Here is a 144,179-nt window from a genome sequence, read left to right on the forward strand (position 1 = left end):
CGAGCAAAGACCAAACGGCATGACCTTGAACTCGAACAGTCCGTCTGGTGTTATAAAGGCAGTCTTCTCCCGGCCGGTCCTTCTCGTCGACTTCGATTTGCCAGTAGCCGGTTTTGAGGTCCATCGACGAAAAATACTTTGCATTGTAGAGTCGATCCAAGGCGTCGTCAATCCGTGGGAGGGGGTATACGCCCTTCTTCGTAACCTTGTTGAGGCAACGATAATCGACGCAGAAACGTGAGGTTCCATCCTTCTTCTTCACTAACACCACGGGGGACGCCCACGGACTCTTGGACGGCTGGGTGATGTCGTCGCGTAGCCTTTCGTCGACTTGTTGCCTTATGGCCTCGCGTTCGCGCACCGGAACTCGGTACGGGCTCTGACGGAGTGGGCGGACATTTTCGTCGGTTATGATACGGTGCTTGGCGACAGGGGTTTGTCGAACTTTTGACGACGACGAGAAGCAGTCCTTGTATTGCAGGAGCAGAGCTTTTAGTGTTTTTTTCTTATGCCTGGGAAGGTTCTGATTGACGTCGAAAGTTGGTTCAGGTATTATAGTCGTCGTTGCAGGTGCACTGGAATCCGTGAAGGCGAAAGCACTGCTGGCTTGTACTATTTCGTCGATGTAGGCGACCGTGGTGCCTTTGTTAATGTGCTTGTATTCGGAGCTGAAGTTCGTGAGCATCACCCTTGCTTTCCCTGCACGTAGCTCAGCTATGCCTCTAGCGACGCAAATTTCACGCTCAAGCAGTAAGTGATGATCGCCCTCGATGACGCCCTCCATGTCTGCAGGCACTTCGGTACCGACGGAAATCATTATGCTGGAGCGAGGCGGAACGGTTGGTTACTTGTTCTTCAAGCACATTCAAGGTATGGTAACTTATGCTTGTATCCAGTGGTATCACGTTGTACGTTGAAAGCGTTATCGACTTGGACCTTAGGTCGATGACTGCACCGTGTTGGTTTAGAAAGTCCATGCCTAGGATGACATCCCTGGAGCAGTGCTGCAAGATTACGAAGCTCGCCGGGTAAGTGCGGTTGTTTACCGTGACTCGCGCTGTGCAGATTCCAGCCGGCGTTATTAGGTGGCCTCCCGCTGTCCGGATATCGGGTCCTTGCCAGGGCGTCTTCACCTTCTTTAACTTGGCGGCGAACGCGCCACTGAAGCCGGAATAGTCGGCGCCAGTGTCGACGAGAGCGGTGACGTTATGACCATCGATGAGCACGTCTAAGTCGGTAGACCGTCGTCTACCATTACGGTTAAGTCGTGGCGTCGGATCACGGCTGCGTCGGCTTGCTCCGCTGCTGCTACGTCGCGTCGACCGGTCTTCTTGCGGCGGCGAAGTGCTGTCAAGGCTGTTGCTAGGCGGCGTGCTGATATCTCGTCGTGATGATTCGCGAATCGTCGTCGTCGGCGGCGGCGGAGGATCTTCAGCATTGCGTCGTACAGCAACCGCACCTCCATTGGTTGCTGCCTTTAGTTTCCCGGGGGGTAAGGGCTGGAAGATCGGCCCCGGGTGGGACCGGTGCACTGACGGCGATGCGGCAAGATGTAGCGACCTGGTGACGGCGAGCGTGAGGGTCGTCGGGGTTGCCACTGGGCTCCGGCGAGGTAGTCCGCGATGTCGCGCGGTCGTTCACCCCGCACTGGAAGCGGCGCGTTGACGGCGAACCCTCGTAGGCCCATCTCGCGGTATGGGCATCGGCGGTAGACATGGCCAGCTTCCCCGCAGTGAGAGCAGAGCGGGCGGTGGTCGGGGGCGCGCCAAATGTCCGTCTTCCTTTGGTAACTGCGCTGGACGACGGGCGGGCGTGCTGGCGGCGGCGGCGGTGGACGACGGAACTGCGGCGTTACGGGGCCCTGGCGCGAGCGCGGAGGGGGGCCTTGACGACGGGCGACGGCGGCGTAGGTCATCGCTTCCGGCTCGGGTTGCGGCGATTCGGGAAGTCCTAACGATTGCTGGATTTCGTCCCGCACGATATCGGCAATGGAAGCAACTTGAGGCTGCGATGAGGGTAGCAACTTCTGCAGCTCTTCGCGTACTATCGCCCTGATGGTGTCTCGTAGGTCGTGGGAGAGTCCTTGGACTTCGGCGTACTGTGGCGTCGAACGGCGATTGTATTGCCGGTTGCGCATGTCCAGTGCTTTCTCGATCGTCGTAGCCTCCGAGAGAAAGTCTTGGACTGTCGTTGGTGGATTCCGCACCAGTCCGGCGAATAGCTCCTGCTTAACTCCTTGCATGAGCAAGCGAACTTTCTTGTCTTCTGGCATAGCGGGGTCGGCGTGCCGGAATAATCGAGTCATTTCTTCAGTGTACATACCGATGCTCTTATTCGGGAGCTGTACACGGTTTTCCAACAAGGCTGCAGCTCTTTCTTTACGGACGACGCTCGTGAAGGTGTCCAGGAATGCGGCTCGGAACAGGTCCCAGGTTGTTAGTGCACGCTCCCTATTCTCGAACCAGGTTCTGGCGCCGTCTTCAAGCGAGAAGTAAACATGGCGCAGCTTGTCGTCGCAGTCCCACTTGTTGAACGTAGCGACCCGGTCGTATGCCTCCAGCCAGCTTTCGGGGTCTTCACATGGCGATCCGCGGAAAGTCGGCGGCTCCCTGTCATGGTAGCTGCTGCCGAGGTCGTGACTTTTGTCCTCTTGGTCACTGTGGTCTTCTCGGGAAGAAGTCCGTACTCCGGCAGAAGTCCTTGCTGCCTACGGCTAGCTCGCTGGTCCTTGGCGACGTTGGCGCTGTCCTCCGGTTTCGGGCTTGGATCACGGCTTTGCGGGGGCGTTCGCTGCATGAACGCACTAGCACATCCACCAGATGTCACGTAGTAGTGACGGTAAAGAAAACAGTCGTAAAACTGTGTATGACGAATCTGGTTGTTTATTGGACGAACCTGTGCCCACAAAAGCAAGCTACACTCTAAGCACAACGAAAGCGGCGAACACAGTCGGCGGTCGTCGAAATATGATCAGTGGCGAAACGCGTCGGCTTTTATACCTGAGTCATCGAAGGTTCCAGATTAATCCCTGATGCCCGCGGGTCTTCCAGAAAGTTCCAGACAATTCGCGTCGGTCACACAATCAGATAACATAAGCGTCGGTGAAAACAGGCCACAAAAAGAAGCATCGATAACGTTCTAGAAACTTCCGATACAGGCGCGTCCTGCGCCGAGCGATAACGTTGAATATTTGTTAACCGGTGGAAAGCGGCCACCGGTGAAAGATAAACGTGTATACGTGTCAATAGCATCGAGTACACTAATGCCATACCTGGAGTGGTCCGTTCTCAAGAACCCCTTTGGGAGCGACCACTTCCCAATTATGCTAGGCTTAACAGAACAAGATAGATGCTCGCCACACGTTCCCCGATGGAAGGTTGAGTCGGCTAACTGGGAACTTTTCCGGCAAATAACATATTTAGGCTGTGATGATATTGCCTCTTTTAACATAGACGATGCTGTGGGGTATATAACAGGTTTTATCACTGACACTGCTGAAAGGTGCATACAACAAACTAATGAACTGGCTAATAAAAGTCGCCTGCCTTGGTGGAATAATGAATGCCAAAAAGCACGTAAAAAGCAAAACAAAGCCTGGGGATTGTTTCGCAACTCCCCAACAGCTGAAAACCTGATACATTTTAAGCAAGCAAACTCACAGGGCAGAAGAACGCGTCGACGTGCAAAGAGAGAGAGTTGGGAAAGGTACATTTCCAGTATAAATTCATACACCGACGAAACAAAAGTCTGGAATAGGGTAAATAAACTAATAGGCCGGGAGTCATATCCTCTACCCTTAGTAAGTAACCAAGGTGATAGCCTGGAAGACGAGGCGGATTGTCTAGGTGAACACTTTGAATATGTATCAAGTGAATCGCATTATACAGAAACTTTCCTGAAGTTCAAAGAACGCGAAGAGCGGCAGCCTCTTAACCGCAAAGGTTCTTCGAGTGAGGCTTACAATCAACCATTTACCTTAGCCGAACTTTAAGCATTTCTCGCGTGTTGTAACAACTCGGCGCCAGGTGGCGATCGTATCATGTACGAAATGATTAGTTACTTACACCCCGAAACGCTGACAACACTCCTGTCTCTTTTTAATGCCATGTGGGCGGCATACTGTATTCCGTCCTCATGGCAAGAAGCCATAGTCATCCCGGTACTTAAACAAGGCAAAGTCCCGTCCTTAGCCAGCAGCTACAGGCCAATAGCTCTAACAAGCTGCCTGTGCAAGCTGTATGAAAAATGATAAACCGGCGTTTAATCAGTTTCCTAGAAAATAACAAAATACTAGACCCCTTCCAGTGTGGCTTCCGAGAAGGTAGGTCGACAATTGCCCACCTTGTTCGCATCGAGACAAACATCAGAGATTCGTTTATTCATAAACAGTTCTTACTTTCTGTATTTATAGATTTAGAGAAAGCGTACGACACGACATGGCGCTTCGGGATTCTGCGAGATCTTTCTGCGATGGGGGTGCGCGGAAATATGTTAAACACAGTCGAAAGCTGCTTGTCTAACCGCACGTTTCGCATAAAAGTGGGCAATGTTTTAACTAGAACATTCACCCAGGAGGCTGGCGTGCCGCAAGGGGGTGTACTTACTTGCACATTCGTCATTGTAAAAATGTACTCCCTGCATACAGTCATTCCACGCAGCATGTTTTATTCTGTGTATGTCGATGACGTACAGATAGCTTTCAAATCATGTAACATCGCTATCTGTGAACGACAGGTGCAGCTTGGATTGCACAAATTGTCTAAATGGGCGGATGTAAATGGGTTCAAAATAAACGCACAGAAAAGTACATGCATACTCTTCTCAAACAAAAGAGGCGTGACACCGGTGCCAAATCTCACGATCAATCGAGAGGAACTATCGATTGATCGATACTAGACCCCGTTCAGCATTTAGGTATCCGCCTCGCGACCGGTGCTTTCCGAACAAGCCCGATCCAGAGCCTCTATGTGGAGTCGAACCAGTGGTCACTCCATCTGCAGCGTTCATATAGCAGTTTCACGTATTTTGTGACAGTACAAGCAAACAATGAACATCCTTCTTATTCCACCATAAACGATATGACCGCTGCTATACTCTTCCATAACCGACTTGCAGCGAGGAAACCGTTCTCTTTACGTGTAAGGAATCTTAGTGAGCAAATGGGTGTTCCAGTGTTTGAACATCTACCTATGGCTCCTGCTAAACTGTTACCGCCGTGGCAGTGGCAGATCATAGAGTGTGACACATCGTTCGTAGAGGTCACGAAAGACGCTCCTGACGCACACATTAAAATGCATTTCCTAGAGCTTCAATCCAAGCACTCGTATACAGAGTTTTACACAGACGCTTCTAGATCACATGCCGGGGTTTCTTATGCAGCCGTCGGCTCATCTTTTTCGGAATCCGATGTACTCCACCCGGAAACAAATATCTTTACGGCTGAGGCCTCTGCACTATTGTCGGCTGTGAATCATGTAACGAAAACAAAACTTCAAAAAACAGTTATATTTACAGACTCTCTAAGCGTTGTGAAAGCCCTGATGTCACTCTGCAAACATAAAAGTCCTGTACTCATTGAGCTCTATTCCACTCTATGCAGAGCGTATATAGCAAACCAGCATGTGATAATATGCTGGGTGCCAGGCCATAGAGGCATTGAGGGTAATGTGCGAGCAGACCAAATGGCCACATCAGCTACATCACACACTAGTAATCATACAGTAGCTGTTCCTGTAACAGACTTGAAACCTTTCTTGTGAAAGAAACTGCGAAGCCACTGGCAACGCTTGTGAGACGCTGAAACAAATAATAAGCTTCACATGATTAAACCACAGTCAGGTTTCTGGCCCTCAGCTACGAAAACACGACGAATTGACGTCATAGGCTGCCGTCTCAGAATAGGACACATGTACGGTACCCACAATTTTTTGCTTACTGGTGATGAACCACCAACCTGTGGTAGATGTGGTGAGAGGCTGACCGTCCTCCACGTCCTGCTGGAGTGTGGGAAGCCGAAACGGAGAGAAGAAAACATTTTCCTGTAGCATACCGCTATCATATCCTTCTTCATCCCGTGATGTTTATTGGTGAAGAACCACTTTTTAATGCCAATGCAATCCTCGGCTTTTTGAACGATGTTGTGCTACATGTTATTAGCCCAATAAGTCCGTAGCGCATCCTCTCTCTAGGGGATGCCGCTGTGATAGTTTTTTATAACACATGCCTCCAGGCCCTTGTGGTTCAAGGGCTCTGTCTAGGCAGTTGTGCTTCGTGCCAATTACTGCATCTTAAATATTTTAAATATCGTGTCATTCTTTCTCAATGCATTCTTCATTGCATAGTACACCTCATTAGTCATTGCCATGATTTTAGTACATGTATATTTTACGCACTTTACAGCGATTATTTTAGGCCCCTTTACAGCCACTCCTCATCTAGTTCTCAGAATTCATCGCTCCACTGCAAACTCACAAATATTGGCATGGCGCTCTTTGGCCATACTTGGCCCTGGCGCCATTAAACACCATACATCAGCACTTCATTACAGCGAGCGATCCGGGTGAAAGCGCATCGAAGCAAGCCCTAACCGTATCTGTAATTTTTTGCAGGTGTGTAATAATTTCTTTTTTCTTCTCTTTATCCTATTAGCAGAACTCGGATTGCTCGCTGTCCAAATGAGTGCAAACAGCTATGCACTATCAAAAAACTGTTCAAGCACTTCACTGACATGAATGTGAACTTAAAAAAATAACTTGATATGAAACAGAGTGTCACATATATGAATGAAACCTTCGAAGAACCTTGGGTGACTAGACAATAACTGGATGATTTAAAACGAGAGCATGCTACTTTGAATGCAGAAAAGGAACGATTGGCACAGTCACTGGCCAGCACATAGAAAGAACTTCCTGAACTAAAGCAATGTACAAGTAAAAATAATGTGGAGATAAAGGGAATTCCACAGAATCAGAACGAATTGCTGGAAGAAATGGTTAGAAAAATTGGAGACAAAGTAGGGATCAGTATTGTGTCGTCAGACATCGACGTCGTTCATCGTGTGCCAACAAAAAAAAAGCAACGCCATCGTGAGGTTCATATCGCGAATAAAGCGTGACGCCGTGTTACCGCCGCAAAAAAGAAGCGTTTCATGGCCAACAAAATAGGATTCTCTAAAAGTGATCCAGTGTTCATCAACGAGCACCGTTGTCCCGAGAACAAAGCTCTGCTAGGTATGGCCATTGCAAAAAAGAAAGAGAAGAACTGGAAATTCGTGTGGGTCGCTCAGTCCAAAATTCTTGCAAGGAAGACAGAAAATTCGAGCGCAATTCACATTGCAACAAGGGAAGACCTTGCAAGAATTGTGTGACTGATTTACACGCACGGCATCGGACATTACAATCACTATGCGTATTTCGCCCCACAAACAAGCCAGCTTGAGTTAACACCAGCGTCATATCCTGCATTGTAACATCAGAAGCTTGCACAAAAATCATGATTCATTCTTGTCCTTACTGGCGTGGCTTAAATGTCGCTACAACATTGTAGCTCTATCAGAAACTTGGTTAAAAGAATGCGAATTTATAAACATTCCTAATTACAACTTTCTGTCCCTCCCAATAGTGGCTGAATCTAGAAGTGGTGGTGTGGCACTGTACATGTCATGGGAAATAAAATATAAGAAACTGGATGTCACGGAAACGAAAACTGGTGAATACGAGATGCTTTTTGTAGAACTCGAACACAAACTTGCAATTCGCCTTTTCCATGTCCCGAGTGCTCATGCGCTGTACCCTAGCGGCGAGCGCCGAAAACGTTTTGTACGGCGTCGGTGGTTCGTGCAGCTGACGGCGCAGGCGTACGCAGCATAGCCGTCGAGCACGCGAACTCTTTATTGTCGGCGCTGTGCCGGTCGACGACGCGGTATTTTCGCTGTGTTTCGGTAGAAACTTCAGCTGTTCACAGCGATATTCAGTTAACGTCCGCTACATAACAATATATGCCGACACGACACCGATGTCGGTCAGAAGTCGACCGCACGCCGGCGCCAACGCTCGGCCGGCTGTAGTTGTGATACTGTGCCAGTGGGAGACCTATATTGTCATACAAGTATATGATGAAGAAGCGACCCATGACGCGACCGACGACAGCGAGTGATCGTAGTGTGATAAACTTTCTTGCCGACGACGCCGACAAAACCAGTGAGCTGATCGCCGTGCGAGCAGCCGCCGAGTGAAAACATCGCACCGACAACGTGAATATCGCCGCAGATGCACTCGTGCATGTATTTATTGACGCTTAAATTGAGTCAAAACGTGCTTGAGTTCGTCCGCTGCCGGCGGACCTGAAATATAGGATAAGCAAGTACGACGAAGGAAACTGCTTATATAGTTCGGTACTGGCCTTACTGACTTGAAGTGAACCACTCTTAGCATAGTACGATGCACACACAGAGTGGGAAGCGGTGACACGGCGCAGCGCTAATGCCGCGGTACAGGCACCGTTCTTGAACGAAGGCTGTCGGTCACAGTCGCCGGCGCTTCCATGAACGAAGTGCAACTATACGGAGAGTGTATTTTTATTCTGCCAGATTTAGTAGTTACCGAAAACACAGTTTGCCTCTTATGCTAAACAGGCAACAACGGATGGCCCCTTCGATACTGCATCGTAAGCAACAACCCCGCTCGTTGCCACGCGAGTACGGCGGGCATCGGCATTTTCGCGTGCCAGTGCGGCTAGGTGGTCGTTGTCGCGGTTTTCGATGTGCCCGGGACGTTCATGCCTTCTCGTCTCAGTGTGATCGCTTATGATATGTGCATGATAAGTGTTCATATATGCTTTGAACATTTCCTCAATAATTCGTGTGAGCGGTGCACGGTTTCTACTGTATTTGAAGCGAACAGCGAGTGGTGGCTGTACGTGTGCCGATGTAAACAAATGCGCCGTTCTTGCGTTGCATAAATACTCTGGGCGCAGTGTCGCCCCTTCAAAGAGCTATGGCCACTGTAGTCAAGACTGAGCTATAAAAGCAGTTTTTATCATCCTATTAGCGTACGTTCAGTGCACGTCTAATAGTGGCAAATGCATGAACTCGGCTGCTATATACGATACGGCTAACCTCCGCTAAGCGAAATCGACCCCAGCTTAAACTTGATGTGGGCGGCTGGCGAGCGCTCACGTTCGTGCATTTCAACTTCCGAAGCATGTTTGGACTCATATTCGGTACGAATAAATATGAAGAACAGGAATACAAGCGTAGGCGCTGTATCAATCGCGTTACGGTAGTCGTTGAGAGGCACATCGCATGGTGACTGGTTTTGTCGGCGTAGCTGCACGAAGTCCTGTCATCATATTTCGACGAATTGCGGTTGTAAGTCGCACCAGAGTCATTGCCGGCCTTGGCATCCTGTCGAACAAGCGGCCACTCGCACAAAACGAAAATTACAATGACTTTGTAACCCATTTCAGCTCGCTTCTTGCAGCCTGCCTCTGCGTCCCGCGGGGCGCCGGCGCCGTAAATATTGTTTCTCGCAGAGCCCGCAAATGTGGTGCCACACCGCAATTCAAAAGGCGGATTGGCGTGATATACAGGCCACCAGACTCAAAACGTCGGCCATTCTTGGATAAACTTGAAAGAATCATAGCAAATTTCGCAAACACAAGTAACAAGGTGATCTTATGCGGAGATTTTAATATAAACGTTGCCGATCAGAGCAATATTGAATATCAAAATCTCATATCGTGATATGGCTTTCATAACCACATTACTAATCCTACAAGAGCCACAGCAACCACGTCATCTATAATTGATCTGTAACGAAGAAGTGCCGGTTAGCCAGATTCCAGATCATATATGACAGATCATATACTTTATAAGTATCATATTGTGAGCTTCAGCTCCAAACATAGCTTTATTCAGAGACGAGGTCAAGCAACCTTGAGAGTCGTTGGACGTTTTGCGAGAGAAGAGCGCGGAGCCGGAGTTTTTTCAGCCTCAGACAATGAACGCAGTTTGTAATTTCGCCAATTAAACGTTTTTCAACCTTTCTGCCCGCTTCCTCCGCTCACACATGGCGCATTCGACATCCGCAACCTGCCACAGCCACTTCGCCCGCCAAGTAAGCCGCCGTGCCCTCGACTGAGCGCTGTTGAACGCCAAGCCATTTCTAAGCCTACCCAGCCCGGCGTGTCAACAACGATGTCGTTCATCAACTGGCGTGTTGCCACCGCAGAAGACCTCGCCACGTTGAATGCACAATTGATTAAAACTGAGCTGCAACGCCGAAACCTCTCCACAACCGGCAACAAGGAGGAACTAATCGACCGACTTTTGGTTGATACCGCGAAAGACCCACCGCCAAACCACGAACCCGCGCCATGCGTGCCCGAAATTTCAACGTCGTTCCCGACCATGCCAGTGCCTACGACGTCATTCGCAGCCATGCCAGCCTTCACGTCAGACCCAGCAGAGAACATGCAGCGCATGGCAGCTTTTCTTCATCAGAACATAGCCATTATGATGACCACGATAGCAAGTCACGCGAACCCAGTGCACGTGACAACGCTACCAGACCTCTCAGCTTCGCTGCCTACCTTCAACGGAAGTGGCACCCCTACTTTCAAGCACTGGATCGAAGAGCTCGAGCGCATTCAACGACTTGCACGACGGGAACACCCAACTTTCCTCGCCATTGTACAAGGAAAGCTACGTGGAGTCGCAGCAGACTGGCATGCCTCAACAGGGCGACAGCTTACCACATAGACCATCTGGAAGGCCGGACTCAATGAACAATTCGGCGAGCAACTTTCCATGATACAGTGGCAACAGACGGTCACAGCCCTCACACAAAAAGCCGGAGAGAGCCTACAGCAGTACACCTTTGCAAAACTCAAGACCATGTCACGTTGTCCAGTTCCCATTACTGACAAGGAACGCATCGAATACCTTGTTCAAGGCATTCGTGACGACCAGGTAGCCACATACATCGCTGTTCAGCGTCCCCGTACCGTGGACGACTTCCTCAGCATTGTATCCGAAGTGGATAGAGCAGTGGACCACGCCCGCCTGATCCGATCTCCACAGTCAGCAGAGCCATTCGCAAGACAGCCGGGACGCCCCCAGCTCCAGAGTGCTACTGCCAGAACTGACAGTGTTGTGAACTCCTCACAGACTGCTCGACCATCTACGTTCCAGCACACCACACGCATGACACCGCCTCCTCGTATTAACAGCCTACCACCTGCGGACCAAGAGTCGAGGTACGAAGCCATTTCAGCTAAGTATGGTGCCCCTAGCATACAGAAAAGGACAAGACTTGAAAGATGCGGTGTGCTACAACTGTCAAGAGAAGGGTCACCTAGCAAGTAAATGTACTACACCAAAGCAACCTTCGGGTGACAACAAGCCGACAGTCCCCAAAGCACCAACAGCCTGTGTTGGCCGTGTCGATGACACCTTGTATGGATCCAAGTTCAGATGTGCCGTCGCTACTGCTCACGTCAAATGACTGGGAGAGATCAGTGCTTTCCCAGACAGCGGTTCAAATGTCACCATTCTTGCAGCAAGCTTAGCATCAAACCTCAACATCGAACCGTGGACCAAGCCACCTTTGCTTGTCGTCGGCGGAAGCTCCGTCATGCCGGAAGGATCTGTCTTTTTGAGGATCACTATTGGGCCTCTATCCGCAGTTGTCGAAGCAGCCATCCTTGAATGGAACGCCCTTCCCCTCATTCTGGGAGAGGATTGGTTTTACGCAGCTCAAGCTGAACTCCACTTCAAACCTCCGAAGCTGCCTGTGATCTGCCAGCCATCTACCAACGTTGTCGTGCAGTGCAAAGAGAAACTATTGCCAAGAATGTCAAATGCAGTAATTTTGACATCTGCATTGTCACGTTTTGATCCCTCGCAGCCCACGGCAGAGCCACTTCAATTCGAGTACGAGCCAGACGAGGATGAACCCTTGTGGAGCCAGCTCAACAAGGCGGCCCTAGTTCAACTGGAAACATGTCCCACAAGCCCACTCCAGACAAGCTCTTCCAGCCCATTGCCTTCAGACCCACTTGCTAACGTCCCTGATGATCCCCTGATTGACATCTGCCTTGGAGCTCAGCTCAATCACGAAGAACAAGCAGCCGTAAAGCGCATGTACAACGTCATGCTGGTCTTTTCAGCACAAGCCCTGAAGACATCGGTCTCTATGAAGGCATCGAACACGAGATTAAGCTGGTGCCTGAAGCAAAGCCCTACGGTCGACAGCCGTACCGTTACACAGCCAGTGATAGACAATTTCTCGAGCGTCAGACAGCGACTCTGCTTGAGAGTGACATCATCCGACCATCCTATGGCCCATGGGGCTTTCCAGCGGTGGTAGTGACGCAAAACAACAAAAAACACCGCATATCCACGGGGTGAATGATGATGAGTGGGCGAAGCTCCGGAGGGAATCATCGGTAAACCGTGAATCTTCCGTGTAATTCGCCCAGTCTCGCCGTACTAAATCGAACGATTGACTTCCACCAATGACACGCGCCATATGTGACGTCATTCCTATTTTATAACAGCGCCCTTCATTATAATTGCACCATCTCCCGCTTAAGGGGACGCTAGCACAAACGCGTTAGAAACGTGCAGTACTCTCTGGTAAGAGGGAGAGGCCACAGCGTCTTACGCAGCCGTTTACACATGCCGGAACGTGCACCGCGTTTGCCGACGCCATCAGCGTTTATGAATACGGGGGTAAGGCGGACAGGCCACAGCGTCTTACAACCGCTTCTTACACGGGCCGTAACGCGCTAGCACAAACGCGTTAGAAAAGCGCAGTCTTTCGTTAATGTTGGGTATTTATTGCCATCGTGGTGCGTGTGTCCATGTGCGCTTCGTGGCGTAGTGGTTAGCGCCGCGCGTTCGGAAGCGAGGGGTCCCTGGTTCGATTCCGCTACGGACAGAACTTTCGTAATTTTTTTTCTCATAAAAGTAGACGTGGCTACCTACTACGACGACGACGACTTCTACTACGACGACGACTACTAGTGGCCTAGTGGTAGAACGCCCGCCTCGGCTGCGGGAGGCTGTGGGTTCGATTCCCACCGCCGCCGGGCACCCACTGGTTCAAAAGGGTACAAGCGTACCCCGGCCTGGCGTTCGGCTTCCTTCAGGGGTGATACGCTTGGGAAAGGAGCCTGCGCCCTGAATTCCCGTCGAAACCAGCGTGAGCACGGAAATCAAGTGATGTCTGGGCCGCTCCCATGGCGGTCATTTCCCATGTGGCGCCCCAAGCACCTATTGAGGTGGGGGCGCCTTCGGGTTGAGGTCAAACACCCCTTTCCAAGCGTTGAGGTCCCATAATGGCCGAGCACCAGGCCGGGAGCGCGCTTGTACCTACTACTACTACATACTACAGAGGAGGGACAGACCCACACCCTAATTAGCTTCGCCCCTAAAAAGAGGCTGTGTGTGAATTACATACCTCTGAACCATGTGACAGTGAATGTTCTGCAGCCACTTCCCCGGGCTGACGACATTTTTGATGACCTTGTTGGGAGCTCCCTGTTCGGGGTCTTAGATTTGTGCTGTGCATACTGGCAAATCAGAGTGAAAGAGGAAGACCAGGAGAAAACCACATTCATCATGCACCAGGGTACTTTCAAATGGACGAAAATGCCTTTTGGGTTGAAGAATGCACCATCCACCTTTGAAGACTTCTCGCCCGGTGTCACGTAGTGCAGAAACTGCATCCGCTTTGCCGCTGAATGATCAGTGCCCAGTCAGACAGCCCAGACTGCCCACCCATGTACTAGACTATGACCTGTCAACGCAACAGTAGCTTTTCTTTTCCAAGTGGACTTGGACTTCTAAGTGGGGTGGGATGTGAGCTTCAGCTCTAAACATAGCTTTAATCAGAGACGAGGTCAAGCAACCTTGAGAGTCGTTGGACGTTTTGCGAGAGAAGAGCGGGGAGCCGAAGTTTTTTCAGCCTCAGACAATGAACGCAGTTTGTAATTTCGCCAATTAAACGTTTTTCAACCTTTCTGCCCGCTTCCTCCGCTCACAATATGAATAGCGTGATATCGGGAGTCATTCCTGAAAACATAACAGACCATTATATGACCCTTATATGACTCTAAAATCAACATTCAAACAACTCGATTGGTAGAAAGGAGGGACTACCTGAAAACTAGGAAACGCTTAGAAGAACTGAACTTTGCTGAAATAAATCACGCCGATGTCAACCAAACATATGAAAAATTCTCTCATCTATTACTTTCCAGCTGTGGTAAACAAAATGCAAGCTCACGCATAGCCAGGTACTTCTCGATTCCTATCTGCGCCTAGATGACGGACGCAATACTCATAGCAAACAAACAAAAAGACCATTGGCATAATAAACTAAAGCAAAACAGAGACAGTGATTATTGCCGTGCTCGATATAAGACCCAGCGCGTAATCTCTCTCTTTCATTAATGCCTAAGCGTAAAAAAGAATACTGCAATACAATAATAATAAAAGCAAAAAGAAATTGTAAAAAAAGTTGGCAAATTGTGAATTCTGTCATAAAGCCTACAGAACAGTGCAGTATAGTTCCTGATAACAACGCGTTAGGCACTGCTGAAGCAGATCTTGCCGAATAATTTAATGACTACTTTGTAAATATGGGCACCACTACACATTGCAACCACGGTGCGCATGACACAGAGTTTGTTTCATTTTTACCTCCTCCTCAAATAAACACATTCGTTTTCTCTGAAATAACAACAGCGGAAATAATAGATACTGTCAAGATTATGCAATCAAATAAGGCCACGGGTCACGATAACCTACCTGTAAGCTTACTCAAAAACAACATTGACATCTTGGGTCCAGTGCTTGCAAACTTGTTCAATGAATCCCTTCTATCGGGTACATACCCTGACCAGCTCAAGATCGGTAGAGTGGTAGCAATATACAAAGCAGATAATCCAATTGACTTAGCGAATTATCGTCCAATAACTATTTTACCATGTATTAACACGCTCTTCGAAAAACTGATCGCAAAGCGCCTCACAAGCTATCTTGAAAAATACCAGATAATTTCAAACGCAGAACACGGTTTTCGAACCGGTTACTCTGTTACAACTGCCGTAAGCTCACTAACAGAAATTATAAACCAAAAACATAAGAACTACTTCGCACTTGGCGTGTTCTTGGATATTAGAAAAGCGTTTGACTCGGTAGATCACACTATACCACAACAAAAATTAGAACATTATGGTTTTAGAGGACATCAGTCTATACTTTGTTTGGTGAATTCTTGAGAATTTTTGAGATTTTTTTTCAATATTTGAACGTTCCTACAAGACATGATGCCATTCTGGATTTAATCTTATGTAATGACCCAATGTTGTTTCCAATGTGTCGGTGATCGCTGGTATAAGTGATCATAAGGCCGTTGTGACAGACTTAAACATAAAACACGTTCAAATAGCACAGGCAATACCAAGAAAAAATTTCTTGTATGAACATTGTGACTATGATTCTGTTTCTGCAGAATTAGAGTTGTATTACCCAACACTCTTGCCTTTGGCAGAAAGCCGTTGTTCTTCGGCGCTGTGGTCTTCTTTCCGTGATAAGCTATATAACGCAGTTGAAGCTCATGTACCAAATAGAATAATAAAAAAGAGAACGAAACAAAAACCTTGGTTTAATGGTGACATTCGCAGATTAATTAGGAAAGCACGAAGTTCATACAGAAAATTTTGCAAAATGAGTACCGCGTCTAATGAACAAGAGCTGAGGAACGCAAACCTGATGCTGAAATCAGCAGTAAAATCAAGAAACGATTTATTTTTTGCCCAGCTGAATGATAGGCTAGAGAAAAAGCCGTAAGAGTTCTGAAAGTATGTGAAATAAAGTAGAAAAGACGATATGAACATTCCTGCTCTGACTGTGCAGAGTATACTCTATGCACCGATGAAGAAAAAGCTGAAGCTTTCAATAAATATTTCCAGTCAGTTTTTACTCAAACTATGCCTGGTGATGTGATGCTGTTTCTAGTCACGCAGCCTTCCTTGGAAGATGTAAAGATTAACATTAATGGTGTAGATTGCATGTTACAGCAGATAGATACATCGAAAGCGGTTGGGCCGGACGGCCTATCACCATTTATTCTTAAAAATTGTCACATCATCATCGCACAGTACTTATGCCTTATATATGAAACTACACTTATTGCTGGAGTTGTTCTCCATGACTGGAAAATTGCTAACGTAGTCCCGGCTCATAAATCAGGTGACAAAAAGCTCGTCGAAAATTACAGGCACATCTCGCTAACAGCAATTTGTTGCAAGTTATTTGAACACATAATATACAGTGAAACAGTTAAATACTTGCAGTCAATCAACTTCTTCACGCCGTCTCAGCATGGTTTCAGAAATGGGCGTTCATGTAAAAGCCAGCTAGTCGAATTTCAACATTACATTGCACAATCCTTAGACAGTAACGCTCAGGTAGATGCAGTGTTCCTTGATTTCCGTAAAGCTTTCGATACCGTCCCACACAACCTGTTAGAATTTGCACTGCTTTCTGCAAACATAAACCCTAAAGTTATTATTTGGATAAACGGATATTTAAACGGTCGTCAGCAAAGCGTAGTAATTAACGGCTCAAAATCATCCGCAGTAAACGTTACGTCCGGTGTACCACAAGGGAGCGTACTAGGACCTTTGCTGTTCCTGATTTACATTAATAGCATAGTTGATGGTGTTACCTCTTCCATTAAGTTATTCGCAGATGATTGTGTAGTGTTTAGGGAGATTAAATCGCGTAAGGATACCGAAATTTTGCAAAATGATTTGTGCAGAATATCAACGTGGCGTCAAAATTGGAAAATGAGTCTAAACATCCGGAAATGTTGCTGCGTATCCTTCACAAACAGGATTCGTAAAGTAGATATAACGTACGAAATCAATAATTCAATTATTAGCAATGAATCTTATTATAAATATTTGGGCGTCTATTTTTCCGACAATTTTAAGTGGATTAAACACATAGATATGACCGTGACAAAGGCAGGTCATGCTATACTTTATACGCAGAAATTTTAGGCAAGCCTCACAGACCGTGAACCATACCCTCTATCTCATGTATGTAAGATCTATTCTGGATTATGCTTGTGTAATTAGGGACCCCCATCAGCAATACTTGATCGACAGACTGGAAAAAATTCAAAATCAAGCAGCCAGATTTGTTAGCAACAACTATAATTCTTTTGCAAGTATCACAGAAATAAAACAAACCTTGGGATGGGAGCCACTAATGGTGAGGAGGCCGAAACTGCGACATAAAATTCTTCATAGTATTTGTTATAATATAAATGCCATTAACCCCCTTGATTATCTCTTCGCACCCACGTACGTACGTCTCCAATCGACGAGATAATTCACAGAAAATATTAGAATACTCCTACAAAACCCACTCTTTTGGCAGTACCTTCTTCCTAAAAACAATACAGGAATGGAACCGACTCCCGGATTATATCGTTAATGAAACTGATAATGAAATCTTTTTTTCTTCCCTGTAACAACGCCCACAATACCACTGCCAATAGGAGTGGTTTGTTGTCCCGAAGCGTTTGGGTGTTTAAATGTATGGCTGTGTCACTGTTTATAATTTGTGTAATTCACTGCTATTCGAGTGTTTTTTTTTCTTAAAAGTATCTTGTGTATCGTTGTACTTGTCGTAACTATCATATCGATGGCTAACTGCGGTAAGTTATTACCCATGTGTACCTCCCCTACGCAATGCCGTACGGCGATGTAGGTGAAATGTAAATAAAATAAATAAAAAGTACTTGGCTTTTTTCGCAGCTATTTAACAAATCGTAAGCAATACGCAGTAGTTAGAGACAATGAATCTTCACTAAAGACAGTAAAAACGGGCGTTCCGCAAGGGTCGGTACTGGGTGCAATACTCTTTTCTCTCTTCATTAACGATTATCCTAGATCACTCACATTTTCGAATTCTCCTTATCGGCGGATGATACAGCTCTAATAATTCCACGACAGTCACTACAGAAAGCAGAAGAAATCGCTCAAAGTGAGATGCATAATACTTTAGCACGGTTTGAAACAAAGAAACTTATTTTAAACTCCAAGAAGACCAAGTATGTAGTATTTTCTTCTAACCGAAAAACTACTCCTACTAAGTGCAACTTGCACCTCGTAAGCACACAAACTCAACAAATTAGTAGTTATAAATATCCAGGAATAACTCTCGACTCGTCGCTGCAGTGGGCTCCACATTATGAACAAGTAAATGAAAAATTGCTTTTGGTTGTTATACTATATAAGGCGCGGAAACTCTTCCAACCCCAAACATTACGGCTCATTTATTTCAGCATTTTTCACTTCCATTTACCAACCTGCATAGAATATTAGGGTTTCACCTACGCCTCGTATATTGATCTTTTAATCAAAATTCAGAAACGTGCAGTGAGAATAATTGCATCGGCCACTAAAGACGCGCCCTCTGCACAACTTCTTGCACAGTTAAATAAAATGCCACTCATCCAAGCTCGGGACTATAACACAGCTATACTAATACACAGAACACTAACCACGAACAAGCCAGATCTCTCATCAATATTTATCAGGCCTACAAGGGACACTAGACAAGCTGAGTATAATAAATTCAACTTGCCGAAAGCTCATGATGTATACGGTCAACGTTCCCTATCATTTGTCGGCTAAAAATATGAAATGAAATACCCAGCTTAATACGAAAACTTCCAAATGCTATTCCATCATTACAACCTCAGTTCAAAGCGTGTATATAGGATTACCTACTTTTGCTTTTTGCTTTGGATTGCAATTTATGCTGACGTTTATGGTATGGATCCAAAACTAGCCACATAGGCTATGGATCCAGATGACACTGTCAACCATGCTATAGTAAATTATTCTTGAATAAAGATTTCCTTTCTTTTATTGTTCTTCTTTTCTTTCATATGACGGTGAAGGCAAATGGTGTATTTGAACTGTGTTTTTAACCATGCAACACTAGAGAGCATATTATTGCAATAATGAGATAGAGAACAATGATAATAATGCAACACAATAGAACTTAGTGAATATTTAAAAAAACTTGCACCAGGTTGTCGTCGCTATGCTAATGCCCACATCTGCACACTGTGCACCAAGTCTTGTTGTTTTGGTTTTTTTTATTCGTCACATAGTAATATTATATACAGGATACATTTGTCCTGAAATACGTCAAGTTGGGATCCTTCAGTATGCCTATATATGTGTTCTGTCCCATGGAACAGGTTTCACAGCAATACCTCTAACTTAACCCATTAAACGCCGCTACTAGATGGGGCGCGACAAAACAAAAGAAACTCTTTCAGCTTCGCTAGAGGGTAGAGTTGTGCATGGAAAGCAAATTTTATTTCACTGGCATCAGTAGTTTGCAAAATTCAGTGTGTTCCCAAATGGGAACAATGGCTCTAAATGTATGTGTGCTGGGGTTGCTTCCTTCCTGCCCGCCGGCCAGAAGCAAGGCGTGGTACTCCATGCGCGCTTTATTTTCTCGCATGGTAGGCAGCCGAACAGTGAATGTGGAGGGGGACGCTACACATCTGGCACTTCATTCGTGTGTTTTTGTTGCACTGGCGGCACCGGCTCTGCTTTCCCAACGGCACCAAATGATGACCATGGCCTTCCTTGCTGTGGAAAACAAGAGCACCTGAAGGGCCAGGCCGTTCTCGAGTGTCCAGCCTCTTGGTCAGCAGACCTTGGACAATGATCCTCGTGAACTGAAGCTGGTCAAGTGGCGGTTCACTACCTAGTTCTGTGTACAGCCTCCAGGCTGCAACACGCAGTGTTACAAGCAGATTGCTCAGTAAGGGCCAATACCACTTTTTACCATGTAAGCAAGGACGATAGTCGCTTATGAACCTGTCAAGTAGGTCGACACCACCCATATGCTTATTATACTGTTCTATTACTCTCGGCTGGGGCACTGGAACTCGCTTTCGCTCCTTTTGGCTGTAGCGGGTGGCTGTGGCGGTTGGGTGAATGTCATCATAATTTGTGGCAACGCACACACACCTATTGTCATTCCACTTGACAGCAAGGACGTCGCCATCACACATAAAATCAAAAGATCCTCTTGCTTGACTGGCTAGTTCCTTCGAGTCCGGAAGTGGGCATTTCTTCAGCCTGACCTCCCTGACGGTTCCTGTTGCTCTGAACCCACGTTCTTTCAGTTCTTGCAGTAAGGCATGCGATGTGAAAAAATTGTCCATAAATATAACATGATTTGTTGGCACATCAACGCACTTGAGAGCGTTCAACACAACCCGTGTTCCAAGCGGTACATTCGTGCTTTCGCCTTCGGTTTTCCCGCAGTAGATATCGATGTTGAAGGGATACCCTGATGAAGAGCAAAGGATCCATTGCTTGTAACCAAAGCGTATTGGTTTTCCCTTTATAAACATCTTACAGCTGTGCCGACCAAAATACGGCACCATTTGCTCGTCCACGCTGAGATTCTTCGAAAAAATTCCGAACTGCTGAAGGGAGCGGTTGACAAGCCTAAGTAGCGGTCTTACCTTCGCCATCTTGTCACCCTTTTCAAGGTTTTCACTATTACACGCGTGGATGTACCTTTTTATTAGTCGGAATTTCGCGCGGCTCATTGTATTTGCCACCAAAGGAACACCGAGGTCCTCAGCTTTCGACCAATAGAGGTCAGAGCGTGGGAGTTTGTGGTAACCACTCAAGAATAGAATGGCGACAAACTGAAGTGTGTCTTTTTCAGTTATGCAGACATTGTGGTCGTTCTGTTGCTGGGCATAACGATTGGATTCGTCAGTTATGAGGCCTATAATTTCCTTGTTCAGTAGGCGGGCAAAGAGATCAAAGGGCTCCTCATCCACAAGCTCGGCATGGCTCACTCGAAGTGGCTGAAGCTCCGTCTCAACTATTGGGCCCGAATACTGAGTAGTTCGCCTCCAGACAAGGGAATCTCGAGATGCTTTTTTCGGTCTAGGTGGTGCTACTTCCTGGAAAGCTTCCTCACATTTGTCAGTACCAGTCGTGTGGACTTCAACCTCACCTGCAACATCACTTGGTAGAGCGCCTACGACAGCGATATCACTGTCGCCCTCCTCTTCATCCGTAACAACATCGTCCGCACTCGGTGGGGGTAGCAGCACAACATCTGCTACTTGTGCAGAATCGTCGGCGAGAACCATTTCCAACGCTTCCTCCAGTGTAAGGAACTTTTTCCGTGGCATCTGGGGAAAACACTCGTTGAAGCCGACATACAAGCGTCGCTGTACCGTTGCCCCCACTTCTCGCCAACGTTCCCAAATGGGAACACGCAGACATTTGTCGTCATATTTTACATTGTCCATGCAAACAGCTACTCTATTTCGCGTGTCCAAATACTAAACACATTCAAAAATAAGGTACAATAAATAATTATAACTAGGCAGTTAAAAAACTTACTTTTTTTCGCTGAGATGCTCCGTGCGGCGGACGGCCGTGTTCACGCAACAACTGCCATAAAGTTGTCACCGCATAACATAAAGTACGAAACTAACAAGGGACTTTATTTGCTTCCAAATAAAACTTTGAACATTTTTAAAGATGTTCTTAGTGAATATTAGCAGTTTTTTTGTAAACTTTAGTAACTATGGCTTCAGAATTTCACCACGTGTTGTGTTCCCAAATGGGAACAATGGCGCCAAATGGGTTAAGCCACTAAACTAGCCATTGCAGGTAAAAGATACAGGGTAAAAAAACCTAGGTAAGAGTATACCTAGGCCTCTGTTGCTGAGAAGGGGAACTGCTGGAAGGCGTCTGATGTTTGGCTATGAAGCTGCTTCGTCCTCAAAGCTGGCAATGAAACGGCTGCAGTCTTGAAACTCAAGTGAAAAATTAGACATAGCGATTTCACATAGAGCACGCAACAGCTCCCCGCAAGTTAATATTGGATTACTTCCGCTGCTACGCTGAGTTTTGTATGTTGTTCAGCGCACATTATTGGTAAAATAAGCTTGCCAAAATTTTATATTTTAACAGGATTTGCTCTTTACAACTAAAGCCGTTACCCAACTCATGCACTTATGCACTTAAGCCATGAAATCTTTACTGATCACCTAAACTGAATTGCTTCTAAGACAAATTATTTCAGTCAAGTGGATGCATAATTTATGAGTGTCACTGACATATAATACCAAGGTAGTATCTCTTTTTGCAATAGACAATGGCGGACCTAAAGCACATTTTTCTCACATTTGGGTTGATCAGCCAGCCATTTCTTTTATTTTTCTGACCAGCAGCAGGAATTGCGTTAATACTCGTGCACGGTAGGATCACACTGTCTAGTGTGATAAGATCCCGAGTTTGAAAGCGTAACTTGTTTATGTGAACTTGGTATCTAGAAATAAAAATTGAATATATTTGTACTCAATGGCGCTGCAGCAAAACAAAACATTAAACAAGTCGATGCATCAGGTGCACAGAGCCGGCAGTTGAATCATAACCGTGTACAAGCGCCGATTACATAGATATAGCATAGTGCTTGCATGGGAGGCGTAGTCGCTGCCGCAACAAATAACACAGCCACCTAGCTACGCTCCCTTAACCTACCGCCGCCAACGCTATCGCGTAAATTGATGGGTTTCGTCAAGCCAACCGCATCGTTTTCTGCCCGCCGAGGGTCGAGTGACGGCGTATCCGGTAATCTGAACCCAAGCAGAACACCTGTTGCCGCCAAGCAGTACGTCAACTAAAGAAATTGTTAAAGACCAAAGTCGACGGGTGCTGGCTCACGAAGGTGCACGGCTACGCCAAGCATGTGACATACCCATAGAGTCAATGGGGCCGGTTTTCGCAGGCGACGCCAGCGCCGCCTGGATTCTAACGGTAGTTGCACTGATACTAGAAAAATGTTTACTTACGAATACTAGGTGATCTTTTGAATATTATTCACATATAATATAAATTTAAAAACATCAGGCGACGTCTGAATAGTTTGTAGTTGCTTGGAAAGTTAAACGTGTATCGAAAACGCAATATGACGCTTGTAGTGGGGGGGGCAGCAGACGACCGACCGCCAACGTCGTCTGCTTCTGCTATTGCTGCTGCGCTGCCTGCTTCCTCTGGCCAGCTGTATCCCAGTTTATCTCACTCGCATAATATAGATATTTTTCTTCTTATTCGGCACTCAGAATTAGCTCGGCCTATGCAGCCGCGCGAACCTTTGAAGGTTGGCACTGCTGTATTGGCCGAGCGAAATCACAACGCCCATCAAACCAACTTGCCGCAAATAAACAGCTTTATTATAACAGCATCGATGTTTACAGTAAATATAAGGTACGTGAATAGCGTTTCCGGAGATATACTGGTGCGTAACATGCATAAGTGTTTATGTGCAAGAAGATAGTACACACAGTGAACACAAGCTGTCCGCCGCTGAATGAAGAAATACAGCCGACATTATAGAGCCGTCGCAGGCTGGTATGTTGCTAAAGTTCCTCCACTTTTGTAGCTGAAGATGTCACACCACTTCGTTCACAATATTCAACAAACTGCGGCTCTACTTGAGCATAAACACGTTGCTTTCACAAGGGCGAATGCGTCGCAACGTACTGTTCGTCTTCTGGCCCAGACGGCCTGCTCTCTCTCTCTCATGCCGTTACCCATTCGAGAAGTTGTCACAATATAAATCTTTTCAACGTTTAAGCTGAATTTGCTTCAAAGAGGTTAAAATTTAAAGAGAAATATTTTTGTGTACGTATTGGCTTAATGCGTTAGAAATCAAGTTTACAAGATAAAGGCTTAACTGGCACTTCGATTACCGCCGCCGGTGGTGCGCTGCCTGCCGTTTTGATGGTGGTGACATCCCAAGGCTTGGACGCGAAACACGCCACATGCCACAGGCTTGGCTCCGCGCAGCAATCGCGCATTGCCTGCACAATCAGCGTCGTGGGCGCAAAGAGACAGAAGCCAACCCGGAACGTACCGGCAAATCTGCACAGTGCGCGCTTAGCAAGCGACCTACTGCACGCAATCGTACGAGGGGATTGGCGCCACGTACGCGGCAGCAAGCGTGGGCGCAAAGAGAGAGACGCCAACCCGAAGCGTACCGGCAAGTCTGCACTGTGCGCGCTTAGCAAGCGACCTACTGCACGCCATTGTACGAGGGGATTGGCGCCACGTGCCCGGCAGCGGCGTGGGCGCAAAGAGACAGACGCCAACCCGAAGCGTACCGGCAAATCTGCACAGTGCGCGCTTAGCAAGTGACCTACTGCACGCAATCGTACGAGGGGTTGGCGCCACGTACGCGGCAGCGGCGTGGGCGCAAAGAGACAGACGCCAACCCGAAGCGTACCGCCAAATCTGCACAGTGCGCGCTTAGCAAGTGACCTACTGCACGCAATCGTACGAGGGGTTGGCGCCACGTACGCGGCAGCGGCGTGGGCGCAAAGAGACAGACGCCAACCCGAAGCGTACCGCCAAATCTGCACAGTGCGCGCGTAGCAAGTGACCTACTGCACGCAATCGTACGAGGGGTTGGCGCCACGTACGCGGCAGCGGCGTGGGCGCAAAGAGACAGACGCCAACCCGAAGCGTACCGGCAAATCTGCACAGTGCGCGCTTAGCAAGCGACCTACTGCACGCAATCGCACGTGGGGATTGGCGCCACGTGCCCGGCAGCGGCGTGGGCGCAAAGAGACAGACGCCAACCCGAAGCGTACCGGCAAATCTGCACAGTGCGCGCTTAGCAAGGGACCTACTGCACGCAATCGTACGAGGGGTTGGCGCCACGTACGCGGCAGCGGCGTGGGCGCAAAGAGACAGACGCCAACCCGAAGCGTACCGCCAAATCTGCACAGTGCGCGCTTAGCAAGCGACCTACTGCACGCAATCGCACGTGGGGATTGGCGCCACGTGCCTGGCAGCGGCGTGGGCGCAAAGAGACAGACGCCAACCCGAAGCGTACCGGCAAATCTGCACAGTGCGCGCTTAGCAAGTGACCTACTGCACTCAATCATACGAGGGGTTGGCGCCACGTACGCGGCAGCGGCGTAGGCGCAAAGAGACAGACGCCAACCCGAAGCGTACCGGCAAATCTGCACAGTGCGCGCTTAGCAAGCGACCTACTGCACGCCTGTGCAAATCTGCGCAGTGCGCGCTTACTAAGCGACCTACTGCACGCAATCGCACGATGGGATTGGCGCCACGTACGCGGCAACGGCCTGGCGCAGATCTACACTTGCATCGCAGTATTGAGTTGACACATTTTAAGACCACGGTTAGGCCGCGACTTGGCGGCTTAGCTCGCCTCGCACTGCACGTAACTTCTCTGGTAGTTGCTTGCACTTGGGGAAACATCTCGAACGCTCACAGCCATCCAATTAACAACCATGAATGGTTGTTAATGGTTGAACCATGAAATAGCAATCATGAATGCACCGAAAAGCTCTCTTTTGAAGTACTAGTAGTTTCTGATAGTGGTCAAGTGATTTGTCGCAACCCTAACGTGGCCCTGCCGCCAAGCGATTAGAATGACGGTAATAGATTTTTACAACAGAAATCAAAAGACACGACTGACGAAACCTTCTGCTTCTCCCTCCTTCCGTGTCGTGCCGGTGAGCGAGAAGCATGCCACAGACTTGGCTCCGCGCAGCAATCGCGCATTGCCTGCACAATCAGCGGCGTGGGCGCAAAGAGACCGACGCCAACCCGGAGCGTACTGGCAAATCTGCACAGTGCGCGCTTAGCAAGCGACCTACTGCACGCAATCGCACGAGAGGTCCTCTCAGTCCAGTAATACTACGGCTGCCACTGCGCCCGCCCAGTACGCAACACCAGCTGCCGCTGATCATACAGATATGAGCTGGACACAACAGCCTCCCACTGGTATTGCCCTGCTCAAAACTCTGCGGATTATTCTTTTCTTCCCGGCTGTCTTTTCGAAGGCATTCACTTATTAAGTACACTGGCAATTGCAGTGCTGCATGCGGTTCGCGAGCTCGAAATATAGCATTAGGGGGCCACTTCCCTTTTCTTTTCTCTCGGGAAGCCACCGCACGTTGCCTTCCGCAAACAGCTGGAGTTTTCATTTGGATACTTTTGTAGCATTCCACGTTGCGGGTGCCGGGCCTGCGTATTATATAATGTGCTTATTATATTGCGTTATAGCAATTACTGTCACTATTTCGCCCTTTGAGCCCAAATCGAAGTTTTGTTTATTTCCTGATGAATGTACTAGTATATACCACCAGTAATTATTTTCTCATTAAGTAACATACGATTAACACAGCCCATCCTTCTCGTAACCGCTGCTTTTGACTCTGCCCAAGTCTACAGGAAACGGAATGTTGACATTAGAAGGTTGTGCCATAACACTGCGCACAGCTGCGGCGCCTAGACCTCAACAGGGCGCTGCAGGTGCAGGTGCCCTCGAGCAACGCGTGCCGAGAGGGGGTTGCGGTATGCATTCGACAAGCATTTGCAACAGACGTCAATCTAGCAGCGCAGCACGGCGGTGGTATCCGGACAGCTTGACGGTGAGGCCTTAACTTCTGCTTTAGGTCCTTTAGTACCAAATGTTATCAAATCTACCATTTTCGTTTTAAGCCTAAAGCATATGTGTCAGTTTGCGCAATGCGCTGATCAGATGAATGGCGTAAGTTTTCAGTGTTCCGAAATCAGGTAATGCGCCGTTTTTTTTTTACAATCTTTCGTCCGAGAAGTTCTTACTTTCCTCCTCTGGGCGGGGTTTTATTTCGCTGTCCTCGATGTAGACACAAGTACGAATGCGGTGCATCTCCGCCAGCCGCATAGAGGAGACGTAATAGATGCGGCGTAAGGCTGGGCTGTCATATTGAGCGTAATGCTAGGGGCTGCCATTTTAACTGAAATACTATTTAGATGACATACAAGATACGTTCAAACGAGCGCAAGATTAGAAGACAAATGCCTGTACTCTATTACGGCGCGATGGCTTTACGTTCCCAAATACCTTTCGCACCATGCAGAGATCGGATAGGTTAGAGCTTGTTCAAACCGGCCATTATTCATTCTTCATTTTTTCAACGGAGCCTCTTTTACAACACCATCAAGGTCTCGCGAACAACATATAAGTACTTGACTTCTGGCTGTTCCTCTAGAGAAGCAAATAACCGTGTTGTGTTACAGAACTGAAACATTAACAGGTCACATAGGCATATTGTGCTGTCATGAAATGTCAACTCTCATGCCCACAGCCAGCGAAAGAGTAACAGAAGGAAATCAGGTGTTATACTGATGCCATTCATTTACATATTATTTTCTGGTAGGACAACCTGGCTGCTTCCCCAGCGCATTTTTCTGCTAGACATGGGTCAGGTATGGCCTGCAGCATAATGTAATAACGAACAAAAATTCGCAGGAAAGTGAGCGTGGCACCATGAACTTTCTCTTAATGCCCTCTTGTAGGCAATGCTTAAGTCAAAGTACGAAGGAAACTAGTCGTCGAGTTTATTACGCTATGGCGCAACATTTATGAAACGTTTGATGAATGGGAATTTCTCGTACCGCTTCCTTTTTTACATCGGCAGGCAGTCGCAGGAAAAATGTTATCCGCACAAAAACTTTATATATTACAAGGCGTGCAATGCTTCCACGTGAATAGATTGTTCTAGGTAATAATATCATCTTCGGTGAAAACAATTCTTGTGTTGCAGATGAAGGCAGAGATTCGCGACAACATCGTTCACTCGCCATACCCAAACGTCGAGGTTCCCGTTTACGACTCTACGTTTTCATTCTTCAAAAGCAGGGTCGGGAGGTTCGGCGAGCGCACCGCACTTGTAAGTAAGCTGCAGTTTCAATGGGGATATTGCCCTCGTAAAATTAAAGATAAGTTTTATTACCCACTGGTTTTCCTCAACACTAAAATACCACTCTGCGTTCGCCATATCGTTCACCGGATATGTGTCTGCTGCTGAACGCGTCTCGAAGAGGCAGTCACCATATAGTAGCACGCAGGTCGCACGGCAGAGGACTTGCATAGTCATCCTGCGTGTGTGCGCTCCAACGCACCGATGCGCAATGACTTATCAAGTCCCAGCAAGACAATAATTATACATGGTGCAACAGCACACAAAAAAAGCCCTGACGAAGTACGATCGCAATCAGAGGAGTTTGCAAACGCTACACGCCACACCAAATTTGCCTTCTACATATTGCTTTTAAGGTCTTGAAAAGACTGTCTTTTTTAGCGAGTTATCATGACTTTTCCGTTTCGGGTACGTCTTTAGCCGTTTACCGTGGGCCGATACCGCAGACAGTGTAGCCTGAAATGGGGAACAACATGTACAACTGGGTGTGTGCCCCTGGGATCAGTGGTGGGTGTGATGTACTGAATATATATATATACGAAGGAAGTATTTCTTTGGATCCGCTGTTTAATAAGTTAAAAGAAGTGCAGGCACACGTAGACACATTTTAATTTCGACGTTTCGGCCGGGGTCCGGCCTTCATCACGAGTGCGATTGCAAGCACACAGAGGTCAATTCATACATTTTCTCTGTAACCAATAAAGAAAAAAAATAAGACGAAAGTTACCTGGCCTATGCCCACAGGCACACGTACATTTAGTGACGTCATGCATACCAACACATGCAATGACTCATGTCAAACTCAACGGAAACAGGAGAGATCGAGAGACATCAACGTGACTACAAACTTGCGCGTGCATACAATGTCGGGAACATAAAAAGAAAGTCGTACCTGATTCATGACCACAAGCACGTGTACATTTAGTGACGTCATGCATACCAGCACGTACATTCATTCATGTCAAACTCAACGGTAATAGGAGGGAGCGAGAGACATCACCGCGACTAAAAACTTCGGGCGCATATACAGTGGAGCTATAATGTGACTCCAAACCTGCGCGTGCGTACAATGACGTAAAAAATTGATTGATAGGTAAATTATGAGTAACCCACACGTCAACAGATGCACATTCAGTCGTGTCCACAAGGGATGAATGACGCAACCAATTTCAAAGGTATGCTGTATAAAGGGTATGCAAAGGTACAAATGGTATGCGAGGGATGGCAGCTGTCAGGAGAGTGTTCCTTTTCTTTTTTGTTTGAGGTTGCTTCAACTATTGTATGACCACGAGGACGGTCAGTGCACCCCAACCTGCTATGGGACACCCGCACTGTGGCCTTGCACTTTCCTCTGAATTCCACTAACTGCGTTCTGTTGTATTCTTTGTACAAGTGACATTCGTTGTGTTTGCGCGCAAGCTGTTTCTTATACGAATTCTATGTGTGTATAAAAAAACAAAAAAATAAAAAATATAAGGATTAATGAAAAATTCTGCGACAAGGTGAAGAAGTAAACATGCACACAGCAGAAGGGCGAGAAAAATTTGTAATTATGAGGCAGAAGTATACATATCACTTGTGAACATGCCGTATAGTACGTGCATTTATGTTCGTTAAGAAATGCATAAGGCAACCAGGAAAAATGTTCATGGGAGCACCAAACAAGTGATATTGTTTGTGTTGGCGGGTAAGCTGTTTTTTATACAAACGTTATGCGTGTATGAAAAATAAAGTAAAATGTAAATGAAGATTATATGACAAGATGAAGTAAATACCATAACAGAAGGGTGAGGAGAATGTCTAATAAATGAGACGGAAATATACACATAACTTCGTAAGTATGCCATATTACACATGTATATAATCGGTAGGAAATGCATGAATCAACCAGGAAAAATATTCATTGGTGCACCAAACATGCCAAAATGCCTCTTATTCGTGAGGCATGCACTGTCTGATACACAGAACATAATATGAATGGCACACCCCAAACAGAGACACTCAAAAACAAACTTTTATGGTTATCAATCTGCTCTAGTTCCCTTACAACAACACTATTCTTTGCAATAACTGCGACGCCACCGCCTCGTGAGCCCCTATCTTTTCTAAACAGCTGGTGGTTTGGCGAAACGATTTCATCATCATGCACCCCATCGTGCAACCAAGTTTCAGATATAACACACACATGAGGATCGTAAACCAGTAAAATATCCTGCAGTTTCTCTATTTTGTTGACAATACTTTGGGCATTTAGTGAAAGCAGCCGGAACTGCTGCGACCGTGGCTGCTATTCGGTGGGTGTTGAGCGCATTTCTGCCCTGCCTTTTTTCTTTGGAATTAGTTTTCGAGTGTTTAGTACGTCATCCCAAAAGAACAAGTCGTCGTCAACTCGAATCTTATCATGAATAAGGCGAACTTTTCTGCCGCTGTCTTTTTTTCTTGCGCACTGCTCCATAGAAGACGGCGCTTGCGCAGCGTGTCTGCACAATAGTCATTTTGCAACGATATGCCTGTTCCCTTCAATTTTCGTGCGTTTTTCAAGAGAGCTTGTCTTTCAGAATAATCCTGCAAGAACGCAATGACTGGCCTTCGTGTGGGCGCTTTTCCTAGTCTGTGAATTCGCGCCACAGATGTACAGTTTATTCCTAACTTATCCTGAAAGACATCCCGGACAACCTTATCCCGCAGTACCGCTTCCGTTTCATTCGGATCCTCAGAAAGTCCAAAAACTATCAAATTCGAACGGCGGCTGCGGTTTTCCAAATCAGTAAGTTTTTCTTGTTGGGTTTTAAGTATTTTCTGTACTGCAGTCACAGTCGCATTTACTTCTTCGTTGTCGTGGTTCTTTGCTTTTAATTCAATCATACTGCCTTCCAAGTTGTTTAAACGCTTTTCAAAACCATGCATCGCTTTCTCCGTCGACTCAAGGCGTCCTTTCAAAGAAGCAATGTCTTCTCTAATTGCCTGTTGGCCACTCATTAATGACTGGAACATTTCCTCAACGGTTGGACCCGGGTTCTCTTCTATATCGCCACATACTAAGAGCTTGCAAGAATTAAAACACTCATATGCAATACTCATACACACATGTGGGCACGGCAGTACAACCAGAAATCTATCATCACTGCGTATTGTGCTATTGTAACTAACCTGTACAAGAAGAATGAGACGCATAGTCAGCGATGTGCGCCCTGCGCTTTCGCCGTGCCCACTGGCAAGTCCATCGTGCAGTGCTGTCTTTATAGGAGTTAAATCCGTTGACGTCAGGAACCCGTGACTTGTAATCACTGCATCATCCCTGAATGGAAGGAAGCATGCAGCTTCACGGTCAATATCGCATGTTGTCGCTGTTGTAAACGGCTTGACTGAAGGCGCAGCAAGGGAGCTGGCGGATGACGAGCTGGCGGTTCCTTTGAATGTGAGCTGAACTTCTGTATTTGAAATGATTCGCAAGCTTCTCTCTCGTAGTGAGTGGGGAATCCGGATTTCAAAATGGTGGCCTTATATTTTTCGAAAGGATGGCCTAGTGTGTTCACATGTTTTGAGAGGGAGAGCTGCGGTATAGATTTTACATGTGATTTGTGATTATTAAAGCGTAGCCTAATAGGGGTTTCCGTTTGTCCGATGTATTGTGTGCGGCAAATGGTACATTCGAAGGAGATCTTCTTCTTTCTGAGGTTTTACGTGCCAAAACCAGTTCTGATTATGAGGCACGCCGTAGTAGAGGGCTCCGGATTAATTTTGACCACCTGGGGTTCTTTAACGTGCATTACAACGCAAGCACACGGGCGTTTTTACATTTCGCCTCCATCGAAATGTGGCCGCCGCGGCCGGGATTCAATCTCGCGATCTATACATTCGAGGAGATAGACAACGTTACAAGTGTCGCAGTTGTAATCCCTAGATTTTGAATGAAAATGAAGACGTGGTGCTTTTGGCCACATTAGCGGTATTCATCACGGGGCAGAGCCTGCATCGAGGTTTTCCGCATGGTGCGCAGCCTTTGAAGTTATCTGAGTGAATTTTGGAGGCTTGCGCACCCTGCGGAAATGGGGCATGTAAGGCTTTCGCCTTAACACTTGCGCTACGACTTTCTGTTGCTCAATGCGTGCTACATAAAAGTGTTTTTCCGAGCGTTAAAAAACGCCCCGATTAAGGGCTTCTTTAATAGTAAATGCCTCGAGAGACCAGTCGCCCGGCAATTTTGCGTGCATTCGCGGGTTTCTTTCACACTCGGGAAAGTACTTTTATGTAGCACGTGTTGAGCAACAGAAAGCTGTATCGGAAGTGTTAAGGCGAAAGCCTTATATGCCTCATCGCACAATGACCTTCAAACAACCTTGAAAAGAAAAACTCCGGGTCGATGCTTGTGCGAATGCAAAACTGCCCCTCGCGCTCGTGCCACTGCTCGCGCGTTCGTCGTAGTCTTCTTCCACAGCTGGCTCCGATGCCGCTGTGGCACTGGCCCCCTGCCACTCGGTGCGGCGATTTCGGTGAGCTCTGTCGTGCGCTTCGATGGACTTCGACGGAGATGGTATAAAAACACACAGTTGTTACAATTCTTCATAAACATACCGTAATTATGACGAATACTGTGCCAAGTGTGCAATCAGGCTTTCGCCTTAACGTTTTACAAACGTGTAACACTTGCTTAATCTTTATAGCGAAGCTATGTACATCTACCAACCAACGGTTCTTTCGTGTGCCCAGCAAGAAACTTCCGAAAAAAAGTACAAAACAAGCATCAAAATCACATGACAGATGATAAGGTCCCTGTTGTCAGCAATTGAAGGCACAAACAGCATATCTTCATTGCCATATCTTCGCTACGCAGAAACCGTTCCAGCCGCACAACCGAGCACTTGTTTTCCAACAAAGAAAAAAACAAAACACAGCGCAAGCGCCGCACGTCTGGCAAAGTACCCATTTGGCAATCACTCAGTTCGTGAGCTATATATAATAAAAGGGAAACCGCTCTCGCAATTCAATTCAAGCACAAGTTCCTCGACGTGGAATTTGGCTTCTCCTGTGGCATGTGTGATCGCCTGTAGTTCCGTGACGACTTGTGGCGCATCTCCGCCGTACAGAACGCAGCAAAGAAAAGCAGTGCCCTCGACGTTCTCGCTCGTGCATTCCCCGCACAAGCCGTGTCTGCTTTCGAGGTGTGCAGACCTTGGCCAAGAACGTTGCAAGCATCAAAACAGAAAACATAAGCGTATACCACACTGACCACAAAGCAGTGGTGAATGTCGATGTGCAAAAAAAAAATTTCATGTACTGCATCTTACCGCATATTCTTTTCTTTAATAATTCCTTTAGTGAATCTCAACAGCTGCGCTAACATCCACCTATATATATATATATATATATATATATATATATATATATAATGAACGAGAAGAAAGGAAACCGAGTGGCCCGATTTTTATTTAGCCCGATAAAAATCGGGCCATTCGGTTCCCTTTCTTCTCGTTCATTACATAACGAGGGCTCGAATCTGGCAACATTGATGCCTTCAGGTAGCATATGTGGGTTTATTGACCAGTTGCCATTACCCAAAAAAGATGACGTGCTCGTGACACCTGCAGCAGAAAGGATGTTCCACATCCGCACCTAGGCTTGTGAGTGGTGGCGCTGGCTAACACTCCCTGGGTTAACTCTAGTTGTAAAACATAAATACCCCAGAAAGCGGATGGGAAAACGGCTCCGCGGTAGCTCAATGGTGAGAGCATCGCACGCGTAACGCGAAGACGTTGGTTCGTTCCCCACCTGCGGACAGTTGTTTTTTCATCCGTATTCATTTCCCTTAATTTATCATTTCTTTAATGCAATTAGTAAGTACTAGTAATTACCCCTATGTTGTCCTTGGTGTCTTTGTTTGTTGGCTTCTTATAATATATATATATACATACAGGGTGCCGTATGGCGGAGGGACATTGGCGATCATGCGGCGAATTTCGCGGCCACCACAAGTTGTGGGCGTCGCCGAGTGCCCTTATCAATACATGTAGCATCCAGTGAAATAGCTTCTAGCTGAAAGTCTTGCAGGGGGCAAAGATCGGCTACAAAAAGCCCATGTGGAAGTGCTTGCTTGATGAAGCCAAAATTCACATTGGTAAGGCAGGTTCTGTTTGCGGTAGTGCTTAGGACCGTGTAGGGTCCATCAACACCGTGCGTGAGCAGGACGTCAGTAGGAGGCGTCACGTAGTAGGAGACATCTCGAACAGCTGGCGCACATGACAATTCGACATACGTCACGGTCTTAGATGTCCGAGGAACAAAGTCGCTGCAATTTAAGCGAGACGGAGGAGGTTGGTCACTAGGTTCACAGAAGCGAATCAGTTCGAGGCGTAGGACACCGGTGGAGCAATCAATCAAAGCGGCATTGGCAGAAAGAAAATAAAGTCCAGGTATGAGGTCGTGAGCTCACTGCACAAGGACCGTAAAAATAACAACAACTTGGTGACCAGCAACGAGCTGTGCACATCCTAACAGCGACAGTCAGCAACACGTTCGACTCAGGTCGTGGGAGCTGTAAGGATCTTCTTCATGCGACGACGAAAACTGGCACTCATAACAGAGACGTGCCCCCCAGTATCAACCAAAGCTCTGACAGGGACGCCCTCAAGGTGGGCTTCGAGAATATTCCGATGGTCACGTAAGGACAACAAAAGACAACAAAAGACAACAAGGTCGACAGTGCAGCTTCACCTCCAGAAGCTGCGCAGTCTCGTTTTCCGGCGAGAAGCGACGGCTAAAGGACGGCGATGCGGCGGAGGCGACTGGGAGTAGCGGGTACCTTCCTCAGGGACATTGGGGGGAGAGGATTCAGTGCGGGGCATATAGCGGCTTGCGGTAAGGAAGGGACCAGACTAAGTGGGAAATGGGATAGAGGGCTTAGAGGGCCACTGGCTGCGGCAATAGCGAGCAGTGTGTTCAGCTCGGCTGCAGCGGAAACAGATAGGCTTATCATCGGCTGTTCTCCATTCCGACGGGTTTCTCGATCGATGAAGGGCGTATGGTCCGCGACGAGGTCTTTCAGCGGAGACTTGGGCGGCGGCAGTAGTGTTCATGGCGCAGACAGCAGAGAAGAGGCCAATGTTTGCAAATTCCTGGCGAACAATGGCCTGGATCAACGACAGCGCCTGCGTAGAGGTCTCAGATACCGTGGATTTATATGCAGCTGGATATGCGGCCTCGAGTTCTCGGGGGACGATGCGCATCACGTCGTCTGATGTGGATGGTTGACAAGAAGTTGCCTCGCAGGACGACGTTGCAGCAGTATTCGGTAGACACTCGAACTGCGGCGAGATGCGCCGACATTTCGCTTGCTCGAGACGACGGCACTCATTGATGACACTGTCAACGTGGTCATGCTGGTGAACACGAGCTTAACGAACGCGTAGTCTGCGTTGCCTTTCAAAATGTGGGCGATCTTGTCAGCCTCGGACATCTTCTGGTCAGCGTGTAGACACAAAGCCAGCGCGTCCTGTATCTACAAGTATGGTTCAGTGGACGCCTTGGTACGTACCGCCAGTTGTTTTTTGGCGGCAAGGTGTCGATAGAGAGGAGCGCCGACTCCGCCGCCGCGCAACGCATTCGCTCGGGACAAACCGTGCAACGCAAATTATACATCGCGTAGCGCCATCTGTCGAGGCGCGCGGAAAACACTCAACAGCTTGCTTCCATGTGCGCATGGGCTGAGTGGCGGAGACCGGCGGCGGCGACGGCGGTATCGGCGGCGCAGAACGGGCAGCGCGGCAGCCGCAGAGCGTGTCGTCTGCTACAAACGTGGACCGTCGGCCGTCTCAATGTGACAGCAATCAAGGAGGAGGAACAAACTTTTATTTAAACCAGCAGTTTAGCTGGCTGGGCCTAGGCCTACCACGTGGGGACATCGAGGTCTTGCCTCTTCGCCGCCTCGCAGGCTTGCTGGGTTGCCCAGAGTTGGTCGTCGAGTTGGGAGCTGCGCAGGGCGGCGTGCCATCTCGACGAGAGGGTCACGGTATTATTTGTCGGATATTGGTTTTTACATTCCCATAGCATGTGGGGAAGCGATGCTGCCTCAAGCTTACAGATCTTGCAAATGTTACTAGGGTAGGTGTCCGGGTAGATCCTGTGGTAACGTGTTAGTGAGGGGTACGTGTTTGTCTGTAACAGGCGAAGGGTGGTTGCCTGTGCTCTGTTTAGCTTGTGATGAGGGATGGGGAAGGTTCTTCTGTTAAGATAGAATGATTTCGTGAGGTCGTTGTAGCTGGTGAGGCGATCGCGTTCCGCGGGTGCACCTGCGCTGTCTCCGGCACGGTTGACAAGGCCTCGTGCTACGGAGTGAGCAACCTCGTTGAGGTTGGTGAGGTGCGGATGTACGTCGCCAGCGTGCGCTGGGAACCAGACGAGAGTGATTTGCTTCTCAAGTGAGTGAGGGGCTTGGTTTAGGATGCGTAGCGCTTGTTTTGAAATACGACCTTTGATGTAGTTGCTGATTGCCGTGCGGGAATCGCTCACGATGGTATGGCAGTCCGGATCAAGGGTGGCCAGGGCGATGGCCACTTCCTCGGCCGTCTCGGCGTTTTGGGTTACGATGCTGGCGGCATGTTTGAGCGAGCCGCTTACTGTGGTAGCCGCGGCGAAGCGGTGCCCGTCTTGATATTCAGCTGCGTCGACGAAGGTGACGCCCGTGGTGTCGCCATAGGCTTTAATGAGGGAGGCAGCCCTTGCCTTTCGACGTTCTTTATTGTAGTCCGGATGCATGTTTTTGGGAATAGGGTCGGCATGTAGCCAAGTCTGTACGTCGCGTGGAATTGGGTATTTCTCTCCATGTTGACGGTGGTAGGTGATGCCGAGTTTAGTTAGAATGTGCCGGCCCGTTTCTGTGAGGGTGAGACGCTCCAGATGAGACCGACGCTGTGCTTCGATTAATTCGTCTAGAGTGTTATGGAGTCCTAATTGGAGTAAAAATTCAGTGCCGGTGTTGTTTGGCAGTCCTAAGGCTAGCTTGTAGGCGCCGCGTATAATGATGTCCAATTTAGTCTTTTCAGCTTTGTACCAATTATGGAAGGCGGCGACGTATGTGATGTGACAGATGACGAACGACTGAACAAGGCGAATGACACTTTCTTCCTTCATGCCCTGTCGCCGGTTGGTCACCCGTTTCAGCAGCCGCGATGTATTGGCCGTCTGTCGGAGGATCTTGGATATAGCCGTTGAATTTGCGCCGTTGGCTTCGATGGTCATGCCGAGAACCCGGATAGTGGAGACCACGGGTATGGTTCCACCATCCCTCATGTGGAGTTGGATTTCCTCGTAGCGGCGTTTATGCGTAGATCGTAGTGGTGGGCGTCCACGGAGCGTGGGGCGGTATAAGAGGAGCTCTGACTTGTCGGGGGAACATCGGAGTCCCGTGCCTTCGAGATAATTTTCGACGGCATCGATGGCGTCTTGCAGAGCGGTTTCAATTTGTCCATCGCTGCCCGTAGTGGTTCAGATGGTAATGTCGTCGGCATAGATGGTGTGTTCTATGCCGTCGAGCTTCTGTAGTTCCTGTGCTAATCCGAGCATGACCAAATTGAACAGCATTGGGGAAATGACAGAGCCTTGTGGGGTTCCCGCGCATCCGAGAGTGAATTTCTCCGATTGAATATCTCCAACCGAGAGGAACGCCCTTCGGTTGGATAGAAAGTCTCGTACGTAGTTGTAGGTGCGCTCGCCGAGGTTTAGTAGGGAGATGCGTTCGAGGATAGTAGAGTGCGCGACACTATCGAAGGCGCGCTCGATATCGAGGCCCAAGATCGCCTTCGTGTGTCGGGATTTGTCGTCGAGGATTTGATGCTTGAGTTGGAGCATGGCGTCCTGGGCTGAGAGATGAGCTCTAAAGCCGATGATTGAGTACGGGTATGCGGACGTATCTTCGAGGTGAGAGTTTATGCGGGTAAGGAGTGCATGCTCCATAACCTTGCCGACGCACGAGGTTAACGAGATGGGGCGGAGATTGGCAAGGCTAGATGGCTTGCCAGGTTTTGGAATCAAAATTACCTTGGCCGTTTTCCATGATGAGGGAATGGACCCTTGCCGCCAGCAGTCGTTTATGTACTCGGTGAGTTGTTCCACCGAGGGGTCGTCTAGGTTTCTCAGAGCTTTGTTGGTGACGCCGTCCGGACCTGGGGCTGAACGGCTGTTCAATTTGCGCAGAGCAGCGTGTACCTCGGCCACGCTGAAGTCCTCATCGAGGGCTGAGTTCGAGGACCCCGTGTACGGGCCGTGAGGCTTTGCTGGCCCGGAGGGGATGTACTTTTGGCATAAGGTATTTGTGACGTGGTCCTGGCCGTGCGTCTTGGTTTCTGTGAATAGGAGTTTGGTAAGACGATCCTGCTGTTGTGAACGGGTGCTGGTATTGTCGAGAAGATGTTTTAGGATTTTCCACGAGCGGGAGTGGTGGAGTTGCCCGTCTAAAGAATTGCAAAGTTCCGCCCATTGTTGTTGATTAAGGACTCGGCAGTGTTCTTTTATATTCTCGTTAAGTAGTGCAACCTTTTTCCTGAGTCGTTTGTTGAGTCGTTGACCCTTCCACCGAGAGAGGATGGACGTTTTGGCTTCAATGAGGTGGGCAAGCCGACTATCCATACGTTCAGTCGGGGCATCGGTTTTGATAGTGCGAGTAGCCAATTGGGTATCTGATAAAAGGTCGCGCGACCAAGATTCTATATCGGTGATCGGGGTGTCTGTAGTTTCTGCTGTGCGATGTTTGCGGAAGGCGTCCCAGTCCACCCACGTGAACTCCCTCGTTCTCGTAGATACAGCTGTGAGGTGCGGGAGAGTAATTTCAATGATCGAATGATCGCTGCCGAGGTCATATTCAGTATTGCGCCATTGAGCGTTCACTACATTTTTGGTGAACGTGAGGTCGGGCGTCGTGTCTCGCGCAGTGGAGGTGCCGAGGCGTGTGGGGAACGTCGGGTCTGTGATGAGAGTGAAGCCGAGATCGTGGGAGTCTTGCCAAAGGTTACGGCCCGCAGCGGAGCAGTCTTTGTAGCCCCAACCTGTGTGCGGCAGGTTGAAGTCGCCGCCGATGACGAGGGGGCTGCTGCCTGCGGCGTTCAGGGCCTTTTTAAAGAGCGTTAGAAAGCGACTGTGGCGTAGGGACGGGGCGTTATAAATATTCAGGATGAAGATGCCGTCCGTCCGCTTTTTGTGTGGGATGAGTTCAATGAAAAGGTGTTCGGTGCGACGGTCGTGGAGATCGTGTTCGATTGCGGTGATTCTGTGTCGGACGAGCGTGGACACTCCGTGGGGGGCGTTGGCAGCGATGAAGGGTCGATATCCGGGAAGGGTGATCGGCGTGTCGTGCGTTTCCTGGAGTATGAGTACATCCGGTTCACGTGAAGATGTGCGAAGGTGTTGACGAAGAACGGGCTGTTTGTGGCGGTAGCCTCGACAGTTCCACTGCCATATCACTGTGTCGGTGTTTTTGTGCGCCATGATGATGATTTAAGATTTAAGGTTTAAGATTTAAGAGGCCGCCGGTGGCGGGGTGGGATTGTCGTGAGCGATTCCGCTCGTGTCCATGATTATAGCCGGGGTGACGGGGGTGGATGTGGTGAAAAGGGTCTGGAGGTTGTTTTCTACGGCGGTCACTCTTTGCATTACGGCGAGCAGAGCGTTGTGGAGACTTTCGACGGTGCTCTGTAGTGACACGAGCATGTCCTTGACTTCGGAACGCACCTGCCCCGTAGCTCCTCCTTGGAGGGCTCTCTTTTTTGGTGCCGGCGTCGGGGGTTCCTCTGAAGGTGTGACGCTAGGGGGTTCTGGGGCTTTGGGTGTGGGTTGTGTTTTGGCTTGCTTTAGGCTCTGAACCTCCTGTGTGAGTTTTTGAATTAAGTCGCGCATAACTGCATTTTCTCTCTTAAGTTGATCAATGACAGCATTGTCTGTGTTTTGTTTAGGTGTAGGGGGGGACGTGACCGGACCCTCTCGCGAGATGCGTGTCACAGCCTCTGCGAAGCTCACCTTTTCTGAAATCTGTCGGCCTCTTGGGGTCGACGTGGATCTTGACCGGGAACGGCCTGCTCCTGGTCTGGAGCGCGAGCGTGAGCGGTGTTTGGTGTCCATGGGCGGGAAATCACTTGGTTGAGGTGTTGATTGCTGTGGCGTACGTTGTTCCCAGAGGCGTTTCCGGATGACGTATGGCATTTTGTATTTGGCTGTGCACACTTTGTCCGCCGTGGGGTGGGGTCCACCACACAGCGTGCACTTGGGGGTGCACTGATGGTGTTGGTCGGGATTGCGGGCGCCGCAGCCTCTGCAGATCTTGTTGTTAGGGAATGGACAAACATCCATGCGGTGCCCGAGACGGCCACAATGGTAACATATGTCAATTTGCTTGCGGTACAGGGAGCAGGGGATCAGTGTTGCACCATATCGGACCAAGTACGGCACACTGGGTCCGTCGAAGGCGATGACTACGGTTGTGGTGGAACCGATGCGCTTGGCGGCCAGGGCTAGCGGATTGCGGGCATTTATGATGTTTACGTCGATTTCCTGGGCGTTGTCGGTGAGGGGAATACCTCGGATAACTCCTTTGGTAGTGTTGTCCGGGGCTGCCTCGTATGCGTTGACTTCGTGGGTGACACCATTGACATGGATAGATTTCATGCGCACGTACCTGTCAGCATTGAGCGGTCGGGGCGTGCTGATCACGACGATGTTTTGTTGAACGTTCGGGCAGATCGTGTCGTCTTGGGTTTCTTCCGGGCTAAGTTGTGTTGCTTGGAAAATGGCTGCAGTCACTGTTGGGCTGCCGACTTTGGGGATATTTAGTGCCCCTTTAGGTCTGACAATGATCTTAATTTCGTTCTTGGGTAATTGGGGCATACGTCCGGCCTTGAGGACTTGAGATTTAACGTTCTTCCGGGTTTTAGAGCGAGAGCGGGAGTCTTGCGATTGAGGTGGGTCGTCGCGAGATGAATTTTGGCCACGCTTCTCGTCGGGACGGCGGGAACGGGCGGTGCGCCAGCCCATTTCGGCGGTCATCTCTTCTGGGGTGATGTCTTCACCGATTACTTGAACCTCCATTCTCGGCGTGCAGCCGGCGCGCGCTTAGGCTTAGCGCGGCGACGGCGTAGTCGTGGCACAAAAACGTTCGTAACACCGGGAAAAGAAGTGTCCCACCTGAAAATTAGGTGTCCACGGAATCCTGGTCACTTCACGGATCGAGTGATGTAAACTTCAGGCCAATACTCGCCAGAAATCGTTGCGAAATGACTTGGTGAAGCCGGAGCCCAGCTGCTCGGAGAGCTGCTCGAGCGTCGTCTTCTTCCTCTTTCGACAGCAATCAAACACAAAAAATTTACGCGCACAAATAATAAAAGCGCAAATAAACACGCGGTAGCGCTTTTACGCACGCATACGAAACATTTTTACATGTCTTTCGAGGAAACAGACGATAAATGATGGTGTACAAAAAGACACAACAGCAGTTTTTGTTTTTCACTCCTCTACGTCTGCACGGAAGCGAAGGTGCGAAATTTTCGTCTTCCTCGCTTTGTTTACCATGTCTGCAGTATGTTTATTCATGCCAGACGGAACAAGGCTATCTTTGTACTTGTGCGTGAAGAGACTCAGCAACAGGACAGTGTTTTGTTCCCGGCTGTAAATCTGGTTATGGCAAAGGACACGAGAAGTTTTCGCTCTTCGCTTCGCCATCTGATCTTCAACTACTGCACCAGTGGCGTCAAAAAATTCCTGAAAGTAAGCGAGCGCTTAAAGCAATGGACAAAATAGGTGCGCAATACCTCGAGAAGCAGCTTATTTTTTATAGTTACTTCAGCAATGACAAAGGCGATGTCCTACTAGATGTAAAGAAAGTGCCTCGACTTCGAAGCGGAGCAGTCCCTTCAGTTTGTTTAGGGAAGCCTGGCGTAGCTCAATGATGCTGAATGCCAGGAGGAACCAGAAGACGCCAATGCAGAAGGACGGGAGGAGCTCAATTTAAATTTCTTACAGCTACACATAGTGCAGGTGCCTTTTCTTGTCCAGAGACATGCCGTAATGTAGAGAAAGAGAAAGGGAAAGAAAGACAAGGAGATTAGCCAGTGTAAATACAGGTTGGCTACCCTGTAAATTCTCAGTCTTGCCTTCGAGATGATTCCCCCAGTTATGCAGACACATAATCAGAGCTTCTCTTGTGAAATAACAAGCAGGAAACAATGGCAGGAATTCCCAATTATTATGTTTAGTGAGAATGTGGAGATTCTGCTCGCAAGAGAACCGGGCGACACGAAAAGCAACGCGAGAAACAAAGAAGCAAGCGAAGCATCTTAGCACTTGATGCGTGCTCAGATAAAAAGAGTGATAAACGTCAGCTTTGCATTAAAGGCTTCTTTTCGCTGTCGTCTGTCATTGCTTGAGACCATCCGAACTGCCATTATATCGCCTTACCATTTGCTATAGTTTTTCTTTCCGTCTTTGTTTATTTTCTGTCCCTGTGCCTTGTAAAGTTCCATGTAGGCCAAATGACAAATGCCCTGCATTTGGCCTGTATAAAATAAATTAAATAAAGTGATACATGAATTGTTTCTCCTGTTAACGTCACTCCGTGAAACGCAAGAGCTATGCGCGCTACAGGCGTCAGGGCGTGCGCGGAGCAGCTGACAAGCAGGTGCCGCGAGAGAGTAGGTGACAAGCAGGTGCCGCCTTTGCTCCTTCGGTTTGTTGGGCCCGCCTCTCCGCTGCAGAGTTTTTCATCATTCGTAGCGCCGTCTGGCGAACACGCCGTGAAGCAGGAACCGGCGTTGCACAATGTGTCCCTTCCTGACAAGCAGAGTCGGCGCTCCTGTCTTATCTTACTCCGTGGTCTCGACCAAACGGGTTGCGGAAGAGGACGCGGAGCTGTTGCTTGAATGTGCCCCAGCTGGTGAGATCGTCCTCGTGGCTCCAGAACCAGACGCGAGCGGTTCTGACAAGGAAAAATATGACGTTGGCCAACATTATAATTGGAACCCAGCCAATCTGTTCGCTGACACACTCGTACATACTGAGCCACTCATCCACGTCAGCGCCGTTTGTCCCGAAAAAGGTCCCGGGATCGCGGGGCTGTGAGAGGGCGATAAGCTGAGTTGTGGTAGCCGGCGTAGCTGGCGGCGGCGTGTCATCACCTGGCGGCGTGGTGATAGTCTCGCGGTGGCGTCCGCATCGAAGCTCTGTCGTCAGAAGAGATACCCCGCACCTCCACCAAATAAATGTTACGTGGAAGCACAGTAGGGAAACTATTTACAAGCTGTATTTAGAAGGGGTAGCAAGCACTGTCCAACATAGAAGCCTCCCAACATCAAACAAGGCACGTCGTCGTCGTCAGGTGCGCCAGAGACCGCCTATGGGTACATCCCACTACATCGAAGTGTCAACTGTCAAGTGGTGCCGCGTTCGAATAGCACGTAGCAATGCATATATATTGTAAGGACGATGTGAATTTGGCCGCGGGCGCTCGCAAGGCGGGCGCTGGAAGAGAAGATGACGAGGCAGAGAATAGAACAGCCGGCCCAGTGAACGGGTGCTGTGTCCACCGTTACTAGATTACTTTGAAAGAGGTTCTAGTAACATTGGCTGTGTCTGTGTCTCCTTGATTCAATTACAATGGCGCAGTCTACAACGAACCTGCCTTAAGGCGTTCCAGCTTTAAGTGTTTCCTTGCACGGTTCTTCGGCGTACCGGGTCCCTCCTGCCGAGGAACGCCATACACGCTTCCTCGGGTATGGAGACCGCCACCCTACCGCCATCCCAAGTACCGACTGCACCGTGCGTAGACGGCGTCCAAGCCTTCTCGGCGGCTCTAGGACAGGGCTGTACCGATAACGTCGTCCCAGCCATCACCAAGCTGACACAACAACTCCAGGTTATGACGACCGCCCTCGCATCCGTCAGCCGTTGCGTCCTGCCTGGGAACGCCATCCACGCTTCCCTGCAGCCGGCGTTCGTAGAAATACCGGCGCTTCGCGGCTTTCAAGACGACGCCATTCTTTGGGTTCACAATATCAATGCCTTGGGCCACGCCCGCAGGATAAAAAAGGTGCCTTTTTTTATCCAGCGGCTGTGCTTGGGCGATCGTCACGCCTGGCCTGACCAGACAAGATGGCTGGTTGCAGCGAAACGGTTATGCGGTGCCGCGAAGGCATGAGACAACTACGAAGGCATCAAGCCATTGTCCTGGAATGACTGATAGCTGCTTTCGGCCCGCTGATGTATGCCTGCGACGAGCCCGGCCAGCACTGCTCTGCGGCCGGAGCTCCTGAGATGCACCACCTTGACGCGGCAGTGGTGCCCAGCAGTGCCTGGAGGGAGAGGTCCGCGGGGTGCCCAACCGCAGACACCGGCTCACCGGGTGTCGCCGTCGGCTCTGACGGAGACGGTGGGAGGAGCATGGCGACCACCTCTCCTGCGTCGGCATGGTCGTATGCGCCGGCCGATCTTCTGCGACTGCGGCTCCACGGGGTTCAGGGCCAGCGCCATCTCGCCGCTACGGCTGCACCCGACGGGTTTTTGGCCGACAGGCTCGCGGCCTGCTCCACTGTGGACGCTGGTTGCGAGCTGCTTTTCCCGTCGTGGGTCTCGGACTGTGCTTCGGTATCCGGCACCACACCATCGTTGCCGGAGCCCGAGATGACATTCCATGCGCTGCTGTTGGCGACGTGGTCTCTGGGCTCCACACGCGAATCACACTCCTGACTTCAGGGCGGCCGTTGGCCACGTGCTTTCAGGCGCCGCTGGGAGGCTGCGGGAGAGCCACGGCAAACCAGAGGCCCAGGAGGCCAGCGCTTTCGGCGCGCACACGGCTCTCTACAGTTTCGAGCGTTAATCGATTCGTAACTCCAACTTTCACGGCGCACATTGCGGGTCGGGTGTCTGCTTCCCATGGCACGGCTTCTGACCAGGACAGTTCGGCTGCACGCGACCTTTTGCCTAGACCTCTCGGGTCGGGCACCTCGAAGTGCCTTTGACCGCAGGCTGCAGCGCTGCGAGGGCGCGGGTCGCGTCACACGTCGGCATGGACGCTCCCCCCGTCGTTGCCTCCAACACATGGCATGCCGGCCCGACGCGGGACAGATGACCGCTACCAGCGCGGCCGTCCCCGTTTGGCGAGACAGACGGCGGTTCGGTGTCCGAGACGGCCGGCCGCGCTTTGCCAAATGCGACGGGACAGTCATCGGCGAGACATGCGACCCGAGCGCACCACTCAGTGCCGACCGCCACAGAAGTTGGTTGCGCACTGGACGGCTCACCGACGACGACCTCACACCCTGGACAAGTTTCTTTGTTGCAAGCACGCCGGAAACTTGCAGCGTGGCCGAGTGTAAAGACGAAGTGAACTTGGCCGCGGGCGCTCGCCAGGCGGACACCGGAAGAGAAGACGATGAGGCACAGAATAGAACAGCAGGCCCAATGAACGAGTGCTGTGTCTGTATCTCCTTGATTCCATTATATATATATATATATATATATATATAAGCATATCACAAAAAGCCAACAAACAATGACACCAAGGCCAACATAGGTAAAAATTACTTGTACTTATTAATTGAATTCAAGAATTTAATTTAATTAGTAAGTAGACGTAATTTTTAACGTCGCAATTGGAAATGACAAATGAAATTTCAGTGTACTATAAATTACAGCTTGAGTAAGATTGAGAACAAAAATTAGGACAAAATTAGAAGCGGAATTTTTTTAAACTTCTTTGGGCAGTAACTGACGTATATAATGCGATCCTGTACAAAGGCGATGCACTTTCTCCTCACTCAATTATTCACGCTCTACGGCAGCAGCTGGCGTTCCCTTTCGTCCGCTCTGCTCCGTAGAGATGTGCTCGTATGCGGCATTCTGGCGCAACTGGTACGATCGCTTTAATAGTCATGGCTAGGTGGCGTATGCCACCGCCCGATTTAAAGGGTTCAGCCTCATCCATCCATCCATCCGTTGCCAATAAATCAAATCCAATCCAAGTTGCTGTAGTGTATGGACCACGTTGGCTGTGCGCGAGTGCTCGTTGCAGTGAGGCGGTAGTTGAATTTTATATTACAAGTGCCTAGGCAAAATGTGCTCCTTATCGTGTGCGTTAACCATCGCACAACCTCTGGACTCGTGAAATGCCGTGTGTTTCGTGCGATACGCCAGTGTCAACAGTGTCTTAGTACAGCGCCCGTCCCAGCTGCCTTTGTTCCCGCCTGCCAGCGCTCTCTCGTGAAAAGCCTGGTACTGGCGCTTCGAGTCACAGTGTATGGAAGAATTTGTTGAAGGTTGTGCTTTCGTGGTGCTGTAGTTCATCAGCAGTTCTACAGTGTTTGCGCCCGAAAGAGAGTTGGTGCCACGGTACATGTGAGACGAAGGAGCGTTTGCTGATTACGTCTTGAAAGGTAAGCAAGTTTGGTGCTTGGGCGCGTTGTTGTAGCTTATGGTTCATGTAATGAGCTTTGTGTGACTAGAGCATAGCGCATTCTGAGCGTAAGTTGTCTATGTTTCTGTGCACATTTAGTAAGCAATTTTACGAAAGTTTCCGTTGATGTTATCGCGTACTTGCATTTTCCTGTGAAGTATGCTACCCCGTCTGATTGCTATAACTGAATGGGAATACAATTATGGAAACACTGAAAGTTAGTTTGTTGGGTAGTTTCCCCTGCAGAAAATTATTCCTTATGTAGGCATTTACGCGAGTTCACTGCAGGTGTGTATACGTCGATGTGTCATGGGCTTCACGCGTTGGCACAGGATAGCTATGTTTGACGCTTGCGCATATATTAGCTTGTATGAAGACTTTTTTTTATACAGTTCACTTTGAAGGCCCGCGTCGCGAGAACCTGTCTGTATTCTATATTGAACTATGGAACATGTCGTGTTCTATATTGCAGGGAAGATATACGCCGATATTGTAATGACGAGGTTTCTTTTTAATCGAGACATCTCAATCAGACACTGCCTTTTACTATATATACATATTCATCTAAAGAACAGTATGTCAGCTCTTCCAGTCATAGGTAATGACTGTGCCTTGCAGTAATAAAGTAAGGGCTGCGATTTCGTAGCGATACATTGCGCTCGATCCTACGTCACTCTTACCACCCACCGTGAACGGCCGGCTATTCCAGCTCATAACACGGACGGAGCGTCGGTCAAACCACTGACAAAGAGCGAGAAGGAATACCATCGCTATACGAACACGGCCTAGGGATCAAAAGACTTTTCATCTGCTCAATAATTTTATCGTAATCCAACGCTCTTTTGTTTTACTACATATTTGAATTTCGGTGATTTTCCTGGTAGTCTTATGTTTGCTGCAAACATAAGACCTGGAATCTGACTTGTTGCAAAATAACCGTGTAACTTCCTGAGATATAATGATGAGAGATTTGTACGAGACGCACATTAATGTTGCTGCTTGCGTGAGGCTCTTTTTGCAATTCAGTATTACACTGATATGACAGGTTTCCATTTCAGATTGCAATAAATTATTCATTTCTTGCAGTTGAAGGCTATGCGGATTCTGGAGGCATCCCGCAGGAACCTTCAGCACTGCTGCAAGCTGGAGAGCACCACGATAAAACACCTGATCTGCGTGTTTTCACAGAGGGGCGTACAAAACTGTCACTGCCTTGTGTGTTGTAGGATATGTTTGTGTAATATACAATCATTTTATTCTGTGTGCCATTTTCATGATTTCTAGTGGCAAATCACTTGCATTTCACTTTTGGTCATCTGGAGGACCCTCAGTTTAATGAACTTACCTTTAACTAGCCTCCTCTGAGTTAAATATAACTCTGACTTGAGTAACTGCATGATATACCCTGTACAGACTGAATATTAATATAGTCAGATTGCCTTTTTAAGATAATCGTTGAGAAGCGTGATGCCTCGAGATGTGTATCCTTTGTCATTTTCATTATGCAGTCTTGTGAAGCTCACTTCCCACACTATTGCCTGTGCACCTATATTGTTCCCTCTACTCGGTCACACTTATATATTGCATACCGTACTTCATCTAAAATTAGCGTACAAACAACAAAATTTTCTTTATTAGGTAGCTGCTGAATCCCTAGCTACAGTATGAGAAGGTAATTCCTCAAGCATATAACAGACCATTAACCCTTCAATGGGAGAAGTTCAATATGCGCCCCAAGTGCAGGTTGGCTTCAGGCTGAAAGCTGGTCTCCTTTGTATGCTACAGAAACTTGCGGTGGTAACGCAAACTGCTAAATCATAACAATTCGCCCAGTGCAGTAGATGCAAGCCACCACGACAGTGAAGCTGAACGCTGAGCGTTGACCCTTACGATGGCACTTTTTCTGCGTGCAGTAGTTGCAAGCCACGACAGTGCAGCTGAACGCCAAGCATTCGCCTTTAGATTGGCTTTGTTTTTCTGCGTGTCTCTGCCCTTCTCCAGTTGACGTTGGATATAGCTTGTTCTTTGCTGTCACTTATCTGAAATGCAAACAATCCTTTTTACCCTCTCTTTCGTATTACTTGTCAGCTGCCTAATACACAAGCTTCCGGTGACATCGTAACAGCACTTACTGCCCAGAACTGATGTTTGCATCTGTGGTTAGTGGTACCACATGTTCGCTACCTCGGATTTCCTGCGATGTCACAAGGAAGCTTGTTTCATGCTCAAGCTGCCCTGCACTTGGTGGAACTATTGAAATAATCACTTTTTAATATAATTATTTGTTGTGCTTTTAGCAAATTGAATTTTCAAACTCTGAATAATGCGCACTAGATGGTCTATAAAATGTTTTCTGCCACTTATAGACATGGTTTAGGCAAAAAGTGCTTTACGCATGTCATCGCATTTATTGAGTTAGGCCTATATCTCGCTGAAGCCGTTCTAAAAACTTCGAATATCTTTACTGCAACTGATTTACGGCTACTTCACACAAGTGTATGATTCCTACATGTAACACGTGCATATTCTGTGCAGCAGTACTGCTTCAGCAATGCTTCAGTGACTTTTTGGGTGGCATTACAATACCCACAAGGACGTCGCCCAAAAAGAATCTTTGCACCCCAGAGGTGTGAATGCCATTCTAAGTATGTGCGGCAAGGCTGTCAGTTGAAATCTTCGTTTTGACTGTAGGTCATTTGAAGTCAAATTCTTGTGGATGACTGCATCATGCTCGTCCAGGTTCAATTCACATTAACTATTATTGCATTTTTCCTCCTTTAGGCTTGCAGCAAGGGGGATATCAAGAACACAGAAGATATCAAGACCACACTATAGTCACTGCTTGTTTGTGGCTTCTGAGGACATGTATGAAAGGGTTGGGAAAAATTATCAGTGTTTGAAAAGATTGATGTGTTTCGCTAACAGGTACATACTTTTATATCCCACTCATGTAGAAGGTTACACCAGAACACTACCAGAAAAATCTTAAAATGCTAGAAAATGTGGGTAAATGTCGCCAGGATGTTTCTAGGACAAGCAACCGAAAATTGGAAAAAAGTTACAAGGATGTTTCTAGGGCTAACAGCAAAAAAGTAGGAAAAGAGTTGCTAGGATGTTTCTAGGTCAAGCAACAGAAAGTTGGAAAAAAGTTACAAGGATGTTTCTAAGGAGTATAAAGATGCTCTGCTTTTAATGTTTGAGGGATGTTCATTCATCGTTCAAGAAAAGTTTGTAAATATGATTTCTATTCAATATCGGTGGTCAATAGTCGACAGGTTGTTGGAATGAATTATTAGGAAGTTTAAAAACGGTTTGAAAACATTCAATAGACCATTGGTAGGTTCTAGTAACATTTGTCTAAAAAATTAATTCAAAGTTACTAGAAATTTTTTAAGGGATGACTGCAATGAAGAACATCGCGCGTTCAGTATTTTGGTACCCAGGGTTAGACAAGGATATTGAGAAGCTGGTAAAGCGGTGTCCCCAATGCGTGCAGTGCTTGCCCATGCCCACAGCACAGGTCCCGGCAAACTGGCCGAAGACGAACAGACGGTGATTTTGCCGGTCCCCTGGAAGGGCATATGATCTTCGTTCTCGTAGAAGCGGAGACAAAATGGATAGAGGCGGTGCCCCTGAGGACTGCGACGGCGGCAACTACAGTAGACACACTTAGGTGTATTTTCACACGCTTTGGCCTATCGCGGACTGTCGTGTCGGATAATGGTCCGCAATTCACCAGCGCCGAGACAGTGCGGTTCTTCCGGGAAAATGGGGTGCGCCACATAACGACTGCGCCATACTACCCTCAATCGAACGGTTTGGCGGAAAGGGAAGTACGCACCATCAAAGAGGGCTTAAAGAAATGCCAAGCGGGAACTTTGCAAAGCCGACTTGCCAAATTTTTGTTACGTTACAGGACCACGCCCACCCGAGAAGAGCAGTCGCCCGCGGAAATGCTGTTAGGATTCCAACCTCGCACTCGCCTAAGTACCCACTTTGAAGAGGACGTTGGAGCGGGCAAGAGTGCTACCGTCAACGGTGTCCCGAGTAACAGAGTGCAACACTTTGTTCCTGGAACACAAGTGTGGACTCGACAGTTTAATCAGCTTGGTAAAAGGTGGCTTCCGGGAACCGTGACGACTGTGGAAGGCAAGCGTTTGTTAACCGTCGACCCGCCAAAAGCGGTGCAGCGAAGGCACGTCGATCAGGTACGACCACGCCAATCTTCGACGCCGTTTAAGAAGGAACATTGCGAAACGCAGTTCGCCGCAGAGCAAGCTTCGCAGGAAAGGCCATCCTCATCCGGCGACACCCAATCAACAAGCAGTCAAGCCCTGCAAGTTGGACAGCCCGAGATGGGAGATGAAGCGTCTGGAGGTTGCATCGAGCCCACAGCGAGCCCAGTGTCGACAACGGAACCGATTCCGCTCAGACGCTCCACCCGCACTCGTAAGCCCCCGGACAGGCTCTAACTTAGAGGGGAGGAAGTGCGGTATCGTAGGCCGCCCAGTGCCGCGCGCCGACGAACGTCGATCACAGCACGTGCCTGGACGCCTTGTAATTGCGCATGCTCCAGTCGCTTGGCGCGGGTATAAAACCACTACAGAATTCTGAATAAACGTTCATTCTTGTTCGCACAACCAGGTGTCATGCTTTCCACGCTTCCTACAGTTACTACAGTTGCACCTGGGAGTGCTCACACCCTCCGGGCTACTCCCCTATTCCTTCACCTTTACCTTCCTCCTGGGAGACTGCGCTGACCAGCTCACAACCGCAAGAGAAGCGACGGCTGATGCAGTGGGCACGCGGGGTGGCGGGAGTCAATGGCATCCTGAACGAAGGGCTCCACCCTGCGAGGAAGTCGCCCCACCTCATGAACCATAAATGTTTTCTCTCTCTCTCTCTCTCTCCTGATAGCCTACTTCATCTTGAGTCAGGCCTTAAAACTCATCCCCGTAACGTATATTTCTTTTTTTACAGGTATGCAGGGATCAGTGCTTAAACTTTACGAACCTATTGCAAAACGTTCAGCGTTGTGCTGCTCGACTGCAATGTCTAGGAATCGGCCCTGGAGAACGCCTGTACTGCCACGTGACCAACAACATTGACAGCTTTGTCGCTCTCTGCGGCGTTATCATGTCGGGAGCGACATTTGTGACATCGGACATAACCTTCACAACCGGTAAGCCGAAACTTCACTCGAAAAGAAAGGGAAAAAAGAGAAGTCCTCCAGATAACAAATTTCTGTGTGTAACCAACTTCTTGGCGCCGAATTAGAGAAGACGTTCACTGCTTCATTTCGCTGTAATGAAAAGAAGCTGTTCGTTACTATCATATTAGTACTACTTTCTTGTGTCGATTACAATCAGTATACATCTTCTCGAATTATTCGCTCTTCCATGTTCTTTTTTTACTTTAGCAAAAAAGTCTACTGCGCAGCTTAACGAGAGACCCGCCGTGGTTACTCAGTGGCTATGGTGTTGGGCTGCTGAGCACGAGATAGCGAGATCGAATCCCGGCCACGGCGGCCGCGTTTCGATGGGGGCGAAATGCGAAAACACCCGTGTACTTAGATTTAGGTGCACGTTAAAGAACCCCAGGTGGTCAAAATTTCCGGGGTCCCCCACTACGGCGTGCCTCGTAATCAGATCGTGGTTTTGGCACGTAAAACCCCATAATTTCATTTTTTTAAGCTTAACGAGAGCCAAGGGATGGTGACATGCCGATCTATCCGAATGACTGAATCAATGACCATGCCGATCTGACTTGCCGAATCACCATGCCGATCTATCCCGCACATTAATCGTGAACAACTTACTCTGAGAGCTTTCTCAGGCAAAGCGGCCACAAGGGCGCTTCTGAAAAAAAAATGCTATTCTCATTTGTGTTTGGTTGAAGCTAAGAAGAGAAAACAAACACGTTATTTACAACAGCAAAATAAGACAGACCACACCACTGAGTGGTAAATAAGCCTTCTTTTGCTGTTCGTCTCTTCCGCGTGTGGGGGACAAATGTGAAACCGTCGCACGTGCAGTCTACGCTCGTTAATTATCTGTTCCAAGAAACTAAGAGCGCTGTCAAAAGCTACAACTCGTGCAGTGAAAAGGTATCAGTCTACGAGATATATAGCACTTGCCCCCAAGTGGAAGTCACTGCCATGAGATGTGAATGCTCACCACCAGCTGTGGACTTGTTCTAGCATAAGAAACACCTGAGAACTCTCTAATCACTAATCCAGATTTCCAGTAAAAATGCGATAGAAGACCTCGACTTCGGCCACACCAGCAAGATGAGTTCCCCAAGCTATACGAGGTGACAGGCGGTGTTATACGGCGTAGTGCCAAACAAAATGGAATCAAGCTTTCACCTTTATTTCCCTGAGAAGTAACCCAAGCCGTCTCGGGCGTAGAACTTTATCTTAATTAGATTTCATCAGTAACTACATCTCCCACTAGAATCATTTGCACGCATTAGTATATCGCCAAAACATAGTGAGTGTTCGATTAACGATGTGACCACGGCAGATGACCCTTATGCAGAAAGAAATGTGTCTGACAGATGACACAGATCTTGAACACACTATATTGGCAAGTTTAGCGAGGACATCCTGGAAAATGCCCGCAGATATGCATTTTCCAACGCTTGAATAAAACTCGCGGAACGACATGTGCATTATTGTTCTACATGCGCTACGCTTAAAGAGAAGCACTTGATCAAATTTTACATGTTCCGACCAGCGCTGCTGGCGCCGTAAACGTCAATAGGGGTCTCAGGGCGTCGGCTGGAAAGCTGCCTCCCAAGGATAAGTAGTTTAAAAGCATCGGTACTGCGTTCTTGCTCCTGGCAGATTCTATTATATCTTGTCTTCTTTTCTGCTCATCTTTTCTAGAGCTTCCCCGACTGCACGGTAGCGATCAGGACTCGGGTTAACCGGTCTGCATTTCATCTGTTAATATATCTATGTCTTGCAATTTGTACTGTGATAAAGGCAAATTCTTGCAGATGGCTTCGACGCCGACGTGCTGTCATGGTATCGACTGAGCATTCGCGGCCTGCGCGCGGGCCGTGAAGGCATATTCACAGTAGCGGGGATAACACACGCGGAAAGCGGCTCTTCTTCTTCTTTCTGGGGTGTTACGTGGCACAACCAGTTCTGATTATGATGCACGCCATAGTGGAAGGCTCCGGTATAATTTCGACCACCTGGGGTTCTCCCAAAACGCACCAGCATTGGCATGGCCATACTTGCGGACGTTTTTGCCACTGCTGCAAGCGCGAGATAGATTCTCTCCCAGCAGGAATCACTGCTCCGTTATCAGCAATGCTGAGAGAGGGTGACAGTTTCTCGTTGCGTTTTGCCCACGTGTACAGAACGTTCGCTTCTCATTGTCCTCCCAGATCGACGGCGAGCGGCATTTCCCGCCAAAAAATCAAAAATCATTGTCATTCCACTCCGTGAAAGTAGATGACCAGCGAGGCTGTGTATGTGGTGGTTGACCGTTGCTCCGGTGAAACGTTCCAAGTTTCCGGGATCAGGGCCACATGGACGGTTCGAATTTTTTTCCGCCTCGCGGTCCTGGCGGGCAGCACGCTTACCGTTTTGTGTCCGCGGCCTTCTCATCATCGGTGGTCTCCTTCCGCTACCGCCGTGCCCATTCCCTATTCTGTTCACGCCGGACACAGAAGACACTAATATTTGCAGGCACTAGTTTGAATACGCGGGATTTCATACACGTGCATGGTGTTAACGTAGACGTGGCCGAAGCGGGTCAAAGTGTAGTGTCTGTTCTTATCAGCTTAATATTTGATAAGGGTTGTATTTGGACCCAAAATATTAATCTTATTTTTGCAAGTTTCTGGAGTGCTTGAAGCGCGCTTCTCCTTCGCCGCGGTATTGCACTATCTTCAGGATCGGCCCACAGATATTGGTATACGGACACCTATCCGCAGGATACTAGCCATATAGAGTTTTGCTATAAAATTCGTTCCGAGACTTACTCGAAAATGTTGACGCCAGCCCGTTCTCGCGGTGCGCTTTCTGCCGTTTGCGTCTTGCCACGCACGTTTTCCCGCTGGTGTGTACATACGAGCCCTTAAACCTGTAGAGACACAAGCAACGCGCAAAAACAACATATCAGGGGAGTCTGGCCCACGTTCTGCCTCCCGCTGCGGGCATGAGCGTGAAGGGCACACATGATTCCGTTCCTGCGGAGGAGCTGCATGCACACCACACCGTGCATAGCACGAGCGGAATGGAAAGTAAGCGTCAAGCTAAAATAATCAAATGCCTTCATATGCTGACAAATTCCTGAGGTCGTCAGTCCGTCAGATTTCGTGCACCATCGAGCTACGATGCCTGTGACGCAAAGTTTCCTAAAATACGTTGGAAATTCGGTGTTGAATGTACAACGCATTTCATTTAGTGAGCCTCGCGGCCGCGGTGATCCCCTAAGATATATTTGTGGAAGTCCATGTCGCTGTGATGTTACTACCTGTGAAATAGAATCCGACGTAGAAAGAATAATAGTAAACTAAAACGTAGTCTAGTTTTTTAGTGCAGGCTAATCAGTTGAAACCAATCAATACTGTAAAGTGTATTCAATGTTCGTAGTTCGCGCCAACCACCGTACGGAAAAGTGTACACGTGGGCCCATCACATTGCATTCGTGGACAGGTAAATCGCTCATAACACCTCAGTTAGGTGCACAGAACATTGAACACTTACGCTTAGAGCCCAGAAAAATAGCAATTCTCATGACTTAGCTGGCAAGCTGTGACAAGTGTCGGTGAGCTCTTGTACTACGATTGACTTTTATCTATGAAAAAAATATTAGCGTAGCTTGCACTGGAGGTACAATGCTAGAGAGACAATGGAGCTGATGGGCATCTAGCTAGTCCTGGCATTTGGGCTAGGCTAAGCACCACCAAGTCATCACCAGCATTTCGCAGAATTTATTGATTATTGCTTGATTATCGGTTAGCTATCGATTGGCTATCGATTGCATATTGATGACTGACTAAGCTTATTAGTCCCAACCATGCTTAACTAGACTTAACCAGGTTCACCTTCGCTAGGTCACAGGGATATGTGCCATTGCGCTTGGACCCTTCTGCACTGCCGCCAGGACCGGCCCGCGTTTTTGGATTCAGCAGACACATTGCGCCCGGCTTAAAAGGCTCCGCTGTTAAATGTCACAAATATGCTGCATGCATCATCGCAGAGTTATATTTTAACTCCATTTGATGCGCAAATCCATTGAAAACAAATAAACGTGATTTATTGTTATTTGTATTTGTCTTATTCTGTCATTTAGAGGAGCTTCTGGCGGACGTAAAGAGGACAGATTCCACGTACGTGCTTGCCGATGGCGTCACAGCGCCAACATTCAACCGGATAAGAGACCAGGTCATTCTGAAGGTATCACATATAAATTTTTACTTAGTAGAACAGTTTCTTGGGTGAGTTGATTCACAGATGAGAAGGAAAGACGCTAGTGCAAGAAAAAGAAACAAGGACGAGGAGAACACACACGACGGACGCATCTAATCTAGTCTTTGTATTGGTTCTTTCTTCTCTTGTTTTTTTTTCTTATTTTTTGCGGTACCGCTTTTCCTTCTCACGCATAAATTTCCACACATTTCACAAGCACATTCCTGGGTAAATATTGGCTCGAACGTTTATGATTGGTCTGGTTAGGATTAACTAGGGTACCTAAGCACTGCACCAGCTTCCTTTGATTGACATAGATGAAAGTCGCTCACGTTCACAATGGATGCTTCTCCACAACGGCTTTCACAAATGAGTTGCGCAATTCCAAGAAACAGCCAAACCATGTTGCTTATACGAAATTAAAACTAAACTGCGTTTCAAACAGTTTACACAAAGGAAAACGTTTGCTTTACCATTTCAAACTGGTGCAACTGGAAGGCTTATGAACCTCGAACAGCAGATACGGTCCCTCTGTTTACCAGTACTCTCATTTTTGTATTGCTGGGCCAAAGTGTTACCAAGATGTCTGTTACATTTGCCTAGCGAAGACGATTCGCTGAAAAACCATCTTAGCCACAATTCATGATCGTGTAAAATGAACCATGCATAGCATAGACGACCAAACTCAGCCTTCAGCGACTGTTTTGTGTTCTGCAGGGCTGGCTTGCGACGAATGTCGTGGACAACTTTACATGGATTTCTAACTATGAGGAGTGCTCAGAACTTCAATACGCTGATCGCGCCATTTCCCCGGAAAACATTGCCTTCATAACCCAGACGTCTGGAACGACCAGTGCTTCCAAATCAGTCGAAGTCACGCAACAAAGCTTCATCGCGCAAATATGCTGTCGCGAGTGAGTAACACCTCATTGCTTTCATGGCATCACTGTTGTCCTTACGGTCATTTCTCCATCACGTCCAAAGGTTTCGACGAACACACGGAGCTTCAGTAGGCACTGCTTACGTTTGGTACCAGTAGAGAAAAGCTCTCGGAAGAATCCTTATGTGATCATGTGCTACTGCAGAAGAACTGGTCTCCCACTAAAGTAACATAAAAATTCTCTATGATGTGTTTCCCACCACTTGGTTTAAATGCCAAGCATCCGCTGGCTGCCATACATTTTACAATTCAGAGGCGTGCTGCGCAAGAAATACAGTTTGGTATTGTGAAGCAGAAAGCACTATGGGAGGCAGTGGTAACGAGCTGTTTTACTGGACTGGAAATTCATGTTTCTTTACAGATTCGAAACTGAAATTTCATACGGTTTCAAATTCATTACAGAGTTCTATTTTACAGCATCATTTGTCCATTTCTGTGCGAATTAGTGGCTAGACGCACCAATGACTATAGCGATAAAAGTGGCGTTGTTGACATGCGAGAAAAGCGCGCGCTAGAGGTTCTTCATAAATTATTAAGACGAAAGTCTTATATGTCTCATCGTTCAGTTGACCTTCAACGCCCTTGAGCAAAAACGTGTCGTCGAAGCGAAATCGTGTTTAGAAAAAATTCATTTCAGCAAAAGACGATACGAACATTGAGTAACAATGACGGCACAAGTCCACTAGGACAATAACATATACAAAGTACGGAGCACTGTATACATGGCACGTTATCGTAGAAATGTCTGAGTCCACACTCACTAACATATAACCACATTGACCCACGGAAACGCACAGTTACACATAAACTAATTGTCACATTATATAAAATGATGTTGAATATAAACAGTGTACAGAATTGTTATTTGCAATGATGATTTGACACAGGCACTTTACATAACTTTGTAGTGATGCTATGAGATGTGTATTTAAAAAATGATTACGCGTACAAGATCACGCGCACACAAAAATCACGGGCACGTGTACACGCTATGTATAATGAATGAATACTTTTGATGGCCTGGCTACAAGAACCAGGCTGGTCGGAAATTAGGCCATACGCGTCCATCAGCCACCGACAGGAAACGGCATGACCACTATCGCAGGAATTCCTCTTCCCCAAGGAACAAAAACTCCTCTGACATTGGCAGTAGCTCAGAGTATAGCCTCTCCAGAAGTGGAAACAGAGCGCGGCGGCGGTGTCCCGCGGCAACTGCCTCGCAGCAGTTACGCCATAAACAAAAGGCCCCCGCAGCAATTGCTCACTTGGCCGCTTTGCGCGGCCACGTGAGCAACCACCAGATGCAATGAAGCGGTTAACTCCAAGGCCACGGAAGTCAGCATGCATGGCCCTTCAAAAAACCCCAGCAACGACGCATTGCAGCAACACATGTCTGTTGGATTCTTGAAGGGAGCAATTGGGACACAACTAAGATTGGGCCATACCCCACCGCTCTAATCTGTCACGCGTTGGAAGCACTTGCCACACTAGATGCCACATGAAGTCGCGTAGATGGCCAGGCAGAAAGAACGCCGTTATCTCACCCCACGACACATTATTGGAACGTGCGTGGCGCGCTGGGGGAACCAGAGAAAGCAGTAAGGCTGACATTGTATCTACAACACCGTTTTCGAGGACGTCTACATCAGGACATGCCTATTGTACGCGGCGATAAAATGCCACGGCCATCGAGTAAAATGCAGGTGCGTTTAACACTTGTTGCCCACGATTTAACTGTACGCCCGGTAACATGTAACAAATTTTTGTGCCGAGGAAATAACAGGCGAGTTCATGGACGGGACACTGATCACCGTGTAATAGGCGAAGCAGAAATCGCAGAGCAAGCAACCGGCAGCGGACAGACACGGATGGGAACGCGAACCCGCCGCGAGAGCGTGATTGCCCAAGCGCCGCGCGACAGACCAGTTCTGTACTGCCCGACCAGAAGAAGGAACCAAGAAAGGACTGCAATAATCTAGCAACCCGTAATGGCGGCTGTACGACGTGACAAATGTACCCCGCACGGATGCAAAATACAGGCTGTGCTAAGCACCTTCTTTCTAATAGGGGTAAATCATACCTTCAGCATCCTGAATATTTCGGCTTACATATTCAAGAATCGAAAGCCACACAGAGTCAGATATGCCATCATAGGTACAATGAAGACATAAAATACGAATAGAATCGTTCTTTTGAAGACAGAAAAAGGGAGCTAGGCGTGTCTGTGGGGAACCAATGAAGAAGTAACGGCATTTTGAAAAAATTAGCGCAGCACGTGAAATATTTCCGTACTCAGTGAAAATTCAAAGGCTATGGAATATCCTATCTTTCTTCCTGTGATAGAATGTGATCTGGCGCTAAGCTAGGCGAAGTTATTTGAGGCACAGTTATTGTATGAAGAGTTAATCAAAGCACTCGAACGAAGACTTTGGTGGAAGTCGCACCCCCTACCTTTGGTGGGAGTCAAACCCACGATCTTTGGTGTTAATTAGGGCAAGGTTAATTGAATCACAGTTAATTGAGGTAGTGTCAATTAGGACAATTGAACACGTGACCTTTGGTCTGAAAAAACAAGTAATAATTAACTACGCATTCGAATGAGAATGTCAAGTCATTTATTGAATGTCTCTTGAGCGCGCAGGCTTTCGCCTTCACTCTCTTTTGCGTAAGCTGAAGTCACTGTCAATATTTTAGTGCGTGACAATGACGTATTCCACGGACTGACAACTATGCGATCTCCTAGTTTTCTTGTGCACCACTTATCGTTTAGTACCTAATTTTGCTATCAGGGTCTAAAGAAGTTGAATATGTTTGTTTCTTTTCAATTTCTAAAGACTAATGCATTTTGAATTATGCGGCATACCTGCAATACAGTGTTGCGGTAATCAGTAGCTTTATGTCTATTCTTGCCCGGTGGCGACGCTTGCTGGAGCCCCAAATAGCATACAGTCATCCCACACATGTATAGCATACTTTGTCATTTTGATAGGCTTTGTCAATATATTGCGACAAATCTCGATCATGCGACACCTTTAACATGATCATTCCAGAGCTATCGTCTCGAAAGAAAAATAATGATGAGAAGTAACAATTTCTGATTATTTGTTTGTCTCAGCTGAAAAAGAGCTTCTTTTCCGTTTTCCTTTTTTGTACGTCTTGCACGGCGTGTATTCCTTAGAGGTCAGTCGACAGTTATAGCGTCAAGTCAAAGGACATACAATCTGAGATGATGTACATTTGCGTAACTTTTTTTTTCTTCTGCTCTTACAGCGCCCTGCACCTTGCTTCGGAGAAGGACGTGTGGCTTGGATTCCGCAACATTTCGTACTTCTTTGCCTTTTCCTACGCTTTCTTCATTGTGTGCTGCGGCGGCAATGTTGTGTTGGTGGATTCTTGGGAAGTCCCTGAAATAGTCGACGCCTTGACATCGCATAATGTAAGTAGCCGTCGACACTCATCAGCTGCATAGAGCGTGCTAGAGGATTCAGAAGCACCTAGACACGTTATGGAATATTCGATGGCCTTTCGCAGAGAAGGTTCCGAAACGCTCAACAGGAGAAAGCAACACCTACTAGAAAAGCATGCCATTTGGCCTCGTCCTCGCTTTAGTTGATTCTCACTCTGAAGTCTGCAAACCAGTCTGGCAACAATTAGCCCTGGTATTACTTCTCCGGCCCGCACATCGGCCCTGCCTACCGCACTTGGTCTCAAGACGGGACATAGATGCGATGTGGGGTACGCGATCCACAGACGCCTCGAGTATTGGTGGCAGTTTGGAGCGATGCACCGATGGATGTTTTAGTTTGTTGCTATTGATGTTTACGTTTGCTTTTTATTGCTTAGTTTTTTGTCGTTACGCCGGTTTGGACACATGGACAGACTAGTTGACCCGATGCAAGGAGCACGGCTGCCATCGTCATAATCATCGCCACCAGAGTTGAGATTTGAACGAAAGTCTGCGAGATCTACTACTCGAGGAAGCCGCACTTCTTATTGGAAAGTTAAGGTCACACTAAAACCACCCACGTCAGGCGAACTGCATGCGACGTCGCCGGTTATGACACGTGACTTTCATCATCTTTCATCATCAGGGTTCCTTTCATCGTCTGCAAAACGGACAATACCGCCACTGGTCGTGCACCGCGTACCAAATAAGAGAAAAATAACAGAAAAAAATAAGAGAAAAATAGAAACTCACGGAAGCGACCACATTCCTACCTACCTGAAGATAAAAGGCCTAACCAAATCGGCTTCTTCAAATCTGGAACAAACAATAGATTGGCCCGTGTTTAAATAACTTATGGAAGACGCATGCCACGAAGGCTTTTCGTCCACACTGGAAATTCAGATCGCCAAGGTCATGCAGGGTGGTGTGCGTTCATTTCGGTCATTGGAGAAATACATGGATTTTGAGGCGGAAATACAGAGCCTCTTTGCAGTCCGCCGGCGAGCGGAGCGACGGTACAGACGGACTTAATTGGTTTACGACCTTAGAGAGGTCAGACGCATTCAAAAGAAAATTCAGCGTCGCATTGCTATACTGCAAAATGAACGCTGGAAATATTTTTGTCCGTCTCTAGATCCGCGTAAACCTCTGTCGGTTGTCCGGAGAACAGTCCGTGGACTTCGAACACCTCCTCAACAGCACCGTGCATTTAAATCTCTGGCATTCCACCAAGGACACCGAGAAGGCGACGTAGCAGAAGATTACGGCGCAAGGATCGCGGGCCCGACATTCCAGCCTAGCGCACCTTTTCTATAGATAGCGTTATTTATCTTGTGACGTATGTACAGCACCAGAAACACCTGAAACGAATTATTGCGGCCTTATTCCTTGATGTTAAAGGTGCCTACGACAATGTACATCATCATGCAATTCTGGACGCCTTAGAAGCTGTAGGAATTGGTGGACACGTCTTTTGCTAGATACGCAGCTATGTGATTGGAAGATGTTTCTTTATTTTGACGGAAGATAGACCAACGCCGTCTAGCTATACCAGGCGTGGTGTACCGCAAGGCGGAGTACTTAGCCCTACCCTGTTCAACCTAGTGCTCGTTGGTCTCACCGATTAATTACCACAAACCGCTCCGTTTATGCAGACGACATTTGTATATGGGCATCAGGAGTGACACGCGTACAAGTGCGCGCACGATTTCAGAAGGCTTCAACGGCCGTGTCAACATATCTAAGAAGGCAAGGCTCGGAGCTTTCACCTGAGAAATGTGCACTCGTCGCTTTTACTCACAAAGCGATGGCCCCGTATACTTTGCAGATTAATGACCAAAATGTACCATACATACGAACGCGCCGATTTCTTGGCGTCACCATTGATAGAGACTCGTCTTGGAGCCCTCACGTCTCGTACATGACAAAGCGCTTGGCTGCCATTGTGGGCCTTCTCGCGTTTCTCGAGGGGAAGTCCTGGGGTGCAACAGTACTATCGATGCTGCAACTATATAAAGCACTATTTTTTAGGCTTCCTGTGGTACAGCTTACCTGTACAAGGAAATACTTGACTACAAACATCCGGAGACTACAGAGTGCATAAGCACAAGCACTCAGAACTTGTATTGGTCTCCCAAAAACTACGTCATAGAATGCGACAGTGGCCATTGCCAGAGACTACCCTTTGACAGTCTACATTGACACCGCTGTCCTGAGGCCACACATCCGACATCGGAATCGGATTCCCTCGCACCATCTTGCTTGCTTGCCAGCAAAGAGGCCGTTCAACATTGACAAAAAGTATTGTAAGACATCAGTCCTACTTGCTATCACAATTCGCGCCTACTGTACGATTACCAGCCACATTGTGGTGTCTACACCAGCCGAAAGTACAATTGACAATTCCGGGCATCAAAAAGAAAGCTGGAGCGCCGACGCAAGCTTTGAAGCAAGCAACTTTAGAACACATTTTCAACGTCCACGGATTCCGGCAACATGTCTACACAGATGGTTCGGTGAAACTCAACAGGTCTGCGGCTGCAGTCATCATCCCAGCAAAATCTGAAGCAATCAAGCTAAAGACTTCATTTGTTACCACATTGACGGGTGCAGAACTTAGGGCACTCACTGCTGCACATGACTTCATTGATCAGTAACCACCGCAAAAATGGACAGTTTTAGTGATTCTAATGCAGCCCTCCAGTGCATACAAAGCGCAATGCGCCACGGACCTAATGAACAACTGGCCTCAGAAATACGAGAGATGTATCATCGCAGCAATGACAAGGTACCCAACATAATTTTTCAAAGGCTTCCAGGACATTGCAACATCAGCGGGAACGACCACGCCGACGAAAGCGCCCAATCTGCACATGAAAGTGGTCAAGGTGTCTTGATTCCATTTTCGCGAACAGACGTTGCGGCTGGGCTGCGATTGATGCCCCGTGAATGTGCTTTGCCCCTGTGGGACTCGAACACTTTGACGATGTGTCGTTTGCGTTCGTTGTCTCCGGATATACGGATGCATCTCCCGCCTGGACTACCACGACGTGTACAGACCATGCTGTACCGTCTGTGGCTAGGCGTTGCATTTACGAACTAATTTGACTTCCTTACTGGAATGGCCAACAGCCTCACGTGCGACCTGCTGCAGCAGCGATGAGACGCTCGAACACATTATCTGTGGCTGCCCGCGCTATAGTGCGGAGAGACAAGTGCTGTGCAGAGTGCTAGACCAATTGGACAATCGTCACTAACGGAACTAAAAGCGTTAGGTCAGTGCTCTGAAAGAACATCCGCGCTGAAGCCCTTACTCGTGCTAAGGTTCCTGCGGTTCCTGCCTTCACGACAGAATTAAAGAACGCCGCACCATACCGATCTATAGTGTACGCGGTTCGATTGTACTCGTCTCTCTTTCTCTTTCTTCCCCCTTCCACTCTCTTTCTGTCTTTATCCCCTACTCTTTCCACTCGTGCAGGGAAGCCAACTCGAACTACCTCTGGTTAACTTCCCTGCCTTTCTATGCATCCTTTATCTCTGTCTTCAAGCAGAAACTCCTCTGGGAGTTTTCAAAGTATGCGTAAGCATTGTGCCACTTGCTCATCTCCACGCAACCCGATGTCATTATGAATGTGATGGATCCGATCAGTATAAACTAAATTCTTATCAACCGTTATCGGTCGTTGTCAACCTTATCGGACCAGATCCTTATCGGTTGGTATCAACTGTTATCGGTCGGTATCAACATTATGGCAGTCGATCCGACCCTTATCAACCTTTATGTGTCATTATCAATCATATTGGCATGATCCAACCCTTATCAACCTTATCGCACTTGATCCGTCCCTTTCAAACCCTTATCGGTGCTTATTAACCTTATCAGAACTGATCCGACTATTATAAGCCCTTATCGCTCTTTAGCACCTTATACATCCTCATCGAACCATTATCAACTGTGATGAGTGCCATATAACCCCTCATCACTCCTTATCAACTCATTGACTGCTTATCTGCCTGTGTGGCGCGACGTGAGGCCCACGAGCCTACAGAGATCGGTGGCATGTCGGTCGGCGAAGGAACGCCCCAACGGAAGGCGCATCCCGCGAACACCGAAAATCATCGGGGATGTGGTGTCCTTGGCACTAAATTTTGGCAAAATTGGAATGTTCCATATGCCTACAATGCTCCAAGTCAGCTTTACATATAGTCCTAGAGATAGCTTTTATTACGCCATCACTATGTCTTTCAACAAACACTTCATAAAAACTGTTCTCCTTTGACATTTGTTTTGAACCGCCGCTACAGCACATTTATATGGTTCAGATATATTCACCTTCTGCAAACATCAGTGTTTAGGCCACTGGGTAGGACACTCGGCTTCCGATGCGTGGAGTCGTAGGCTCGAAATTCACCATCCGTCGAATGCCCTTCGAATTTTTATTTTAACAGCGGAGCTGTTTAAACTTTTGGTTGGGCCGCGTAGCGCGAACAAAAAAATGTGGGCAGCTTGCACTAGTGGAGCAAGACCGGAGTAAACAGCGGAGCTGGTGATCGACCCAGCTGCTTCCAGGTTTTAATAGGCTTGGCTAAGTTTTGCTAGAAAATGCTAAGTGTTGCTAGGTACGGTATTCCGAATCGGCTTGCCGCCGATGCGCTGATTCTCGCTTGGCCGCGCGACGCGCTTCAAGTCGAGCGGCTCCTTCTTTGGGTGTCCGGATCTTCTTTGGTTGTCCCATGTCGAGGCTACATGTACTCGCCACAGAGTCAACGAGAGTTCTGCCGCCGTCGTGGCGGCTCCGAGCTTTATCTCCCCGGTGACGCCAGGGCCAAGCTGCGCCTCGACATTTGCCGGGGCGTGGGTGGTCGAAACCTGCCGAGCCGCCGCCAGAGGCGCCTGATGCAGTCACGGACACCGCGCGCGCTCGGCGCGAACGCGGAGAAACGGGGAAGCGTGGACGGCGTCGGCAGCAGTTCTGCGCCTTGCCTCTTAGGTTTTGCTACAATTTATCTCTCTGTCTCTCTCTCTCGCTCTCATTTTCTCTTTCTTTCTCACTCGCATAGCGCGCGCCGCGCGCATGCTTTCCTTGTCTCTCGTTAACGTCCCATGTCAAGGCAACATGTGCACGGCACGGAGAGGAAGCGAAGCACACGCCGCTCCGCGAGGTGGTTGCTAGGCAGCCTACAGTATTTCTTTGTAGCGATTCGACAGACGGACGGACGGGGCTCCCGTTGGGTAGGCATAGAAATGCTTAGGCATTTAAATGCGACGCGCTTCCTGTATGGGTCCCGATATAGCTTATTGCAAAAAAGTAACGGAGCTTGCGGAAGCTGGCCTAGGCAAAGGGAGAGATTGTCTATGCTGCCAGTGAAGCTCAGCTCATGGTTGCACTGCAACGTGAAAGTTCAATTTCCTCCTGTATCCTCTAACATTTATTAAAGCAATGTGTTTTTTTTATTTTTCGGTAAATACTCCCTGTACACCGCCTTAAACTTTTCAGTAGACACCTAAAGTTTTCAGCGTGGCGTGGTGAGATGCCCTTTAATAGTTCCTTCGTTTTGCAGGTGACCACTTACACCGGTATTCCTCGAGGACTGTTTGATATCACCGAACATGTGAAACTGAAGGGCACTACTCTCCCGTCATTGAAAAAAATTATTTCGCTGGCCGTCAAGCTTCCGGAGGATATTGCGATGTCCGTGGCGTCTTTCTTTAACCTCGAGGAGCTGCGTGATGGTTACGGAATGACAGAGGTCAGCGGATTTTTAACCATCACTCCCCCTAGAGAGATCGCCAGGGGTGACGTTGGCTTTCCCGTTCCGGGATCACGAATGAAGGTTAGTTTCGAAAGTCGAATGCAGAAACCTGTTATCAAAAGCACGTGGGCAGAGGTGCGATAAAGCAATTGTTGTTCAGGTTGGCGCTCCAAACTATAACAGCGCGTCTGTTCGGACGCGGACCTAAAAGCAGACACGGAGAAGCGCTTTCCCCTGTCTGCTATTCGGTTTCTGTCTCCGTCGAAAGTCGTGCTGTTACATTTTCAGTCATTCAGAACCAACAAGCCCGATATTTGACGTTACTAAGGGTCAAGCGGAGGGTGACATTGTAGGAACAATCAAGAAGAATGTTTATCGCTATTAATAAATTCATCATCATCATCATCATCAGCCTATATTTTATGTCCACTGCAGGACGAAGCCTGCAGTGCCCTGCGATCTCCAATTACCCCTGTCTTGCGCTAGCGTATTCCAACTTGCGCCAGCAAATTTCCTAACTTCATCATCCCATCTGGTTTTCTGCCGACCTCGACTGCGCTTCCCTTCTCTTGGTATCCATTCTGTAACCCTTATGGTCCACCGGTTATACATCCTACGCATTACATGGCCTGCCCAGCTCCATTTCTTCTGCTTAATGTCAACTAGAATATCGGCTATCCCCGTTTGTTCTCTGATCCACACCGCTCTCTTCCTGTCTCTTAACGTTAGTCCTAAGATTTTTCGTTCCATCGCTCTTTGTGCGGGCCTTAACTTGTTATCAAGCTTCTTTGTTAACCTCCAAGTTTCTGCCCCATATGTTAGCACCGGTAGAATGCAATGATTGTACACTTTCCTTTTCAACGACAGTGGTAAGCTCCCAGTCAGGATTTGGTAATGCCTGCCGTATGCACTCCAACCCAATTTTATTCTTCTGTAAATTTCTTTCTCGTGATCAGGGTCCCCTGTGAGTAATTGACCTAGAGAAACGTACTCCCTTACAGACTCTAGAGGCTGACTGGCGATCCTGAATTCTTGTTCCCTTGCCAGGCTATTGAACATTATCTTTGTCTTCTGCATATCCATCTTCAACCCAATTCTCACACTTTCTCGATTAAGGTGATCAATCATTTGTTGTAATTCGTCTCCATTGTTACTGAATAGGACAATGTCATCTGTAAACCTAAGGTTGCTGAGATATTCGCCGTTGATCCTCACTCCTAAGCCTTCCCAGCCTAAGAGCTTGAATACTTCTTCTAAGCATGCAGTGAATAGCATTGGAGAGATTGTGTCTCCTTGCCTGACCCCTTTCTTGATAGGTAACTTTCTACTTTTCTTGTGGAGAACCAAGGTAGCAGTGGAATCCTTGTAGATGTTTGCTAAGATATTCACGTATGCCTCCTGTACTCCTTGATTACGCAATGCCTCTATGACTGCTGGTATCTCTACTGAATCAAATGCCTTTTCATAATCTATGAAAGCCATATAGAGAGGTTGATTGTACTCCGCAGGTTTCTCGATTACCTGATTTATGACATGGATATGATCCATCGTTGAATATCCCTTCCTGAAGCCAGCCTGTTCTCTTGGTTGGCTGAAGTCAAGTGTTGCCCTGATTCTATTGGAAATTATCTTGGTGAATATTTTATACAATACTGAAAGCAAGCTAATGGGTCTATAATTCTTCATTTCTTTAACGTCTCCCTTCTTATGGATTAGTATAATGTTGGCGTTCTTCCAGCTCTCTGGTACACATGAAGTTGTGAGGCATTGCGTATAAAGGGCCGCAAGCTTTTCAAGCATGATATCTTCTCCATCTTTGATTAAATCTACTGTTATTCCATCTTCTCCAGGCGCTTTTCCCCTGGTCATGTCTTTCAAGGCCCTTCTAACTTCAGCGCTAGTTATAGAAGGAGCCTCTGTATCCGGTTCATCACTATTTTGAATGAAATAGCTTGGCTGTTTTGGGCACTTACAGGTCAGTATAGAATTCTTCCGCTGCTTTTACTATGTCATCGAAATTGCTCATGATATTACCATGCTTATCTTTCAGTGCATACATCTTGCCTTGTCCTATGCCAAGCTTTCTTCTTACTGATTTAATGCTGCGTCCATATTTTACGGCTTCCTCAATCTTTCCCATGTTATAATTTCGGATATCCCTTACTTTTTTCTTGTTGATTAGTTTTGACAGCTCAGCGAACTCTATCTGATCTCTTGAGTTGGACATTTTCATCTGCTGTCGTTTCTTTATTAGGTCCTTTGTTTCTTGGGAGAGCTTACCTACTGGTTGCCTTGGTGCCCTACCTCCCACTTCAATTGCTGCTTCTGAGATCAACCTAGTTACGGTTTCATTCATTACCTCTATGTTGTCTTTATCTTACTTTTCTAAAGCTGCATATTTGTTTGCAAACACCAGCCTGAATTGGTCTGCTTTTACCCTTACTGCCTTTAGGTTGGCCTGTTTCCTCTTGACTAATTTCACTCTCTCTCTCTTCAAATTGAGAGAAATCCTAGACCTCACTAACATATGGTCACTGCATTTAACCTCACCTAACACTTCTACATCCTGCACTATGGTTGGATCGCCAGAGAGTATGAAATCTATTTCATTCCTTGTTTCTCCATTAGGGCTTTTCCAGGTCCACTTCCTGTTGCTGCGCTTCCTGAAGAAGGTATTCATTATTCGGAGTCTATTCCTTTCCGCGAATTCTACTAACATATCTCCTCTTGCATTCCTAGAATCGATGCCGTAGTTGCCAATTGCTTGCTCATCAACCTGCTTTTTCCCCACTTTTGCATTGAAGTCGCCCATGACTAAAGTATACTGAGTTTACACCTTTCCCATTGCTAGTTCAACATCTTCATAAAACTGTTCTATTTCTTCATCATCGTGACTAGAGGTTGGGGCATAGGCTTGTACTACCTTCATTTTGTACCTCCTATTCAGCTTTATTACGACGACTGCTACCCTCTCATTAATGCTGTAGAATTCATCAATGTTGCCCGCTATGTTGTTATGCGTGGTGGCGTGGAGTAGAGGCAGAACACCCGACTTCAAATCTGAAGGTCGTAAGTTCGAATCCGGCTCTATTCCACTACATTTTCAGGCATGGAGTGGTGCCCGACACCGGCAAAGAAAAAAAAATACATATTGCCGAGAGCTAGTGGGGCTATACTAGTTCAGGTGCAACCAAACTAGGCAGGCCCACTAAGCTTCATCAAAGTCACTCCCTCACCAGAACAGGAATTGGCCTCTCTGGTGCAGTATTCGGCCACTACCTCCCTGAGAAGCAGCAGAAGAATTCTATACTGACCTGTACAGTAGCCAAAACAGCCAAGCTACTTTCATTCGAAATAGTGATGAACCGGATACAGAAGCTCCCTCTATAACTAGCGAAGAAGTTAGAAGGGCCTTGAAAGACATGACCAGGGGAAAAGCGCCTGGAGAAGATGGAATAACAGTAGATTTAATCAAAGATGGAGGTGATATCATGCTTGAAAAGTTGCGGCCCTTTATGCGCAATGCCTCACAACTTCAAGTGTACCAGAGAGCTGGAAGGACGCCAACATTATACTTATTCATAAGAAGGAAGACGTTAAAGAATTGAAGAATTACAGACCCATTAGCTTGATTTCAGTATTGTATAAAATATTCACCAAGATGATTTCCAATAGAATCAGGACAACACATGACTTCAGCAAGGGATATTCTACGATGGACCATATCCATGCCATCAATCAGGTAATCGAGAAATCTGCGGAGTACAATCAACCTCTCTGTATGGCTTTCATAGATTATGAAAAGGCATTCGATTCAGTAGAGATATCAGCAGTCATAGAGGCATTGCGTAATCAAGGAGTGGAGGAGGCATACGTGAATATCTTGGCGAATATCTACAAGGATTCCACAGCTACCTTGGTTCTCCACAAGAAAAGTAGAAAGATACCTATCAAGAAAGGGGTCAGGCAAGGAGACACAATCTCTCCAATGCTATTCACTGCATGCTTAGAAGAAGTATTCAAGCTCTTAGACTGGGAAGGATTAGGAGTGAGGATCGATGGCGAATATCTCAGCAACCTTCGGTTTGCAGATGACATTGTCCTATTGAGCAACAATGGAGAGGAATTACAACAAATGATTGAGGACCTTCATCGAGAAAGTGCAAGAATTGGGTTGAAGATGAATATGCAGAAGACAAAGATAATGTTCAATAGCCTGGCAAGGGAACAAGAATTCAGGATCGCCAGTCAGCCTCTAGAATCTGTAAAGGAATATGTTTATCTAGGTCAATTACTCACAGGGGACCCTGATCATGAGAAAGAAATTTACAGAAGAATAAAATTGGGTTGGAGTGCATACGGCAGGCATTGCCAAATCCTGACTGGGAGCTTACCACTGTCGTTGAAAAGAAAAGTGTACAATCATTGCATTCTACCGGTGCTAACATACGGGGCAGAAACTTGGAGGTTAACAAAGAAGCTCGAGAACAAGTTAAGGACCGCACAAAGAGCGATGGAACGAAAAATCTTAGGAGTAACGTTAAGAGACAGGAAGAGAGCGGTGTGGATCAGAGAACAAACGGGGGTAGACGATATTCTAGTTGACATTAAGCGGAAGAAATGGAGCTGGGCAGGCCATGTAATGCGTAGGATGGATAGCCGGTGGACCATTAAGGTTACAGAATGGATACCAAGAGAAGGGAAGCGCAGTCGAGGACGGCAGAAAGTCAGGTGGGATGATGAGGTTAGGAAATTCGCAGGCGCAAGTTGGAATACGCTAGCGCAAGACAGGGGTAATTGGAGATCGCAGGGAGAGGCCTTCGTCCTGCAGTGGACATAAATATAGGCTGATGATGATGATGATGATGATTCTACCTCTGCTCCACGCCACCACGCCATTTTACGTGTCTGAAATAGCAACGAGGCTAGTGCTGCCCTGATAGAAGGCTCGGTAGAAGGCAGAAAATTTACGAACAAGAAATATGTGTGGCGACGACGTTCTAAGGTTGCCGCACCTACAGTCGGTGACAACCCTAAGAATTACAAAGTTATATTTACGCTGTCGAACTCGAGCACAATTTGCACAGATGCGCCGGCTAATGAGGCTCGCTTATTTACTTGACTTCAAGCGGTTTCGTGAGTTTAAAACAACTGCTTCCTCCACACGGATCGAACTTTGTGTCACTGGTTGCAGGAGGAAACCTGAACGTCTAGGGCAAATTTTTTGGGTAATATGTTGCGGGGATGTTGGGAGTATAGGCTGGATGTATTTAAAATATATACACAAGTAGAGTTAGTGCGGTCAAGATAGCTGACCAGCAACAACACGAAGCAGCCAGTGTCTCTCGATCTTCTTCTTTTCTTTTCTCCTATCCTTCCGTAACAGGACCCCCGGGTGCTGAAGCGCCGTCTCGGCGCATGTCAGGCGAAGAACTGCGAGCGAAGTATGGCTTCAACCGCGAAACGTGCACGATGTCAACTGGCGTCGGACTTGAGGATGGATCAAACTGTAACGGCGAGATCTCGTAATTGACGTCGTTAACCTGACGTAGGACTTCATAAGGCTCTGTGTAGCGAGAGAAGCTTCTGGGAGAGACCGACACGACGACATGGTGACCAGAGGAGCACCCAAGCACCTGGGGCGAACTTAACGTCGCGATGGCGGCGATCGTACCGTTCTTTTTGTATATCCTGCGATGCCAATAGACGAGATCGGGCGACTTCACGCGCCATGTGAGCGCGATCGATGACTTAACGAGCGTACTCAGTTGTACCACGTGGCACAGAAGGTAGGATGGTGTCAAATGGCAATGTGGGGTCGCGACCATACAAAAGATAAAAGGGTGAATATCCTGCGGTGTTATGTCTGGACGAGTTATACGCGAATGTCACGTAGGCCAGCGTGGCGTCCCAGGCGCGGTGATCATTGGAGACGTACATCGACATCATCTCTGTGAGTGTTCGGTTGAGACGTTCCGTAAGAACGTTCGTTTGTGGGTGGTAGGCGGTGGACAGCTTATGCTCTGTGGCGAAAGAGCGGAGGAGGTCGTCAACAACTCGGGACAAGAACGAGCGGCCGCGGTCGGTTAGTAACTGTCGAGGTGCACCGTGGTGGAGGATGACGTCATGGAGGAGAAAATCTGCGACGTCAGTTGCGCAAGTAGTCGGTAACGCCTTGGTTATCGCGCAGCGTGTCGCGTAATCGGTAGCGACGGCGATCCACTTATTCCCTCGAGTCGTCGTCGGAAAAGGGCCAAGCAGGTCAAGGCCTACGCGAAAGAAAGGTTCAGAGGGAACTTCAATTGGATGGAGTCGCCCGACAGGTGGCAGGGGAGGTTTTTTCCGGCGCTGACACAATTCGCAAGTTGCGACATAACGAAGCACAGAGCGGTAGAGTCCCGGCCGGAAGAACCGGCGTCGTACGCGGTCGTATGTGCGCAAAACTCCAAGGTGTCCCGCCGTTGGTGCATAGTGAAGTTGCTCGAGAACGACGGATCGTAGATGACCAGGAAGGACAAGGAGAAACTCAGGGCCCTCAGGGTTGATGTTGCGGCGGCAGAGGATCAGAAGTGGACCGAATGCGGGGATCCGATCCAATTAGAAGTGAACAAAATGCTCCGGAAAGGGGTCATCGAGCCATAAGCCAGTCCTTGGGCTTCGCCAGTCGTCCTTGTAAAGAAAAAGGATGGTACCTGGCGTTTTTGCGTCGACTATCGCCATTTAAACAAGATCACGCGAAAAGACGTCTACCCATTACCACGCATCGATGACGCCTTGGACTGCTTACACGGAGCTACATACTTCTCGTCCATTGATCTTCGATCCGGCTACTGGCAGATTTCTGTTGATGAAATGGAGCGCGAGAAGACTGCCACGATAGGATCCTACAACCACAACCGATGGGAACGATGACGTAGCTGGCGACGGTGACGTTGAAGGCGGCAACGACGTTGAACCCGCTTGCTCACCGTCAGTCATAGTGGGAATGGTGATGCGACGTCCACTGCGGAGCTCCGTTTCCAGCTTTGATACCCCGCACCTCCACCAATATGTTGCGGGGATGTTGGGAGTATAGGCTGGATGTATTTAGAATATTGTTACGACGCGATTTACAAAATGTGGCCGACGCGAGAGCAAGAAAAACAGATTGAGCGATCGTCAGGCGTCCTCCACTCAGATGGGTTTCGGTAGCGGGGTGTGAACCGGGGAGCAGAAGCGGCAGCAGCAACAATTGGGGCGGCGTGGTGTTCAGTGGGAGGACCGGAAGGGCACATGGGCGGAGGAGCATAACTGGTCGCTTGTGGAACTAGGACGCCCTTATTTGCAACCTCTTGACGGACGACGGCCTGAATGAGGGATATTGTCGCCAAATGGTCGTGACCAGGTGCCTGATAAGCGGCAGGAGCCATGGCTTCGAGCTCCTGGCGAACAATCCTGGCCAAGTGGTTAGGCGTCGAGAACGGAGGGGGCGTCATGGGATCTTCGCACGAGGAGGTCGCAGCTGTGTTCGGGAGTCTGTTAAAGCGCTGAGTAATCCGTCTGCTTTTTGCTTGTTCAAACCGCCTGCATTCTGTGATGATGGAGTCAACCGTGGTGCAGTGCTTACACAGGAGCATGTTGAAGGCATCGTCAGCTATGCCTTTCAACACGTGGCCAACCTTGTCCGCCTCTGGCATGTCTTTGTCAATAGTGCGGCCCAAGGCTAGCACGTCTTGGATGTATGCGACGTACGATTCCGTGGACGTCTGAGCTCTGGCCGCCAGCTCGTGCCGGGCTGTCATTTGCCGCGCGGTCGATCGACCAAACAATGCGCGCATCTTCTCCTTGCAGATGTCCCAACTCGTCAGTTCTTCTTCGTGCGTGCTATACCACACGCGAGCCGTGCCCCGTAGGTAAAAAATGACGTTGGCGAGCATTAGGGTCTCATCCCACCTGTGGTGCTTGCAGACGCGCTCGTACAATAAGAGCCAATCGTCGACGTCATTGTTGTCCGTGCCGCAAAACGTGCCGGGGTCGAGGGGTTGCGAAAGGACCACGGTTGCTGGAGCCGCGGGCGCGGGCTGAGATGACTGCGTACTGTCCTCAGCCATGGAGGCACGAGAAACGCGGCGTCCGCTCCGAAGATCCAGGGCTGGGTGGAATAGAACCCGCAACCTCCACCAAAAAGATGTTGCAAGGAGTATTTAATTACCAGTAAACGGCTAGCGCTTGTCTAGTCGTCAAGACTGCACAGAGCGCACAGGTTCCAGCAGGATTCAGTCTGACAGAAGAGCCTCTGACCCAGCCCCACTACAACGTCTTTGTCTTTGCCATAGCTCGTGACAATACATACACAAGTAGAGTTAGTCCGGTCAAGATAGCTGACCAGCAACAACACAAAGCAGCCAGTGTCTCTCGATCTTCTTCTTGTTTTCTTTTCTCCTATCCTTCCTTAACAATATTATTATTATAACTTGCTCAGCAATAGCTAACACTTTAGCTTGAAGCAACCAACATTTATTTACCTATTAGCCTTGCATTTACACTAGCGGAAAAAAACGTCATTAAGCTGTGAGCAGACTCCAACAGGCTCGATTCTCTTTCAGGGGCGAGATGCAGCTGCACTGAGGTTTTATAGGACGAGCTTGCTTGTAATTCTTAGGTTGTCACCGACAGCCGCGTCTTGGTGCCACGGATTTTGAATCTTTTAGCATATTGCGGAATGTTTAATGGTAAAATGTACAATACTGCCATTTTAAACATACCAAACAACAACTTACAAGTTCTGAAACGTTTTCTGGGCTCAAACAAACCTGTGAATATAGGGTTCAAAATTTTCACTTTAGCAGACTATAGTGTTGATGTTTAGCGCCAGTTTAACACATGTAAAACACACGCGATTCACTATAAAGCACATGTCCTCTCTTGCCGGGGCAATGCTGAGAAGACCAAACAAAAGGCATACCCTGCGCTTCAATCGTCCATGAGTTCCATCAGACATTATGTCTTCAGAATTTAGTTTCTATCAACATCTGCACGTCACAGATCACGTCTGATGTTTGCATATTGCCGCCACGGATAGATTCCATGCACATACGTGACATTTATATAGGTTCCGAAACATTCAAATGTCAAGTTTACATGTGAATACATTCTAACATAACAATAACAGTCTCTCAGTGTTTTATTGTTACGCTCGGTAGAAAAAGGGTTGCACTCTCCTATTTTCCGCCATGGTTATCGTGCAGATTCTTGACGAAGCCGGGGAAGCTCTCGGGCCAATGCATTGCGGCGAAATTCTGTTCCAGACACCATACCTGATGCGCGGCTACTACAAGAACGTCAAAGCTACTGCTGAGCGGATCGATGAAGATGGATGGATACACACAGGCAAACATTCTTTTGCAGTGTTTGCGAAATACAATAAGTTGGCGAGGCAGGAAGATGTTATAGATAGGTAGATAGATAGATAGATAGATAGATAGATCGGAAAGTGCATTGGTGGCAGTTCACGTGGTGTACGAGAAGTACTGATCATATGGAACCTATTTTTTACGTGCTTCCGGCACCGCGTCGTCAGGCATCAGTGCATTTGTATCGCACTGCGCCGTAATCACTTTCTTATAGCCGAAACACCGAGCGTGAGACATCCAACCAGAAGAAAACACATTCTGACCGGAGTAACAAAGGGGTCGTAGCACACTATAAAATGTAGGTACCGACATCGACAAACGCCACACCAAAAATGAAAACGCCTTCCATGCGGAAGATACCTCTTGCTCTCCTACAGTAGTGAGTGACCCAGTTTACAACAGGGCAAAACATTGACTCCACAGGATCATACCAGAAGAATGAGATAAGGAAATTCTTTCTTCTAGGTTTGGTCCTGGGTAACGCATTCGGAGAGGAGCTGCGTATCGAAGTGAATTATGACGACGATGGCTATGGCGGCAGTAATCACGCTAACGAACAAATCACGCAGGTGACGTAGGCTACTATAATGCTTCAGGCCGGTTGTTCCTCGACAAGCGCACCACAACGTTGTTGACTTGCGCCGGGCGCAAAATCGACCCAGCCGAGATCGAGGATTGCCTGCTCCTGCACACTGCTGTAGCTGACGCAGCGGTCACTGGCTTTCCTTGCAAGGAGACAGGACATATTCCCGCCGCCCTGGTCGTGCTCAAGGAGGGTTACAACTCGACAACGGATATCGCCAAGGACATACGGAGCTTCGTAGTCGGTGTGTGAAAAGCTATTCCTCAAATTTGTCATTCTCGTAAGTTAGGTACTGGTAAAAAAGTTCTTTCACTACTCATCCCATTACAGTGTGACTGATTGCTATAGCGAAAATTGATCGACTGGTCAGTCATTTCATTTATTCATTCATTTTCAAGCTCCTAAACCTACGCATTGGATAGTTGTCATTCATTGTTTCGTATTGTTTTTCAAGCACACCGCTGCCACAAAACCGACTGCCACAAAAGTTCACTTGGCTAAATTCGCATTGCGCGACTCGTATTGTGCCCGTCACAGCTCTAGGAAGTCAAGCAGCGTTTGGAGGTCTTGGGGTGAAACAAAATCACCCAAGACAATGTGTGTGTTCTGAGATTTCTGAATAATACGACGAGCATCTACTACGCGGAAGGGTGGCCCGATAGGGGTCGACGTAATTGTACTTGAAATACGGCACGATTAGGATATGAAATAAATGAATGATAAGCATGTAAAACAGAATAGAGACATACAAAAAACGTTCATTCATTGAATGATTTGAACAATCGTGCACGTGGACTTTGTCACTCCTTTAGGCTTTTGTCTGCTGGTTGACACTTGGTGGACCAATTTTGTTTAAAGCGTTACATTCTTCAACATGACCCAAATATTATAATACTGGGTGCTTGGTTGGTCTCTTATCAAGAACGGTAAGACACTGCATGTCGTTCACGATTCGGCTCGATAACGATTCGGCTCATGTAGTAATTTGTACTCGTCTGTGACAGTCTGTTTTCCATGGAAGTTCGCAAAGAAAAAACAAATGGTACCTAAGGATCATCCACTGAAACAAATATAAGCCTTCAAGCACACAATTCCTCAACGTGATGATTTCTTATCCTTCCATACCGGAGTTCGGCACGTCATCTAGGTCGGTTTCTTGCTGAGTGAGCCGGTCGTGGATACACTGCAATCCGCAGCCGCGTGGGTCCCGCTGTTGGGTCACGTGGTGGAGTTACTGCATATCACGGCTTCTCAGATGTATGGTGCGCATGTCCTTTTTGTTTACATTAGGAGGCTTGTTTAAAATGGCACTCAACTGAACTCCAGCGTGTCTCCAGTCGCCATCGACCTCGAGGTCATCCGTGATAATAAAGACATTTTCACTAACATCAAAGATGCTATAGCTGTCTTTGAGAATCATTATTGTCTTTGTTTCAGTTTCTTCACCTCCCTTTTGAGATCAGGCACACGTGTTTGTTTTCGCAGCCTTCGTGCTACTCGCAGACGGATAACAATCTTCTTTTTCAATGAACTGTTTTCACAGTGCGCATTTGACAAGAATTGATTTGTATAAATATGTTCATGTGAAGTTTTCTTGTCTGCCGCTATCAGTCTCTATGTTCGTAATACTCTTTCTCGCACATTAGGTCGCCTGGGCGCTTACGGAGACCTGACGGCAGGAGTCTTCTTCACCGAAGCGGTACCCAGAAACGGTCTTGGCAAGATCAAGAGGAGCCAGCTCCCTGCCCTTCTCGAATCAATTTACGCATCGCGCTGACCTGCTGAGTTCATCTATTTCGCTGCCAATACAAAGGGTTTTTTAATGGCACCTTATGTATGATTCTCTCTTCAAGAATGTCACCAAGACCGGAGCACCGAGCTAAATAGAAAACGCAAGTTCTTAGGGGCCCGCTAATCGTGAGCTATTATAGCGAGCAGAGTTGAAACTCAGGGTACAGGGAGACCAACACAGACAAGCGCTAACTTCCAACTATTTTATTCGCAGATATATATATATATATATTATATATATATATATATATATATTGACACGAATCTTCTACATGTTTGTCTTTCACCGGTGGCGGCTTTCCACCGGCTAACAAATGTTATCGCTCGGCGCAGGACGCGCCTGTATCGGAAGTTTCTGGAACGTTATCGATGCTTCTTCCCGTTTCCTGTTTTCACCGACGCTTATGTTATCTGATTGCATGACCGAGGCGAATTGTCTAGAACTTTCTGGAAGACCCGCGGGCATCAGGGATTAATCTGGAACCTTCGATGACTCAGGTATAAAAGCCGACGCGTTTCGCCGCTGATCAGATTTTCGACGATCGCCGACTGTGTTCGCCGCTATCGTTGTGCTTTGAGTGTAGCTTGCTTTTGTGGGCACAGGTTCGCCCAATAAACAACCAGTTTCGTCATACACCGTTTTTACGACTGTTTAATTCAGCGTCACTACTACGTGACATCTGGTGGAGGTGCGGGGTATACGTCCTTCTTCGTGATCTTGTTGAGGCGATGATAATCGACGCAGAAACGTAGGGTTCCATCCGTCTTCTTCACTAACACCACGGGGGACGCCAACGGACTCTTGGACGGCTGGATGATGTGGTCGCGTAGCATTTCGTCCACTTGTTGCCTTATGGCCTCGCGTTCGCGCGCCGAAACTCGATACGGGCTCTGACGGAGTGGGCGGACATTTTCGTCGGTTATGATGCGGTGCTTGGCGAAAGGGGTTTGTCGAACTTTTGACGACGACGAGAAGCAGTCCTTGTATTGCAGGAGCAGAGCTTTTAGTTGTTCTTTCTTATTCCTGGGAAGGTTCTGATTGACGTCGAAAGTTGGCTCAGGTACTATAGTCGTCATTGCAGGTTCACTGGAATCCGTGAAGGCGAAAACACTGCTGGCTTGTACTATTTCGTCGATGTAGGCAACCGTGGTGCCTTTGTTAATGTGCTTGTATTCGGAGCTGAAGTTCGTGAGCATCACCCTTGCTTTCCCTGCACGTAGCTCAGCTATGCCTCTAGCGACGCAAATTTCACGGTCGAGCAGTAAGTGATGATCGCCCTAGATGACGCCCTCCATGTCTGCAGGCACTTCGGTACCGACAGAAATCCTTACGCTGGAGCGAGGCGGAACGGTGACTTGTTCTTCAAGCACATTCAAGGCATGGTAACTTATGCTTGTATCCGGTGGTATCGCGTTGTGCGTTGAAAGCGTTATCGATTTGGACCTCAAGTCGATGACTGCACCATGTTGATTTAGAAAGTCCATGCCTAGGATGACATCCCTGGAGCAGTGCTGCAGGATTAGGAAGCTCGCCGGGTAAGTGCGGTTGTTTACCGTGACTCGTGCTGTGCAGATTCCAGTCGGCGTTATTAGGTGGCCTCCCGCTGTCCGGATATCGGGTCCTTGCCAGGCTGTTTTCACCTTCTTCAACTTGGCGGCGAACGGGCCACTACTGGCCTCGCCTCTCTGCCGACGTCGCCCATTACGTAACGACATGCCGAGACTGTCAGCGACGCAAAACACCGCCGACAAGGCCAGCCGGACTTCTGCAGCCGAATGAGCCACCTCGCCGACCGTTCTAGCAGATCGGGATGGACTTACTGGGGCCTTTTCCGACGTCGACGTCCGGGAATAAATGGATCGTCGTAGCTACGGACTACCTCACCCGCTGCGCCGAAACAAAAGCCTTGCCCAAAGGCAGTGCTGCCGAGGTAGCCCGATTCTTCGTTGAGAACATCCTCCTGCGTCACGGTGCCCCAGAAGTCCTCATCACCGACAGAGGTACAGCCTTCACGGCTGAACTAACTCAAGCCATCCTGCGCTACAGCCAGACAAGCCATCGCCGGACCACCACCTACCACCCGCAGACGAATGGCCTCACCGAGCGCCTAAATAAGACCATCTCCGACATGCTGGCAATGTACTTCGACGTCGAACACAAGACGTGGGATGCCATCCTTCCGTACGTGACCTTCGCATACAACACGGCCATGCAAGAAACGACGCACATGGCACCGTTGAACCTGGTCTACGGAAGAAAACCGGCAACGACGCTTGACGCCATGCTACCGGATGTCTCCGACGAAGAAAATCTCGACGTTGCCACCTATTTGCAGCGTGCCGAAGAAAGTCGGCAGCTCGCCCGCCTGCGCATCAAGAACCAGCAGAGAACCGACAGCCGACACTACAATCTTCGACGACGCTACGTCGAGTACCAGCCCGGAGACCGTGTTTGGGTCTGGACTCCGATACGCGGACGAGGACTTAGCGAGAAACTCTTACGTCGCTATTTCGGACCATATAAGATCATCCGACGTATTGGCGTACTGGACTATGAGGTCGTGCCAGACGGTATTTCGCAATCACAGCGACGCCGCGCACGACCTGAAGTCATCCACGTGGTGCGTCTTAAGCCTTTCTACGCCCGCTGACGAACTTAGGTCCTTTGTTGCTTTGTTATTGTTGTCCCTTTCTGTACGCGTGGTTTTGTTTTCGCTTTCGTGTTTGTAGCATCGGGACGATGCTTTTTAAGGGGAGGGTATTGACACGTATACATGTTTGTCTTTCACCGGTGTCCGCTTTCCACCGGCTGACAAATGTTATCGCTCGGCGCAGGACGCGCCTGTATCGGAAGTTTCTGGAACGTTATCGATGCTTCTTCCCGTTGCCTGTTTTCACCGACGCCTATGTTATCTGATTGCGTGACCGAGGCGAATTGTCTAGAACTTTCTGGAAGACCCGCGGGCATCAGGGATTAATCTGGAATCTTCGATGACTCAGGTATAAAAGCCGACGCGTTTCGCCGCTGATCAGATTTTCGACGATCGCTGACTGTGTTCGCCGCTATCGTTGTCCTTTGAGTGTAGCTTGCTTTTGTGGGCACAGGTTCGCCCAATAAACAACCAGTTTCGTCATACACCGTTTTTACGACTGTTTACTTCAGCGTCACTACTACGTGACAATATATATATATCAGTAACTAGATTTTTCAATGGCCCAAGCGTATTTAGGAAAATCAGAAGCACAACTTCGCGGTTATCTTAGGTTTATTATTTCCCCAACAGTTTCGGTCGGTGGACCGACCTTTTTCAAGGGATATCCCTTGAAAAGGGGATATCCCTTGGGGATACCCCTTTCAGGGATACCCTTCAAGGGATACTTGAAAGGGGTATCCTTCAAGGGACACCCCTTTCGAGGGTATCCCTTGAAAAAGGTCGGTCCACCGACCGAAACGTTGGGGAAATAATAAACCTAAGATAACCGCGAAGGTGTGCTTCTGATTTTGTTATATATATATATATATATATATATATATATATATATATGTTGTGAGGTGGAAGTACGGCACCGTGTCTAGGCTGTTTGGGCGAAGAGCGAGGTAGAGGAAGAGGAAGTTGGCAGATAATAGAACAGCTGGCCCAGGAACGGGTGCTGTCTCTGTGTCTCTCATTCAGTTACAATGGCGCAGCCGACCAACGATCCTCTGCTGGACGACCTGCAGTCGGACACCGTGTTGCGGAGCGGACGCACACTACCGCGTGCCGCTGCTTCTACTACTCTGGCTTCTGCCACCGAGCTCATTACCACTCCTGTTCAAGCCAGTACGCTGTCTGCAACCGTCAACACAGCTCAGGTCAGCGACTCAACTGCCGTGGATATGGAAACTACCTCCGCGCCAAGGGACGCCGTACACGCTCCCTTGGGCTTTGCTTCCCGTACCGCGCCGCAAGCGACCTCAGCATCGACGCCAGAGTTCATAACTCCTACCTCGAATGTGGTTTCCAGCGACCCCGCCGTATTCACACAGGCAATCGCTGCTATGACCAGGTACTTCGAAGACGCCAACATCTCCGTCGTCGCAGCGTTGGCACGTACCGCGCTGCCTCCGCCATCTGTCACAGAAATTCCGGAATTTCGAGGGTTTCCCGATAACCCGACACTCTGGCTGCAAAACATCAATTCCCTGGCCAGTCGGCACTCTTGGCCTGACGACGTCAAAATGTCGATTGCTGAGAGTCGACTTCGCGATTCCGCCAAAGCATGGCATCGGTACGATGGCTGCAATCACCAAACTTGGGCCGAATGGAGTGCAGCTTTAGTGCTTGCCTTCAGCCCGCTCTCATCCACGTACGATGACCAGTTCATGCGCATGCGGTCGCGCCGACAAGCTCCCACTGAAGACGTCACCAATTACGTCTACGATAAGCTCCGACTCCTCAACGACTGTGGCCTCACATGGCCGTCTCCAGCTGCGCGCCAGTACGTGATTGACGGACTGTGCGACTCTACTCATGCTGCCATCCTGTCTTCTCAGTCTCCTGAGATCACATCCCTCGTTTTTGCTCACAAGGCAGCGGAACTGCAGCAGTGTACTCGACGTCGTCTCACGTTCGGCGTGCCGCAGGCCGGACAGTCAGCACCCCTCTCATCGCGCCGGGGCTGCTTTTCTTGCGAACGTCTTGGACACCACGCCAAAGAATTCCGCCAATCACCGCAGTCCCTAATTCAGTACCAGGCCTACCCAACTCCACTGTTATCAGTACATGTCGAAGGAATACGCGACTTGTCCGCACTCATTGATACCGGCGCCGAGCGGACGGCACTACACCAGCGTCCTGCTCCCGACAACATTTCCCCGTGGACGCAGCCTCCAATCCACGGACTAGGAGGTAGTGTCATGCCAGTGGGCATGCTCGACGTTTATGTCCGGACAACAGCAGGGACGAAGTTTCTCCCGGCCATTCCCCTCTTCGAGGACCTGCCTACTGACATGATTCTCGGATCAGATTTTCTACTGTCCGACGACATTCAACTCACCATCGATCGCGGCCATGTGGAGCTCCGGCCTGCGTTAACTGAGACTACTGCGATGCCCCTGCCAACGCCGAGAGGTGAGCCGCTTCGTTCGCTTACATTAAATTCGATACTGGCTCGCCATGAAGCGGTGTTCGCTGACACTACCGCCGATCTCCCGGGCACAAAGATGTTCCTCCATCGAATACCGACAGGGAACCATTCTCCGATATGCGTACCATTGAGAAGATAGGCTGAGAAGGAGCGCTCCGTGATCGCAGGTCAAGTACGCGAAATGCTCGCCGCAGGCATAATTAGGCCTTCATCAAGTCCGTGGGCAGCGCCCGTCGTGCTCGTGCGGAAGAAAAACGGGTCCTTGCGTTTCTGCGCGGATTACCGGCAGCTAAACAAGCGTACGACGCCCGACTCGTACCCCTTACCCCGCATTGACGACGCTATTGACACAGTCCGCCACTGCAGGTTCTTTTCGTCGCTCGACTTACGTGCAGGGTATTGGCAGATCAACATCGCTGAAGAAGATAAGTGCAAGACAGCCTTTCGCACTCCATCGGGCTTGTGCGAATTCATTCGCATGCCGTTTGGGCTGCGAACGGCCCCTAGTACATTTCAGCGCGCGATGAATTCAGTTCTAGGGTCTCTGAAGAACCGAGCCTGTGTGGTCTACTTAGACGACATCCTGGTTGTTGGAACCACCGAGAATGAGCACCTTCGCAATTTAGATGAAGTGCTGTACAGACTTTACGAGGTGGGGTTTCGCTTAAACCGCGAGAAGTGCCAGTTTGGTCTGTCTAAGATAGCGTACTTTGGACATAATATTTCCCCTGAAGGTATTCAGCCACTCCCGGAGCGCATAGCTGCAGTGTCGGAATATCCCACACCAACTTGCTTGAAACAGGTTCAGTCATTTATGGGTATGGCCTCGTATTTGCGGAGGTTTATTCCACACTTCGCTTCGATCGCAGCTCCCCTGAGTGATCTCCTTAAAAAGGACGCACAGCTTAAGTGGGGCACCGCGCAAGAAAACGCTTTCCGGACGATCAAGCAAAAGCTCATTGTCTGTCCAGTATTAAGCCACTTCAATGATGACTGGACCACTGAAGTGCACACCGATGCGAGCCAAGTCGGTCTAGGGGCAGTGCTCGTGCAACGCGATCCTGATGGCGTCGAACACATCGTTGCTTATGCCAGCCGAAAACTCTCCGACACCGAGCGCCACTATCACTCCAATGAGCTGGAATGTCTGGTAGTGGTGTGGAGCGTGGATGACAAATTCCGACACTATCTGTTCGGGCGCAGATTTACCGTGGTAACTGATAATTCTGCGCTAACGTGGATGTTTTCTAAGCAACAGCTAAAGCACAAATTCGCCCGGTGGATTATCACGCTTCAAGAATATGATTTCGACGTGCGTCATCGTGCCGGGGTCTTGAATAACATCGCCGATGCCTTATCACGCAATCCCCTCGAACATTTGGAACGAAACAGGCAAAATCACATCTTTTTTGCCCAAGTAGACTTGCCCAAAGCGCAACAAGAGGACAAAGACTTCGCGACAATTATTGCCTCCATAACTGACACAAAAACAAACTCGATGTTTGCAATACGCAATGGTGTATTGTACCGTCGTTGGTGGCAAAAGGACCGCTCGGAAGAACGTTACCTCCTGGCCGTTCCGAAATGTTTTCGCACAGAGATACTGCGAGCCATTCATGACACCCCCGAAGGAGGGCACATTGGTCAACGAGCCACGCTCCGCAAGCTACAAGAACGCTTCTGGTGGCCGAAGATGCAAAGCAATGTACGCTCCTATGTTGCTAGCTGCGAAGCGTGTCAACAGTTTAAGCGACTGCCGGGGCGCCAGCCTGGACTGTTAATACCTGTGGAGATACCCGAAGACATCTTTAATACGGTTGGCATCGACTACATAGGGCCACTACCCACCTCCACTGCTGGAACCCGCTACATCATTGTAGCTGTTGACTATCTGTCCAAATACGTGGAAGTGACTGCCGTACCATCCCTGGCATCCACTCATTTAGTCGATTTTCTGCAACACAGGTTTGAATGGAGACATGGCTTGCCAAAGAAATTGATATCAGATCGTGCCACAACATTTCGCAGTCGGGAACTACGAAAGTACCTTTCCGCGGCGGGAGTGCAGCATCATTATACATCCGCGTTTCATCCCCAGGCAAACGGCCTGACTGAGCGAGCAAACCAGAGCATTCAGGCAAGGCTCGCTCCATATACAAAATTAGGGCGGACAGGAGAGGCCGATTAGGACGTCCACCTTCCGGCAGCTGTCTATGCGGTCAATACAGCGCTGCAGACCTCTACTGGTGTGACGCCGTATGAAATCGTATATGGGAAGCTGCCCCAGCTGAAAGCGGTCCTCAGGCTAGATGCTCCCGTTAGCGTCACACGCCCTGACAGTCGCACAGTCGCCTGCCAGAAGATTAGAGCTGCGACGAAAGAAAAAGCCACACAAGCCCAAGAAAAACAGAAGCGCTATTATGACCGCCGCCGTCGACCTGCCCCTGCGTACAACATCGGAGACGAGGTGTGGGTGCAAAGAGGTGGCAACTGTCCAGGCAAGAAGCTACTAGCAAAGTTTGAGGGGCCTTTCACAATCACCGAGCGCGTAGGAGAGAATACATGGCGCGTTAGCACCTCGGATCCAAGCTTTGGACTTGACCGGCGGAAAAGAAATAACTTCGCAGTGCACGTGTCGCGCCTTAAGAAAAGATTACGCCGATTGGACTGAACTGTCGTTTATTTTTTGGTTGCCAGGTCCGCAGCGTGACCGAGTGTGAGGTGGAAGTACGGCACCGTGTCTAGGCTGTTTGGGCGAAGAGCGAGGTAGAGGAAGAGGAAGTTGGCAGATTATAGAACAGCTGGCCCAGGAACGGGTGCTGTCTCTGTGTCTCTCATTCAGTTACAATATATATATATAAAACTGCATTGCTTAGTTGTCGGGACGAATGTTAGAGTTGAGGGAGACGGGCCACAATATATATATATATATATATATATATATATTGACACTTAGTGTCTTGAGGAGCAAACACACTGTGAAGACGAGAAAGTAGAGGATCCGACAGAACGGTTTTGAGCCAGGACTAAACCGCCTTGTCAGCTTGTTCGCCTTGTCGTGCAACTGCGTGACAAAACTGGTGGAGGTGCTGGGTACGACAGCGACGACGCATTCCATGCACAAGACCCCGTACGGCAGCAGGAACTCGAGTCCTACGCCCGTGAACACCCCAGTTCACAGAGCAAGCCGTCGACAACGAGGCTTACCACCAGAGACACCAGAACAGCCTGCTATGACGTCGTCTCAAATCACCACGAAAGTTCCGACGCCTCTTCCTCCGACATATTGTACCCTTCAAAACCCGCTGCCGCCCCCTGCCTTTCACGCAGATTTATATGAGGACTTGGGTGACTGGCTGAGTGAGTTTGAACGTGTCGCTGCAACCAACTGCTGGGATGATGCCACAAAACTCCGGCGCGTGTACTTGAGCTTAAAGGACGCCGCCCGCACGTGGTTCCAAAATATGGACGACGTGTTAACATCCTGGCGTGAATTCCCACATCGGAGTGCTACAGGAACACCGACCGTCGCGAACGCGCTGAGCGTAAACCACCATCCCGCATTCAGATGCTGAATGAGTCCATCACCATGTACGTCGAAGATATGACTCGACTTTTCAAACGAGCGGATCCCGCTATGCCAGAGGACAAAAAGTTACGCCACCTGATGCGTGGTGTGAAGGAGCAAATTTTTGCTTGTCTGGTGCGAAGCCCTCCGAAAAGTGTGGTCGAGTTCCTCACTGAAGCTGTGACGATGGAGAAAGTTCTTCATCAGCGGTCTGCCCTCTTCGACCGGCAGGTGAATTCCACGTCAGCTCCCGAATTGTTGGCCACCTTCGGGAGCGGTAGCACCGAATGGATTCGCGAAATTGTTCGCTCTGTCGTCCGCGAAGAAATGGAGAAGCTGTACGGAGTGAGACAGCCAATGGTTGGCTCTATCGCCAGTGTTATCCGCGATGAGGTTCAGCAAGCACTGCACAGCCACTGATACCCACAGATGCCCAACGTGGTGCCCACTGATGCGTGACCGGCCCACATGTTCACCGATATTCAGCCCCGTACGTATGCGGACTGCTTGCGAAACTCCATGCCTGTTTCGTGAGCCGAACCGCTCACGCGACTCACCCGAGACGATGTACCTTTTTGCCTGGACCACTCAGCAAGAGACAGCTTTCGCAGAGCTACGACAGCGCATGCAGACAACACCTGTACTTGCCCATTTTGATGAGGAGGCAGATACAGAGGTCCACACAGATGCTAGCAACGTCGGACTAGGGGCTGTCCTTGTACAAAAACATGGCCGTGTTCAGCACGTCATAGATTACGCCAGTCGTACTCTCTCTCGAGCCGAGGCCAACTACTCTACTTCAGAGAAAGAATGCATGGCAGTCGTGTGGGCAACGACAAAATTCCGGCCTTACCATTAGGCCGTCCCTTCAAAGGGGTGACTGATCATCACTCGCTGTGCTGGCTGGCAAATCTCAGAGATCCGTCTGGCCGTCTTGCTCGGTGGAGTTTGCGCCTGCAGGAGTTTGACATCACTATTATCTACAGGTCCAGGCGCAAACACGAAGACGCCGATGCGCTTTCCCGCGCACATGTGGGACACCCTGCTCTGAGCTCTGAGGATGACGATGGTTTCTTCGGGGCCATTTCTGATGTTGACTTTATGTCGAGGCAGCGAGCAGACAAAGCATTACAGCCTGTTATCGACTACCTGGAAGGCCGAGGATCTCAACTTCCTCGGCATATTGCTCGCGAGTTATCCACCTTCTCTCTCAGAAGGGGCATCCTGTATAAGAAAAATGCCCGTGGCAGTGACAAAGCCTTTCTCCTTGTTGTGTCTACTGACATGCGTGACGACATCCTCTTTGCATGCCACGAGGAACCCACGTCAGGACACTTGGGCTTTTCGCGGACTCTCGCGCGGGTGCGCCAGCAGTACTACTGGCCACGACTTTCGTCTAGCGTACACCGCTATGTGAAAGGATGCCGCGAGTGTCCCCGCCGCAAGACACCACCTGTGAAGCCTGCGGGCCTACTCCAACCAATTTCACCACCTAGGACCCCGTTCGACCTCGTGGTAATGGACCTTCTAGGACCTTTCCCTTTGTCCTCCGCTGGAAACAAATGGGTTATCGTTACAACGGATTACCTCACTCGTTACGCCGAGACAAAAGCACTGTCCCGCGGCACGGCTTGCGAAGTCGCTAAGTTTTTCGTACACCACATCGTCCTGCGGACAGGGGCACGTTCATTACAGCACGCATGATGGAGGACATTTTCATACTGAGCTGCACGAGTCATCGGAAAACAACAGCCTACCATCCACAAATGAACGGACTGACGGAGAGGTTAAACAAAACCATTGCAGACATGCTGTCAATGTATGTGGACGTGCAGCATAAAACTTGGGACGAGATTCTTCCGTATATCATGTTTGCCTACAATACGGAAATACAGGAAACTAATCGATTTTCACCTTTCCGTCTTGTTTACGGACGCAACGTGCAAACCATGCTCGACGCTATGCTTCCGCGCGACACAACCGATGACATTGCTCCAGACGCCGAGCACTACACTCAGTACGCCGAAGAAGCCCGCCAACTGGCTCGCGTAAACATCACTTACCAACAAGGTGCCGATGCACGACGTTACAACCTCCGCCGTCGAGACGTTGCCTACCGCCCCGGCGACCAAGTCTGGGTGTGGACCACTATTCGACGTCCCGGCTTCTCTGAAAAACTTTTAAGCCGCTATTTCGGACCGTAAAAGGTTCTGAAACGTGTCAGTGACGTTACCTACGAGGTTTTCCGGACGGCGCCTTGTCTTCGCGTCGACAGCTTCGGCCCGAAATTGTGCATGTCGTACGGCTTCAGCCGTACTTGACACAGTAGCTCTTGTGCCGGTGTGCCATCGAGTCGATGCTTTCAGAAGGGGGGGGGGGGGGGCTAATGCCACCTAGTGTCTTGGGGAGAAAACACACGGAGAAGACGAGAAAGTAGAGGATCCGACTGAACGGTTTTGAGCCAGGACTCAACCGCCTTGTCAACTTGTTCGCCTTGTCGTCCAACTGCGTGACAATATATATATATATATATATATATATTTATATATTGTGGCCCGTGTCCCTCGGCCCGTCTCCCTCAACTCTAACATTCGTCCGGAAACTAAGCAATGCAGTTTTTGGAGGACAAACTGCATACGACACCAGGACTGAAATTCCTCCAGCGCGCCCGTCCAACATGCTCTCGGTGTTTGTCCAAGGAGTGCCCGTCGATGCTTTGGTGGACACAGGCGCGACAATTTCCGTTATTCACGCAGATTTATGTTCTCGTCTCAGGAAAGTCACGACGCCATACAATGGACCTACGCTAGTTGCAGCCCAAGGGGGCACTGTTCGACCTTTCGCCCGTGTCACGATTGATGATATTCGGCACCATATACAATTGGCTGTGCTGTACCCTTGCGCTCATCAACTTATTTTAGGGTGGGATTTTCTATCTTCTGCTTCTGCGGCTATTTGTTGTGGTCAACGCATCGTGCATCTCACGGACACCGAATACTTACTTGGGGAAGACACGTACACACCGTTGCGCCTGATCGCAGCGGACCACACCGAACTGCCTCCCGGCCGACAGCGAATTATTACCATTATGTCAATCGATATCGACCATGGTGACGCCTTGGTCTTGCCCTCTTCCCGTTGTCTTCATAAAGGCATCGCTTTTGCACCAGGTGTACTTCGATTTTACAATGGCTCGGCGCTTGTCACCACCACGAACGCTACATCGGAGAAAATTCTCCTTCCACAAAACACCACAGTGGCTTGCGCGGCCGACCCAGGGCCTGTATGCGTCGTGCCCCTTGCAACTATGTCTTCCAAAGCCCCTTCTACTTGTGCTACTGCTTCTCCCTCCGTCCTTATTGCAGCCTTCAGCAGTGACGTGCCACCTTCACAGATGCAGCAGCTGCTTGCTTTGTTGAACAAACACGCAGGTTCTTTTGATGTCCATTCGTCGACTTTGGGCTAAACCACAGCTACAGCGCATCGCATTCAGACCGACGACGCGTCCATAGTGCGCTGACGCCCGTACCGCGTGTCCCTAGCCGAGCGGAAAATCATAGAAGAAAATGTCGCGGACATGCTATAACAGAAGGTCATCCGGGCCTCAGCTAGCCCTTGGTCATCTCAGGTTGTTTTGGTTCGAAAAAAAGACGGTTCCGTGCGCTTTTGCGTCGATTAGTGGGCCCTCAATAAGATCACTCGAAAGGACGTATACCCTATGCCTCGCATTGAAGACGCCCTTGATTCACTACAAGGTGCCGACTCTCTCGCACACAGACGCTAGCGGCCACGGCATCGGCGCCATTCTTCTGCAACGCGACAACTATTCGCGCGAGAGAGTCGTTGCATACGCCAGCCGCATACTCACCGATGCCGAGAAGAAGTATACAATAACTGAGCAGGAGTGCCTGGCTGTTGTTTGGTCCGTACAGAAGTTTCGTCCCTATTTGCACGGGCGTAATTTTACAATCGTTACGGACCACCAAGCATTATGCTGGCTCTCCACTCTCAAGAACTTGACTGGACGCCTGGGTCGCTGGATTCTCCCTCTGCAAGAATATGACTTTGACATTATTTATAAGTCAGGCAAAAAGCACAAAGACGCTGATGCTCTTTCTCGTTGCCCGCTTCCTGCGCACCCAGTCGACACCTCGGCAACTGCGTCGCAAAGCAGCTCTTCGGATGTCACTTCTACGCCGGTTTCCTCTCTAACCTCAATAGACCACCTTTCTCCGGACGACGATCAAACATTTGCATCTCGCCACGGGCTGACCCATATTGTCAGCGTATGATAGACCACCTCTGTGGCGCTTCTCGTCCATCTAATGCGCGGCTTCGACGCCAACTCGCACAATTCAAGCTGGACAATGGCGTGCTGTATCGGCGCATTTACCACCTTGACGGTCAACGCTGGGTGCCCGTTCTACCGCGCTCTCTTCGAGCCCATATCCTCGAAGCATTCCACGATGACATGACTGCTGGTCATCTCGGTTTCCACAAGACCTACGGTCGCATTCGAAGCCGTTACTATTGGCCTGGCATTTTTACTAGTGTGGGGAAATACGTCGGTTCCTGTTCTCCGTGTCAGCGTCGCAAACTCCCAACCTCTGCTCCTGCTGGCGAATTACTGCCTATTCCGTGTCCCACCGCACCATTTGAGGTTGTTGGCATCGACCTTTACGGACCCCTTCCTGTTACTGCAGCTGGAAATCGCTGGATAGTGACCGCCATCGACCACCTGACGCGCTACGCGGAGAGAACATCAGTGTTCACTGGCTCCGCTTCGGAGGTTGCCGACTTCGTCCTCCAAGCTATAATTCTGCGCCATGGTGCTCCTCGGGTACTGCTAAGCGACCGTGGAAAGGTCTTTCTTTCGCAACTTTTAAACGAAGTCCTGCGCGCCTCTGGTACCACCCACAAAACAGCGTCCAGTTACCATCCACAAACTAACGGCTTGACAGAGCGATTCCATCGCACGCTTGCCGACATGATCGCCGTATATATTTAGCCTGATCACAAGAACTGGGACAAGCTTCTACCATTCGTCACTTTCGCCTACAACACGGCCGTTCAGCGTACCACCGGCTACTCGCTATTTTACCTAGTTTACGACGGTCGCCTACTTCCCTTCTAGACGTTTTTCTTCACTTCTCCCGTCAACCCATCTGCATCGTCTAGCGAAGAATTCGTTTCACGACTCTTGTTGTCTGGCCTCTGTGTTCACGAGTAGCCCAGTGCCGCCAGCGTGCTCGCGTGAACACAGAGGCCAGACAACAAGACCAGAAGATCATTTACGACACCTTCCATCGCGTTGTGTCTTTCCCACCTGGTGAGGAAATACTTCTATTGACGCCCCTTCGCACGCCTGGTTTGTGCGACAAGTTGCAGCCGCGATTCATCGGGCCCTACATAGTCCTGGAGCAGACATCGCCCGTCAATTATCGCGTGCCTCCTGTTGTCGCCGCAACAGAACGCCGTTGTCGCAGCACCGAGGTCGTTCATGTCTCCCGCATGAAACCCTTCACGCGGCGTTCTTCGTCACCTTGACCTGCGGCCAGGATGGCCGCTTCCACGTGGGGGGGAAATTAGTGTGGGCGTTTATTACGCACATCTTCTTCATCTATATATTATCATCATCATTCTACATTGTTCGATCCTCATCTTCAGTTATGTGTGATCATCATCATCGGGTGTGTGCCTTTGCTGGTTCCCTCCCGAGTACTCGAGCCGCATAAACGTCGTGCCAACAGAGACGTCATAAGATATATATATATATATATATATATATATATATATATATACTCACGGGTTACATGAAAAAAGTCACAGGCCTGCGTGGCACACGCAGTACAGTCGCAGCATACTGCGTGTGCCACCGCAGTACAGCCATCGCAGCATCTTGCGCCGCCCAACCGCAGTACAGGTTGAGCGGCGCAAGAGTAGCTCCAATTTCGGCACCATGCACAACAAGGTCTTCGCGGCAACGTGTCTTCGCCTCGATTTTGACGGAAACGGTCTGAACTGTCCGCCCGGCGATGGCGAGCTGCGGTTGCAATGCTATCTGCACAGCAGTCTGTCGAGCCCGATGATGCCTGGTTGTCGCCGCGCACGTAGCTCTGCGATTCGCTTCTTCAGCAGCGGTTCGTACCTTGCGAGGAGACGCCATAACATGTACCGAAGAGGTACCCAGAATACGTGGCGCACATCTAACATCGAGATAGCGTTGATGGCGCGCCTCGTCTGAATCGCATCGTGTCTGAATCGCATCTCGTCGCACGCGGCGGTTGCAGGCACGTTAACTAGATGGCGCCACCATACTGGCTGAGGCTCAGTTAGTCGCGCAGGCGTAGAGGCGCAGGACGCGTATGAAGGGAATGTTTCTTCTGCCTGACAGGAAGAAAAAGAAAGCTTGCATGGCTTAGTGGTAAAGTATCTGAATCCCACGCAGCGGGCCTGGGTTCGATCCCGGCGGAGAGCGGGTACTTTTTTTCGCTTTTCCCGCGATAGCAGTTACGGGGCGGCGGCATATTTGGGACCAGAAACGGCTATTGGAATGAGCCCGTAACAGCTTACGCTGTAAAAACTAAGAAAAATCAAAAAGAAGCGACTGGAAATGTGCGCCGCTCAGCACTGCTGCGCAGCACTTGTGCTCAGCAAAGTCAACTGCCTTAGCACACGATGCAACGACGCGACGCTTTCACACATATCTATAACTATACAACTATATCGCGTGTGCATTGGCTTGGCTACCTTTATATTACCGAGCTTTTTTTTCAAAGTCGGGTTTGCACCACAATGCGGGGGCAGTGGACTGCCAGGTAGTCATCAGACGTTGCTTTTTTATAGTGTTACCATGTTCGCGCATGCGCACATTTAGGCACCAACCTGTCTGGCCCATCTAGAAGTTACCGCACGGGAGAGGAATGCAGTAAACAACACCGGTTGCACTAGGAACATACTGTTGTCGATGCATGATTGGGCACTGTTTTGGCCGTCCCTTTTACACAGAACATTTAGTGTTTTCTGCGAGCAGAAAACACTACATTCACACCCACAATTTTATCAAGTTTTTTATGCGAACACATCAAATGGCCCTTGCGCGAAGGGCCAGCGGTGTCTGTAGGGGCGAAACGGCACCTAAATTCCCAATGGCTGCGACGCCACGCCACTATCACACCTTGACAGAGCAGAGCGGACGAATCGGAACACCTGTCGTAGTAATAGCGCGCCAGGTGTTGCGTGAATTTTTATCCGCGGTGCACAATAAACACCCCTGCACGTGGCATCAAGCTGCAGTGCCACCACTTTTGCACCTTAATACAACGCTTGTTGGCCGGCACTAATGTAATGTAAGTAATGCGATGCATGGGCCAGCCGGCACTAAGCTCCATCAAAAAAAATTATGGTGTTTTACGTGCAAAAACCACGATCTGATTATGAGGCACGCCGTAGTGCGGCACTTCGGAAATTCGGACCACCTGGGGTTCTTTAACGTGCACATAAATCCAAGTACACGGGTGTTTGCGCCTTTTGCCCCATCGAAATGAGGCCGCCGTGGCCGGGATTCGATCCCGCGACCTCGTGTTCCGCAGCCCAACACCATAGCCACTGAGCAACCACGGCGGGTTAAGCTCCATCACGTCCGACGGCGAAGTATAAATAACACTACAGTAGATGTAATGCCTTTATAAGTAGAACGCATGCCGGTAATGCCTAGTGGACATGGTAATCCCGAGCATCCATCTAGCCGCGCATTTGGCGCACTGAGCTTCAGCGACCCCTATATGCTTATTATTATTTATTTATTAACACTGTCAACCCTCATATCGGGTCATAACAGAGAGGACAATACAATTACATACATGAAATATGGACCATGTCAGTGTACGCAAAGTTTCTTAACACTTGTCAATTCACAGTGAATAAGATGTTCACTTGAATGCTGTTCAGCACACTTATGTCATTTATCAAAATACGTACAATGAACATCAAGTCGTACATATAACTTGGCACTTCAAACTAAATTGATAACTCCCGTAAATACGCCTCAGCAGCATTTTCAAAGTCGGTGACATCTTTTCAGCTAACAATAGCGTTTGCAAATTGGTTCCACATTTCTATCGCATCCGGGAAAAATGAGTATCGAAATGTATCACTGTTAGTTTGGTACGGCTTTAAGACGTAGTCATGGTTAGTTCGCGGGTTTCTTTTGCCTGGAGCATGTAGATATTTGAGCTTATCAATCTTAAGTTGATCCTGCATTATTTGATAAAGTACCTTCAGCCTAAATTTCTTTCGACGTACCTCAAGAAGATCCAAGTTGCAACGCTGTAACATCAGCGTGACCGATTCGTTCCTTCGGTACGTCGAACAAATAAAACGTGCCGCCAGTTTTTGTATCCATTCCAACTTCCTCTTAAGAGTCACGTGATGGGGGCTGCAAACAACGGCTGAATATTCTAGTATTGTCCTAATGAAGGTGGTGTACGCAATAAGTTTTACATCATGCGATGCATGTTCCAATTTTTTTAGAAAGTATAACTTTTGATAGGCTGTCATGCAGACGTTATCTATATGTTGGTTCCATGTCAAATTTCGTCTTATTGTTACCCCTAAATACTTGAACTGGTGCGCATTCTCCAACAAGTGTCCTGCAATGCTGTAAGAAAAGGAATAGATAGTTTTCTTTTTACTGATGTGTGCATATGTAGATTTGGGATAATTTATTTCTACTTTCCAATTCCTACACAGATCACGTAAATTTTGCAAACATTTCTGAATTTTAAGTTGGTCATCTACTTTAGTAATTGCGGTGTAAATTAAGCAGTCGTCTGCGAAGAGCTTAACCTGAACACCCTCTTCTGCCACGCTACTGATGTCATTGATATAAAAGAGAAACAGTAGTGGTCCCAATACTGAGCCTTGGGGCACTCCTGAGAGTACAGCTAATGAATCTGATACATAGTCATCCAGTTTAACTACCTGCGTACAGTTTGTTAAATGTGCTTCAATCCATTTTATGACACATTAATTTATTCCTGCATTATGTAATTTGAAGAATAATTGGACATGAGGCACTGTATCAAAAGCTTTCGCAAAATCCACGCAAACCACACCAACCTGTTGTCTTATATCTACTGCACCTGCAAAGTCGTGAATTGTTTCTATTAACTGTGTAACAGTTGATAACCCGGTCCTGAAGCCATGTTGATAAGGATATAGTAAGTTGTACTGATCTACAAACCTGAGTATGTGTTTCGCTATTATACGTTCGAAGACTTTGCAGGTAACTGAAGTAAGTGACACTGGACGATAATTTGTTGCCTGTCTTCGGTTACCTCCTTTAAATAGAGGTATCACGAATGCGGTGCGCCAGTCTTGCGGCAGTGAGCAAGTTGTAAATGATTTTCGAAAGATGATAGTTAGATAATGTGAAATCCATTCTGCGTATCGTTTGAGGACTACAACACGTATATTATCGGGTCCACTCGATTTTTTCGTATCTAATTTGAGTAGTTGCTGAAATATCCCTTGCTGGTTGATTTCAAGTGTTTCCATTGAAACAGTAGGGCGGATACGTAAGGCTTCTTCTATACTCACAGTAGTTTCTGGGACGTTAAATACAGATTGGAAAAAATTGTTCAGATTGTTTGCTATATTATCCTTTTCTCTTATAATGTGACTTGCAACATGAATTTCGTCAACCATTTCTTTCCTGTCTCTAAAATATCGCCAAAATTTTTGTGGTGAGGACCTAAGGTTTTTTTCAAAGAATGTTTGTTTAGATTTAGCCAAAGTACGCTTGAGTTCAGTTTTTAGATTAGCCAAGACCACTGGCGACGTCTTCCTTTCACGCCATCTCTTAATTTTTCTTTTCATATTGACACGTATACATGTTTATCTTTCACCGGTGGCCGCTTTCCACCGGCTAACAAGTGTTAAACGTTATCGCTCGGCGCAGGACCCGCCTGCATCGGAAGCTTCTCGAACGTTATCGATGCTTCTATCCTTCGTCTGTGGTCACCGACACTCATGTAATCTGATCGTATGAGCGACGCGAATTGTCTAGAACTTTCTAGAAGACACGCGGGCATCAGGGATTAATCTGGAACCTTCGGTGACTCAGGTACAAAAGCCGACGCGTTTCGCCACTGATCAGATTTTCGACGACCGCCGAATGTGATCGCCGCTTTGGTTGTGCTTTGAGTGTAGCTTTCTTTTGTGGGCACAGGTTCGCCCAATAAAGAATCAGTTTCGTCATACACAGTTTTACGACTGTTTCCTTCAGCGTCACTACTACGTGACATCTGGTAGAGGTGCTAGTGCGTTCATGCAGTGAACGCCCCCGCAAAGCCGTGATCCAAGCCCCAAACCGGAGGACAGCGCCAACGTCGCCAAGGACCAGCGAGCTAGCCGTAGGCAGAAGGGACTTCTGCCGGAGTACGGACTTCTTCCCGAGAAGAGCACAGCGACCAAGAGGACAAAAGTCACGACCTCGGCAGCAGCTACCATGACAGCCCCTGCGCCAACATCTGCAATCGTGATGCAACAACCCAGGGAGCCGCCGACTTTCCGCGGATCGCCATGTGAACACCCCGAAAGCTGGCTGGAGACATACGACCGGGTCGCTACGTTCAACAAGTGGGACTGCGACGAGAAGCTGCGCCATGTTTACTTCTCGCTTGAAGACGGCGCCAAAACCTGGTTCGAGAATAGGGAGCGTGCACTAACAACCTGGGACCTCTTCCGAGCCGCATTCCTGGACACCTTCACTAGCGTCGTCCGAAAAGAAAGAGCTGCAGCCTTGCTGGAAAACCGTGTACAGCTTCCGAATGAAAGCATCGGTATGTACACTGAAGAAATGACTCGATTATTCTGGCACGCCGACCCCGCTATGCCAGAAGACAAGAAAGTTCGCATGCTCATGCGGGGAGTTAAGCAGGAGCTATTCGCCGGACTTGTGCGGAATCCACCAACGACAGTCCAAGACTTTCTCTCGGAGGCTACGGCGATCGAGAAAACACTGGACATGCGCAACCGGCAATACAATCGCCGTTCGACGCCACAGTACGCCGAAGTCCGAGGGCTCTCCCAATACCTACGAGACACCATCAGGGCGATAGTACGCGAAGAGCTGCAGAAGTTGCTACCATCGTCGCAGCCTCAAGTTGCTTCCATCGCCAATATCGTGCGGGAGGAAATCCAGCAATCGCTAGGACTTCCCGAGTCACCGCAACCCGAGCCGGAAGCGATGACCTACGCCGCCGTCGCCCGTCGTCAAGGCCCCCCTCCGCGCTCGCGCCAGGGCCCCGTAACGCCGCAGTTCCGTCGTCCACCGCTGCCGCCGCCGCCAGCACGCCCACCCGTCGCCCAGCGCAGCTACCAGCGGAAGACGGATATTTGGCGCGCCCCGACTAACGCCCGCTCTGCTATCACTGCGGGGAAGCTAGTCATGTCTACCGCCGATGCCCATACCGCTAGATGGGCCTATGAGGGTTCGCCGTCAACGCGCCACATTAACAGCTTGGCGAGCAGCCACGTGACATCGCCGACTACCTCGCCGGAACCCAGTGGCAACGACGACGACCCTCACGCTCTCCGTCACCAGGACGTTACCTGTCGCCGCAGCGGCGACCATACACTGGCCCAGCCCGGGGCCGGTCCGTGAGCCCCCATCCGGGAAACTAAAGCAGCAACCGATGGAGGTGCGGTTGCTGTACGACGCAATTCTGAAGATCCTCCGCCAACGACGAAGAAGATTCGCGAATCTTCACGACGAGACATCAGCACGCCGCCTGGAAAGAGCCTTCACGACAACACTACGCCGCCGAAAGAAGACCTGCCGACGCGACGTAGCAGCAGCGGACGCCACGACTTAACCTCAACGGCAGACGACCGTCTACCGATTAGACGTGCTAATCGATGGTCATAACGTCACCGCTCTCGTCGACACTGGAGCCGACTATTCCGTCGTCAGTGGCCCGTTTGCCGCCAAGTTGAAGAAGGTGAAAACAGCCTGGCAAGGACCCGATATCCGGACAGCGGGAGGCCACCTAATAACGCCGACTGGAATCTGCACAGCGCGAGTCACGGTAAACAACCGCACTTACCCGGCGAGCTTCGTAATCCTGCAACACTGCTCCAGGGATGTCATCCTAGGCATGGACTTTCTAAATCAACATGGTGCAGTCATCGACTTAAGGTCCAAGTCGATAACGCTTTCAACGCACAACGCGATACCACCGGATACAAGCATAAGTTACCATGCCTTGCATGTGCTTGAAGAACAAGTCACCGTTCCGCCTCGCTCCAGCGTAATGATTTCCGTCGGTACCGAAGTGCCTGCAGACATGGAGGGCGTCATCGAGGGCGATCATCACTTACTGCTCGACCGTGAAATTTGCGTCGCTAGAGGCATAGCTGAGCTACGTGCAGGGAAAGCAAGGGTGATGCTCACGAACTTCAGCCCCGAATAGAAGCACATTAACAAAGGCACCATGGTCGCCTACATCGACGAAATAGTACAAGCCAGCAGTGCTTTCGCCTTCACGGATTCCAGTGCACCCTGCAACGACGACTATAGTACCTGAACCAACTTTCGACGTCAATCAGAACCTTCCCAGGCATAAGAAAGAACGAACTAAAAGCTCTGCTCCTGCAATACAAGGACTGCTTCTCGTCGTCGTCAAAAGTTCGACAAACCCCTGTCGCCAAGCACCGCATCATAACCGACGAAAATGTCCGTCCACTTGCGTCAGAGCCCGTACCGAGTTTCGGCGCGCGAACGCGAGGCCATAAGGCAACAAGTCGGACGAAATGCTACGCGACGACATCATCCAGCCGTCCAAGAGTCCGTGGGCGTCCCCCGTGGTGTTAGTGAAGAAGAAGGATGGAACCCTACGTTTCTGCGTCGATTATCGTCGCCTCAACAAGATCACGAAGAAGGACGTATACCCCCTCCCACGGATTGACGACGCCTTGGATCGACTCTACAACGCAAAGTATTTTTCGTCAATGGACCTCAAAACCGGCTACTGGCAAATCGAAGTCGACGAGAAGGACCAGGAGAAAACTGCCTTTATAACACCAGACGGACTGTTCGAGTTCAAGGTCATGCCGTTTAGTATTTGCTCGGCACCTGCGACTTTCCAACGCGTCATGGATACAGTACTGGCAGGCTTGAAGTCGCAGACTTGCCTTGTCTATTTGGACGACGTCGTTGTGTTTGCCTCAAGCTTCGAAGAACACCTGCGGTGCCTTGAAACAGTTCTTCAAGCAATCAAAAACTCCGGACTCACGTTGAAACCCGAAAAGTGCCGCTTCGCGTATGAGGAGCTCTTGTTTTTGGGCCACGTCATCAACAAGTCTAGAGTGCGCCCCGACCCTCAGAAAACTTCGGCCATCTCCAACTTTCCTCCGCCCGCTGACAAGAAGGCAGTGCGTAGATTTCTTGGACTGTGCGCCTATTACAGGCGCTTCGTTAAGAATTTTTCACGGATCGCTGAGCCACTGACGTATCTCACGAAGGCCGACGTCGAGTTCAAGTGGGAGACTCCGCAAGTTGAAGTATTCGAAGAACTGAAGCGACGCCTGCAATCGCCGCCAATACTTGCGCATTTCGACGAAAACGCCGATACCGAAGTCCACACCGACGCAAGCAGCGAAGGACTAGGCGCCGTGCTTGTGCAGAGGACTGACGGACTAGAAAGGGTTGTAAGTTACGCTAGCCGGTCGCTATCGAAGGCGGAAGCAAATTATTCCACAACAGAAAAGGAGTGCCTCGCCTTCATCTGGGCTACATGAAAGTTTCGCCCCTACCTCTATGGCAGGCCCTTTAAAGTTGTGAGCGACCACCACGCCTTGTGTTGGCTAGCTAACTTGAAGGATCCTTCAAGTCGCCTCGCACGATGGAGCCTGAGACTTCAAGCATTCGACATCACCGTCGTTTACAAGTCCGGGCGAAAGCACTCTGACGCCGATTGTTTGTCTCGCGCCCCCGTCGAACCGCCGCCATAAGACGACCAGGATGAGGACACTTTCTTGGGACCCATCAGTGCCGACGAATTCGCCGAACAACAGCGAGCCGACCCGGAACTAAGGAGCCATGTAGACTACCTGGAAGGCAAGACCGTCATTGTGCCGAAGGTGTTCAGGCGAGGATTGGCGTCGTTTTTCTTGCAAAACGACATTTTCCTAAAGAAGAACTTCTCGCCTCTCCGAGCCAACTACCTCCTCGTGGTACCCTCAGCATTGTGTCCAGAGGTTCTGCAAGCTCTCCATGACGACCCAACGGCGGGACATCTCGGTTTTTCCCGCACTCTCGCGAGGATACAAGAAAAATACTACTGGCCTCGCCTCTCTGCCGATGTCGCCCATTACGTAAGGACATGCCGAGACTGTCAGCGACGCAAAACACCGCCGACAAGGCCAGCCGGACTTCTACAGCCAATAGAGCCACCTCGCCGACCGTTCCAGCCGATCGGGATGGACTTACTGGGGCCTTTTCCGACGTCGACGTCCGGGAATAAATGGATTGTCGTCGCTACGGACTACCTCACCCGCTACGCCGAAACAAAAGCCTTGCCCAAAGGCAGTGCCGCCGAGGTAGCCCGTTTCTTCGTTGAGAACATCCTCCTGCGTCACGGTGCCCCAGAAGTCCTCATCACCGACGGAGGCACGACCTTTACGGCAGAACTATCTCAAGCCATCCTGCGGTACAGCCAGACAAGCCATCGCCGCACCACCGCCTACCACCCGCAGACGAATGGCCTCACCGAGCGCCTAAATAAGACCATCGCCGACATGCTGGCAATGTACGTCGACGTCGAACACAAGACGCGGGATGCCATCCTTCCGTACGTGACCTTCGCATACAACACGGCCGTGCAAGAAACGACGCACATGGCGCCGTTCAACCTGGTCTACGGAAGGAACCCGGCAACGACGCTTGACGCCATGCTACCGGACGTCGCTGACGAAGAAAATCTCGACGTTGCCACTTATTTGCAGCGTGCCGAAGAAGGTCGACAGCTCGCCCGCCTGCGCATCAAGAACCAGCAGAGGACCGACAGCCGACACTACAATCTTCGACGACGCTACGTCGAGTACCAGCCCGGCGACCGTGTTTGGGTCTGGACTCCGATTCGCCGACGAGGACTTAGCGAGAAACTGTTGCGTCGCTATTTCGGACCATATAAGATAATCCGACGTATTGGCACACTGGACTATAAGGTCGTGCCAGACGGCATTTCGCAATCACAGCGGCGCCCTGCACGACCTGAAGTCATCCATGTGGTGCGTCTTAAGCCTTTCTACGCCCGCTGACGACGTTGGGTACTTTGTTACTTTGTTAATGTTTTTTTGTTTGTTTATTACGCGTGCTTTTGTTTTCGCTTTCGTGTTTGTAGGATCGGGAGGATGCTTTTTAAGGGGAGGGTATTGACACGTATACATGTTTATCTTTCACCGGTGGCCGCTTTCCACCGGCTAACAAGTGTTAAACGTTATCGCTCGGCGCAGGACCCGCCTCCATCGGAAGCTTCTCGAACGTTATCGATGCTTCTATCCTTCGTCTGTGGTCACCGACACTCATTTAATCTGATCGTATGAGCGACGCGAATTGTCTAGAACTTTCTGGAAGACACGCGGGCATCAGGGATTAATCTGGAACCTTCGGTGACTCAGGTACAAAAGCCGACGCGTTTCGCCGCTGATCAGATTTTCGACGACCGCCGACTGTGATCGCCGCTTTCGTTGTGCTTTGAGTGTAGCTTGCTTTTGTGGGCACAGGTTCGCCCAATAAAGAATCAGTTGCGTCATACACAGTTTTACGACTGTTTCCTTCAGCGTCACTACTACGTGACAATATGAATTATATCTCGAGTGATCCAAGGACTTGTCTGCTTTGTTTTTTTAACCCGCGATGGAACATATTTTCTATGCAATGACTTATAACACATTTGAATTCTTGCCATAATTCTTCTACTGTTTTTAGACCAGCGGTACTCTTGAAAGTATCAAATTGAATCTCCAAAAAATCAAGAATCGAAGTGTCATCAGCCCTAGCATAGTCTTTAATTTTTACTGGCACATAGCTCTTCACTTTCCTAGTTGCTCGGATAGGCACATCGAGACAGATCATCCTGTGATCCGATATACCATCTTCTACTGTCACACTGTAATCATTTAATTTATTTGATAGGAACACTAAGTCTAGTACTGACCTTGACATCGGTGTAATTCTAGTATCTTCAAGCATGATTTGTTTCAAATTGTACGTAAACATAATGTGTAGTATTTTTTCAGAACTTACTAAATCCACACCACTATACGAAAAAAATTTTCCAGTTTATATGCGGTAGTTTAAAATCTCCAGTCATTACCAACCTAGTGTTCCCATTTACATAAGACCATAAAAACTTATTCAGGTTTTCGAGAAACTCAGGGGAGCTTGAGGATGGCCGATATACAACTCCGATAAGAAAAACAGTACTTTCACGAGTTATTTTACACCAGAGAGTTTCTGGTACTTCACAATCAATCAACTAAGCATTCAGAGAACTTTTAACTATTATACACACCCCACCTCCACGTGAGTCTCTGTCTTTTCTAAATATGTTGTAACTGGGAGGAAGAATGCAATCATTCGGTACATTTCCATGCAACCATGTTTCGGTTATGGTGGTTATGTGAGGATCATGCCAAAGCAATAAATACTCAAGATGCGTAGTCTTGTTTACTATACTGCGCGCATGAAACGAGAGCAATCTTAGCTATTTTTTGGTGTCTTAAATGAGCTGCATGAGCTATCAGATCCATTTGGCTTACTTGATACAACACGCTCACTTCTCTTCATTTGATCAGTACCACGTTTGCCCGAGAGCAAGTATCGCTTGTCTCTGACATCATCCCATGCGTATAACTGATCGTTTATCCGAAGTTTATCGTGCACAAAAACTACTTTTGCGCCTGCATCCCTGTCCAAGGCAGCACTTTCCCATAACTTCTTTCGTATCAGCAGTTTCCTTCGCATAGTCATTACTTATCCTGATTAAAGTTCCCTTTAGCTTTGAGCAGCTATTAGGACGGTATCCTTTTCCTTGTAGTCATAAAATTTCAAGATCACAGGCCTTGGTCTATCAGGATTTACTTTGCCAATCCGGTGAATTCTTTCCACGGTAGTGACTTCTATGCCAGGAACTTTAGAAAAAATGTCATTTACAACGCGTTTATTTAACACTTGTGCAGACTCGTTCGCGCTTTCAGTAAGACCAAACACCACATGATTATTTCGTCTGCTTCTATTTTCATAATCGATTAACTTTTCAGATTGTTTTCGTACGGTGGTCTCCAATTCATCTATTCTATTTTTCATTTCGTCGAAGCTTCGTCATTTCGGCTTAGCTTCACATAGTACTCGCTTCCTCAGCCCGCCTACTTTTTTTCTCGAAACCTCACGACTTTCTTTCATTCACTAGCTGCTGATAATCGTGATGTGATCAAGTTCGCTATTTTTACCTTTCTGACATGTCTTATAATGGTTTCTAACATTAGGCTATATATTATTCAAAAGAGACAGTTTGCTTTATATGTTTTCGCTTATTTTGCGCCAGCGAGTATAAAGCCGCCTAATAGTAATTTTCAGCGCGGAAATCACTTTCTATATATCTTTCTTCTACTTTCCTTCGACATAAGTTTCCAGCTGCCTCTTAAATCTTCCATTTTTCTTCCCCCTCCCTATGGAGAGTAGCATGTCAGAGCGTATGCTCGCCAGCGAAAATCTTAATCCGCGTCATGAAACATGCTGACTTTGCTTAGAAATGCTGGACACTTCATTTGGAATTAGGGTAAAGTTTTTTCTTCTAACTTTATTCTTTACCGTTCGATATCGTTCCATAGCTTGTCATAGTTGCGTATAAACCTATAGGGCGCCTTGGTCGAGAAGCGGTACTGTAGTGGCACGTACGCTACATGAACCTAAATGCGCGCGCTGCCAGGTGGTGAGCACAGGATATAAAAAAGTCTCAGATTCACCCGAAAGGCAAAGCGTAGCTTCCGATAGTAAATTACTGGACAGCTATACCAAGTAAGGATATTAGTTTTATCGACCGCATAAGCTTACAAACATTCGCTTACTAATAAAAATAACAAGGACGGGGTCACGCACGCACAGGTAAACATGAACACATTTCGCTCGATGACCGCAAAAACTCACTATCAGAACACTGGAGATGAGGAAGCGTCACAGCAGCAGCGAGCTAATTGACCTTCGTGCTGCCTCTCGCTTTAACGCAAACTAATTGTCGAAATCACAGCGCATACGCAGTAACCGGCACTCCGCGTACTCTGTCCACATCGCAGATCGCTTTGAAGATGAGGCCCGCGCGGGCGCGCACTTTGTCCATGTCGCAGATCGCTTGCAAGGTACTGTGGCCGTACGGCCGCGCCATAAGCAGCAGTCGCCGGAGTAGAGCCCCCCCCCCCCCCCCCCCCTACCTGGCGCGCCTCCCCCTGTGCCTCGCGCGCCCACTAAGACGGCGCGCTTCCGCCCGCCTTCCTCCCTCGCGCGCACTAGATTTACCCGCGATCATCGGCTGACCCTCGCAAGCTTTCACTAGCACATGCAGCGTACGGCACGCAGCGACGATGTTATCGTGTTTGGAATTTATACGGGACAACACGGCGACGGCGACCACGACGGTAACGGCATATACACGCTTGGAGTGTACAAATAGTTGCTATCGCAATAAAACGACCAGCTCGCGAGAAGTAATGGAGTCCCATCGGTAAGCAGGATGCGGCCAACATATTGATACACTGCGGCCCTCGCGTGAGAGGTGTGTGTCATCGAATTGTGTTCTTCGCTCGTTTTCAGCAGCTGGCAAGGAAAAAGAAAAAAGCAGGCATTATAAACTCATCGCACCGATTGAAAACGTGATGCTTTCGGAGAGGCCACAGGCGCATGCTGCGTGATTGTTGCAAGTGGGATTTGTGAATGTCAGGGGCGTTTGTATATTGCCTCGCGAAGCATTAATTTTCAGGTCTTTAGCGCATCGGAATTCCGTGTGTATTACACGTTGTCGTTTGATATTTGATTATAGGGGGTGATAACCCAACAATTACAAAGCTCCAGCGACAAAAACGCCGGGCATCTGCTCCTCACCTCTGAAAGGCAGCTGAACTACCTGAAACCCACTCACACCTCAATGACTTTGGCCAGCTAATGTAAATGCTTTGGCTGAGCATTTATATTACCTTTATACCTTTGGCTGAGCAGGTGACATCAGGATCCCCAATAATATGTGACAAGACTTTCAGGTTTCATCCTGAAACCAGTGATACAACGGCCAATCTCTACGGAAAAAACACTTGTTTCAAACACGCGCAACCGCTTGTCATCAGGTGTTTAAGTGAAACTAATTGGCTGGCGCGTCTATGCAAATTTTCCTTTAGTTGGTCAGTGTAGATATAACCTCGTAATTGTTCGTTGTCACCGACTCTAGTGAATGTGTTTGATGAATATTCGTGGCATATAAAGAAGAAAGGGAACAGGCGTGAGCTATTCAATCTGAAGCATTCTTTGGCTCATCCCAGGCACTTTGGCGTAGGTGGGTAGGAATGTTCCTGTTTTGCCGTGTTTCGGGCCTTGTTCATTAAAAAATTGGTGACTGCCATCAGGCCAGCCAGTACAGTACTCAAGAGGTAGTCATGAGACAACTCGCGGATAAATATCTCTCGCTCAAACAACCGGGTGATAGCGACGAACGTTTATAGTACTCGGGAGAACCGTGCGAGGAAATGGAGCGCGATTTCACCAATGAAGTAAGGGCCGCCCTCCATGGTCTCTTTAATAAATCGGCAGCCGGACCGGACGGTATTAGTAATAAACTCCTAATGAATCTAGACGACGACTCAATCACTTTCTTGACGGATCATTTCACCGAGTTGTGGAGAAAGCGAGACTATCCGGAGAAATGGAAGATGGCCAACACCATCCTCATATCCAAACCGGGCAAACCACTCCATCTGGATAACCTCTGTCGAATCTCGCTTACATCTTGCCCATCTTGCCTAGGTAAAGCTTTTGAACACGTTATTCTCAACAGACTCGCTATAGATACATCGCGCAAAATGACATACTCCCGTATAACCTGAACTGTTTCCGCCCCGGGCTACCGAATCAGGACGCCATGCTCCTGATCAAACACCAGCTCATAAAAGTTAGAACGGTGCAAGCGAGAGCGATCATAGGACTAGACATCGAAAAAACTTTTGATCGCATAGAGCACAAGGCCATCCTCGAGGTCCTCTATGAGCTGGGGATGGGCGAGATGCTTTTCAGCATAGTCAAGGCGTTTCTCGGTGGTAGGCAAGTAAGCCTCACGCTAGGAGAACTAAAATCGAAGGTGATGAACCTGGGCAACAGGGGCACCCTGCAAGGGACCGTGCTCTCGCCCGTGCTATTTAATCTAGCAATGACCAGAGTCGCGAGGAAACTGGAGCGTATAGAAGGTTTACGCTTTGCAATATACGCCGATGACAATATGCGCCAACGGTAACGTAGGCCATACGGAGACTAGACTGCAGGAGAGCATGCACACCCTGGAAAGCACACTAGGCGAGATGGGACTAAACTGTTCGGCGGCAAAATCGGATCTTTTTGTCCTAAAACATCAAGGCAAGGGTCGAAGACACATGGGCTACGTCCCCGGGGAGGAATCCAAGATTATCATATGCTGTCACGACAGATCCGCCTTCAAGGAGGTCAAAAATATTAGAGTTTCAAGCTTCCAGATAGCAACCTCAATGCCATTCAACACATTTGTAACAAAACGGACAAAGTCATCACGTTAGTAAGGAGATTCACCTACAGACACAGGGGTCTGGGTGAGGACACCGCTCTAAGGCTAGTGCGCGCATTCGCTCTATGTCACTTCACCTACGTGGCAGGTCTACTCATATGGTTGCAGGTGGAGCTGAACAAGCTCAACACCATGAAGTGAAAGCCAGTCAAGGCTACCCTAGGTATACCCAACAGCACGTCGAAGGAGAAGCTCATGAACCTAGGCGTACACAATACGATAGAAGAGATGGCGAAAGCTCAATAGGTGGCGCAGCAGGAAGGACTGACAAAAAACGCGAGCGGACAGGCTTATACTCAGAGTGATAGGGACAGACCCCAACAGATCGAGGAACTCGAAGGTGGCTGAGGTAAAGTTGAGCGCGGACCATAGAGACGGGATCAGAACCACCCCCCTCCCGAGAAACATGCACACCGAACATAATGTTAGCAGGAGAAAAGCGAGAGCGAAAGCTTTGGTGAAAGAAATTGAACAGCTAGGACAACAGGTGGCCCTCGTAGACGCTGCCTGGGTCAAAGGCAAAGAGGCCTACACGGCAGTGGCGGTCGACAGCCAGGGCCAGGTACGGAACGCCGTCACCATCTTCACTAATGATTCCATGGTGGCGGAGCAAGCAGCGATTTATCTAGCCATCAGGAACCGTAAATGGTCTTTCATTTATAGTGATTCGAAAGCAGCAATTAGGAGCTTTGCCAAAGGCTATGTCGCTGGAACTGCGGCTAAAATTATCGACAAGGTAGGAACTATGAAAACAAATCCGATGGTTTCCTGCACATATGGGACAAATGGATGAGGCTCTGCTCAATATCGATGAGGTGACCAACGACCTAGCACAAGGACTTGCTTGCCGTGCCGGTCAGAACCGAACCGACGCCGACTACCATTCCGGGGATCATGAAGATCATTTACTAACTTACAACGACATTACTAAATACTATTACTTGGGGCGTAGACAATTCCCACTGCCGCACGTAAAGTTGAACAGAGCTCAGACAGTTACGCTACGCTTACTGCAAGCCGGGACGTTTACTGCAAGCCCACTCCGTAATAAAATTCACCCCGAAAGAGAAATTAGGAAAGAATGCAACGTGTGCGATGGCACCATTGACAACAGACACATGCTGGCCGGCTGTCCCGCGACTCTCGCCGACCCCCAAGAAAAATGCCTTTACTGGCACATGATGATATCAAGCTCTTCGTACCAAGATCAACTACGGGCTGTCCAGAGGATCCACGATGGCGCCATAATGCTCGACCTGACGGTGCCGACATGGACGCGGCCCACCTCGGTCTGAAAGGACTGGGCTTCAGGACTTTAATGAAGTTTTTTCAATGAATGAATTATGCGGGATTAAACCTCTTCTTCCCAGCACAGCATTCCGATGCTCTAACCTAACCATGAGGCCTCAGTAAATTTTTCTTTATTTATTGCCTAGTTAGCATCACACACAGAAACGGAACACATGACAATTGCTGCAGTCAGTAAAGTGCTTGAAATTCGCCAGCTCAATCAACAAATTAGACCACGCTGGCTTTTTGCCAGATTATTATTGAATTCCTTAATCCACGAGCTACATTCTACACAGTAGTCCGGAGGAGAACGCAGATTTATGGCGGCATGTTGGAAATGCGGTTGTGGCCTGATGGTTAGAGCATTGGGGATGGAGACGGACGCTGCCGGCGTGTCAGCGGATGCACTGCGCATCGGCTCCGTCGATGATCTTTTTTATCGGCGGACATTCCCCATGGACCCCAGAAATGTTGACTATATCGTGTTCAGCAATACCCAAAGCGGCTCGGGCCCAGGACATGGAGTCTCGACTTACGGCCATGGAATCCCGTATGGATCGCCTCGGGAGTGAATGCGAAAGAATTAAGGAGAAACTCACGACGCACGTGTCAGTGCCCGTCAAAGAAATAGCACAGGAGGTTATTCAAAATGAAATTGTAAAAAAATTACCAGCATAACGGAGAATGAAGGACCCTGCTCTATGTCTGGTGAGGGAGTGGACAGAGAATGAACTTGATCGATCGCGGTAATGCTCTCCGCGATCAGACCAATCGATCAAAGGAAAATTGAATAACTTTTGGATATGTGGCTTTATCTTTTCAAGCTACATAGCAATAAAGTAAAGTGATGCAATTATGTATAGAAATAAAATGTGTTTGTGGCTATTTTCTTTCTCGGCATGCTATATCTTTATTTATTCGCTTCACTTGTTGCGCCAATGGGCGGCGCTTTCGCTATTATCGCTTCTGCTGCCATTCCGTTCGTCTGCTCCGGCCACTCTCTGCACACGTGCACACATTTGCCTTGTACTATGCGCTGCAACATTTGGTTCTGTATCGGCCAGTGCTCCAGCGAGTTATAAATAACTGAAGAAAGTACACAAGACGTTCTGCGTGGCTCTATGGTGGGCCAACACAGGAAGGGACAGCGGTGCCCCTTTTTTTCTGCTTCCAAGAGAAATGAAAGGTAAGTACGGTTTTTATGCAGTTGTTATGTAGCGAATAACCGCTAACCTTTTCGAAACGGCCATCAGACGATAGGAAGAGCTATTCCGTACTCGGTATATTTCTCTGTGGTGTATAAATACATTGAAGTTGCCTATTGACAGCAGCTCCTGAGTCGAATGAGCGCTAGCCGACCCGCTGACGGAAATTGCGCTTCGTTGTATCTCGGCGACTCCTGTTCGCTTTATAGAATAAAAAAAAAACTTAATACTTAGCTGGATATGATTAAATGCTTTCTGCATGGACGAGGGGGTTAAGTTAGAGAACATTGTGCTTGCCAGTTCTTAGTTTGACATTGCATGTCGCCTAGAGCTTCACAGGGTACGGAAACCAATTGAAGAACCGCTGCGCTGGTGCAGAAAGCACTGCAAGCGCTGTTTTCTTGGCGGTTCTGCTCCCGCGCCGGGTGCATTTTATGGTGCGCAGAGAAATGTGTCGCGAAAAAGGAAGAAGAAAAAAAAAAAGAAAACGCCTGCTTGTCAGTTCTTCTTTGCCGTATACTCATCTGCCAAGTGTTATGTTCGCGGTTGTTAATCGAGAACTAAGCAGACCAGCAGGTTTGTTCAGAACGAACGAATGTACCTGCCGGTCAAGTCACTTGAAGCGCAATTCGTACGAAGGTGCTTTCGTCGGCGCTTAGCGCGCCACGCGCTCCGGTGTTGCCGCAAAGCATACTCTCCCCCTCCCCCCTTCGCAAAAAAAGTCTTCTATAGTAGGAAATACTCATATATCATTGACCAGCGGCTTACAACTTTTGGAAGATCGTCTTCCAATAATAGGCATTCTGCAGAACTAGGAATACAAGATGTATACAAAATGTTTCCACAAACTAATCCATCGGCGCCTTATTGAGACGTGAATAAGAAATTCAGGGATGAATATAATAATGAAACTGATCAGTGTTTTCAGACAGCTGTTGAGAAAGCAGCATTACCAAACCTGTTACTTCGATATAGTAGCAGTTAAAATAAGAATTTGAATTGTTAAACTTTTGTGCCATGTTTTTAGCATAATTCCCACAACAAAATATGATAAGAGCTGACCTACATATAAGACGTCTTCAAGATGTACTTATAAAGCCATCTTGAAGACCTACATTAGAGACGTCTTCAAGACCTACATATAAACACGTCTTCAGGACCTACATATAAAGACGTCTTGAAGACACATATACAGACGTCTCCAAGATATACATATAAGGATGTCTTCAAGACCTACATATAAAGATATAAAGACGTCTTCAAGATGTACTTCAAGTCGTAATGTAAGGACATCTTGATGACCTAGATTAAAGACGTCTTCAAGACGTATATATAAAGACGTCTTCAAGACCTACATATGAAGACGTCTTGGAGACATATATATATAAGGACGTCCTGGAGACCTACATTAAAATTGTCTTCAGGACCTACATATAGAGACGTCTTCACGACATAAATATAAAGACGTCTTCAAGACGTAATTTAGGGACGTCTTGAAGACGTCTCTATATATACGACTTGACGACGTCTATATGTAGGTCTTGAAGACGTCTTTAATGTAGGTCTTCAAGACATAATGTAAGGACATCTTGATGACCTACATTAAAGACGTCTTCAATACGTATATATATATAGACGTCTTCAAGACGTATATATAAAGACCTACTGTGTATGTATGTGCCGCCACAGGCTCGGAACATACATGTATAATGTGTATGTCATCATCATCATCATCAGCCTATATTTATGTCCACTGCAGGACGAAGGCCTCTCCCTGCGATCTCCAATTACCCCTGTCTTGCGCTAGCGTATTCCAACTTGCGCCTGCGAATTTCCTAACCTCATCATCCCACCTGACTTTCTGCCGTCCTCGACTGCGCTTCCCTTCTCTTGGTATCCATTCTGTAACCCTAATGGTCCACCGGTTATCCATCCTACGTATTACATGGCCTGCCCAGCTCCATTTCTTCCGCTTAATGTCAACTAGAATATCGTCTACCCCCGTTTGTTCTCTGATCCACACCGCTCTCTTCCTGTCTCTTAACGTTACTCCTAAGATTTTTCGTTCCATTGCTCTTTGTGCGGTCCTTAACTTGTTCTCGAGCTTCTTTGTTAACCTCCAAGTTTCTGCCCCGTATGTTAGCACCGGTAGAATGCAATGATTGTACACTTTTCTTTTCAACGACAGTGGTAAGCTCCCAGTCAGGATTTGGCAATGCCTACCGTATGCACTCCAACCCAATTTTATTCTTCTGTAAATTTCTTTCTCATGATCAGGATCCCCTGTGAGTAATTGACCTAGATAAACATATTCCTTTACAGATTCTAGAGGCTGACGGGCGATCCTGAATTCTTGTTCCCTTGCCAGGCTATTGAACATTATCTTTGTCTTCTGCATATTCATCTTCAACCCAATTCTTGCACTTTCTCGATGAAGGTCCTCAATCATTTGTTGTAATTCCTCTCCATTGTTGCTCAATAAGACAATGTCATCTGCAAACCGAAGGTTGCTGAGATATTCGCCATCGATCCTCACTCCTAATCCTTCCCAGTCTAAGAGCTTGAATACTTCTTCTAAGCATGCAGTGAATAGCATTGGAGAGATTGTGTCTCCTTGCCTGACCCCTTTCTTGATAGGTATCTTTCTACTTTTCTTGTGGAGAACCAAGGTAGCTGTGGAATCCTTGTAGATATTTGCCAAGATATTCACGTATGCCTCCTCCACTCCTTGATTACGCAATGCCTCTATGACTGCTGATATCTCTACTGAATCGAATGCCTTTTCATAATCTATGAAAGCCATATAGAGAGGTTGATTGTACTCCGCAGATTTCTCGATTACCTGATTGATGGCATGGATATGGTCCATCGTAGAATACCCCTTCCTGAAGCCAGCCTGTTCTCTTGGTTGACTGAAGTCAAGTGTTGTCCTGATGTATGTATGTCCTGATGTAATGTGTATGTATCCCACTGAAAACAAGTTGAGAAAACAGAAAAAGTGAAAAATAAATCCAAGGGTTGTACGTGCTTAAATTATGAAGCAGACCGTAGGTGGAGACTCCGGATTATTTCTGACCAGATGCACATCAATCTAAGTACACGATCGCTGAACAGCTGCACAAATTTAGTGTGAGCATTAGTTTAAGGTAGATGAATAGGTGTCAGATGAAATATATTTGTGGCAGAAGATCGCTCGAGTTTCTACCTATGTGGTTTTCTGCAGGCTGTCAGGCGTTTTTCGCCGATGCTAGTTCAACCTCCACGCCAGTGCGTTATTTGACAGTTTTTCGCTCCTACCGAAATCTGCAAATTGAGCTGCATCACAATTTTGCTGTCAGCTGTTCAATCGTGTAGTAAACAAACTATAGTATCGCAATTTCATCAATTCCTTATAACGCGTTTCACCGTCGTGTACTCAGATTGTGAGACTGCATCGCTCATTTCATCGCTCTTTCACGTATCCTCTTTCACCTCTTTTCGTTCAGGGCATCTAGGAAGCCATTGAGAGCTTAAGGAAACCGCGGCAAATCATTTTGCAGCAGGTGTGTCTTTATATGTACGTCTTTATATGTACGTCTTGAAGACATCTTTATATATATGTCTAGAAGACATGCTTATATGTAGGTCTTGAAGACATCTTTATATGTATATCTCGGAGACGTCTGTATATATACGTCCTGAAGACGTCCTCAATACCTACATATAAAGACGTCTTGAGGACGTACATATACAGACGTCTTTATATCTAGGCCTTGATGACGTCCTTATATGTACGTCGTGGAGACGTCTTTATATATACGTCGTGAAGATGTCTTATATTCCTACATATAAAGACGTCTTCAGGACGTACATATACAGACGTCTCGAAGACCTACATTAGAGACGTCTTCAAGACCTACATATAAAGACGTCTTCGGGACGTATATATAGGGTCCTCCTGAAGACCTACATTAAAGACGTCTTCAAGACCTACATATAGAGACGTCTTCAAGACATAGTTTAAGGTCGTCTTGAAGACGTCTTTATATATATGTCTTGAGGACGTCTATGTGTTGGTCTTGAAGACGTCTTTAATGTAGGTCTTCAAGACGTAATATAAGGACGTGTTGAAGACCTACATTAAGGACGTCTTCAAGACGTATATATAAACGCGTCGTCAGGACGTATATATAAAGACGTCTTCAAGACCTACATATAAAGTCGTCTTCAGGACGCATATATAAGGACGTCTTCAAGACGTATTTGCAAAGACGTTTTCAAAACGTATATATAAAGACCTACTGTATGTATGTGCCACCACAGGCTCGCCACATACATGTATAATGTGTATGTATCCCACGCAAAACAAGTTGAGAAAACAGAAAAAGTGAAAAATAAATACAAGGGTTGTACGTGCCTAAATTATGAAGCAGACCGTAGGTGGAGACTCGGGATTAATTCTGACCAGATGCACATCAATCAAAGTACACGATCGCTGAACAGCTGCACAAATTTAGTGTGAGCATTACTTTCACGTAGATGAATAGGTGTCAGATGAAATAATTTTGTGGCAGAAGATCGCTCGAGTTTCTACCTGTGCGATTTTCTGCAGGCTGTCAGGCGTCTTTCGCACGTTGCTAGTTCAACCTCCACGCCAGCGCGTTATTTGACAGTTTTTTGCTACTACCGAAATCTACAAATTGAGCTGCATCACAATTCTGCTGTCAGCTGTTCACTCGTGTAGTAAAAACTATAGTTTCGCAAGTTCATCAATTCCTTATAACGCGTTTCATCGTCGTGTACTCAGAAGTTGTGAGACTGAATCGCTCATTTCATCGCTCTTTCACATATCCTCTTTCACCTCTTTCCGTTCAGGGCATCTAGGAAGCCATTGAGAACTTAAGGAAACTGCGGCAAATCATTTTGCAGCAGGTGTGTCTTTATATGTACGTCTTTATATGTACGTCTAGAAGACATCCTTATATGTAGGTCTTTGAGACGTCTTTATATATACGTACGTCTATGTAGGTCTTGAAGGCATCTTTATATGTATATCTTGGAGACGTCTGTATATGTACATCCTGAAGACGTCTTTATATGTAGGTATTGAAGACGTCTTCGGGCCGTATATATAACGACGTCCTCAAGACGTACATATAAGGACGTCCTCGGGACCTACATATAAAGACATTTTGAGGACGTACATATACAGACATCTCCAAGATATACATATAAAGATGTCTTCAGGACCTACATATAAAGACGTCTTCAAGACCTGCATATAGAGACGTCTTCAAGACCTAGATATACAGACGTCTCCAAGACATATATATAACGACCTCTTCAAGACGTACATATAGAGACGTCTTCAAGACGTATATATAAAGACGTCTCCAAGACGGCATATATAAAGACCTCCTCAAGACATACATATAGAGACGTCTTCGAGACGTATATATAAAGATGTTTTCAAGACGTATATATAAAGACGTACTGTGTATGTATGTGCCGCCACAGGCTCACCACATACATGTATAATGTGTATGTATCCCACTCAAAACAAGTTGAGAAAAGAGAAAAAGTGGAAAATAAATCCAAGGGCTGTACTTGCCTAAATTATGAAGCAGATCGTAGGTGGAGACTCCGGATTAATTCTGACCAGATACACATCAATCTAAGTACACGATCGTTGTTGCGTTTTGATCCTATCGTACCCGCGATCTTGAGCTCAGCAGCGCGATGCCACTAAGGTACCGCGCCTGGTAAAAGAAATACGTGTGCCTACGATGAACAGCTGCGCAAATTTAGTGTGAGCGTTAGTTTCAGATAGATGAATAGGTGAGTCAGATGATATATTTTTGTGGCGGAAGATCGCTCGAGTTTTTACCTGTGTGGTTTTCTGGAGGCTGTCACAATCAGCGTTTTTCGCACGATGCTAGTTCAACCTCCACACCAGCGCGTTATTTGACAGTTTCTTGCTCCTACCGAAATCTGAAATTGAGCTGCATCACAATTCCACTGTCAGCTGTTCAATCATGTAGTAAAAAACTATAGTACCGCAAGTTCATCAATTCCTTATAACGCATTTCACCGTCGTGTACTCAGAAGTTGTGAGACTGAATCGTTCATTTCATCGCTCTTTCACATATCCTCTTTCACCTCTTTCACCTGTTCAGGGCATCTGGAAGCCATTGAGAGCTTAAGGAAACCGCGGCAAATCATTTTGCAGCAGGTGTGCAGCTGTTCTACGCTTGTCGTGTCAGTGCTGCACTTCACATTTACTCAGTGCGCAACTATGGCGGTCGCCGAGGCAAGTTGGGCCTGTTGGTAGCTCTCTCTTTCCGGTATTGTTCTCAAGCACTTTCGCTATTCAAAACATTTACTATGGCAGCCGTGTTTCTAATTTTTGCTATGCGGGGAAGCTGACTAGTGGGTTTGCAGTTCTCCTGGTAAAAGGTGTACTGGCCTCAAACTCGTGTCAGGCATTGTAAGGCATAGAGCCACCCTAAAGAACACGTGAAATCACTTCACACTCCTTCCCTTGGCCAGTACTCTGCCACATAAGTCATTTTATGTGGAGTCGGAGGATCTTGTTATGTGTTATGCATGGCATGCTGCATTGATAATATTGTAACGCCTTGGTTGAGGCGAAAGGAAGAGGAGGAGGACGACAAATCTTTTGGTGGGCGGAGCGCAGAACGAAACCGGTGCTGGACTGTTTTCCTAGACTCTCACCCATCACCTGTAAATAAACACGCCCCATCCGTAGCAGTTTTGTGGTGGAAGGTGCTGGGTACTCAACCACGCAACACAGTTCTGTAACCACCTGATCTGCGCCGAAGCCGCCGTTGCCGCTGGTGGTCGAGATGTCTCGCAGTGAAGACGGAACCCGGACTGTACTACAATGCAGCTGCAGCCCCTGCCCTGGTTACAGCGGCCCCTGCAGTACCTGCTTCAGCCGCGGCTGGTCCCTGGCAGCGTCAGCACCTGATAGAGCCCCGCACATTTGGAGGCAAGTCTGGCGAGGACGTGGATGAGTGGCTCACTCACTACAAACGGGTGATCAACTGTTTTTCTTAACGGACACGGCACTTGTGTGGTTTGACAGCCATGAGGACACCCTTACGACTTGGGATCGGTTTTTTAGTAAATAACGGAGTGTTTTGGGGACTCAGTCGCGAAGAGGAAGCAGGCTGAACGAACGCGGCTGCAAAGAGCCCAAGTGCCAAGCGAGACGTGCACGACGTATATTGAGGCTATATTTAAGCTCTGAAAGAATGTCAGCCCTCGCATGTCAGAGGAGAAGGTCGGCCACCTCTTAAAAGAAATTGCCGAGGATGTATACCACTTCCTCATCGGCAAAGAGAACCTTGGTACAGTAGCTGACGTCATAAGGCATTGTCCTACATTCGAGACCCTGAAGATGCGACGTCTCACGCCTAAATTCGGTCCGTTACCGAATGGGACTACCGTTGCGAATGTTGCCGTTGCCGTGAGGTTCCGTATGACGTCAATGGGGATGAAATCGTCGCCGCGCGCCGAACGCTCTATCTGCGAGTGAAAGGGCGCGAGGGGCGCGCGCTTTCACGGGGAGTGAACGCACGGCGGAGAACAAACACGCGTTCTGCGCCGTGCTCCCTTAAGGGCTGCAGAAGTAGGCGTCTCTTTCCTCCTTTACAATCACCATATATGTAGAGCAAACGCGCCTTCTTCTGACGCACGAAAGGCCTTGGGGGGGAGGGGCCGTTTAGCTGTGGCACCAAGTGCCTATTTATATCAGAGGCTCCAGCAACAGTCACCAACGCCGCACGCATTTTGAGCGAACGCGTGCAAAACGCCGACGGCGTCGACAACAGTTCTGCGTGTTGCCGGTGCTGCTGCATGTCCAAGTTTATACAGCTGATAAAGTTAATATCATTACTCCGTATAGCACTCTACAAATTTGCTATCGCAATTGATGCTTCGCCTTTGAGGTGAAACTGCGACAACATTTTGTTACTCCTACGTATCTTAGTGAACTCTGGCTTTGTTCGTGAACTTATCCCTGTACCGCGTGATATAACTGTTGTTGTAATCTTTTCGCTTTGTTATTCCTAGTCCATGTATATAAGAGAGTGTTATTTTCTATTGATAAATGTTTCCCTTGCGTGTGGTTTGCAGCCAGCCTTGTCTTTTATTGGAAGCACCAAGGCGCAACACCTTGGATGCGTTTCCTATCGCACTATAAATAACCTAATCATCACAATAGACTACTTTAAAAGTGAAGAGCATGTCAATTGCAATAACTGTTTCTTTCCGCTGCCTGCCAGGCACTGCCGCTCAAGCCCTATGTCGTTTTGGCAGACCTGATATGTACGCTTCTTTCTTTGCAACTTTGTGGAATAATGTATTATTATTATTATTATTATTATTATTATTATTATTATTATTATTATTATTATTATTATTATCTATGTAGTCGTAATGTGAAGGATGTGGACTACGCTTGGTGAATGTCACCTTATAGCATTACCCGGCTTTGTAACGGTACATTTCTCACAGAAACTTTTGTAGTGCAGGTGATCGACGTGCTACTTGTTCTATAGCGCATTCGATCCACTTGAACATCCCTCTTCGCTGTCTCTCTCCCCCCTGTCACCTCCCTCTCTATGTCAATTGCGCTGCTAAGCTTGGAGGTGCAGGATCCAACCCCGTTTTGTTGGGGCCGAAATGCAAGAACGCCCGTGTCATGTGCATTGGGCGCCCGTTAAAAAAAACCCAACGGCCGATATAATCCGGATTCCCCCATTACGGAGCGCCTTATCGGCACGTAAAGCCCCGGAGTTTCCATTGTAATTTTTTCATATCAAGACAGCAAACTGGAGTCGGGTAATCCGCCACGCCACCGTTCCTTTCGTAGTCTTGTACCTTGCGCGATGGAAACAAAAGCAATTTACTGCCGGCTTCAATGCACTCCCAATCAATATGCGGAATAATAGCTGCTAATGAACAGATATAAACGCTCCGGTGAGTTGCATTGTGAGGTTATATAACTTGAAGGTCTGAGATCGCTTGCGTTGCAAATGGTCAACAAAAATTTCAAGAATTTTTTCCCCCGTGAACTATACGCTATTGGAACAGCCTGCCGTATGGTGTTGTGTTTACGCCCTTCTGCTCTTATATCAGCTGTTTTGCAGCACCTCGTTCTGTATTACATTGTTGTTTCCCCCTACAATAATCATATAACGGCGCCTGTAGGTGATTCAATAAATAAATAAATAAATAGGTAAATAAGCCACAATGCGGGAGATATTATTGCGGCTAAGTGGCAATCTACAGCAAGCAGCCTTAAATATGTATGTCACCTTCTTTCTTTTTGATATTTGAACAGTCAATAAATCTACTGCGCACAGGACGAGGTCAAGTAAGTCTTTCTTTTTTGTAGAATCACAATGCTGGAGTGCTTGTTAGACTAGCCCATAGAATCAATTGCATCAATGTTGGGCACAGTACATTGCTTGCAAAAAGCAAATTGCTTCCTGCATTTCTTTTGTGCATTTCAGCTTTTGCTCTCATCTATCGTGGCCCTTTCCTCCTCCCCCGGTACAGGGTAGCCAGCAGGAAATATTCTCTCGTTAACCACCTTGCCTTTCCTTTGCCGTTCTCTCTTTCTCAGCATTGTAACAAGAAAGTAGCCAATGATCCCAGAATTGATATCATTAATGAAGCTCAGCGAAATACCAAAAAATGACTCGCCATCCCGGCCCTGCAAATGTGGATGACCAGTGAAGCTGTGTAAAACCGACGCTACAACTGCTGAGGGGGGTATTCTTTGCGCAGAAATGCGGGCCGATCCTGGTGATGGTGCAGAAAGGGTCCAAGCGCAATGGCCCATACCCCTATCAACTCCGGGTGGTGGTGGGCTCCCGGACATGTCAGGCGCCCTTGAACTACTCTTGCCGCATGTAAAAGAGAAAGAGATCCGCGCCATTGGCTGCGCCGTCAGTGACGTCGTTCTCACCATCGCAGCCGATTTGCAGCAGTTTCTTTCCGACTTCAACATGGGTAGGCCATGCATCGTAGGAACTCCCGAACAGCAGGCAGCTTATGAAGAACAGTGCCGACGGTAGCACCGTAAAAGAGCTCGTGTTTACCGTGCCGATGTTGCAGTCCGGGCACAAGAACATGCCCGGGTGGTCGAGCGCAAGCAGCAACTCCGTACCGAGGATCCGGCAACCTACCAAGCCGTCTTTTAATGAACCGTCGGGATTAACCAAGTGATAAATACCGGGGCCGCACGCTTCAGCTTCACTGGTGAACCAGCTGTACGGAGTGCTTGGGCGGTGACAGTTATAAATACGAAATCAGTATATAGCCCATGAAGCGAAAAATCCGGCGTTGACATCCGTTGGTAACAAAACCCATGTGACCAAGTCGTGACGTTGCGTTTGAGCTGAAGAAACGTGACTACGTCATTACTTCAAACGTCGTGTGATGACCTCATCACACCAAAGGTCGCTTGGTGACATCATCACGTTAAACGTTACGTGATAACGGCATCGTCACTTCACAATATCGCCTGATGACGTCCTGTGATACCGTTACACGTAATACGTGACGTCACACAATGACGTTTTCGTCAAGGGACGATGTCACCTGATGACGTCACGTGAGACCTGTTGAAGAAGCAGCACACTGTGCGCTTCCCGGTTCTTGGCACAGTGTCCGCGATCAGCTTTTTTTGTATGACCTCAGGTCGCGCACGCGGACATGAAAATCGCGACTAACTAAGGACTAAGAGCTTTGCTGTAAGATAAAATATTTCCTAAAAAGTTATGGCGAAGATTGCTTATCGGTGAGAAGAATAGTAAACTGCACGTATTGGTAGCTTTTCATAGTTGCAGGTGTAGCACCACACAGACAGGGAAGGCCGAAGACACAATGCGACGGACAAAGCTATTATCCATATGGACTAGCTGCCATTTTACTTACATGAAAGATACCCAACACACGTTTGAAAAGGGAGACACGATTTTCGAAGCTACTAGTTCTGCAGTGCCAGCATCATGAATTTCTTTTGGTCCTAATTTAAGGTTTAAAAAGAAACAAAGTTGAGTTGGACTAGACCTTTCCGTGCTTGGGCGATCAATATTCAGCTTTGTGAAGGTCAAAAAAGCTTGAAATGGCAAGTGAACATTATGTTTGCGTATGTTTTTAAGGTTCGTTTAGCATTAAAAGCCGTTTGTTAAAACTTGTCACAAGGAAAAGAACTCTTAGTCGCCATTTACGCAGAAATAGAATATTCAATATTCAATCAATATGCGATCAATATTCAGCTTCGTGAAGGTCAAAAAAGCGTGACATGGCAACTGAACATTATGTTTGCGTATCTTTTTAAGGTTCGTTTAACATAATAAGCCATTTGTTAAAACGTGTCACAAGGGAAAGAACTCTTAGTCGCCATTAATGCACAAATAGAATAAAACTGCTCGCAGCCATCTGTTTCTTGTTCAGAAAATTTTACAGCTGGAAAAATACGCTTGCCAAAAGCAAGTAACAGCATGCTTTTTTACTACCTTGCTTTTATTCTCTGGTCATCAGTTGTGGCGCCACAAGGTAACAAAAGTTTACCCGAAATTCACGCTACCTACTTCTTTGTTATTCGAGAGCGGGCAACGCACTGAACGGCGGCCTTTTAACTTCCTGTTAGTTTTTTTTTTTTTCCTTTTCAATGTGCAGACATATTCATGTTAATTTTCCACGCCAAGTTATTTACTTTCTCTGCACTATACATTCTGTTATAATCAGATGCTGTTAATATCTTCACTTGGCAGTGACAGCTGTCACTGCCAAGTGAGGAGACCTACAATTTCAGAGACCTTTTCATCGTCCTATATACTAAAATTACTACTTACTGCTGCTGAAATAAACAGCCCATTCGGAAGGCACTCTCCGAAAGTCAATGGCTTTAAAAGTTATACTTCCAGGAAAGCTGAAAGAAGTATAGCTTTCTTAAATCAACCTACTATTTTCCACTACAGTGGCACGGCCGCTCGATGAAAAACACACGGTGCGGCCTGCCGCGTGGAGCGGATACTGCGTGGCGCGCCTAGTGCTCCGGGCTGCCGCCGCGGCGCCACCAGTAGGGAGAATCTGGGGAGACCGAAAGTGAGAGCGCCGGAATTATTGCGGCGCATCGTGGCTTGACAGCGCAGCTGCTATGCGCCTGTTAGTTTTTAAATGGTTACAATAAACTTGCTACAGTGTTAACTATATTGGTAATCGTCCTACCGAATGTGCGTCGGCGATGCTTCAACCTAAATATAGCAAGTGTTAGTTTTATCTGAAGTGGTTGCTCGTGCGAGTTGCGATTTTTCGCGCCATGTTTTCTCTCTTTTGTTGCCGTTGCGCTGTTCACCCTCTATAATGTTTGTTTGTGCTACAGTTATTTTTACAACAGGAGAGTCGCTCATTGACAGGAGCGGTTGTATTTCCGGAATGATTGTTGCTCACACTTTATAAACAAAAACATTGTGAACATCAGGGGAGTCATAATTGCTTTATTGCACGTGCGTGAAAAAAGGATCACTGTGTTATTGGAATCACAGGCGCAGCACTTTCCTGGCCAGAGGTTTTTGAGCCAAGCGTTCGAGACGCTCAACAGACATATAAACATTTCCTGCCCAGTTGGCAAGAAGCGCTCGTAAGAGCTTTCTGATGAAAACTTTGCAGACTTCCATGGCGTGGTCGTCCGCCCCGCAAGTCAGCTCCCGGCACAGCAGAAGGTGTGGCAAAAGTGCAGACGATGTGCTCCTCGTTTGGTGCTTGGAATTTCGAGTATGGGCCGTGCGCCCTAGCACTGCCAATGTCATGAAGGGAATAATGCCATTTTGCCACCATTTTCATAAATTAAATGGTGGCAGAACATTCCTGAAATTCCTCTGCATCTGGATGGCACTGGGGAGATTCCTGAAGATACTTGAGTGCCCCAATTACAACGTCTGAGAAAACTTGTGTTGCCCTGCTGACTTTCATTTTTTCTAGGTTGTTGGGCTCTACGTGAGACTTCGTGAGAAACCTAACTGGCTTTACCAGCAGATGAGCTTGAATCTCGAGCAGCTTTTTCAGATACGTGCCTCCTTGTATTGCTTCGTTGCCATCTATTAAGACTTAGAGATTGACTCCAACCAAATAAGGAAGTTTACTAGCCAGACGTTTCGGAACCAATTCGGCTCCTTCTTCAGGGGTTGGCAAACCTACCCCCTGAAGAAGGAGCCGAATTGGTTCCGAAACGTCGGGCTAGTAAATTTCCTTATTTGGTTGGATTCAATCTCTAAGTCTTAATCAATTTTCCCAACCAGACAGGTAATTCGGTCGAAATGTTTAGCTTCGTTGCAATCTGTTAGCTCTCTCTCCGGAAAGTTAGTCCGGATGTTCTTTATTAAGTTATTTGGATCAAATGACAGATAGAGAGGAGCACCTTCTCGCAGAGGGTGCGGCACTGCGTGATAAAGTGTGCCATCTTCGTTCAGGCGTTTGAAAAGTGCTACGTTCGTCTGATGGTTATCGGTTACAATCCTCACAACACGAAATCCCACGTGCTCAACCACTGTCAGCACTTCCATGGTCATAGAGAACAGCTGGTCACCTTTCAGACATCTCGTGAAAAAATATCCGACAGGAATAATATATGATGTTGACAAGCCTCTTATTACAAAACATAGTAATCGGTTTGCCACTTAGGGTACCGCTGTTGAGTGCTCTTCTTCACACGGTCAACGAGACCAAAACGTTTGTCGACTTGTCGGTCATATATCACCCTCTGCTGTATGGCCATCTCGTCAATGATCAGGGAGCAGAACGCTTCTTGCTCTACAGTGAGACCCTTGAATTCGATGCTCGAAGTGACGCCGATTTCGCCTGTTGAATGGCCTACATATTTCTGGAGCGTTGAGCGACAAGGGAGCTTAAAGAGATTTCTGGACCTTGCATGCTCATAACCTTTGTTAGAGCATGCCTTCCAAATTACACATTCCCTTAAAATGACGTCACTCTAGTGGGGCTTCTTCGTCGAGAAACTTCTTCGCGTCGAGGGGCTTCTTCGTCGGCACAGCCGTTGGCAAAAGTATCCTGAACTTCTCGGTCTTCTTGTAGTCCTGCTCCGTAAAATGCAAGGCGCACACCAGGGACCTGTCATTCGGCTGCCATGCTGTTCCCTTCCCGCCGGGTCCTTCACGGGAAATGTTTCGCAGCCATGCGGGCCTGCGTTCTGCGTTACTGGGAAACTCGTGGTAGCGTATTTGCGGGTCCTTCGATGCATTCGTGGAACACAACGGCACACAACAGTTGCGCGGCATTTTGCGTAACGCATAAAGTATCACACATGCGCAAACTGTCTTGAGTGACACTCAGTGCGAGCGATTCATGTGGAGAAAAACCACTACCTCGACCTACGCGCTGAACGCGCGCTCCTCTCCGCCCGCGTGTCGCGTGGAGCCCTCCCCTACTACTGGCGCCCTCCTAGCGAAATGCGGCGACAACTGTCAACTTTCCTTCCACGCTCTCGCCCATTGCCTGCGCCACGACGCGGCAGACCGCACCGTGTGTTTTTTATCGAGCGGCCGTGACAGTGGCTTAGAATCTACGTCGTTCTGCTACCGAATACTAGCTGATCAGCAAAATTCAAGGCTTCAGTGGCGCATTTCGACGGCAGCTGCCTACGCAAACCCCATTTTGCCACGCTTTCAGTGTACCCACTTCGTCAAAATTTTTTCGTCTCGGTTTTTTAAGATATAGTCTACCTGTTCTGAACAACACTTGCAAGACAAATATTCGTATTCTGCCGGCAGAACAAGCTCAAGCACTCAGAGTTTGCCTGGGTTTGCCCTGATGCACGTCAACAGAGGCAACTATTTCGATTGCTGGGGACCATCCGATGCAAACTCACATTACGGTGGAATCCCTGAGAACGCACATCAAACATTTTGCACGTGCCTCTTATCACCACCTTGCAACACTACCTTCAGACAGGCGTCAAGCATCGTTCTCTAAAACTATCATCAAGTACAACGACAAACTTCCCTCGGGCTTCACCGCTGCATCTAAACCATCGATGCCTCCTTGGTGTCTTATTAGCCCCGCAGTACATCTCAGTGTACCAGGAATGAAGAAAACATCTGAGCTATTGTCACCTGTGCTGAAACAACTCTCTCTGCTTCTTCTACACGAGAGGTATGCGGACAGTGTACATAGTTATACTGATGGTTCCACAAACCTCCAATGTTCGTCCGGTGCTGTGGTTGTCCCAGCAAGAGCTACTACGATCAGCTTCAGGACTGACCACCGAACGACATCGACATCTGCGGAACTAGCTGCTCTTCGCGCTGCACTTCGTTTCGTCAATCGGCAACCACCTCGACAATGGTCAATCTTCAGTGACTCGAAGGCAGCCCTACAATCTGTGCTACCAACTCTGCGTCGCGGGCCATACGAAAAGCTCGTATTCGATATTAGATACCTAATATCGTGCGGTTGCACTCAAGACGGGTTCTTGTTCCTGCCTCTGGCTAGGGACTACAAGTGCCCAATTCCTGCTGCACTGCTTCGAAGCACCTACCTTCATCATCGTTCGCCGCCTGTTCTGCGGTGCCCCTGACTGCGCAAGCGCCAGGATACTGCAAGCCCCAGGTAAACCCTGTCCCTTGGCTACGAGACCATTTGGCAGCAGCAGCAGCACCGTGTACGCATCGTAACTCTGCATTTGCGAATTTGCAGGTAAATGCACTGGTTTACTTTCCTCGGTTATTCTTTGTTCTTGCCGCGGTTTCTGCTGCTGCTGCTGCTGCTGCTGCTGCTGCCGCCGCCGCCGCCGCCGCCGCCGCCGCCGCCGCTGCCGCTGCTGCCTGCATTTGTAATCCGTGCCAAACGACTGCTAGTGCGATGTCGGACACATGCCCTTCGTGTGAAAAGGCCATTGCCAATAAGGGAGGGAATGTAAAGTGCGCTGAATGTAGTCACAAATACCACTTCGGTAAATGCACCGGACTAACCGAAAAATCCTGCAAAGGCAAAAGTGAAGCTGCCAGAAAAGATTGGCGTTGTCCAACATGCCGCGCTGAGCAATGTTCCATTTCTAGTGAAGATGGTAACTCTGACACTGATATCAAATTTATTCTTGCATCTATCAAACAAAGTCTTAAATGCTTACCTGCCTTGAAAGTCACCGTTGAGAAAATGGAACCAGCTATCGACTTCATGTATGTATGCTTTATTTCCACAAAAAAGTAAATACAGCCTTGTGGGGGTAAATTGGGGAAAAAAGCTGCTCCTAGCAGCTTGACCAGCCCCAAAAACCCGGAAAACAATAAGGAGCAGCAGAGCGGAAATACAGTTTTCTCAAGTACTTACATTGAAGCACTACAACATATCATGCATACGAGATCGCAAAGCGGGCGAGAAAAAACAAAAACAAAAAGAAAACAGAAACAAAAGTAAGAGATTTTGTGCAAAACCTCACAAAATCTCACTGCACTTGATAAGCATATAGGCAATGTACAACTCACATATGAGAGAAAAAATCAAGAATATTGGGAAGAGAACAAGACGCAATATCAATTTTGTTAACAATAAGATCATTTAGTAAGCGAGGTAGCCTGGAGCGCAGCATTTGTGATCCATATTTAGTGCGCGATTGTGGTACGTGCCAGTACTCTGGCTTTCTTGTACTGTATGGGGTTTCAAGTTAGCCATAAAAGTAATGTGGTTTATGTTTCTTTTCTGTTCATTTTTATACGCAAGCACTAGACGATACTTTAAAAGGGCCTGTACTTTCGGTGTCTTAAGTTTATGAAATAAATAAGCTGAAGGGAAATCATATGGTTTATTACAAATAGCGCGAAGAGCCTTCTTTTGCAGTATGTACAATCTGTTGATATTTGTTTCCGAAGTGGTAGCCCAGACAAGACAACAATAATTTAAATGGCTGAGAAAAAGTGAATTATATATCAAGCATTTAATAGAGTAGGGAAGATAGTTCAAGGAATAAAAAATTCCAGTGATTTGTGAAAGCTTACTAGCAAGAAAATCTATATGGCTATGCCAGGTCATAGTATGGTCAAAAAATATACCTAGCGATTTCACCGAATTAACAAGTTCAATTTTAGAATTGTTCATTAGCAAATCTTCCTCGAGAGTGATTTGCGTGTTCTTAGCGCGAAATAACACAGCCTTAGTTTTTTGCGAATTAATAGTCAAACCGTTATCAAGTGACCATGCGTACAGTTTATTCAAAACTGCATTAGCTCTTGTAATCAATTCGGCAGAGCGGTTAGATGAAAAGAATAACGTGGCGTCATCAGCATAGATTACGTAACGTGTATCAACATCAATGTTTACTAAATCGTTAATAAATATATTAAATAGAAGGGGCCCTAAAATACTGCCCTGGGGTACACCTACCTTGACCGAGCGAACTTCAGATTTAAAGCTATTTACTTGTACAAACTGCTGTCTGTGACCAAGATATGACCTAATCAAGTCAAGTGCACTGCCGCGTATACCATAGTGATTTAACTTACTAAGCAATAGATCATGTTTTATAGAATCGAAGGCCTTTGAAAAGTCGACAAATACTCCCAATGTTAACAAACGTTCCTCAAAATTATTTAGAATTAATTCTTTCTGTTCAAGCAAAGCTAGCTGCGTTGACGTATTTTTCCGGAAAGCATACTGATGCTTAGTTATCAAATTGTGCTTGTCCAGAAAGTCTAATATTCTGCATGTCGGATAAGTTTGATGAATTTGAAAAGAAAATAGACCGGCAAGATACCGAAATAAAGTCACTGAAAGCGAGGGTTGCAGAGCTGGAACAAATTCATGATAACAATGACGTCGTGCAAACGCAACTCCAGCGAGAACTGCATGAACTCGAATTTCGAAGTCGACGTCAAAACTTGGAAGTACATGGAATTGTAGCGGTGCTGGGCGAGGACCTCATTACTTCATTGAACACTGTCGCTGAAAAACTTGAGGTTCCGCACATGACGCCATGTGATGCTGTTTCCGTTCACAGGCTGCCCTCTAAAGGAGATAATATTCCCGGTATAATAGCTCGATTTGCAAGACAAACGACGAGAGACGCATGGTTGACAAATAAAAGTAAGCTGAAAGACAGCACTCCACGTGTGTACATTCAGGAAAACTTGACTCGGCATGATAGGGAACTACTTCGATCGATAAAGGCTGCGGCCAGAGAAAAGGGCTATCGCTATGTTTGGCATGTGAACGGCAAGGTTCTGGTGCGAAAAACTGATGGAGCCAGAGCCGTACATGTCAAGGGCACCGAGGACTTCGAACGGCTGTAATGGACACGCACTTTTACTTGCCACATAGAGAAAGAAAAAAAAGTTAAGAGAGGACACTCCGCGAAATCTGGCCTCAGGAAGTACGTCACGACCACGTAACAAACTAGTGCTCTCACCAAACGCCAGAGGACGCAAGTGCGAAAAACAAAAAGTTATCATCAATTAAACAGAACGTTTTTTACAAAATAATAATTATGCGCCTATATTTGACATGTTATTTATACATAAAAACAATTTATTCAACGCACCTTACGTGGTTATTTTTGTTCAGCCGCACTGCCATAAGCAGCATCTATGATTTCGCGCCGAGAGTACTCGCCATACCAGCATGCGACAAGCCCAGGCATGACCATAGGCATGACAGCGGGAAGGTTTCGTCAACGTCGGCTGCTTCGGTGTTTTCGTGTGTGAGACAGCAGGTGAGGTACGTTTTCAAGCGAAGCTTGTTGAATTACATGTTGTTGGGCTAGTTGGGTCATTGAATCAGAAAAAGGTTACAACTGCGCGAATAAGACGCCATGTAAGAAACATAAACACGCCCACACGCGTTGCGCTTCGTGTGGGTGGGCGTTTCTGTGTTTCTTACGTGGTGTCTTATTCGCGCAGTTGTAATCTTTTTCTGGAGCTTGTGAGGACGGCGAGGTTTGCTAAAAAAACAGTTTGCGGCTGTATGCGGCGGCAAGACGTGAACATTGTGCAACGTATGCAGAATCGCGTTCGGCTCGATAGAACGGAACGCCTCCGTCCCATCGTGGAACGCGTACAAGAACGCGTACAAGATTTCGCCCTAGTATAGTAAACTGGGGCACGGCGTCAAGCCGAGGCGACGCGTGCTGTGCGCTGAGCTCGGTGCGAAACATTAGGGAGTTTTCGAATAGCGTACGAAAAGCTTGCGGCGTAGCGGCGAACGCGTCGTACGCTCGCGGGCTCCCCTTAAGTGAAGCCCGCAACGCTACGCCCGCAAGCTTTGCTTTCGCTATTCGAAAACTCGAAAACTCCCTGTTGAGGAGCGGTCGCTGGGCCTCGCATGCTTCACGACGCGTTTCCCGAAGCCTCGGACCACGAATAAATCCTGGTGTGCATTTACTGGCATTTTCAGACCGCGCTGATGCCATGCCGTCCGGCGGTCCAAGCTACGGCAGCTACTGCTGTGTTTCGTGGTGCTTGAACAATGGCAGAACCCACAAGAAGCCAGGGACGAGTTTCTTCCGCATACCACGGGACGGCAGGTGCGCTAAAGCTTTTGTATGGTTTGCATGTCTTCAAGGTTACTTTTCGTGCTTGCTCAGTGAGGCTAACAATAACAAAATCACTGTTCGAGCACTTCGCCTTCAGCTGATAGTTCATTGCCGATGCAGGATGACAGCATGGATGCAGTATGCCGGACGAGATGATCTCCTGAGTAATCCGGCCAGCCTATTGTATGCAACGTACAGGGTTTGCAGCGACTATTTTACTGCTGAAAGTTTCATGGACCCTGGGCACACAAGGCTTACAAGAATGGCTGTTCCCAGTGTGCAACCAATTGCACCATGTAACTGATTGACAGAAACTCAATTATCTGCGATAGCAGCCACTTCTTTTGAATCAGTGGTGACAGTTAACCTGGAAGATATTTGTAGCCGATGGAGAAACCTCGCTGTAGAAGTAACACTTCGAAAGTCTTAAATTTGTGAATTGTGGGCTATTACCTTCCTAACAGCTTTACATTCCTGTCATTCTTTTATGCTATTGACCTGTGCAACTTGTTTTGAAATACATTGAAGGGCTATTTAACGTTAACTTGAAGCCTTCATGCACATGTACACATGTACCTCGTATCAAAGAAAGCTGGCACTGTCGATAATTCCACAAACCACAAATTGCTTGTTTCTGTGTTGATGCATTCTCTTTTCTTCCACCTACCAATTCATGCGTTTGAAAGGGCGGTTTAAATTTCCCTGTGCTACAAGCTTTGTAACTTGTACCAACTACACATATATGCAGGTTCTCTGAGCATCGCTTCAAGTAGTGACTGGGACATGACTGCAGAAGCCGCACTGCAAGGTGTGGATGTGCTTCAGTTTTTGTTATTTTAAGCCTCTTACTGACAAATTGTTGTTGTTTCATTTCTTTAGGGTCTGCGGCAGAGGCTTCGAAAAGCGGCTCCCACACATTGAAGTGCCCCGAGGAGCAGGGTGTGTACAGTGTCGACTTCTCTTTTTTTTCGAACTGAGTTGACTGTTGACCAAACCTCTACAGGTGGCAGCTCCCATGTAGCTGGTGAAGGAGTTCCTGCTGACTGCGTCTTGCTGGAGGAAACCTTGGGCAGTCGCTCAGTTGTCACAAAGGGAACATGTGTGATTGGTGAGTTTACTGTTTGCTTCAACACTTATGTTCGCTTCAACAGACTATTGATATAGAGACTTCCGCAGGCTGCTCGCAAGATTGTTCCGACAGCAGTGTCCGAGGTACTGAACAAGCTTCACAAGACTCTCCAGAAGATGTGTCCTCCAACAGCTCCACGCCTGAGTGCCCTACAGCAAATGGTGATTATGCTGTTATTGCAGCTGTTTTCAATGTGCAATTTTATGTTTAGGACATTCTGAGCAAACTAGCACCAATAAAATGTCATGGTGGGCTCTCAGTGATTTTCATTATTAGGGTGCCATTGTTAATGTTTTTTTTTTCAATTTGTGGAATCGAAAACTTTGCACCACAGAAAGTTGGGCACCTTGGGTAAAAAAGAAGCGAAGAAAGCGCTCGTACGGGATTATTTGCTGTTCGCTTTTAAATCAATTTTTGTTTATTGCAGTGCTTTCCTGTGTGCCAGCTGCAAGGTCTCCATCAAAGAACTACAAGCAAACCATTCGACGTCTGCAAGCCAAAGTAGCAGCACAGCGGATAACTATCAAAAGACTGCTGAGGCAGCCTCACCGAGCACCGTCATCGACTTCAAAGGCCCTTGGCATTATCCGACCGCACGTCACCGAGGAGGTTTTTAAACCTCTTTCTGCACATGTTCGCTTGAGGCCCAAAGGCAAGGGCAAGCGGTTTCCCGTGTGGTTCAAGAAATTTGCTCTTCACTTAAACTTCCGTGGTCCGCGAGCATACCGATTTCTGGCTCCATATTTTTCTTTGCCCTCCCGGCGTTCATTAAGGAGGTGGCTAGCCAATGTAAAGATGACTCCAGGCACAATTCCAGGAATCATTTCTTCCATTGCAACAAATACTCAAGCTTGGAATGAACGGGACAGAGTGTGTGCTTTAGTTTTCGATGAAATAGCACTCAAAAAGAAGTTCTGTTATGATGCTGCACGGGACATTGTCCAGGGTTTTACAGATGATGGCACTGATCGCACTTCAACCATTGCTGATCGAGCAATGGTAGTTCTTCTTGTTGGTGTTTCGAAAAAGTGGGTTCAACCGCTTGCTTTTACTATAGGGCACACATCAACACCATCATCTGTTATGCATAACCTGCTGGTGTCACTCATTGTGGAGCTTAGGAGCATTAACATTGCAGTGAAAGCAGTCATTTGTGACCAGGGCAGTTCAAATGTAAGTCTCGCTAACCAACTAAGAGTGACTGTAGCAAAGCCTTTTTTTGAAGTTAATGGTGAGCGGGTATATTTCATCTTTGATGTTCCACATTTAATTAAAACAACGCTCAATAATGTGCAAGCACACAAGTTATATATTGGGGATGACATCGTTGACTGGTCCCACATTGTAAGCCTTTACCAATCCTCACATGAGTTGCGGTTGCGATTGGCTCCAAAGTTGACTGAAAGGCACATTCATCAGAAACCTTTTTCTAATATGAAGGTCAGCAGAGCAACGCAGGTCCTCAGTGCATCAGTTTCGATTGCTATCACGGCATTGGTGTATGCGAAAGTGCTGGCTGCCTGCCTCGGCCATCACTACAGCACAATTTTGTGATCGTATGGACAGGATTTTCGATGCCTTGAACAGCTCGAATAAAAAGAAAACTTCGCAAAAGCTCCGGCATGCAATCGTGAAAGAGGATTCAGAGCTGATTGACTTCCTTCGAGGCCAGCCTCCCTGGATTGCATCATGGACGTTTGATGGCAGACGTCAACCACAAACCGTCGTTGGTTGGCAAATCACAATTCAGGCTATTTTTCAACTGTGGGACGACCTCTCCAAAAATTACAATTTTGAATACCTGCTAACACGCAGACTTCAACAGGATCCTCTGGAGAACATATTTGGCCACATAAGGAAAAAGCAAGGTTGCAACACCAACCCCAATGTAGCACAATTTATTTGTGGCCTGAAGCACATCTGCATAAGAAAACTCTTCAAACTGTCAGAATACGGAAATGTCGAGGATGATGAATGTGACCTCCTTCAGGAGCTCTCGCCATTCTCCCTCGCTAGTGCGTCTCTTGTGGATAATGAGGAGTGTGCACAGCCACAGCCTGACAACTTTCCCGCTCTAGACGATCTCTCTGAACTTGCGACCAACATTCACTCCCATATTATTGATGACTCCGCTACATAATATGTAGCTGGTTTTCTCATCAAATACTTTCTTCGGAATGCACGTGATACTTGCAGTTGCCCACAGATATTGATAGACGACAGCGAGACACTAAAGGGGACCCATCAGTATTTCACAATGCTCAAAGCATACCACGTCCCCAGCAAACTTTTCGGAAATCTAACTGTGCCATCGGAAGCAGCTTTTGAATACGTACAACAACTTGAATGTCACTTTCTTGCCATTATTGAGGCCACTGCACATCACCTGAAAGTGTCTGATGTTTTGTATCACCATCTCTCAAGTGTTGGCGATTTTCATTTCTGCTCTGCTGGGTGTCGCGAGAAGTTTCTGAAAATGTTTTGCCGGGTTCGTTTATGTTGGCATGTGCGTTTTGTGAACCGAAACTTAGATAGGGTTAGGTTCCAGTCTTCAATTTCAGGTATACAGCTTGACAAGTTCAAAGCTTAGCAATTAGCGGCTGCTTTACACAAAAGCATTCAAGTTGAACCGAATCCTGCAATAGCTTTGTTATAGTCATTACTTCGTTACATCAGACCTCATTATGGCCCTCTATCAAGTTCAACGGGACTAACCACTCCTTCGTTATGTCCATTCTTTTGTTTACCCACTATGAAGAGTATGACCTTAAAAAGAAATTATGCTTGGTAGCCTCTCTGTATTTTTGTAGCATATGCGGGCGAACTCTGCACGTTAGTGTGGGTCGTCGGTCACTATGTGCACTTTATCTCTCCAGCTCAAGTAATATAACGATAGCAAAAGCGCGTGTTGAAATATATTCAAGCGGGTAAGGAACACAGTATGAAGTGGGCATGGTTCACATTTTCATGCCTTTCGTATATTAGCTTCTCGTCAACCTCCTCACCACGCCCATCAAAACTTTTCATAAGATTGTCCAAAACTGCAGCTGTTGATGGGGTTGCGGACGCTGCCCCTTTATTATCATAGCTTGTGAGTCATAGCGCACTGTGTACAGCCTTTGTGAAAAATAATGACAGTGTTAACGCACTGTGTACAGCCTTTGTGAAAAATAATGACAGTGATAAGGCACTATGTACAGCCTTTGTAAAAAAATGATGACAGTGACAATGCACTGTACAGCCTTTGTGAAAAACAATGACCGCGATAATGCACTATGTACAGCCTTTGTGAAAAACAATGACAGTGATAAGGCACTATATACAGCCTTTGTAAAAAATGAGTGATAACGCACTGTGTACAGCCTTTGTGAAAAACAATGACAGTGATAATGCACTATGTACAGCCTTTGTGAAAAACAATGAGAGTGATAACGCAATATGTACAGCCTTTGTAAAAATGATGATAGTGATAACGCACTGTGTACAGCCTTTGTGAAAAACAATGACAGTGATAATGCACTGTGTGCAGCCTTTTTGAAAAATAATGAGCGAAAGTGGTTTTCTTCGGCTGTTAGCCCTCTGATACCGCTTTGTAGCACCAATTAAGGTCCACAATTTTGGATAAGTGATGACTACCATCTGTTTCAACTTGGAAGCGTCACAGCAACGCCCAGACGCAAGTATCTTGGGCTCTAAGTTTTTGATGAGAGCGACACATAAGAAGAGGCAACAGGTCTGCAAGTGTTGTAGCATAAAGTCTGTCTTTCACATTGTGGGCAAGCTGCCCTACCTTTCCGAGGACGAACAGGCAACGTTGAAGCGTCAAGTTCGCTTTTTTTTCTCATTTTGGGCAAGTTGCTCTTAAGAACAGCCAACACACTGTATTTTTGCTTTTCTGATATATTGTGTCGTGTGGTTTCTGTACGCTTTTTCTTTTCTGTGCATTACTTCTGTTAACCCGAGTCGTGACTCGGGACTTTATTGCTGTGTATACGTCACTTCTTCCTTCTTTATCAACTTTGTGCGCTGAGTTTTTGCCATAGATCCATATAGATCCTTACCCACTTGCCCAGTGCGTCATTCTTCACCAGCTTGTCGACTACTGCCAACTCTAGCGATGTGTGCGTTGTCTGTGTTCTCACTCTATTTGTTAGAATTTATTTGTAAGTCTAGATGCATTTGTTGTCTACTTTGCATTTCTGTGCGATGTTCTTCTCATTTTGTGCTTTTTATATGCTCAGCATCTACCTTGCCTTGGAATAAAAACATTGCGGGTACTCTGTCTCTTTGATATATAGATTGACCGCTTGTTCCAAAAGAAAAGCGCGATGAATAAAGCCGTAGTGAATTATGATTACCTGCATATCTTTCTATTATAACTTAGTCGAAATAAAGATTACGTCATGACCTCAATTCGCACGCACAGTTTTGAGCTAAAACAAATAGGGAATCGCTAAATCAAAACGACAAACAATAGCATTGCTATTTGGGCGGAGAAAAGTGGTCTGAAATCATTAACTTTCGCCATAGCCAAACGTCGGTTGCGCACAGTAATCCAAAATTCGCGCCAGTGAAACCGAAACGGGAAGCGCAGGCCAGTTGCTCTCACCAACCACCAGGTGCGCTAGAGTCGATTGCCGGGGTCTATGGGAGTGTCCACTCTTTAACTTTTTTTTCTTTCTCTATGCTTGCCACGTGAAGTAAACGCTGTTGTGTCAAAGTTATTACCTGCTTCTGTAAAATGTATACACCTGAATGCCAGGTCTGCTAGAAACAAGGTATTCCCCTTAGAAGAGATAGATGTCTGCTCAATTTAATTTCTTATTTTCAGCAATCATGCTCACTGAAACATGGTGCACAAATGACCAAGATGTTTTTAGGCTGCAGCATTACAAAACATTCTACCTAAACCGAATTGATTGCAGAGGGGGCGGTGTTGCTGTGTTGGTTCAGGAAAATATCGAATGTCAACTAAGTGAACGTTATTGCCTAATGACGTCTCTGACTTCGGAGTGCTTACACTGCATGCGGACAAAACAGTGCTTTCTGTCTGGTACCGCCCACCGAAGGGCAGCGCTATTAGTTCCTGGAATTTTACGACTCTTTTCTAACATTTGTTACTGAAAATAGTTTTATTTTGATTGCCGGTGGGGACTTTAACATTGATATGGGTTCTAATAACCAAAATGCACGAGATTTGAGTACTGTTATCATTGCTAATGGTTTCAACAATGTAATCACTGAACCCACTAGAATCACTACTGAGTCCAGTTCAGTGTTAGACCTTCTTATTACGAACTCGCAACTATGTACAACAAAATATGGCGTGATATCGTATCATATAAGCGACCACCTGCCTGTGTTCCTCTGTATTAACGGTAGTAGACTGCACACAAACAATAATGAGGAAATATACTAACGGATAATAACAGTTCCTACGCTTGACAGGTTCCGCGAGGTAGTGCTAAAGGTTGATTGGACGAATGAAAGCCAGTTAACCGACGCAAATGAAGGGTGTAATGTGTTTCTTGATCAGTTAAAAAATTGTATTGCTCTCATTTTACTTTAAAGTCTCGCCGCAAAAGTCGTAAAATACGGAAGCCATGGGTAACAACGGAATTAAGGCATGAAATGAAAATAAGGGACCAACTTTAGCAACGATTTCTTATCACACGAGTGCCTGATGACCTAGTCATTTATAAAAAACGCAGAAATAAGCTGACCAAATAACTGAGACGCACACGAATAGAATACAGTCTTGCTTTTCTAAACGTTGAACATGACAGACATGATTTGCTATGGTCTCGACTAAACACGCTCCTACACCGCCGCAAGTTTCACGCCGCACCCTCGAAACTACAAGTCAATGGCCAAGAATTATCTGGAAACGATTTAGCTGATGCATTTAACACTTTCTTTTGTAAGACTAGCACAAGGATTACATGATGCCTTAGAATACATGAATACACCGAACAGTGACTCTATATTTCTGCAACCCCCAACAGCTCAGGAAATAATATCTGTGATACAGAGCCTAAAAAACAGTACATGCCATGATATCGATGACCTCCATGTGTGGCCTGTGAAACACGTCGCTGATATCATAGCGCCAGGTCTTGCCAACATTTTTAATACGTGCATAACGACAGCAGTTTCCCGACAAAAATGCAGATAGCAAAAGTAACTGCAATGTATAAAAAAGGCAACCGAAACGATTTGGGTAACCTTAGGCCGGTGTCAATACTACCTGTGATCTCGAAAGTCTTCGAAAAACTTTTGCACTTGCGTTTATCCAAGTGCATTGAAAAGTACCAACTGTTGACTTCACAACAATTTGGCTTCACTAAAAACAAATAAACTGAACTGGCACTTCTTGCACCAGAAAGAGTTTATACTTGAACAGTTTGAACAAACGTCTATAGCCCTTGGTGTATTTGTCGATTTTTCAAAGGCTTTTGACTTGGTGGATCACGGGATTTTGTTGCGAAAATTGCATCACTATGGTATTGGCGGAAAGGCTTTAGAATAATTACGATCGTATTTATGACAGAGAAAGCAAGTGGTTCAGCTAGCTAATACTTGTTCTGCAGTTAAATCTATCCAAACTGGTGTACCACAAGGTAGCATACTTGGACCTCTCCTCTTTAATCTGTATCTTAATGATATTATAAATATAAACCCTCAAGTAAAATTTATTATTTATGCAGATGATGCTACTATCTTCTTCTCAGGGAAAAATATTTCGGAAATAATATCCGCATGTGACGAAACCTTGAATGCGCTGGGAAAATGGGCAGCATCAAACTCCATGCGTATAAATGAAAAGAAAACTAAGGCAATAATCTTTCGGCCAATAAATAAAATACTGCCGCCACACCAACCATAGTACTGACCTCCCGTAATATAGATATTGTAGAGAGTTTCAAATGTCTTGGCGTAGTTTGTTCTTGTCATATGTCTTGGGACGATCATATAAACTATCTAACCACGAAGTTAGCTCCAATCACTGGCACAGTGGGCCGATTAAGATATCAACTATCAGCGCGAACTAAATTACTTCTTTATATGAAGCTTTTTTATTCTCACATCAACTACTGCCAACCTCAGCTCCCTCTAGCTTGCAACGCATTCATCTTTTACAGAAAAAATACATTCGTCATGTTTATAATGCACCATACCAATCCCACACAGCTCAACTTTTTCTCAATGCCAGGGTAATCAGTATACACAACTTGTATAAATACAGACGCATGCGTCATACTCGGACACCGATGCGATGTTTGCTCCACCCCACAGACTGAAAGATGCCGAGGCTGTGGCTGCGACAATCGATCGGTAGACCACCAATGCGAACCGAGATATCGACGTTGCGGCAAAGACCACCAGACCGGAGACAGAAAATGCCACGCCAACTACAGGTCTCCTTACGTACCGTATTTGCTCGAAAATAGGCCGACCACGAAAATAGGTCAACCCCTATATATTGTGCACTCTGTGAAATAAAAAAAATATTCGAAGATAGGTCGACCCATATTTTATGAGAAAAAAATTGAAATGTGACGCTCCTTTGTTTACAAAAGGCTCAGCTCGGCAACTCGCTAATCAATGCCCGAAGCCACATCCTTGTCACAACTGTCATGAACGTTGTAATCGTCGGAAGGGAGAGTCCGTTGCGCCGCATGGACTTTAGACCCAGCTCCAACTCGCTTTAAATGTTGACCGCCCGATCTCATCTCGTTGCGACAACTACCCGTCTTTCATCTGAATGTCCTCGCGGGACACCTCAAGACCTTTTGCAAGCTCCTCTTACATATGAAGCCACAGTTCTTTCTCGAAAGCAGCACACCTCCCGGTTGCTGGGCTGCGTAAAGCACGAGGCTGCCCATCGCACGTAAAACGTTGGTCCTGCTACTTCCTCCAACTGCTAATCAGTTTTTCATTCCTGTCGACTTTGGGCTGAGTGCCGCAGTTGTTGGAGCTCTCGGCAAAAAGTACCGCTTGAGGCTTAGAGTCTGCGGTGTAGCTCTGACGACGTGACATCGTCGCATAGCCGCGCAACAGCAAATGCAACCGTCGCTTAGAAATTATCGCAATATTGCAGTGGCGTCGCAGAGGGAAACAACCAAATAAACAAGTATTTCTTTAACAAAAAACAAACTTCTGTGTTTGTGCAGGAAGATACCGCTTCGGCCCTTCCTGCACGGCGGTTTATGCCCCAAAGTTTCGTCGAACACGGCGAGCGCGCACTGCCCCAGCTAATAATTAATTAGGCTGAAGGAAAAAAAATGTCTGAGTATCTCCAAGCGACGGCAAACAACGTTACCATGGTTGCGACCTGCTACGTGCCATTTGCATATTTTTAATGTTTGGCCTAAGTTAACTGAAACACCCTGTAGAATAAAGCATAGCGCATCGCTACAGAATACCGGCCCTGGCTTGTATGCAAGTGACAACGTAGCTTTCTCCTACTTCTGGAAGCGCTTGGTGTGGGATGTCAGCATGAAAAACAAGATAAACCTCGTGCATTCAGATTGCGGCTGGCAGAAAAGCCGAAACGACACGTCAGACGCATGCAATATACATAAAGATGCCAACATGAAGACCGCACCTGCAGACGAGAACGCTGCCGACCAAGATCACTTGACAAGCCTTGGACACGCGCTCACAGGGAAGCGACTACCCAGGCTTTCAAGACACAAACGAGCGACTTTGGAGGAAGCTGTCTGCGTGAGTTCGAAGAAGACACGCGCAGGCACTCCGGAACGTTTTTGGTAGGGGGGGGGGGGGGGCAAGTATTATCGTCTTTGTGTGCTTTGTTTATGATTTATTTTTTTCTCCATATTTGTCTATTCTGATATATTTGCGTTCCATTTTACGTTTTCAATAATTAGTACAATTTTGATGACAGCAATTAATAATGTTTTAATTCATTTTATCCGTATTAAACTTTACGTGTTCGCATCCTTGCTCATTCTGCTTTGGTACACACTTTACAAATGGTTGTAAATTTCAAAAGTACTGACAACCTGCGCAGACTCGGCAAAGGTAAAAAATGGGCTTGAAAGCTGCGAAAAAAAAAACATTTTTAATATTTCTGCCTGCGCTCACGCAAATATGAACCGACACAAGTACTCAATTGTGATACAAAAAGACAAGAAAGTAGGCACTAGGTACAAAAAGCTATTATCGCAGATTGACGAGTTTCATGGCTGGCATGACAAGAGGGCGTTGGGCAGGAGAGGTTGTCAAAGGAGGTTGAAGGTTAGTGTTCGTTCTGCCGTTCTAGACACGAACTCTCTCATAACGGCATCCAAGTGCAGTTCCGCAGCTCTCTTCTTGCGCACGTGGAGGAGGAGAAAGTGTGTCTGCCTCTTCTGCGTCATTCCATTGCGCAAGAATGTTCTTACCCGCCTCACAGCACTGAAAGATCGCTGTCCCGAAGCAGCTGACGCAAGCGCAGAAAACACGAGTTGCAGGTACCGGACAACCTTGTCCATCATCTTACGGATATCTGCAGACTTGCCCTGGAGAATATCTAAATTGCGTTCACTTCCGGCCGGACCTTCGTCACGCAGGAGTTTTGGGAGATGCACAAGTTGCGCTGAAACCCTGCTGATGTCAAAATCTGCCGCGTGTGCTCCTAAAAGCTCATTTAGATTGTTTGCCGCGAAGTTTCGACCGTCAGCAGCGTCAGTCAAAGTACGCTCGAGGTTAATCAGCTTCTCCATGCCAGGCTGTTCAAATGGCCGTGAGATGTCGCTTGTAATGCGATCGATAGCAGCAAAAAAACTTTTTTCTGTGACGACTTGCCGTCAAGCACTGCAGGTTCCTCGGGCTTGTATATGAATTGAAGCCTTCTGGGCGGCTGTGAAACTCTGGGCACACGAGGTTCCTTTAGAACTAACTCTGTTGCTCTTGAGTTCATCCGTTGACATAGGACGACAAATGAGGCGTCAGACCGTAGCCTTAACAAGCGGTCACAGAGAGCCTCTCTGTTCCTTCTTTTGCTCCTGCAGCACGGTATACTGGGCGTTGAAGCATCCTCGCTAAATACTCGCATGAGCCAAACACGGTTATAGAAAGGTTAATACCCAAAAAAGTTTCTAACTTCTTTAATACTTTCTCATATCCTTTGAGTGCCACTGAGAGGGCTTTACTGAGAAGTGAGGTGCCGCTGAGAGAGCTTTAAACTTCTACCTCTCAGGCACTTCACCTTGGACCCTCTCAGTGCCACTGAGAGGTGCCACTGAGAGAGCTTTAAACTTGTGCCTGTTCCTACGAGATCGCCTGCACCCTTTCATAGTTCTCAACGAACTTGTCCATTGATTTTAATCTTACTGTCCACCTCGTTGGACGCAGTGGTAGCGGTAGGGTGTTCGACCTGGAACAATCCTGCGCACCGGCATCATTACCCGGAGGAAGTACAACGCTCAAATAAACGGTCTTCCTGTTCTTCGATTCGAGGATTGCATTGGAAACAACCTTTACAATGTTCAGAGTGTCGCCGACGACATCGCCGTTCCTTGCGACCTGGTACCCTGCTGTTTGAACATTTCAGGTTTGTATTCTGTGGTGTGTGGGAATTTGCGTGTCAGGAGTAGTCTTTCCAGTCCTTCCTTTCTTGTTAGGGGGCAGTCTATGAGCTGGTCATTGATCTTTTGTGCAGGTTTTCCGCATTTGCAACAGTTGTGGTCAGTTTTGTTGGATCGTAAGATGTAGTTTGGAAATATACAGTGTCCGGTGATTGCCTGGCTTGTGTATTATTTTGTTGGGAAGTGCGGTGGTGCGAGAGAAATGTTTCTTATTCATCGACGTGTTGTTGTTCCCTCTCCGTGTGTAAGTCAATATATGTCAAGAGTAAGAGGCCGGCGGCGAAAGAAAAGAAGAAAAGGAAGAGGTGAACGGAGCGTTCCAAACGGCATGAGACCGCGAGGCGCGTGAACCGAGCTGTAATCGAGGGACAAACAGCACGGTTCGAGCATTATCGACGTGGCTGTGGGCCGGGAAGGTCGCATCGTCAGCTACGCTCTGGCGACGGGAGACTTGGAGGTTCGGCCGAGTTCGTGACGTGGGTGGTCCGAGGTGTAGCCGTCGACCTCGGAGACGTTCGAGCCAGGCTCCTTGGACTAGTTGCAGCACCACACGGCATGGCCTGGCACTCTTTATTCTTTATTCAAACAAAACTCGCAGTGCCATTGGCATTATTGCGAGGGGCATAATACAGAGAAAAACAAATCAACAGAGTTTTGGCTCACAACCTCAGCCGGTAACAAATTCCACTCCGATATGGTCCTCGGAAAGAAAGAAAACTTAAAAAGGTTAATCCTGGGGGCATATTCCCGAACTTTGAACACATGGTCTCTTCGGGTGGATAAGTAATATGGAGGACGCAGATATGATGAGGCCTTGATTCCAATTTGATTATGATACATAGTGTAAAGAAGCTTGAGACGAAGATTCTTGCGGCGTTCGCTTAGAGGAGTCCATCCTATATTTCTTTTTAATTCCGTTGCACTATCAAACCGATTGTACTGCCCCAGGACATACCTTGCAGCGCTAGACTGAATGCGTTCCAACGCTTTTATTCGTACGGAATGGGACGGATCCCACACAGGGCAGGCGTACTCAAGTAATGGCCTTACGTAGGCTTTGTATGCAGACTCTTTGACGTGACTTCCCACGTGCTTGAGATTCCTTCGAAGGAAACCAAGTGAAGCTCCGGCCTTGCGCACAATGCAGTCAATGTGCTCGGACCATGATCCATCCTCAGATAAAGTCACTCCGAGATACTTATACGAAGATTCCTGGCGAACAACTTGATTATCTAGATAGTAGCGATACCGCAGTTTATTAACTTTTTTTGTGAAGCTGACATGCACGCATTTATTAATGTTCAAATTCATTCTGTTTAAACTGCACCACATTTTGATACGATGTAGATCTTCCTGCAGCTGTATGCAATCCGCCCCACTTTCCACATTACAGTACAGTGCACAATCATCAGCGAACAGATGTACAGTGGACTTGATTTCATTAGAAATATCATTAATAAAAATAAGGAAGAGCAGAGGTCCGAGTACGGAACCCTGTGGAACCCCAGACGCTACATCAACACACGGTGAACATTTACCGTTCAGAACAACTTGCTGTTTCCGTGATGTTAAATAGTCCATTATCCATTTTTAACAGAGTTATCAATATTAATGTAAACAAGTTTCTGTATTAATAGCTGATGCGAGACAGTGTCAAAGGCCTTCTGAAAATCTAAAAATAAGCAATCAATCTGTCCTCTACAATCGGGACTGGAGGCTATATCGTGGTAAAATTCGAGTAGCTGAGTTGTGCAAGAAAAACCTTTTCGAAATCCGTGCTGTTGAGTATTTAGAAATCCTATTGACGTAATGCGCTTAATTAAGGCCGTATAAATAATGTGCTCGAAAGTCTTACAACACTGTGGGGTGAGAGATATAGGTCTATAATTACACACGTCTGCTTTGCTACCTTTTTTTAAAAATTGGTACTACGTGCGCTAGCTTCCAGTCGTCAGGTAACTGGCTTCCGAAACGAGCGAGCTGACGGACCGACTTCTATGCAGCATTGTTTATGCGACGATCGGCGAAACAACCACATGGAGAAAGATTCTCCGAGATTCCGGCCGGGAAGATACGAGCAACAACAGCGACGAACTGAGTGAGAGATCTATTCCTGTATGGAGATACCAGTAGGCCAGAGTTGCCTGACTTTCGTGTAGAAAACGCCCAGAACTATCGTGGACAGGAATTTAGGGCATGTTTATTGCTTTATTAGGTTGTACCTATGTTAATATTTATTTGTTCATTGTGTTTTAGTTCAGTGCATTCTAGTTTGAATGAGTCTTTAGTTTGAGAGTTTTGGGGTTTGTGTGAGATGAAAATCTGCTTGCTGGGTTGCCATGCATTTCTCAATCTCATCTGTTTTTCCACCCGCACGCGCCCGAGATCAGTGACAAACAACAAACACCATCACAATTGGCGAGCCTGCCAGGATCCGTTCCAGGATTCTATTCAGCCCAGTCACCCATACTCGGGAGTTGCAGAGATGGATTGGGAGGCGATATTGGCTACTATTCGTAAGCAGAAGCTCAGAAATGAGCAGGGCCTCAAATTAATCGAGGAGGAAAGGAAGCACGTCAAGTCCGCTAGATTAGCAGAACTTGCGGCAGCTAAAAAAGCCTACGAAGAGAGGAAGCAGCTCCAGGAGAAAGAGATTCAAATGCTGCGAGAACAGCTACATGCATTAAAAATGAAAGCAAGTGAGGCTGAGTTAAAGATAGAGAGTAGGCGCAATAGCGCAGTAGAGCTGCATGACACGAGATAGATGCCAGAAGTTGGCAGATTAGATAGCGCCCGTGATGGCGTAGAGGAGAACCTCACCACTGAGCCCTTGAGGAAGAGCGAACAGGATAACAGGGTAGCTGACATACAGACCAAGGTTTGGGTAAAGAAGGAGCAGAGTGCAGCAGAGAAAGAAGTAGCTTCACCTCAGAACGATAGGGGGTTGGTAATAGAAAATTATTCTAAGGATAGCCAAGCACTAGAGTCGATAAGTCAGCCAACCTCAGAGAGAAATGAGAAAGATGATAGATTGCCTAGTCGCCTAAGAAAGGCAACGAGCAAGGGTAAGGGGATTCGGACGAAATTGAAACCACGACGACGTAAGAAAACACATGGGCATGAGAGATGGGCTGGTCGATAAGAAAGAAAAAGATGCAGCCAGAGTTAAGGCACACAGATCACAAGCTGCACGAGAAATGTGCCAGAGTAGGAATTAGAAGGAG

At 47.6% G+C, this 144,179-nt stretch overlaps 1 protein-coding gene and 1 pseudogene across 1 annotated transcript; both read left to right on the plus strand.

Moving 5' to 3' along the window:
- The first annotated feature begins 26,494 nt into the window (after positions 1 to 26,494).
- Positions 26,495 to 77,654, plus strand: LOC119444316 (uncharacterized). Its single transcript, XM_037708732.2, has 10 exons — positions 26,495 to 26,555; positions 27,714 to 27,839; positions 51,271 to 51,472; positions 55,605 to 55,708; positions 56,438 to 56,634; positions 59,931 to 60,096; positions 65,668 to 65,940; positions 75,087 to 75,228; positions 75,821 to 76,078; positions 77,481 to 77,654. The coding sequence occupies exons 2-10, from the start codon at positions 27,714 to 27,716 to the stop codon at positions 77,609 to 77,611; spliced, it is 1,599 nt and encodes a 532-aa protein (XP_037564660.2). The 5' UTR covers positions 26,495 to 26,555; the 3' UTR covers positions 77,612 to 77,654.
- On the plus strand, positions 54,035 to 54,215 carry LOC119446929 (U2 spliceosomal RNA; annotated as a pseudogene).
- Positions 77,655 to 144,179: the final 66,525 nt, after the last annotated feature.

This window comes from Dermacentor silvarum, chromosome 3, assembly GCF_013339745.2.
Source record: "Dermacentor silvarum isolate Dsil-2018 chromosome 3, BIME_Dsil_1.4, whole genome shotgun sequence".
NCBI classification, from domain to species: domain Eukaryota; kingdom Metazoa; phylum Arthropoda; class Arachnida; order Ixodida; family Ixodidae; genus Dermacentor; species Dermacentor silvarum.

Bases quoted from the DNA above. Each gene is read 5' to 3' on its own strand.
- LOC119444316 (XM_037708732.2), top strand. From the start codon at position 27,714: ATGAAGGCAGAGATTCGCGACAACATCGTTCACTCGCCATACCCAAAC. The intron at 65,941-75,086 runs GTTAGTTTCGAA...GTTATCGTGCAG, and splicing joins TTCCGGGATCACGAATGAAG to ATTCTTGACGAAGCCGGGGA. The intron at 75,229-75,820 runs GCAAACATTCTT...CAAATCACGCAG, and splicing joins AGATGGATGGATACACACAG to GTGACGTAGGCTACTATAAT.